General features: G+C 34.8%; 8 protein-coding genes, 1 long non-coding RNA gene and 1 pseudogene across 17 annotated transcripts; 5 read left to right on the top strand and 5 right to left on the bottom strand.

The window, feature by feature from the left end:
• Nucleotides 1-15587: 15587 nt before the first annotated feature.
• LOC132621754 (uncharacterized) lies at nucleotides 15588-19644 on the bottom strand. The gene is made up of 9 exons (XM_060336136.1): nucleotides 19064-19644; nucleotides 18781-18965; nucleotides 17358-17633; nucleotides 17212-17270; nucleotides 17004-17040; nucleotides 16849-16920; nucleotides 16615-16765; nucleotides 16364-16528; nucleotides 15588-16277 (listed from the first exon to the last, which is right to left on the bottom strand). Exons 1-9 carry the CDS (start codon nucleotides 19250-19252, stop codon nucleotides 15918-15920), a joined length of 1494 nt encoding a protein of 497 aa, XP_060192119.1. The 5' UTR covers nucleotides 19253-19644; the 3' UTR covers nucleotides 15588-15917.
• A 35709-nt stretch (nucleotides 19645-55353) lies between these two features.
• On the top strand, nucleotides 55354-59207 carry LOC132623619 (ADP-ribosylation factor-like protein 8a). 3 transcript variants are annotated; one of them, XM_060338398.1, is made up of 6 exons: nucleotides 55354-55555; nucleotides 57468-57549; nucleotides 57671-57703; nucleotides 57812-57933; nucleotides 58356-58517; nucleotides 58808-59207. In XM_060338398.1, the coding sequence occupies exons 1-6, from the start codon at nucleotides 55518-55520 to the stop codon at nucleotides 58923-58925; spliced, it is 555 nt and encodes a 184-aa protein (XP_060194381.1). In that variant the 5' UTR covers nucleotides 55354-55517; the 3' UTR covers nucleotides 58926-59207. The 3 variants fall into 3 exon arrangements, with proteins under 3 accessions (XP_060194381.1, XP_060194382.1, XP_060194380.1); XM_060338399.1 differs by having other exon boundaries at nucleotides 55363-55555; nucleotides 57431-57549; XM_060338397.1 differs by lacking the exon at nucleotides 55354-55555 and adding an exon at nucleotides 55952-57261.
• Nucleotides 59208-62545: 3338 nt separating this feature from the next.
• On the top strand, nucleotides 62546-68303 carry LOC132623618 (pentatricopeptide repeat-containing protein At5g67570, chloroplastic). 2 transcript variants are annotated; one of them, XM_060338396.1, is made up of 9 exons: nucleotides 62546-63191; nucleotides 63475-63666; nucleotides 63818-63899; nucleotides 63987-64175; nucleotides 64446-64559; nucleotides 64993-65086; nucleotides 65159-65316; nucleotides 66520-66957; nucleotides 67386-68303. In XM_060338396.1, exons 1-9 carry the CDS (start codon nucleotides 62641-62643, stop codon nucleotides 68127-68129), a joined length of 2562 nt encoding a protein of 853 aa, XP_060194379.1. In that variant the 5' UTR covers nucleotides 62546-62640; the 3' UTR covers nucleotides 68130-68303. The 2 variants fall into 2 exon arrangements, with proteins under 2 accessions (XP_060194379.1, XP_060194378.1); XM_060338395.1 differs by having other exon boundaries at nucleotides 64993-65316.
• An 8127-nt stretch (nucleotides 68304-76430) lies between these two features.
• LOC132623427 (uncharacterized) lies at nucleotides 76431-77303 on the top strand. The gene has a single exon (XM_060338189.1). It carries the CDS (start codon nucleotides 76597-76599, stop codon nucleotides 77086-77088), a length of 492 nt encoding a protein of 163 aa, XP_060194172.1. The 5' UTR covers nucleotides 76431-76596; the 3' UTR covers nucleotides 77089-77303.
• A 1956-nt stretch (nucleotides 77304-79259) lies between these two features.
• LOC132621339 (telomere repeat-binding factor 1-like) lies at nucleotides 79260-85966 on the bottom strand. 5 transcript variants are annotated; one of them, XM_060335563.1, is made up of 7 exons: nucleotides 85658-85963; nucleotides 84415-84654; nucleotides 84068-84285; nucleotides 83215-83299; nucleotides 81984-82067; nucleotides 80404-80753; nucleotides 79260-79695 (listed from the first exon to the last, which is right to left on the bottom strand). In XM_060335563.1, coding segments are annotated over exons 2-7 (888 nt in total). In that variant the 5' UTR covers nucleotides 84565-84654; nucleotides 85658-85963; the 3' UTR covers nucleotides 79260-79694. The 5 variants fall into 5 exon arrangements, with proteins under 5 accessions (XP_060191546.1, XP_060191547.1, XP_060191548.1 ...); XM_060335564.1 differs by having other exon boundaries at nucleotides 84415-84648; XM_060335565.1 differs by having other exon boundaries at nucleotides 84415-84612.
• Nucleotides 85967-86581: 615 nt separating this feature from the next.
• Nucleotides 86582-93822, bottom strand: LOC132621338 (putative F-box protein At1g49610; annotated as a pseudogene).
• On the top strand, nucleotides 91011-92251 carry LOC132621340 (uncharacterized). Its single transcript, XR_009575499.1, has 3 exons — nucleotides 91011-91219; nucleotides 91724-91765; nucleotides 91903-92251. It is a non-coding gene; the product is annotated as an uncharacterized LOC132621340 (long non-coding RNA).
• Nucleotides 93823-94984: 1162 nt separating the features above from the next.
• On the bottom strand, nucleotides 94985-99854 carry LOC132622792 (putative F-box protein At1g49610). Of its 2 annotated transcripts, none has more exons than XM_060337465.1 (4): nucleotides 99637-99854; nucleotides 98341-99408; nucleotides 96457-96624; nucleotides 94985-95754 (listed from the first exon to the last, which is right to left on the bottom strand). In XM_060337465.1, exons 2-4 carry the CDS (start codon nucleotides 99379-99381, stop codon nucleotides 95401-95403), a joined length of 1563 nt encoding a protein of 520 aa, XP_060193448.1. In that variant the 5' UTR covers nucleotides 99382-99408; nucleotides 99637-99854; the 3' UTR covers nucleotides 94985-95400. The 2 variants fall into 2 exon arrangements, with proteins under 2 accessions (XP_060193448.1, XP_060193449.1); XM_060337466.1 differs by having other exon boundaries at nucleotides 98341-99403.
• Nucleotides 99855-120262: 20408 nt separating this feature from the next.
• On the bottom strand, nucleotides 120263-126296 carry LOC132622650 (putative F-box protein At1g49610). The gene is made up of 3 exons (XM_060337292.1): nucleotides 125229-126296; nucleotides 121372-121539; nucleotides 120263-120701 (listed from the first exon to the last, which is right to left on the bottom strand). The coding sequence occupies exons 1-3, from the start codon at nucleotides 126234-126236 to the stop codon at nucleotides 120369-120371; spliced, it is 1509 nt and encodes a 502-aa protein (XP_060193275.1). The 5' UTR covers nucleotides 126237-126296; the 3' UTR covers nucleotides 120263-120368.
• Nucleotides 126297-139715: 13419 nt separating this feature from the next.
• LOC132623925 (NADH dehydrogenase [ubiquinone] iron-sulfur protein 4, mitochondrial) lies at nucleotides 139716-143677 on the top strand. Its single transcript, XM_060338741.1, has 5 exons — nucleotides 139716-139939; nucleotides 141177-141265; nucleotides 142272-142401; nucleotides 142859-142888; nucleotides 143362-143677. Exons 1-5 carry the CDS (start codon nucleotides 139793-139795, stop codon nucleotides 143416-143418), a joined length of 453 nt encoding a protein of 150 aa, XP_060194724.1. The 5' UTR covers nucleotides 139716-139792; the 3' UTR covers nucleotides 143419-143677.
• The last annotated feature ends 502 nt before the right edge of the window (nucleotides 143678-144179 follow it).

Below are 144179 nucleotides of genomic sequence, written 5' to 3'. Positions count from 1 at the left end.
CCTATCAAAACTAATCTAACTGATCAGCATATTTTAAACCCAGCAAAGATTAAGAAAAGCGCAGATTAAGCATAAACTAAAGGAAAAAGGAAATTACCTTCTTCGAGTGCAGCGGAATGAGGCGAAGGTCTCGATATCTACTCGAAACACTTTGAAATTCGAACTCGTGTGTGCTCGAATTCGAACGAACACTCGAAGAAAAAAACAGAATGGGATCTAATATTTTTTGTGACAATATATAGCAAAATTAAAAGCGGATGATTTAAAAGAGGAACTGGAACAAATACAGACTTATATTTTAGAGGAAATTTGGCGATTCAAGAACTTTCTTGGGGTTTCGTTGCTCCCATCCCCCCCCTTTCTTGACTTGGAAAACGATTATATATAGGGCGAATTTTAGAGTTTCATGTGACGAAAAGAGAGAGGAGCGGGCAGACAGAGCGTGGTGGAGATGACAGTGATATGGGTGTGTCAGACGAGTGGTGGAGATGAGTCGGAGTGTGTGTCAGACGCGTGGGGTGTCAGTGGTATAATGGAAGTAACGTGGGGGTATGGGGGGCGTGATGGTGTCAGTGATGAAGTTGAGTGGAACAGATGGATGGCAGAGGTATGGGCGAAGTCAGAGGAAAAGGAGAGAGTGTGAGATCTGTGTGCGGCGGCTAGGGTTTAAGGAAAAGGGGAAAAAGAGGAGAAGAGGAGTGCGGCGGAAGAGGGGTGGGGCGATGGGAGGAAAGCGAGGGGAAAGGTGGAAGAGCGGCGGTGGGGTGAGGCGATGAGAAAAAGGCGGAAAACGAAGAAGAAAATGAAGGGGAACCCTTTTTAGGGTTTCCCTTATTTTCTTGAAAATGGGTCGGACCCAGTCCATAAATGGACTGGGTCAATTTTTAGACCGGGTATTAAAGAATGAGCTAGCAAATTAAAATACGGACTGGTCTAAAAATTAATGTAAAAATATAGGCTGGTTAAGAACTATTTATGGATCGATTGGACTTTGATTTGGGATCTGATACGTCACAAATACGGACTGAGTGCAAAAAATAGTTTGGCTTCTGAATTTGAATAAGAGACCTATTCAAATAACTTGTGTTAAAATATTGCTCGACATGAAATATGCAAACATTAATGCTCAGATAAAAAATGGCGTTGTAATAGCCGTGCAATAATATTTTGAAAATCCACAGTAAGATAAATGCTATTATTTAATTATGCAAAGATAAATGCGATGTTTATGCGTAAGCTGGTAAAATACTGCAATGATAAAAATTGTGAACTGTAATAATAATAATAATAATAATAATAATAATAATAATAATAATAATAATAATTAGTAACTGTAATATAATAATGAGACCCCGGCTTTGATAGAAGGCTAATAATCATAATATAATATATATATTTTTTAATTTTCCACAAAATGTTAGGAGCATAAATAGGTATTTTGGAAGAGAGGCGGGACAAAATTGGGTGTCAACAATATGCATGCATGTATATATATATATACCGTACCCGGCCCTCTAGTGAGGGACTCGGTGAATAGAATCATCATATGCCCTCCTGGCCGCCGTAACCCATCATCACATCATCACATCATCAGATACACACATACCGTACCCGGCCCTCTAGTGAGGGACTCGGTGAATAGAATCATCATATGCCCTCCTGGCCGCCGTAACCCATCATCACATCATCACATCATCAGATACACACATACCGTACCCGACCCTCTAGTGAGGGACTCGGTGAACAATGCAGTGGAGTGCGCACGATAACATACCCGTTACGGGACTCGGTGAAAGATATACTGAGGCATGCACGAGCAGAGTAGTGAGAAACTATATGCATCATAATATATTACCAAGACTCGATAGAATAATCAAATGACAGATCATGCGAAGAGGAATCAGACGGAAATCATAGTATGTACCTTTCAGATGTTACAACGGATTATGTCAAAGCAGAATTCCTGAGGTCGTTTGCACATATTAAATATACCGTGGAACTCAATGGAATAATCAAAACGATCCTTCTCCAGTAAGCGGAACAATAGTCAAAGTTTTCCTTGAATATCACTCGAAAGTAAGTCAATTAGATCAATATGAAAGGATCTCGGGGATTGTGGGTGCACCTCGGGTCAAGTCGAGGTGGCGTTCCGAAATTTCGAACATTAGACTTTATAGAGTCATCTATGGAAGTTTTAGGACAATTTGATTCCGTTTGTAAGAGTTACAAAGGTTCAAGCTGCTTTTCCAACAAAACATAAAGTGCTTAATTCAATTATATTGAATGATTAAGGGTCAAATTTAACTCGGATTTCTAGGAGTAGAGTCGTCCCCAAGGCTCGAATCATAACCTATTATACCTAAGACATGCCAAGAGAATGAAAGGCAAAGCTTTACATACCTTTTCCTCTTCTTACGCTACTCCAAATTCAAGCTCCAAACTCTCCAAAATCTACAATTGGTCACATTTACCAAACATTAATTAGAGGCCTTTAGAAGTTCAATCTTGAATTAACATTTGCCCACAGAAATTTCGGCAGCATTTCCCCTGTAAATGCGCCATCCCCGAGAATTTAACTCGGCCAAAAATGTCAACAACAACACCCACAGCAATACCAACAACATCAACAATCAATACAAAACACTTTCTAACATAAATAGTCTCCCTTCTTACATAATGCAACAACTTCTACTCCAACTTCACACTTTCAAACCAATATCAACGTTTTCATATTCATTTACTAATTCAAGATCATTCAAATACAATTCGAAAGCGTTTCATATCATCCTACAAAATATACAAAAAATTCCACCAAAATCATAATTCACCCAAAACCTCCAACCTTCGACATAAATATTCACGACACATTTTTATCTTCCAATTTCATTAACAACAATCACAATTTGCACCCTAACAATTCCATTTCCATAATTATATAAATTTACAATAAAATCACAAACTTCCTACAACAACTTAACAACAATTACAACTTCACTAGAATCATCATATTCTCATTTGCATCATAGAATACATGTCAACAACAACTAGATTGGTACATAGAACTTAGTTCATATCTCTCACACACACACATATATATTCGACCACCTTCTAACTCCCACAACTTCAACTAAACTCATCAAACTTTCATTTCCAATGTAGAGTCCACAATAACCACAACTAGAATGCTACATAAAAATTAACTAATCTTGCCTACACAACACATGCACACACACGGCCACACCATACCAACCTCCATATTTTCATGAATTCTATCCATTCCTACATACTACAACATAAACAAACCTTCCATAACATATAAAAGTAGATGAATTCTTACCTTTTTCCTTCAACTTCCCCACTTGGCTAAGATTGTAAGTTTGCAACAAAGAGTGATTCTCTTGCTTCAACAATTATACCACGTTGAAGAGGACCCTTGAATTAGTAGGAATACTAGAAGAAATAATTTTTTTTTGGGATCAAAATTCTTGGTCTTCAAATTTGGCCTCTTGGCCGAATTGGTTGATCCTCTTGCTCTCACTTTTCTTTTTCTTGAAACTTCTTGATTTATCATGAAATATTAAGGCCCTTCTCCTTTTAATACTTAAATTAATTTTTGCACATGGGCTTGGGCCATGGTATATGGCCGGCCACCTCAATGGATTGGGCCTCTTTTTTTTTTTTTGATTTTCCAAGCCCAATTACTTGTGGCTAATTTTTTTGCAATTCATGAAGCCATTTTCCAAATTTCCAATTTTACCCTTAGCCTTCCTCAATATCTCCGCATCAAGATTTTTCATGACAACATATGTATTAAATTAGATCAAATATGGCCTTACCTCTTGCTAGTCACAATTATTTCAAATTTTCCGAATATGCAAAATTACGGGATATAACAGGTTTCCCGTGGTTCATTAATGTATGATTTTGTATGAAACCATATTTGTTTCCATTGTTCTTAAACTTATGTGGTATGGTGTTGTAAACTCGTGGTTCATCCCATGGTTATATAATCATGACAAGTCCCAATTTTTGTAACCACGAATTTGATGGTTTTTCCGTGGTTACCTATTTCATTTTCCCATTATACCCCACCCTCCACCATCCACCCCACCCCTGCTCCACCCTCCACCATCCACCCTACCCCCACCCCTACCCTATCCCCACCCACGCCACTCACCCCCACCTCTACCCCCTCCCTACCACCCACCCCCTTCCTCGTCCCACAACCACCTACCTCACACCACCAACCCTCCACCACCCAACCTCACCCCCACAACCACTCACCCACACCCTACCACCCATTTCACACCACCCACCCTTCCACCACCCACCCCTACCCCACAACCACTCACCCCCCACCTTACTACCCACTACCCCACCCTCATCCCATAATCACCCACCTCACACCACCTACCCCTCCACTACCCCCGCTCACTACTTACTTATTTTTTAAAGTTCCTATTTTATTCTTTACCTGAGTTTTATTACTAATATGTATAAACCAATTTCTAATTAAAAGTTAAAGGTATTTTAATAAACTTACAAGTTATTCTCCAGTACCATACAGTCAAACCAAACAATAAAAATGTTATTAAACCACAACAAACGATACATTCTATCCAAACATTGTATTCATTAATACAGTATAATACAATACAACATCATACTGTACTATACCATACTGTACATTAATGAACCACAGGAAACAACCATCCAAACAGAGGGTAAGTCTTTACGGAAAGAAGAGAATCAGTGATTTACCACTTTTGTTATAAACCTTTATATAGTACAAGAAAGATATGAAAGATTATAGATAATTATTAGTATTAATTACGGGTGGAAGCCTAAAGGATAAAACAAATGAGGTTGAAATGTGAAAGGGTAAATATATTTGGCACAATCACAAATGGTTCATCTTAGACCAATTTCACCTTTTTAGGGGTATTAATGTATTCCACATGACATTTGAGGGCGTACCAGTAAATTTCTCTTTTTTCTATTCCATTAATACCCTTCCTGAAAAATTAGAGGGAAAAGTCAAAATAATTCAAATTTTACTCTCTCTTTCTTCAAGACTATAATTACTTTTTCTTCCCAATAACATTCAAAAAGAAAAAACATGCAATGCACCTATTCCAAGTACATCCATTTACCTATTGTATTGCTTCACGCAAATTAAAACAATAAACTGTTGAAGCCCGCAACAGTGGAGTAGTTTTTTATTTTCCATATTTCTTATGTATGGTATAATTATAGCAATAAAAAGTAAGAGGAATCAAAAAAAAAAAGTACACATATACATGCCTTTTTTTTTTAAAATACGACTCTAAAAATATCTTCATTGGATAAATCAGATAATTATCATATGCAACATATTGTTGACATGTTGAAAAAATTCAAGCTCAATCCAATGGCTAAGAAATTTTTTCTTCCTTCTTATAATAATCGTGGCGGTGATCAGATGCTTCTCACTAACTTTGTACCGGCTAATAAGACTAATGGTTTTCAATATAATAGAAGGGTATAGATTTCGTTTTTTTTTATTCTGATTAAAATTCTTTGCTTTTTTTTTTTTTGGAAATTGATGTTTTTGCCTGTTTTGTTTTATGGGTCAATTCAAAATTGAATTGGTACAAATTAACTAAGATTAGATTAGGATTGAGTAAAAAAAAAATGCTAAGAGTTGATTTAATTTCGTCAATTTAAAAAAAATGTATGTAACAAGTAGTCAACACTGTTGACACCCAATTTTGTCCCGCCTTTCTTCCCAAAATATTTATTTGCGCTTCTAATATTTTTGATAATTTAAGAACGATTATTTATATTTTATTACAGTTTAGCTTTCATTAATGTCGTCGTTTCCATTTTCCAACTACAGTCATTGGTTATTATCGCTATTATTACCGCCATCATTATTATTGTTATTATTATTATTATTGTTATTATTATTATTATTATTATTATTATTATTATATATTTTCCATTATTATGATTTGCATTACGATCACTTTTAACATTTTCTATTTACCGTCTTATGCACACACGCATCGCATTTATTTTACGATATTAAGCAATAGCATTTATTTACTGTTAAACTTTAAAATATTATCGCATGGCTATTACGACATCGCATAATTTTATTTGAGTAGTAATAAATATATTTTATAGTAAGTAATATTTTAGCACACATTAATATATGATTAATTGAAGAAGGTCTTTTATCTAAATTTAGAAGCCCAAATTGGTTCTTCATCAGCCAAGTTTTGAGCCCAAATCCGAGCTCAATCAACCCACAAATTTCTTCGGACCAGCCCATTGCCATCTAAAATAATACCCAGCCCAAAATTACCAACCCAAATCATAACTAGTCCACTACCCGTTTTAAGCAACCCGACCAGCCCACATTTTAAATCCATCAGTCCATTAACTCTTTTAACCCGGCCCACTACCTGAACCGACCCGTTCGTTTCACAAAATATGAAGCAACTAGGGTTACATAATTTTTTCTCTTCAGCCGCCTCCACCCTCTCTTCTCCCTCTCTCTCTCTCTCTCTCCTCGACAAAAATGGCGAAGTTGCAGATCCCTTTCCCTCCTACAGATCATACGCGGTCGATTCGGGAAAGGGATTAAATGCATCACAATTTTGAATGGGTTTTGTCTCCTTCTCCTTTTTTTTTTTTTCTGATCCGATGACATAGCAAAGGATCCTAACGTTTTGATTTGAATGGGTTCGATTTAAAATCCCGCCCAAATTTTGAACCCTAGCAAAACCCTAGATGTTCTCCTATAAATAATCGCTTCTTAAGTCATTTGGGGGTAGTCTTTTAGCTGCCCCAATTCCCCTAGGAAATATTAGTTTTCATCAGTCTCAATATTTCTTGATATCGATTCAAAAATACTAAATCATTTTTTGTTTTCTTCTGCCCCCTGGTATTACCTCGAACCTGAGTGCATGCAAGCTCGGAACCCACTTCGCTGCACCCGAAGAAGGTCGGTAAACCTATCCCTTTAATTAGTTTTATTTGTTTTAATTGGTATTTAGCTTAGTTATTTGCATTTTAGTTGCTTGCTATGCTATCAGCCTGCTTTTCCTTGTTATTATTAGTAGATCATGTTCACATCTGCCTATTAGTCATTAGTTCCTAAATATGTTGTTAAGTTTAATTCATAATTTCTGTTCATTAGGTCGAAAGTGATGCTTAAGTGCCTACAGATTAAGTTAATGACATCATGTTAGTTGTTTAGCTTAAGTTGATTAGTGTTGAATGTTGGTATGTAAATCTGGACATATATGGTAATTTTTTTTAAAACATAGATGATGCGTAGTATCATGGTACTTAATTAGTGTTTAGATATGCTATCTTGGATTAGTCCTTTATGTGTAAATGATAGTGTAATCCTCTGTGTAAGCATGATTAGTCTCATTGCTGTTGATGTACACCTGCACATAGCATGATTATTTTAGTTTAATCTAGATATGATTTGCTAGTTTTGTGTTAAACCTGGCTAGTTAATGTATGCTTTGGCCAGTTGAATATTCAGGTTACCAATTGGGGTTTAGTGTTGTCTATAGGGTTTGACATCTTGAAGTACTTAATATTATGGTTTATAAAGTGTTTAGTGCTCCTATTTGTTTAATTCCTATCGTTAGCATGTTTAAAAAAAAAATAACTAATCCCTGTTTACCTAATTGTTTTTTTTTATCCAACTGATGGTTCATGAAGAGTTTAGATTGAACAAGACTTTTAGATGAGTTTCAAAGCTGGTTGAATGGGATCTTTGTATGCAAAAATGAACCTGCTGGTTTTTGCTAGTTTTCCTTGTTTAATTTAGGAATTAGTCTATTTTATTTGGTGTTTAGAGTAATTAGTAGCTTTTATTGGGTTATAATATGTGCTTGAGTTTGATAGCTTAATCTGTATGAGCTATTACAGTGCTTTGTCTTATTTTACTTTGATTAGCATACTTTGAGCCCAAGGCTTAATTGGTGTTGTTGGGCTGATAATGTTATTTTGATTTGAGTTCTGAATAGCATAGTTCTGTGTTAGTTTATCATGGTGCTTCTCTGCCATCCATGTATATTCATCTTGACTTAGGGCTTGTTGGTGTGGCATCACCTCTTTGAATAACATCTAAGTAGGTTCCACCTGAATTTTGTGTTAGTATTAAGGGTCTGCTGCCTTGCAGCTACGAAGTACAATGCTGGTTTCTTGTTTTATCCCATTTGTGATATAAGAAAAGTGTTCTTATAGTAGTCTTTTGATCTTGATTCAGAATCTTTCATTGGTTATGTATAGGAGGGGTCCAAAACCATGCTTAGATCATTTTAGGTTAGTCTATAATTATCTCTAGGTTGTCTGGATATTGATAGGAGTCAGTATATGCTCTCTGTGTAAAAAAAAATGATTTGAAGTTGTCTCTTTTCCTTTTGAACTTGACTATGCTTATGTGTGAAATCTGAAAAGACTGAAAATAAAGATTATACCATGTATACACCACTGTCTATGATTGCTGGTCCCTCATGTTATGCCATGACTAAGTGTAGGGTGAGTTATAAGTGTGTGTTTGCAGTTGGTGTGAGGTCCAAATGCATATAGTTGTGTCCTCCCATGTATGACCCTGTTTCCTTGCATTTTTGCTTTGCCTGCTCATGCCTATTTGCTTATTTGTGCAATACCTTGTCTGAAATAACTCTTCACATGCATTTAATCATTACATAGTACTTTGCCAAGCCCCTTTCCTGAAGTGCCTTGCATACCTCAAATGTCTACCTGTTTGCATTATGAGAGTCTGTCCATGTCTTACGTGCCCAGTCATTAGGCCTTATCACTTGTTAATAATATATCCAATGCTCCGTGACTCACCACATAATTGTTTGTAGCTGTCCAAGTGTACAATACCCATCTAATAACTTCATATTCCACTGTATCTACTTGATTGACTGCCTTGGTGACATAACATGATTTTGTGCTTCTCATTGACTGTTGTATGGTCGATTGGTTGGAATATTCTCAATATACTTATAAGTGCTTTAATGTTGTTAAGGCAGTGAGGTTGTATACCTATGTATTCTTGAAGTATGTTCATGAAAATACATTAATAGGGAGATTAGTTGGTCATTATGGATTAAGCTTAAACCCTCCCCGGTGTTAGCCATGCCTGGGATTCATGAAATCCCTTGGAACTTGTGCAACATCGGGAAGACGGGGGCAAAAGCTTTCCAATACTAACCTTCTAAGTATCCTTATGAATGTGTATATACGAGGTATACTTAAATATACATAATGTATACATAAATCACTTGTTTGTCTCGAGTGTTGAAATTGCTCTATTAAGTTGGTATGTCAAAGTCCTGCTCTTGTTATTATTTACGGGATGTTTCTATTTTGTTTCGGCCATTGATTTCTTTTTTATTTGAATTACACACTTTGTAAATCCCCACTTTACTAATCCTTTTTCTTTCATTTTATGCATGACCCTCTCGTATGAGTCCGATGGGCTCGTCTTCCTCCCGCATTCGGTGTTGGGATAAAGCCCAACGTGATATTCCTTATCGAGTCAATTCCTCATCAGCCGTGTAGTAAAAGGGATTTTGGGCCAAGGCCCATATGGCAGAAACAGATCGACAGATCGCAGCATAAAATGGGCCAAACCCATTTGATTATATTTGTCCTCTCTACTTTATTTTCTTTTGTGTATTTGATTTGTATTGCATGACTAACATTTTACCTTGTTTTGTTTTCTTAGCTTAGATGAATACTAGCGGAATTAGTGGAGATTGTTTTAGTGATAATGGGTAGTTAGAGTTCGAGTTTGCCTTTGAAATAACGTATTTAAAGGTTTAATAATTTAGTCTATTTCGTCGGTTCAAGGTTTCTTTTAATTACTCTTTTACAAGTTTAAAATGAGTTGAGTGATCCAATTAAGAATTAAGTTCGATTTCAAATTATCCACCTACTTCAAATTATAGCCTAACGTCATCTTATAAGCCTTTGTTTTTCGTTTTTCGTTTTATGGTTAATTATATATATAAAAGGCAATAAATGATCATTTCTAGTAGTGATTGGAGATGAATTTTTTTTTCCAAATTTAATTTAAATCCTTACTTTCCAAACAAGGCCTAATTTTTCATAAAAGAGGATAGTTATATTTTTAAATTACTTTTCACATAATAGTAGGGAGCTAATTTGTTTATTGCCTTCTTGATCTTATTTTGTCACTTAATAAATTTAAGTAGTTAAAATCAATTGATACTCAATCATTGAATTGTTTCAAATGCCTATTAGTATATTGACTAATCCAGCACATTTCTTAGTATAATATGGCTAAAGTCTTTTCTACAAATTACTACCTTATTTAATTTGAATAGCAGTCTTATATTCTTCATTTTTGAAATTTTGATAATATTTACAAACTATTTTCCTAAACATTTAAAATGTTTAATTTGTATTTTTTTTTAGTCTTAATTAAATAACCTAAGTTTGACCGATCAATCGTAGTTAGCGAATCTTAAAGGATGCTTAACCCATTCCCTTTAAGATAACCAAGAACCCTTACCTAGAATCACATTAATTAAACAGACCATTAACGGAGGTTTAGTTTAACTTTACCTTAGTTAATAATTAGGTGTCCTAATTCACTGTTAAAATAATTAGGTGGCGACTCCTTAAGTTAAATAATTTGGGAATCACCAATATGTTGTACTCCGATTTGACCCGTTTAAATGGGGTATAACAAACACTATGGTTGGGACGAAAAAATGAATCAACTAGAACATAATCTAATCTAAAACCTAACGTTCTCTTCTCTCTCTACACGGAGGCCTGGGGCCGTAGCCATTGCTGCCACAGCTAGTTGACTTTAACTGAAACATTAAATTATCGCAATTTAGCTAAGATTAGCTATAATTGAGTAATAATTAGCAAGTTTTAATTTAATTCAATAACTAAAAAAACATGGACGTAACAAGTATTCAACACTATGGTTGACTTCCATTGAAATATAGGATTGGTTCAATTTAGCTAAGTATTATATAAGATTACGTAAAACAAGTTGATAACTATTAATTCAATTTCATCAATTTTTTTTTTTTAAAGTGGATGTAAGAGTTTGTCAAAATTATGGTTGACTTTAATTGAAATATTAAATTATCTCAACTTAGCTAAGTATTAGATATAATTAAGTAGCAATTAGTAAATTTAGATCTAATTTAATCAATAAAACTGTGGATATAACAAGTAATCAACACTATGATTGAATTTGATTAGAACATTGAATTGCTTTAATTCACCTAAGTATTATATAAGATTGAGTAACAATTAGCAGCTTTTGATTTAATTCTACCAATTTTAAAAGAAAAAAAAATGTAATTAGTATTCAGTACTATGGTTGGCTTTAACTGAAACATTGAATTATCTCGATTTGCTATGTATTAAATGGAGAAAAAGTAACAATGAGCAACTTTAGATCTAATTCAATCACTTTTTTTTTTTTTTAAAAAGAGTGGATGTAAAAAGTAGTCAACACTACGGTTGACTTTAATTGAAACAATGAATTATCTTAATTTAGCTGAGTATTAGATAGAATTGAGTAGCAATTAGTAAGTTTATATCTAATTTAATCAATAAAATAATGGATGTAACAAGTAGTCAATATTATAATTAACTAAAATTGAAATATTGAATTGCTTCAATTTAGCTAGGTATTATATAAGATTGAATAACAATTAGCAACTTTTGATTTAATTCAATCATTTTTTTTAAAAGTAGATGTAGCAAGTAGTCAATACTATGACTGACTTTAATTGAAACATAGAATTATCTCAATTAGTGAAGTATGAAATAGAACTGAGTAGCAATTAACAAGTTTAGATCTAAATCAATCAATTTAAACAAAAATAAAGGATGTAATAAGTAGTCAACACTATGGTTCACTTTCATTGAAACATTGAATTCCTTCAATTTAGCTAAGTATTATATAGGATTGAATAACAATTTGCAACTTCTAATTTAATTCAATCAAATTTTTTTTTAAAAGTAGATGTAACAAATAGTCAATACTATAGTTGACTTTAATTAGAACATTGAATTATCTCAATTAGATAAGTATAAAATAGAATTGAATAACAATGACCAAGTTTAGATCTAATTCAATCAATTTAAACAAAAAATGTAGATGTAGCAAGTAGTCAACACTATGATTGATTTTAATTGGAATATTGAATTGCTTCAATTTAGCTAAGCATTATATAGGATTGAGTAACAATTAGCAACTCTTGGTTTAATTCAATCAATTTTTTTTAATAAAAAAGTAGACGCAACAAGTAGTCAATATATGGTTGACTTTAATTGAAAAATTGAATGTCAAGTATTACATAAAATTGAGTAACAATTGACAAGTTTTGAATTTAATCACTCTAAAAAAATAATGAATGTAACAAGTCGTCAACACTATGATTAACTTTAATTAAAACATAAAAATTATCTCAATTTAACTAAATTCGATAGAATTGAGTAACAATTAGTAAGTTTAGATCTAATTCAATCAATAAAATAGTGGATGTAACACGTATTCAACACTATGGTTGACTTTAATTGAAACATTGAATTGCTTCAATTGAGCTAAGTATAGGATTGAGTAACAATTATCAACTTTTGATTTAATTCAATCAACTAAAAAAAATAGATGTAACAAGTAGTAAATACTATCGTTGACTTTAATTGAAATATGAATTATATCAATTAGTTAATTATTAAATAGAATTGAGTGACAATTAGCAAGTTCATATCTAATTCATTCAATTTAAACAAAAATAGTGGATGTTACGAAAGTTAACACTATGATAATGGTTGACTTTGATTGGAATATTTAATTATCTCAATTTAGGAAAGTATTAGATATGATTGAGTAACAATTAACAAGTTTTTATTTAAGTCAATTATTTTTTTTAAAATATGGATGTAACAAGTAGTCAACACTATGGTTGACTTTAATTGCAATATTAAATTATCTCAATTTAGTTAAGCATTAGATAGGATTAAATAACAATTATCAAGTTTTAATTTAATTCAATTTTTTTTTTAAATAGACGATGTAACCAGTGGTGTCTCTTCGTAGACATTCGATAAAACTGAAACGATACAAAGAGATGTAACAAGTAGTCAACACTATGGTTGACTTTGATTGAAGTTGAATTTTCTCAATTTAGCTAAGCATCAACCATTATTAAGTAAAGCTTTCCCAAGTGTTGATTCAATTCAATCATTTTTTTTATCATAACATAAGTGGATATAACAAGTAGTCAAACACTATGATTGACTTTAATTAAAATGTTGAATTATCTTAGTTTTTCTGAGATTTAGATAAAGTTGAGTACCAATTAACAAGTTTTGATTTAATTCCATCATTATTTTTTTTAAAAGGATGTAACAAGCAGTCAACACTATGGTTGACTCTAATTGAAATATTAAATTATCTTAAATTAGCTAAGTATTATATATGATTGAGTAATAGTTATCGGCTTTTAATTTAATTCAATCAACTTTAAAAAAAAATAATGAATGTAACAAGTAGTTGACATTGTGATTGGCTTTAATTAAAACATTGAATTATCTCAATTTGTTGAGCATTAGATAGGATTGGATCGAATAAATATTTTGTAAGTGTTGATTTAATTAAATTAATTTAAGAAAATAAAAAAAAATAGCGAATGTAACAATTAGTCAACACCGAGTTGACTTTAATGGAAACATTGAATTATCTCAATTTAGCTAAGTATTAGATAGAATTGAATACAATTAACAAATTTCGATTTACTTCAATCAATTTTTTTCAAAAAAAATAGCGGGTTTAACAAGTAGTCACACTATTGTTGACTTTGAATTAAAAGATTTATTCTAGCAAGAATTTAGATAAGTATTAGATATAATTGAGGAACAGTTAGCAAGTTTTAATTTAATTCAATCAATTTAAAAAAAAATGACAAAAACTGGATGAAACAAGCAATCAACACTATGATTGACTGTAATTGAAATGTTGAATTACTTCAATTTAGCTAAATATTATATAGGATTGAGTAAATATTTTTAGTAAATTTTGATTCAATTCAATCATTTTTTATGTAAAATAAATGCAATTTCGTCAAAAAATTAGACAATTTTTGTATGTAATTTAGGACTTTTTTTTTATATTGTTTAAATGATATTTATAGGGTACATTAACTTGTAGTTTGTATTGATAGACCGTATATATAGGTTGACCAAATAACTAAATTAGGTTTATGTATAATTTTTTTTTAAAACAAACCACTAAGTAAACTTAGTGGATATTTTATTAGAAACCAAACAAAGAGAAACGTAAAACAAAAGAGTTTTAAAACAACAAACAAAAACAAATGTCAGCTAAGAAGCCTACCAAAAAGCTTTCTAGGTCCATGCTATGTATGTATAAATTATATAAAAATATTAGAGGGAGATAAATTTATGGGTTCTAGGTATTGGAAGAATGAAAAGCTTAAGCATGTTATGTGTAATAATTGTTTTGCCTTGAAGGAAGAAATTTGGAGGGAAATACTACTTATTGGAGTCAAATCTTCGTTAAGGGTAATTAGGACTTTTCAATAGGGTTGTGCCAAGTTGTGCCATTTTGGATTGTGCCAAATAGCAGCGCCCAATGTGAAAAGATCTACAGCATCTCTTAATTTACCCTTCATAAAAGACTTCTATTAAATGCTAATATCAGGTGCATTGAATTAATTAATGGAGAGGACTTTTCACTTTTCAGCATACCCAAACAGTAAGACACTCAGTTGCTACACTGACCTGTTTAGCATCTATTAGAATTGCTCTATTATTAGTGAAGGAATCATTTAAGAGGTCAAATAAACATAACTATGGTAACAAACGTTTTGGGGAAGCATTAGATTCATAGAATTTTGAGGGTGTGAAGAATTTTATTCTAATATAAAGAAAAAATTATTTAACTGCTGAACTTGTAATTTAATCTTTTTGTAATTAACATATTACTCTTAATTAGATGTTTTATTACATTTTGATTTACTGCAAGGGCAAAATCATAATCCAACTTTGAAGATAAGAGTTTTCCACTTTTAGTATTATATGATATGATGAAAGAATTCTTGTCGTTATTTTTTTATGATAGGATTCTTGACTTCTTGTAGTTATCTTTAGATTATCTAATAATATAAAATCTGTTTACATTATTAATGCATATAAGTTACTTATTAATTAAAACTTCTTAGGGAAAGAGCATGAGTACTTATTTACACATGATACTTATACTAAATAAATAATTTAACCTTAAAATTACAAAATACAGTAATAAAGTAAGAATGTGCGTCACTTAATTATAATGAGATCAAGTGATAAAATATGTGTATGCTAGATACGTGTCTTATACTATTCATATAGTTACCGAATGCGAGTAATTTTTTTCCGAGTGATTTTCACCAATATGGCAACACTGAGAAATGAGAATCCTGGTTATTTTCTGCATTATTGAAATTCCACTAACCTTAACAGACCAATCCAACGAAAGTTAAAGTTTAAACCAATTAAGAGGTGGCGTATACGTTTAAAAGTAGTGTCACAAAGCCAATTAAGCAAATTTACATGGCCAACACTTAGCCTCGAGTACCCATCAATCACCATTCATGCCAAAATATGTACAGTTTGGTACACTAAAGTCAATGACAAGAAACAATAAATCGAGTACAAGTTGGGTAGACATTATCTGTTTCTGTGTAGCTTACCCCCATTTGTTTGGCGTCTTGCGACTTCAGGGGAAGGAGTATACTGTATACTTCAACTATAACTGCAAACCAAAAATAAGCAAACCATCTATATCTTCTCTACATTGCCTGCAGAATAACTACAATTGGGCAAGTTTCTATGTATTGTTAGGCTGATTTAGGGATAATGGAACACGTATCGAAGCTTCTTCCTGTTTCTTGATGAGCTTTTACTATCCATGTCAATACCAGAAGTACCATGATAATTGAAAGTGACAACATAGATGACCATAGTATGCGTGCTGAACGTCTAAAGGGCCTGCACTGGTGCTGTAAAATGTTTGCGAATGCTTGTTTTACTTTGGAGCACTGAGTTAGGCTCAGCAAATCAGGGAATATTTCAATCAGGTCTTGAATAGATTGAGTGTAAGCAAATAATATCACGGATGAGGCCTGTGGGATAAATCTTCCTTCACCTGCGCAATTGCCTGTGGAATTTTCTCCATAACATGTAACTCTTGATAGAACCTGTAAAATAAATTTCCAATTTTTCACTGGATGAGCCATAAAGATTCTTATTCACGTTCAGTAAGTTACTGCTTATAATAACTTACATATTTCAGTTCTCCAATTGGAATAGTATCCTTAGGACAGAGATCAGCTGTAAAGATGTAATTAGGTGCACCGGAGAAGGGATCGCAAACTCCTCTCGTTCCTGAGCTATTTTCCCCGATATCGTTTGATCCTAACCCTTGTACCTCTCTCAACTTCGAATTTAACTGGAATAAAAAATAAATTTTTGCCTTAGTAATGGTAAGAGAATGCTCGTATCTTGTTTCTAGTATATACTTATAAATAATAGTACCTGAGTAATGAAATTATGAACAGTGGAGCCAATCTGCACTAAAATTTTGTCAGAAGTTCCAGATTCTGCACAGGGAAGTATAAGTTGCAAGCTATTGTTCTGAGGATTCTGCTGAAAGTCCTCCAAAGCTGAGCATGTGTCTTCTGCAAAGCTGCAAAAAAATTTGCTAAAGATAGGTGCTTAAAATGAAAAATAATCTTAATTAGCGACAGTAAGAGAAGGATTTGTGCTCACGTATGGAAGAAGAAATCAAAGCCAGTCAGCACCCAACTAAGAGTTGTCAAAATCCAGCAGCACAAGATTATTCTAATAATTAAGAGATGTTTAATTAATTAGGCATCCTCGTTGAGAATATTTTTGTCAAACAGAAGTAACAAAGTCTTACTTACATTATAAATCCGAGAGGCCAGTGCCAAACGAGCAAAACTGAGCCAAAGCAGCATTCCATTAGTCTAACCATGTCAATTGATCGATTTACACATACGTTAGAAGGAACTAACTATACAGAAATTAAAAATCCATAGCAAGAATTGGAAATACATCTAGCTTCCATTCTGATAAGACCAAAATATTATGCGTTGTGTGACAGAATCTCACCTAATGCAGTAACCAAAAGTACCAAATTGATAGTGACAACAACAATATTTGCAACATACCTGCAACAAAACAGAACATAGATATAAGGAAGATATAAATTTGATATTGAGCATAAGAGCTTACAATGACACAGGCCAGTGACTTACAGAGTTCTAATTGCTTCATTGCTTGTGTGTCGGGTTTTGTCAACAAACTGTTGAATCGTAATAGAACCTCTTCGAAGCCTATGGGTTGTCACATTCAACATCTGGTCTGCCTGTGAATTATAAGGGCTTAAAAGAGTTTGCATATTTAGCAAAACCTTTATTACCCTTCTAATGGTATGACGAGTATCCCCACCAGCATCAAAAATTGTTTGGCGAAGTCTCTCGACTCTATGTTCAAAACCATTGTTTGCAGCCAAAATAACACTGCTTGCAACTCTTCCAAACAAAACAAAAAGAAGTAGACACATCAGTCACTCTTCTTCTTTTCCTCTTTTTCTTGTAAAACAAAGTATGAACGAGTCCTTTTAGGTAATCATCATCATCGATCGATATAAAATAGGGGACATAAATGTGTTTGATAAAGAGTTTCACTTCTACACACTGACCGTTGTTATAAAGATAATGTACATGTATACGGTAAAAATCGGACATTTGTTAGAACCAGTAAGACCAGAGATCGAAGGAAAAGAGTGAAGATCATCATCTGGTCCGATTTCTCCATAGCCGAATTGATCGTGGCCGTTGGTCCGTTTGACCGGGGCCGTTGGTCCGAATTGATCGTGGCCGTTGGTCCGTTTGATCGTGGCCGTTAGTCCGGGAGATCTTGGCCGTTAGTCCGTTTTGGTCATGGCCGTTAGTCCGTTTGATCGTGGCCGTTAGTCCGGGAGATCCGTTACGCGGTTGCCACGCGTCGATAGCGTCCTGTCATGCTCAACTGCCAATCGTACGGGTGTCAGACCGTACGGCCAACCTAACCCACTCAGAGTTGTCCTTTCTCTTATTTTTTAATGATTAGTATTGTATGAAGCCCATAGAGGCAACAATATAAATAGAGTTCATCCCTCTCCTTTAAGGGGGTTGGCTTCTTCATTTTCCAAGAACACTTGTAATAGACAAACATATATGCAATCTCTCTCAAATATCGGACTCGATCCATAACAATTATTTTCATTTCCATTGTGCTTCTTCAAACAAGTATTGCATGTCATTTAGCAACACTAATACACTTCATCAACTGCTTTGCTACATAACGTTCATATACCTCATTTCCCTACGATATATTGAGATCCAAGCACATATCCTATACCCACTTACAAATTCAATTGATTATCCAAATTCGAGGTAAACAGTACAAACTACTTGTTTTGTTGCTTTGTACTCGACGTGTTTTTTAGTTATTGATGAATATGACATGATGTTGAATGCATTCCCTGAAACACCTTACTTGTCATCTTAAAATAAGCGTGTGTGCGTGTATCTTTGTTCCAGCATAGGAACAAAGCACAGAATAAGTTCAAAAGTAGAGTAACACACACTTGAAAGATGAAATCCAGCAAATTAATTAAGGAGCAGCAGAACTTACATGGCAAGGATGGTAAACAGAACAACCAGCGAGAACATCAAAATATAGGACGAAGGCGGATACTCAACAATTGGAGTTGAATTTCCATGAAAATACTTAAAAAGGATGTAACTTCCAAAACCCAAACCAAATAATAACCATATCCCAGCAATTGCATAGCCATGGATGCCAGTGTAAGCCGCAGACTGTAAATTTTAGAAGCAATATATATCAGCAGCTTCCTTTGCTAGTTGCTAACAATAAAAACAGACTTTTTTGTATCATTATAAACAAAAAAACTTACAGCCCAATAGTGCTTGTCGCCAAGATTGTAAGTTCCATTATATGACTTTAACTGGTGCAGAGGGTCAGGTCTTCTTGAGATATCATCACCATCAATGAGCCCAAATACAAGAGATTTCTGGGCAACCATATTAGTCGAAATTAATAAGAGAACGAAAGGAACAAGAACCCCTCCATATGATTTCGGCATGATACACTATGATCTTGATTTTTGAGACAAAACATAAAAAATAAAAGTGGTATATTGGGGGGGGCCAGAATAGAGAAAACATGAAGATAGTGGAGACAAAAGAAGAGAAAATTCATTCCTTGACTTGGTCATTAAGGTTAGGATAGCTTGTGGCTAGTAAGAAACTTTTGGTTATTCTTCTGTGTACAGAGTAATGGGATTATTCTTATAATAAGTATTGACTCCATCTCTAATTCTTTCTTTGCACAGTAAGTAATACTACTACAAAGGAATGAATTGAACAAGTGAGAAATGAAAGGAGATCAATCAAGTGCCTATAAAGTGTGCGGTATTTAAGGGCGTCGGCTCGCAAATTGCGATAATTGTGACCACCTTTTTGGCTTTTGATCCACTTCTTTCTTTCGACGTAAGCTTTCTTTTTCCTTTCATCACCCGATATTTTATGGATGTATTTTCCATCACAAAAGACATTAACCATCACTTTCTACTTTTTTTTCCCCCACATTTGTCCTCTTTTTATCATTTCTTGAGTTTCACGTTGAACTTTAATGCAACAATAATTTTTATATATTTGATTATTAAAAAATAAGTTACCTTAGATGTGTATTAGTTAAATTATCAGCTCTTCACGCGATAATAAAAGACAAAAATAATATTTAAAATATTTTTTATAAATTAGTTGATAAAGAAGAGATAATATTTTCTATTTATATGCATTAAAAATCAATTCTGATATTGCCGATAAATGAATGACTGATTTCATTACTTAAGACTTTTTTAATTAAGAAGGGCAACTCGTTAAAAAAAAAAAAGTGGAAGAGAGATCCATGTACCAAAGCCTAGAAGCAAAGAATTCCAAAAAGGAGAAAGACAAAATGTATGAAGACAAAATCAGTCATGTATGCCTGTAATAAGAGAAGATTGTTTCTTTTGCTGCTCATTATTTTCCACAAGATAACTACTTCCCTTCACACAAATATTTAATATGGAGTAAAAAATTGTCTTGCCTAACACTTTCAAATAATTTTTCTTTTTTTAACTATAATAACATTTCAACAAATTTTCTTCTTTCACATAATTAGTATGGAACAAAGATGTTTTATCCAGGAAGTTTGAACTTATGATATTACTATTAGATCATAAATCGTGATAACTCCTAATTCATCATCATGTTTATTTGCTCGATTATAGAGAAGTAAATAAAACTAAATTACTACTTCATAGATCTTTACATCAAAACATAATAAGGACATAAAGATGTGATAAAGATGATCAAGAGGAAAGGGTGAAAGAAAAATTCTCTAATTTTAACATTTTTATTTATAAACAGTGACACATCATAAAGGAGAAAGATATGATTGAATTATAATAACACACAAAGAGAATGTATCTATGAGGAGAAAACATAAACACATTACACATTCACAATTATCAATTACTGAAGTATTCTATTTGGCAAATGAAAGAAAATTAGACTATCAAGGCCTAAACTCGTAACAACTCATTTTTCTTCTTCTTATAGTTAAAAAGTATCTACCAAGTTGCGATTTCAAAGTTTTATTTTAAGAAAAAAAATCCACATTGTGCACTTACTTTGATATTATAAGAAGAAACAGTTTTTCCTTGGGTCTCCAACTAATACCTTTTGTTTAAAAGGTTGGATTTATTATATTCCTTAAAGTCCTTAATTGAGACATAACTACATGACCAAAACTTCTTTACTAAAAAATAGAGCAGTCATTAATGAAGACCTAATTATCAATATCATGTTTAAACATAGGTCCAAACCGAGATAGAGTGAATGCTACGAAAAGAAAAGTCTCCATAGGCGACCAAGGCGAATTCCTTTTTTTTTTTGGGTCGAATGTAGCCCAAGACGCTGTCATGACTACATGCTCAGATATGGGCCAATCTTGCATGAGAGTAAAGCATTTTCATCATGTGCAACAAATACAAATAAGGTACGGATTAGAAAAGAGCATCTAAATCTAAATTAAAAGGAAATGTATAAATCTAAATTAAAAGGAAATGTATAAATCTAAAACCCCTCGTCTTCTAATTTAGTGTAGCAAACAAAGAGATCAAACTATGTCAACGATACATGCTTATATCGATGTCTAATTTGCACTAAGCATGTTGTTCACACAGCAATGTAAGAGAAAGAAATAAAATTTTCCCTAACAAAATCTTACATAGATATATACTTCAAATTAGGCATGTTACTAATTACCATATATTATTATTTGGTAGCATATTTGTAGGGAGACCACACGTTTTTTTTTTCTCTCTTCATCGTAAATTTTCATAGCCAGTGACTCCGTACCTCCTTCACCACCACCCAAAATTGAGTCTAATTCTCCCTATTTTCTCGGTCCTCAAGACCGACCCGGGGACTATATCATGCCTACTCGATTCAAGGGCGCATCAAATAACGTTGCCGTCGGTCAGCACTTTACTTCCGATCAATGAAAGACTATTACAGGATTTTTTGGTAATGCTACAATTTTCGAAAATCGCTTGAATGGTAAGTTTGATGTTTTTTCTTGGACTATTGACACTGGTGCTCCTCATCATGTTACTGTTGAAAAATCTTGATTGTTTGATATCCATACTGTTGATTGTCCTATTGGTTTGCCTAATGGTGAAAAGGTGTTTGCTTCTTTGGAAGGTTCTGTTCGACTGTCAGATAAAATCACCTTACATCATGTCCTTTATGTGCCTTATTTACGTTGCAACTTACTCTCCGTCCCCCAACTTACTGATAATTTACATACTATTGTCTCTTTCAATTCTTATATGTGTGCTATTTAGGACCCACTGAAGGAGCTGATTGGAACGGGAGTTAGGAGGGATGGACTATACTATTTTAGCAAAACAGACGTGGTGCAACATGTGTCTACTGTCGTGGCAACGTCCACATTGGAATTGTGGTATCGACGATTGGGGCATCCTTCCGAGAGAGTAGTTGAGTTGCTTCCTCATGTCAGTAGTGATAAGAGTAGTTTAGCAAAGGATTGTAAAATGTGTTTACGTGCTAAGCATCCTAGAGACAGATTTCCTTTAAGTGATAATAATGCATCTAGAATATTTGAGAAAATACATTGTGATTTGTGGGGCCCATATCTCCATGTTTCGTCGTGTGGAGCTCGTTATTTTTTAACAATTGTTGATGATTTTTTCCGAGCTGTTTGGATTTACTTGTTGGTTGATAAAACAGAAGTGTTTCCGATGTTTATGGCTTTTGTTGCTATGGTTGATCGAAAATTTAATCAAACAATTAAAGTTGTATAAAAAGATAATGGTACAGAATTTAATTGTTCGATCGATTATTTTTTCGCCACTGGTATTTTGTTTCAAACCTCTTGTGTGGGTACTCCGCAACAGAATGGGAGGGTAGAGAGGAAACATAAACATGTGTTGAATGTTGCGAGGGCTCTCAGATTTCAGGCCAATTTACCTATTTTTTTCTGGGGTGAATGTGTTCTTACTGCATCTCATCTCATAAATTGTACCACCACACCCAAATTGAAAAATAAAACACCTTTTGAAATTTTATTCAATAAACCTCCTTCTTTTGATGCTATTCGTACTTTTGGGTGTTTGTGCTTTACTCATAATAAAAAAACTCAGGGTGAAAAATTTGCTAGTCGGAGCAGAAAGTGTTAGTTTGTGGGATATCCATTTGGTAAGAAGGGGTGGCGGTTGTTTGATCTTGATACGAAGGAATTTTTTGTCTCTCGTGATGTAAAGTTTGTGGAGGATGTGTTTCCTTTTGATTGTCAGGAAGATGTTAATATTTCGTCTAGTTTTTTTGATGAGGGTGCTGAAATTGATCGTGATTTTATGGTGTACGGGGATGAATTAGGAGGCGAAGTTGATAGTTCGGAGGCTGCCGAGCAGCAGCCGCAAACCACTGCCCAACCAGCGCCTGCTGGAAGCCAGGCCGAGCTGCAACCAACGGCCACTGTCCAGCCCGTTGGGAACCCAGCGCCAGCTGGCAGCGAGGCTGAGCGGCTGCCAACAGCCACTGCACAGCCCGCTGGCAGCGAGGGGGGCAACAACACCATACCCCAGTCACAAATGTGGAAGGTGGCTTGGGGCGTGGTTTTCGGGAGAAATTTCCCTATGTTGTGCTTCGTGATTATGTGACACACTCAATTTTTGCTAATAGTCTGTCCCCTACAACTTCCGTTAACAATCAATCCTAAGGTACTCCACATCCTTTGGCACACTATATTAATTGTGACAATTTTTCTGTAAATTATCGTAAGTTTCTTGCAGCTATTATTTCGGGTAAAGAGCCTAAGACCTTCAAAGAAGCCATAAAACACAAAGGTTGGAGACATTCAATGGAACAAGAGATGCGTGCATTGGAAGACAATGGTACATGAACTTTGGAACATCTTCCTCCGGGTAAGAAAGCATTTGGTAATCAGTTGGTGTACAAGACCAAGTTTTTGTCAAATGGAGATGTGGAATGGCTCAAATCGCGCTTGGTTGTGTTGGGAAATCATCAAAAAGCGGGGATTGACTACAATGAAACTTTTTCTCTAGTCGCCAAGATGACTATTGTTCGAGCCTTCCTAGCCATTGCAGCATCCAAAAATTGGGAACTTTACCAAATGGATGTTCATAATGCCTTTTTACATGGTGACCTTGATGAGGAGGTGAATATGAAGCTCCCTCCCAGGTTTAAATATCTAGATCCTACGTTGGTGTGTCATTTGTGCAAATCGATGTATGGGTTGAAACAAGCCCGTAAATGTTAGTTTGCAAAATTAGTGACTGCTTTGAAAGGGCACGGTTTTCTTCAATCTTATTCTGATTATTCTCTTTTTACATTTACTAGAGGGAATATTCAGATTAATATCTTGGTTTATGTTGATGATCTTATTATTTCTGGGAATGATTCCATCGCACTTGCAACTTTCAAAGCTATTTGAGTGATTGTTTCAAAATGAAAGACCTTGGGTCTCTCAAATATTTTTTGGGTATTGAAGTAGCTCGTGTCACACCCCATTTTAACCGGGTCGATTTAGGGAGTATGACGTATTGGTGATTCCTATTTATTTTATTTGAGGAGTCGCCACCTAATTAATTTAACGGTGAATTAGGACACCTAGAGGTTAACTAAGGGAAAGTTAAAAACTAAACCTCAATTAATAGTCTACTTAACCAGTGTGATTCTAGGTAAAGGCTCTATATTATCCTAAAGGGAAGGGGTTAGGCATCCTTTAAAATCCGTTAACTTACGGTTATCCGATCAAACTTAGGTTAATTAATTGAGGCTAAATATAATGCTTAAAATCTTAAGAAAATAGATTGTAAATGCTATTAAGGTTTTAAGAAAAATAACAATGCTATTTAGACTAACTTGTAAAGATACACAGTAGTAGTCCACTTAAGATAAACTTATAAATGTTATTAAGCTTAAAATAATAATTTTTAATGTAAAATGAGACTGACAAAATATAATGATTTGTATATAAATAGGAGCTTTTAAAAAAACCTAACCAATATGACATTATATCAGTATAATAGTATAAGAAATCTAGACTTGTTTTAAAAAAAAATAGAATGCAAAGGTGATGAATTTCTTTCTCCGTTTTACTGATTTATTTAATTATACTCGGCTAAAAATAGACGTGATTGATTCAAACTTGGAAAGTTATTTATAAAATACTTGAGTTTATACTTGCGTATTAGTGACATTTAAAAAATGTATATGATAATAAGAATAAAATATGATTCCCTTTACTTAAAATATATAATCATGCTATTTTGCAAATCAACTATTCCAAATAAAATAAAACATGAAAGCGAAAAGAATAAAGCTTATGAAATTAATTGTTAATCTTCCTTAAACTAACTACCCATTACTAAAACTAAATCTACTAATTAATTAGGATTTATCTAAATTAAGAAAACAAAACAAACAAAGAGTAGTTGCATAATATAAATTAATATGCACAAAATAAATAGAGGAATAGATAATTTAAATGGGCTCAGCCCATTTTAAAGAGAGAGCTGCTGCAATCGGGCGTGGAGCCAGCCCCCATTCAAAACTGCTACAGTATGTCTTGCTGCTGTTGGGCCTCAAACCAGCAGAAATTTCATAAATTGTTACGGATGGGTTGGACACGGAGGAGATTTCGTTGGGCTGTTAGCCCAACACCGAATGTGGAAGAGGAACGAGTACCTCGGACTCGTATGTGATGGTCATGCATAAAAAAACAAAAAGAAAGGATTAGTATATAATTTCGACAAAACGAGAGATCACATTATGTTGAAAGAGGCAAATTCAGAACACATTTGGCACAGGTTGGTGATTTCTTTAAATAAGTATGGAAAGGTGCTAGTGCATTTCTACATGTTAACCTCGAGTTATGGTAAAAGAAAAACACGAGCCTAAACTGGGCATTTAAACCACTAAGGCAGGAATACTTTAGTGACAAAATCTGATCCAACCACTTAGCAGGCAACATATCAAGTAAAATAGATCTTAAAGAAGAATCTAGGCTAGCTTATTTATTTCAAAGGGACGCAACTAAAAGGATACCTAAGCCTTTCATGTTCAGGTTACTAGAGACTTATTCTAAAGAGGCAGTTTTGAATCAAAGGAAATAAGCAAATCTAATTTTGGAAAGAGGAGAAGAAGCCTGAAAATCATACAAGAAGCTTAGCTGAACCCAAATTCAAGTCATACTAATAAGCTAAACGCGTGACTGGAAAGTACACTGATTATACCACAAAACCAAATATTTCTATAAATCAATCCTAGAGGACAAATAGAAAAGAGACAGCCAACTTGACTCAGGTGTATTCCTACTTATGTTAAGGCAGAAACAAGCGACAACTTCATATCAAAACTTAATTTATACGAAGATTTATAATTTAAGAGACTATTAATAAACTTAAGCAAATGCTGCTTCAGAATTACGCCAAGACTACTAAATCACTCATGCCAGAACAAGGTGAAAGGGCAGAATAAATTGACGCGACCATATACACAACTTATGTCCATAACGAGCTAAAGATAAGTATTCAACAAATTCCAGCCATTCATCGATCTTTGTTATCGATAGTTGAAGTCTAAATATTTATCAATCTTAACTAAACTGTGGGGAAGGGTATAAGAAAGGGAAAACATATTCAGTTGGAAAAAAAAAAGATTCGTATAGCCATCAAAATGAACTCAGAACTGAGCAGGAAAAGGGATCGATTCCATGCCTTATACATATAGCAACCAGATAAAAGCTAAAACAAATATGAAGTCAAATAGACCAATAAGTGCTCGTAAACAGAATCAAAATAGCCAGCGAGTTCGACTATGACTTCACATTCTCAAACCCAACCTTAAGACATGATGTTGAAACTCAGCCAAACTAATCTGATTACCACATTTTCATAGAACATAATTGAGACCAAAAGGGAATCTAAGCTGGGGACTTGGGAACAAGGGAAAACGCACTCATATTAGCATTGTCTCTTCCCTATATAATTAAACCAGGCAGCTAACCGCACCACAAGCTACAGACCAAGACTATTGATTCAAATTAAGGGAATGCTCAGTACAAATTAAACTAGCAGCAAATACACCATATGAGGGACACTTAGACTTGAAAAAATGGGTTCCTAACTGATTTATATTATCTGAATTCAATAAAAGGAAAACTATGCTAAGTTAGACTATCGATTACACCAAACAGCACGCGACCCTAAACAGTAACAACATCGCATGCTTATGACTGAACTATCTCCATACTAAGCGAACAAGTTATAAACATGCTAACCAGCTACCAGCATGCACTAATTATTCAATAGATATACATGAAAACTAAAGGCTGAAACTGAAAAAAAAAAAAAAAAGGTATTGGAGATCACTACACAACAACAAATAGATCTCTTTTTCTACCAAGGCATATTCGTTTTTCGCAATTTACACAGTCTATGCATTAACAGGCAAAATAATGTATCCATTTATATTTCTTGATTATGCCATAAAAGAAATTGACTTCTAATACATAATGAAAAAGATGAACGGGAGTTTGACGCTACTTTCACTTCTCATACAGCTTAAACATAATACATCTTAGGAGAACAATGTGACTTAAAGCTAGCACAAACAATCGTATTCAGTTCATACTCATTATCCCTCTAAACAAAACAAACTTACTCTGAAACTTAGGACCCCAAACTTACATGACTTCATATTTTAGATTAACACGGTAGAGAAGTTTAAAGCCAAAACACGCAAAACAACTGTATAGTCAAATCAACCAACCTATACTCACTGCTAGATTTAAATAGGCAGAAGACAGAACTTAGGAGAATAACTAAATCCAGCACACATAATTAGAGAAGATAATAAAACATGAACACCACAAAACTAAAAAAATATAACACAATGGAATTAAAACAGAATCGCAAAATTAAAGGAGAAGGAGGGGAAATTGCTGACCTTCTTCGGGTGCAGCGAAGTGAGACTTCGGATCCTTCAATCTACTCGAATACTATCGAATTGGAATTTGCGATGCTCGGATTTGCAACAACACAAAGCAAATAAAAGCAGAAAACGAAAACAAATGTTCTAGAATTTTGACTAGCTATTTTGAGACTACGATTTACTAAAGCAACTGGTTTTTACGGAGATTTTGAGGCGGCTAATGAACTAGTATTATTGGTGATTTTACCACTGAAAAAAAATAAACTTGTTCCTTGCTTTCCGGGGTTTTTGGGGGTTTCCAGCCTCTCCTCCTTGGTTCGAATTTTCCTCTGTTTCTTGAAGGGATTTTGGGGATCCAAGACCGAGTTTTAGTAAGGGATTTCAGGTATTGAAAGAGTTTATCTTGTAGGGTTTTTCGAATCCCAAAGCTCCTCCTTTCAACGATCATAGAAATCAATATTTATAGGGGAGATCTAGGGTTTCTTTGTGAAGGAGAGAGAGGAGCGGGGGACAGACGAGCGTGGGGGTGATGGTGAGGGTAGCGTGGTGTAATGGGAAGGTGAGGAAGTGTCGGGTGAGTGGGGCGGAGATGGAAGTAGTGGAGGTGTCAGAGCAAGTGGGGTGGCAGTGGTGAGTGGGTTGGCAGGAGGTAGTGGAGGAGTGCAAGGGGCAGTGGAGAGTGAGGAGGTCAGAAAGAGAACGTGGGTGTGGTGGAGGTGGTGAAGAAGGTGGTGAGGATGATGGAGAGATGGGTGGAGACGGCGATGGGAGATGACGACGAAAGAGGGAGGCGGAGGAAAGGTGGAGGGAGGCGAGAGAGAAAGAGGAAAGGAAGTGAAGAAGGAGGCGGGTGAAAATGTGGGGAAGCCCTAAGGGTTTCCCCCTTTTTTGGACGAAAATGGGTCGAACCCAGTCCATAAATGGACTGGGTCAATTTTTTAGACTGGGTATTAAGAGAATAGGCTAATAAATTAAAACACGGATTATTCTAAAAATTGAGATAAGAGATACGGACTAGTCCAAAAAATATTAGGGGTTAATCGGACTTTGGTTTGGGGTCCGATAAGTCAAAATACGGATCGAGTGCAAGAAATAGTTTGTCTTCTAAATTTAAATAGAAGACCTAATTTAATTAATGATATACCGAGGGTGACAAAATATTGCTTAATACCAAAATGTGTGATTATTAGACTCGGGTAATAAAATCATATGGTGTTATAATAGCCGTGTAATAATATATGTTATTTTTCTTTGAAAATCCGCACTAAATAAATACTACTATTTAATTATGCAAAGATAAATGTTATGCGTGTGCGTAAGCTGGTAAAATACTGAAAATGATAAAAATTGTTAATGATAATAATAATAATAATAATAATAATAATAATTAGTAACTGTAATAGAATAATAAAGTGTCGGTATTGATAAAAGGCTAATAATTCCGTAAAATAATTATATATATTTTTTAATTTTTCTAAAAATATTAGAAGCGTAAAATAGGTATTTTGGAAGAGAGGCGGGACAAAATTGGGTGTCAACAGCTCGTAGTTCATCAGGGTTGTTTTTGTGTCAGCGCAAGTATACTCTTGATATTATCACTGAAGCAGGATTGTTAGGTGCAAAGCCAAGTGGGTTCCCTATTGAGAAAAATCATAAACTTGGCCTTGCAAATGGAGATTGTTGTCGGATCCAGACGTCTACCGTAGATTAGTCGGGCGTTTGATTTATTTGGGGGTTAATCGACCGGACTTGGCATATTCTGTTCATATTTTGTCTCAATTCATGCAAGAACCCCGGATTGAACATTGGGAAGCGGCCTTACGAGTAGTCCCTTATTTGAAAGGCACACCAAGACAGGGTATTTTATTACGTGCTGACAGTGAGTTGACTTTGCAGGGATAGTGTGATTCTGATTGGGCGGCTTGTCCGCTTACTCGTCATTCCTTGACAGGTTGGCTAGTATTTCTAGGTCAATCTCCCATCTTTTGGAAGACAAAGAAGCAGCACACAGTTTCTAGATCTTCTGCAGAGGTTGAATATAGGTCCATGGCTGCGGTCACTTGTGAGTTGAATTGGATGAGAGCTTTGTTGTTGAGTTTATGTACACAACATCCCAAGGCGATCAAATTGTTTTGTGATAGTCAATCCGCTTTGTACATCGTAAAAAATTCGATTTTCCATAAACGAACAAAGCATATTGAGGTAGATTGTCACTTTGTTAGTGATGCAATTAATGAATGTTTGATTTATCCGTCACACGTTTCAACATCTTCACAATTGGTAGACATTTTACCACAGCTCTCGGCAAAACTCAGTTTGACTTCTTGCTTTCCAAGTTGGGCATTTTTTATTCCCATGCTCCAACTTGAGGGGGGGGGGGGGTATTGCAGTATAATATCTTTATATTATTTGGTAGCATATTTGTAGGGAGATAATTACCATATATTATTTAGTTTCCTTGTTTCACTAATTACCATATATTAGTTAGTTTCCTTGTTTCACTAGGATCTTAGTTTACTTGTTTCAATAGGTTTCAAGATTGTATCCTATATATATTCTCTCTGGGTGAATGAATGGAACAAGTCAAGATTGTATAGTTTCTACAGCGACTTAGGTCATGTGCTAGGCTACTGGCCATGTATTTTGATAAAGGATGTTAATCCACGAAATCTTGAAGGGAGATGATTTGCTCAGAGGATAGGGAATATTTTTTTTATGTGTTGTTAAGAGGAAATATTTGATCGAAGGGATTGATTGAGGGTCGATGAAGGAAGTTTGGAGAAGGAATCTAGCATGTTAAAATTTTCTTTCAAAACGAAAGCAAAGAAGAAGGATAAAGAAGGTGGAATTTGTATAGAGTAATAGAAATTAAAGAACGGGATCTAGTAATTAAGACGTTGACTAAGGAACGAATTAAGGGACGTAACTCTTGAGTTTATAACCGGATTAAGGGATGCAACTTTTGAGTTTAAAAATAAGACGGAAGAGAGTAATAGGGAAAAAAAGGCAAAAAATTGAGGAAAAAGATAAATGTGAATCCTGACTTAGGAGAATGTCACGTCATGGGACCTATGTCCTGCAGTTATATATATATAGATGATATTCAGAGTGATTGATATTTCATTGCACCTTTTCTAAAAAGTAGATTTAGTGTCTTTCCTTATCATTTTTCTAAATAAATACAGTCCTTTGTGCAACTCTTTGGGAAAAAGTAAATTGAACATGTGTTTGGATATTTGTTTTTTCATGAAATCTTTGGAAAAATATTTTTGGGAGGTGTTTGGAGATTTTTTTAACGTTTCCAAGAAAATAAAGTATCCCAAAGGTGTTTGAAAGGCAAGATATATTTTTTCTTGAAACAAATTTGTTCCAAACAAATAATTCAAATAGAGAGTTTCATAGTTAAACACCCTTGTCCTAATTATTCTTGCTAAAACTGAACCAGAAGATAAAGTTAGAACTCAATTTCATATAAAAACTGGCAACTAATTGGCAGAATCATGTTCCAACAAGAAGTTAATTTGTCTGCTGTTCTTAAACTTGTTGAGACTTTAATAGTGTAGACTTGTTAGATGTTTTGGCACTTGGTACAAAGTTAGAGTTCGTGCATTTCCAAATTCGAATATGGAAGGCTTACCATCTAAATCAGTGGGGTAACTTTTTACACTTGCTAGGTAGTAATTTTTACTATTAATGAGATAAATGGGTCCTTTCTTTATGCTTTTGTTGAATGTGCATACAGCTACAATACTAGTAATGTGAGGTCCGTGTTTACTCAAGATATAAAAGTAAACATTTTAACTAAAGAAATATAATAATTTATACATAGTTAATGAACTTTTAAGACAAATACATAATTTAACTTGTGCAGCGGATGGAGCTGCTCCTCTCTTAATTAGGGACTAGGGGTTCGAACATGAATATGGAAAAAGTCTTTGGAGGAAGCGCTCCCCCGAATAGGCACGATACAGTGCGAATTATCTGGATTAATTAGTCTCAAATGCGGATATTGAGCACCAACCAGAAAATCAAAGAACATGAAAAATGAGGTAGGAGGTTCGATAGCTTTTCAAAAATAGACCTTAAAAACAAAGAAAATAAAGAAATTGACTTAAATAAATAAGATTATGACCTAAATGTAATTGATTAACAAGTTTTAAATAAATTTGGAAATTATGTGAGGACTACAAAAGTCCACAGGTTCGATAGCTTTTGAAAAATAGATCTTAAAAATAAAAAATAAAAAATTGACTTAAATAAATAAAATTAAGACCTAAAATTAATTAATTAAAATTTTTTTAAAAAATTAGAAAATTATTTTGAAGACTACAAAAATCCCCACATTTGCTCTTATATATAAAATAGTAATTTGCATAACACCAACTACCGCACACCCTTGACATTATTATCTAACACGTACACGTAATAATAGAGAATACCAGTAAATAGATTTGGACTTATATATACTTCCAACTTCCAACATTAATTTTTAGATAAGACATCATTACCCCCTCACTTAGTAGCGTTTTTGCTACGACACATATTATCTAATTTTTATTTCTATCATCCTCTAAATTATTTAAAACCGTAATATTTTACCCCTTAAATGCTGATGTCCACTCTCATATAGGAGAGGGACACACACTTTCCTTACCATATGTGCATATTTTTTTTTTAAAATTCAGCTTACATGTCAATTTTTAAGAATAAAAAGGTAAAAAACTAATTTTTCTTTTAAAAAAATTATTTATAATACCTCTTTTTTAGAATAAAAAACTGAAAACGCGAATTAAAAAAACTGATTTTCCTTTTAAAAAATTTATTTTTAAAACCCGTTTTAAAAAAAAAATTGAGAATGCGAATTAAAAAACTGAATTTTCTTTAAAAATATATAAATTAAAAACCCTTTTTTAAAATAAAAAAATGGAAATTTTGGTTTTTTTTTTTAAAACCCATATGTTTTTTTAAAAAAAATTGAAAACATGATTTTTTCTTTTAAATACGGAAAAATGGATTTGTTAAAAATATGGAAAGCTTGATTTTTTTTTTAAAATATCTTAAAAGATCTTGATTTTTATGATTTTATTTTCTTCGGACACTTTTATTTTTCAAATAAAATTCGGAAAAAGTATTTTTCTTGTCAAAATTTGAAAAACTAGATTTATATTCATATTTTAAGAAAATCCAGATTTTTAAGAAAAAAAATAAGTTTTCCCGTTTTTTATGTTTCTCACTTTCTCAAAGAGAGTGAAACACACTCTCCTTGCCACGTCAGCTTAAGGGGGTAAAATATTACGGTTTAAATAGTTTAGGGGGTGATAGAATTAAAAATTAGATAAGATGTGTCGTAACAAAAATATTATTAGGTGAGGGGATAATGATGCCTTATCCCTTAATTTTTTTGATGTGTAACTATTATATTATTGTGAGACTACAAATATATGGCGTATTCTTTATTCTTCCTTTATTTCTCGATTCCGTGTTAATATGAAACAGTACGTAGGTGTGGTTACTGATCAATAGACTTTTTGTTAACTTATTCAAATTGATTGAGTGTGTGAGTGTGACCGATAGATTTCGAGACAATGCATGCAGCTCACTCACTAAATGCAGCTTTCGAATAGTAGGAGTTCCTAGAATCTTTCACAAAGTGTCATAGCCCCTACGTGACAAACTACGTGTCCAACTAATAATTTGCAATTAATATAAACTTGACACTTGTAAAGTTAATGTTGAGAGAATGTCTAGTGTTTGCCATCAAATCAACTCATTACCTATTATGATTAATTAAATGATATGTGAAAAGCAATTAATTAATTATAGTTAAGTGCTAAAAATTTATATGCAAGTGCATAACATGCATCTAATGATTGTATAAACATTCTGTAGGAGTATGTTGTGTTGGATATATACTATTAATTATGTGTTTGGATATTTTGTGTTGGATATATACTATTAATTATGTGTTTGGATATCGTATTTATTATAGAATAATTATTTATTTAATTTTTAATAACGAGTTAAATATATCATGTACTAGTATGTGTGTCATTATGATTTGGTGTATAGAGTTTAACTTATACACGAAAAATTAAACCATCGGTTCTTATAAATATAAAGTTTATGTTCATAACCTAAGATGAAATTTGAACAAAGCCATTGATAGGCCCGTCAACCGATTTTCGTTAACCGGTTAAAATTGGTAACTGGACCGGTAAAATCGAAACCGGAACCGGTTGAACCGGTTTCGGTTAACCGTAATAAATACCGGTCCGGTTTTAATTTTTTTGGAACCGGAACCGGATCGACTAAACCGATCGAATTAAAAAAAAAAAAATGTAGTCGTTGGGCTGTTTAGTTGGACCGTAGGCCAACGGTCCATTCGCAAAAATGGTCGTTGCCAAACAGTCCCAAACCCACATTTTGCCTCCCCAACCCCCTAAAATTTTTCTTTTAATACTTTAACCCATCCCTTACCCCTATATAAACCCTCTTCTATTTTCATTTTAATCCACGTCAATTCACTCTTCTCTTTCTCTCAATCTCTCAATTATAGTTACTTTGCAATAATTAATCACTTTAAATTTCTCTCAATTAAATATTATAAAGTCTTATTATAGTATCAATTATTAATTTTGCAATTATAATATTGTTGGTGGAGTTGATGATTTTACAACAATCTGTAGTAGCTTTGGTGGATTTGCAATTCTAACCGCCTTCACTTGTTGAAAATTAGTTTGGCAATTTGGTACCTCCGTTCCAACTCTATCTTTATTTTTCACAATTTAATTCCATCAATTTAATTTGTTGCAATTTATTTTCTTATGATTTATTTGAGTATGATTTAAATTAATTCTATTTAATAATAGCGAAGAGATTTAGGCGTGGTGTCGGTAGTAGTGGTATTGTTAGGGGTGGGTTTAATGAGGAAACATTTGCGGAAGAAACACTGATTTTACGTATTGATATTGGTGGAAATAATCCACTTTTAGATCATGAGGCAATGTAACATTATTATACCGACACTTTTAATGAAATTGATGATGATGAAACACAAGCCCCCGAAAATCCTATAGGAGATACAGGTTCTGCACAATCACATACACAAGACAAACCGCTTATAACTCATAAGACAACGACTAAAATTTGGAAACATATGACTAAGGATAAGAATAGCTAAACAACTAAATGTAACATATGTGGACAAGTATTTTGTCACGACCCAACCCCGTAGGCCGCGACTTGTGCCCTAGTTGGGCACTCTTACGTACCCTTATCCCAAATTCACATAATGACAGAATGAACAGCTATAATAATTAAATAACATCGTTAGATAGCGTATAAGAGTGGATATAACGCCCGATGGTCGATAAGGCCGTCACAAAATACGTAAACAATCCCAACGTATGCAAAACACACAGAACATATACAAACCCACATCACATGTCTACAGACCTCTACAAAACGAAAACATAATCATAAGACGGGACAGGGCCCCGTCGTACCCCTGAATGAACATATACATATGTAACAGAAGAGTCGGTATCAAAATATGGCTCCGGACAAAGGAGCACTTCAAAACAGCAGAGCAGTTATCCTAAGCGGGCGGATCTCCGAAGCGAGTATCTGTACCTGCGCGGCATGAAAACGCAGCCCCCGAAGAAAGGGGGTCAGTACGAAATATTTACTGAATATGTAAAGCGGAATATACAATAATCAGAATCATCATCGGAACAGAAGGTACAGAAAGTGTAATGTCCAGAGTATCAAAATGCAGATTTATCAAAACATAAGTAGTGCATGCAGAAACATATGCCAGACCCGGCCCCGTTAAGGGACTCGGTGAACAGAATATTGGCGCCCCCGTCTCCGGCGCCATAACACATCATACTTCAGAATAGGGAAAAACTCCGTAACATAACACATCATACCATATCATATCAGGTGGCCACACCATATCATAGCACCACATATCAGAACATAGATGTACATGGCACATCATACTTCGGACCCATGTACATGTCATACCAGCCCCCTTACATCGAGGCACGGCGAACAATGCATAGGAATACGCTTGATAACATATCCTGGCCCGGGCTCAATGAAAGAAGCATTGAGACATCCACGAGTGGAGTAGTGAGAAACTAAATGCAATAAAAATAGCATATATATTTCCAGAGACTCAATGAGGCATATCGAGTAACAAATCAAATCAATAAAATCGGACGGAGTCATAGTAGAGGGATTTCGGATGTCATGATGAATAACGGAAACATAAATCTTTTCGAGATCGTTTCTAGGATCCAAAGCAATTTATAAGACTTAACGGAATATTTAAAACAATCATTAAATAATAGATAGAGAAGTAGTTAAAACGTTCCCTTTTTAAAGCCACTCGAAGACAAATCATAAACACAAAAGGATAAAATCGAAAATAGTGGGCCCACTTCGGGTCAACCGAGGTGGTGGTCACAAATTATGTTTAATAGACTTTATGAAGTCGCTTATGAAGGTTTTTAAGGTAATCGGAATTTACTTGCACAAGTTCTAGGTGTTTAGACACTTTCCTTACTATTTACAACTTAACTAATTCAATTCTACTGAAAGAAAATGGGGCAATTTCAAACGTGGATTCCGAAGAGTAGAGGTGTCCCCGAGATCCAAATTTAAACCTAGAACATCTAAGACATGCCAAGAGAAAGAATGGGAGAGCTTTACATACCTTTCTTGCCTTTACGCTTTCCAAAACTCCGATCCCGTTTCGTCAAAAATCTGCAAATGGTCACCTTTACCATTTACTATTCATGAGGTTCAAAATTCCAACTTTGGTTTAGTATTTGCCTACCGAAATTTCGGCAGCATCTCCCCTATAAATATGACACCCCGAGAATTTAACTCGGCTCAAATGTCAACAACAACCAAACCAACAACATTAATCGCATACTAACACGAATAGACATCTCTATGTCTAAGCGAAGACTTGCAACTAATTTCACATTTTTAGTCTAACATGGATGTTTTCATACTCATCTACTCATCAACATCATTCCAACATCATTTAGAGGCATTCCACATGGTTTTTCATATTATTCGCAAAATATACAAACTTTCCACCGGAACCATAATTCAACCAAAACTTCCATTCTACGACAAACATACTCATAACATATTATTGTCGTCTAACTTCATCAGCGACAATCATAAGTAGCACCTAAATAATTCATTTTCATATTTACATCACAACTATATTAGAATACAAGCCTACCCAGAACACATATATGTAATTCTAATGCCAAACTTGAAGCGTTAAGTCTCTATTTACATTGTAACGATCGCGACGACGCAACTAACATATTAAACAAAATAAATTCAACATATTTCCTCCTACCATATACCACACGGCCATAGGTCAAATTCCAATCTTATCAAATTTTCATCCACCTTTCACTTCCGATACAAATTCCACAATAACCACAACTATAATACAACACAAAATTCAACATAACCACACTACATGTATTCGACCACATGCACACATGCACTTCCGCCACTCAAACTTCCATATTTCTATATTTCCTACTCATTTACATATACTACAACGCAAACAAACCTTCATAACATAATTAGAAGGGATGAATTCTTACCTTCCTCTTCAAGCTTCTTCACTCCACCAAATTATCCAAACGACGAAACCAATGGGCTATCTTCCGAAATAATTATACCAAGTTGTAGAGGGACCTTGAATTAGTAGGAATATAACAAGAAAACAATTTTTGAAACAAGATTTTTTAGGGTGAATTTTCTATGGCCAAACCCGAAATGGCTCCTTTGTTGTTCTTGGTTTTTCTCCTTTCTTTTGTTTCTTGAAACTTCTATGCATTTTGACTCATTAATTATCACATGGATAATTAATAGAATCATGGGCTTGGGACATTGTTGGCCGGCCACCCCTCTCCAAGTTGGGCCAATTTTTTTTTTTCATTTTTTTTGGGCCAACTCGTTTGGTCCCGAGTTGGGCCTAGCCCACTGACCTTTCGACCTTAAAACGTTCATATCTCCTTGTACCGACGTCACCTGGGAACCCACGACCTATGGATGGAAAGCTAATTCAATTATCTACAACTTATATTTATTGGTATTGTTTCAAATTCCAAACTTATACTACCGTTTTTGCCCCTCAAAGTCAGGTCGCCCGAAAACATTTTCTTAAAAATATTCGTTTGGAGGGCTTCCACTTTGATTTGGCCCAAGGGTACTTCATGAGTTGTGTTTAACTTTACATATGTGATTCATATGACTTTTCAGATATTCCAAAAAAAATCTCGGTGGGTGGGCCCCACCCCAGCAGATACTCCGAAGTTCAAAAATACGGGATATAACATATTTGCTTTTAGACAAGGAACTAGTAAGGATGGTAGAACGGGAGGAACTAGTAAGTATGGTAGAACGGGAGGAACTAGTAAGGATGGTAGAATGGATACACTAAATGGTTATATGAGAAAGAAACATATGGATGTTTGGGGAGAGCAAATCGGTTCAAACGTGGGGGTATTCAAATAACCATAGACCTACAAACCAATAAAATTTTTAAGTATGACAAGAAACAAGAGCGTATAGAAATAATTAAAATGGTAGCTTATGATTGTTTACCATTTTCCTTTTCTTCGGGTTTAGAGTTTGTTACTTACATTTAACGTTGTTATAATCCGTTATTTGAAGGTATTTCTAGAAGTACTTGTAGAGCGGATGTTATAGATTTGTATAAAAAAATATAGATTTTATTTGCGCTATATATTTAATTCTTTAAATTGTAATGTTTCTCTTACCACTGATTTGGGTCTTAGTCTTAACAAGTTAGATTTTTTTTTGCTATTACATGTCATTGGGTTGATGATAATTGAGTTATGAAAAAAAGAATTATAGCTTTTTTATATGATGAAGGGAAAGATCGTCATGATGGAAAATTTTTAGCGAATTCAACGTCTACTATTATGAGGTTTTTTAACATTTATAGAAAAACACTTTATATTACTTTAGGTAATGCCTCTAATAATACAAAGGCGATTGGTCTTTTAAAAAAAGAATTAAACCCTCCGCTAAAAAATATTTTTTTATGTGAGATGTAATTGTTACATCTTAAACTTAATTGTTAAAGATGGTCTTGTATGCTTTGAAGATTCTATTCAAAAAGTTAGAGAGGCGGTTGCGTTTCTTTTTTGTAATGCTAATAGGGGAAGACTGAGAGATTTTAAGAATTGTTGTGTGAAAAATAACCTTAGACCTAGGAAAATTCAAGTAGAAATTGAGACTAGGCGGAAATACACTTACATTATGCTACAACAAGCATATGAGTATAGGATTCGCATATAACAAGTTCTATAACAAATATAATATTAATAATGATGATTGGTTAAATTTTACGAATTGGGAAGATGTTAAGGAATGTGTTGAACTCTAGAAAATTTTTATAATGCAACTCTTGCTTTTTCCAAACAATTCTATCTCACGGTAATCAGAATTTTAGCCTACTTAGCGAAAATAACTAGAGGTTTACAAGAGTATAAAAATAAAGCTAGTTATCAAGCAACTATTTTTTATAGGACAACAAAATTTAAGAAGTATTTTTTTTCCTATCCCAATTTTATTTACATTGGGTTCTCTTTTAAATCCTTGTCTAAAAATATCTTATATTAAAGCATTAGTTAATCAAATTTATATATTTTCAGAAATTGAAGAGGGAGTTGAACCATCTTTAGCTGAAGCCGACCTCGCTAGTGATGCCGAGTTTAGAAATTTTTTTAATCATTATTTTAGTTTGGAAGAACATGCTACACCCGTTGCTCCACGCCTACTACTTCTCAAAGTAGCAAAAGTGCTTGTCGGGATTGTCGCATTTAAAAGTTTTTACATTCACATCCAACTCCTTCCTGTAATGCAAACTTTAATGAATATCACTTTTATTTGATGCAGCCAAATGTCGATATCAAGGAATTAGATGATTTGGACGTCTTAGCATGGTGGAAGAAATACAAAGCAAGTCATCTGATACTCTCAAGTATGGCTTGAGATTTTCTTACTGTTCAAGTATCAACTGTGGCTTCGGAGAGTGCATTTAGCCAAGGAAAATAACAAATTGGAGACCATAAATAATCATTATCCGGATCAGTCCAGTTTCGATTATTTAATCGGTAAATCGGAACCGGTTAAACCAGTATTGATGGCCGGTTCCGAATTTTAAACCGAAAACCGATCGGTTTGTTAATCGGTTACCAGTTTGGTCCAGTTCGAACCGGTTAGTAGGTTTAGCCATCGGTATGATTGTAGTACAAGATTAATATAATGTATCTTCATTATGGAAACGGTATAGTTCCGTCTTTTTGGGCTAGTACATTTTGTATGTATTGAGCGGATCAAGTAGAGATAAGTGTTTTTGTACTGAATATATAAAACAAAATTCTCAAGTTCATTAAATGTACCTATACTCTTAATCTTGATATAATTATTATGATCAATGTGATTTGTTCATTATTTTGATTTACTAATTAAAAGGGATGACTCAATTGCGGGTTTGTGTATTCCTGATAAATTGGATAATGGCAAAATACATTTGTGAAATAATAATTAGTTGATAGAATCCATACTCGACTTTGAAATTGATGATACCTCTTTATGAATTCTTAAATCTCATGTGAAAACCCTGCAAGTGGATTTTGTATCCGTCACATGATATAAGTTAAGCGGAAATATAAAGGATTCAATTAGTCAATGAATTAAATTGTCAGTAATTTAATTTAATTAATTAGTATCTATAATCTTAACATGAGGAGTTAAATAAGATTTAATGAAAGATTTCGAAATTGAACTGAGGAGTGCAGTTACGATTTTTAGTGGAATAATTCGTAATTTATTATGGTAGGATTAATTCAGATATTTCGAATTAATTCCATAATAGGAAGCCTCGTTAATTAAATTATATGGTCTCTGTTGTGCCCGAATAATAAAGAATTAAATGAAATATTATTTCTTGGTAGACTATAAAGACCCAATAGGTTTTGAAAAAGGATGAAAATCCTAAAATCTGTAGTGATAAAATAGGGGTCTTATTCCGTAAGGAAGCCAAGGATTTTACAAGTTTTTACACTTTTTTCGTAGAAAATAGCCCACACGAATTTTACAAATTTTGATATGATTTGGGTTACACAGCAGAAGACTGTGGAATTGAAGGATGACGATCTCGTGGATGGTGTGTTTGTGGTTGAAGATTCGATTCTTGATCGTGGTCACGCTTCAAGAGATAAGTATTAATTTTATGTTTGATTAATATATTGATTATGCTTTATCTATATTACATACAAGTCTATTTGCTTCCGCTGTTTATGCCTGTATTCCATCAATGTTGTTGCTCTTGACCAACTAAACTGTTATCTTCACATTTCGTTTACAAACAATAAAGAAAAGTAAATCTTTTCTTAACAATTTCGTTTTCCATAGTTCATACGTCGGGGATTTCACTGACAAGAGGACAATAAGCGTCTTCAGTACGGCTAGCCTCACTCATGACAGGAAGCAAAACATGTGCAATTTCTATAAATGTTTCCTTATAAACAAAGAAAAACCTTATTTTCTCAAACAGAAAATTGGCGGGTTTTTTTTTTTTTTTTTTTTTTTAAATAAGGGTCATTAGGCTTTTTGTCACCTAGTGACTATTTTATTAATAATCAAAAAGGAACTACACAAAATAAGATAGTGTCTGCCAAAAAGAACGAGAAAAGCAAAATAAGAAAGAGAAAAGCAAAATAAGAAAGCTAGCTGTGTAGCTTCAAAAATCGCTTCTATGCCTCTGCTTTTTGCTTTGTATTTTCAGTATTGAACATCAGTCTTCTTCATTTGAACTGCTTATGAATTGTTGATTTTTATTCCAAAATTACCCATTGTGAGATATTTGCAATTTGCTGATTTTTGTATTTCTGGGTTTCCTAAATGTGCAATGTTGAGATTGTTGTGCTGGTGTATCTTGGCTGGTGTTTCTTGTTTGGCCCTTTCTTTACTCCTTTTCATGTTTGAGGTAGCTGCAAAACAAGGAACTAATGTTAGATAAAATTGTTTCCCATGTTCTCCTCCCATAACAGGATTTGAACATGGAAAAAATGACTTGTCCTGCTTCCTTCAACGTGTCCATTCATCTCTTGCATGGTCTGATCCTTAAGTATGATAATTGTAACTTATCATTGTTAATCCATCTCCTCCCTTGAATTCCCAACTCCTGGAAAGATTCTGAAGCCACTTCTCCATGATCTAGTGCCAAATTAGCCAGGTGATCTGCTAGCATATTACCCTCTCTCATTATATGTATCACCCTAACTATTTTATTATTTTAATAAAAGAGAGTCTGTTTCAATTATAATCTGTTAATACTGCCTTTCCTTCATATATCTCAGAGCTTGTACTATAGCCATAGCTTCTACCTGAGTATTAGTACTAGTTGGTTCTTCCATCTCCTTTACCTTAGCAACTATCAAGTCTCTAGTCTCATTTCTCACACAAAATCCCCATGATCCTCTTCCAGGATTTCCTCTGTAGATGGGGAAATTAGCGGGTTCTCTGTAGATGGGGAAGAGAAGAAGAGATGGAAAAGTTGGTAATTCTGTAGATTTTTCGGTCATTTTAGTTATGCTCTTTCATTTATGTAAGCCGAATAATCTATTAGATCCCTGTATTTGTTCCAGTTTGTCTTTCCGGTTCCTGTACTCCACGTAATTGCATGTAGACACCTGGACCTATTGAAAACATGTAGTATTATAAACCCTTCCGCAAATGTGCGTTCATTACTCGCCTTGATGTAAGCACCAAATCATTTTTATATTCAGCTACTTAGAAAACTTTTCTTTATTTTGTTCTTCATTATTTAAATGAAAATCATTGTATTAAGCCTGGAATTTTTACTCATTATAACTTCTTTTAAGACCTAATTATTAATATTAACTATCCTTTTATTTAATTATATTTAGTAACTAATTAGCTTTTCTAAATTACAAATGATAACTATATAAAAAATACATATCCAAACACATATAACTTTCTTTTTTTCCAATCACTACCTATTTCAGATTTTTTATTTCTCAAAACCCTAAAAAATCACTCTTCCCTTCTCTAAACCACCACACCATGGTCGCGCCTCTCTCTCTTCTTCCTTTCCCTCTATGCACAACCCTCTGTCTCTTCTCCCTCTCCCTCATGCTCACCCCTCTCTCCCTCTCTTTTGACTCTATCCAGTGAGATACAACAATTTTCAATCAATTATGAATTATCATATTTAATTAATTATTCAGATTTATGCTTTCGATCGATGCTAACAAGTTTTTTATCCTCACAAGTGTAAGACTGATCAAGATTGCGATCCTAACAAGTGTGATCTTCCGCTTTTGTTTTGTCGTCATGGCGAACGTGTATGTAGTATGCCAAAACATGCTCTGCTGACCGACAAGGCAGTAACCTTGGTCGCAAAATTACCTTGTAGTATTTTTCCTTGTTGTTAAAGCTATTGGAGTTTGTTCATGTGAATCTAATGCCTAATTATTGGCTTATGAAAATTATTACTATGTTTTAAGGATTATCATATCGATTTCATTCTAACTTTATACTTAGAGTTTATAAATAAATGGTGTGTCAGATTTGGATTTTTGGTGGTGATGGTGTCTCAGATTAGGATTTTGGTGGTGGTAGAGAGATTAGGATTTTTTATGGTGATAGTATCTCAAATCTGGCTGTGTGTATTTGTTAAAAGCTAAATACAAATACATTAAAAAATCTACATCTCACAAATACACTATATTTGAATGTATTTGTCTTTGTATTTTTTGAGTGTATTTTGTTAATAGCCAAACACACTGCTTTTGAATGTATTTGTCATCCATTTGAATTTTTTTCTCTTGTATCTGAATGCATTTGTTGAAATCCATTCAAATATACGAAAATTTAAATATATTTGGCTTCATATGTAGTTGAAATGTACATAATGTTTTTGAAATACATTAAAAAAAACCACTGAAATACATAAAAAAATTAGTAAAATACATAAAAAAAATATACATTTAAAAAAAGACACGAAAATACATTATAACAAAAAATAAAAAAATCACTAAAATACATCAAAGCGAAAAAAGAAATTACTAAAATAGATCAAAAAAATATATTAATATCTAATTTAATAGCACCACCATTAAAGGCTAAAATCAAGAATCCTTTTTTTTTTTTACCATGTTCTCATGTATTTGTTGACAACAAATACACGCGAAAACATATACTATTTTGCAAAAATATTGCTACAAATGGTAATATTTAAAAGGATAACTACAAATGGTAGGAAACTACAATAAGGTAGTCATTTCAATAAGTTTGCCTAATTTAATTTATCTATTAAAATAAGAAAATTGAAAATGGCTAGAAAGAGATACCAGCAGCTAATCATATCAACCAACCTCTCATGTCCACGACAAATCAAAGATGCACGACCCATCTCCTAGCTATTTTCACCAGTGAAATTCACCACCATCTCTTCCCTCAACACCAACAAAATCCACCATCATTGCTCAGCGGTCATCTTCTTCATCTCCAAAACACTGTACTAAAGAAATTAAATTTCCTTTTATGCAATTTTTTAGAAGAGAAATTGCTCTTCTACCCACTAGCATTCTCATTTCTTTATCATCCACTCACCACCATTACAGACCACCCCTTACCGCAAGTGTTTTTAGGCTATTCGGTCTTTTATACACGACAATGTTTGACTGACCACATATATTTAACTAAAAAAGAAACACTTTACACAAATTAAATGTATAGGTGAAAGAGTATATCAAATGTAGTTTTAAATATACAATTTTAAAACAGGTCATTATATTCTTATAAGATACTAATATCATCAGAAAATTTAATCAAACATACCAAAATTGAAGAATGTCCAAATATATATTATATATATATAGAGGGGATCCAAAATTTGAGCACAACGGGACATCATTATCTTTAATACGCCAATTACTAACAATAAAGTTAGGTATGCGGCTCTTAAAAAAATTTACTAATTATACAATAGCCAATCTATATCTATATATATATATATATATATATATATATATGTAAAAGGAGAGCAAGAAGCACAACATAAGCCAAGTGCATAATAAAAAAAAGCCAAGTGGCATTATTAACGCAAAAAGAACTACCTTTTCTAACCAATAAAACTTCTGCATTTTAAATTGATAACTTTTAAAACTTCGGAAAAAAGCTACATAACCGTGCATATAGTAAAAAAGAAAACAACCACTTCCTCCATTACCCATCCCCACGATCAGTTTTATTGCTTGATTTGGGACAGTTTATTGCTTGATTTACGAACAGTTATTTTCATGTTCTCACCAACATAGGAGTTGCTTTAAATAAGAAACGTGTATTTGAGTATTTCAACAATCTCAACAGGTACAAGGAAGCCCTCCATTGTTATTTCTGACTTCTTGAACAAGATCTGAAGTCTAAACCTCTATGTGTGAATTTAAATATTTAGCCTATACACATGTCGTTTCATTATAACGCTTTTGATAATTGTGTCAACTTCGTTGGGCTATTTTTTTTGCATCTCATGACTATGTGATATCTTTTTGTTTTGAATTTTTAGCGCAGAAAAGAACATACAGATGTCTTTGTTATCACAAAAAACAGTTAAAAAAGCAGAAGTATGAAATATCTTGCTTCTGAATGCAGCGGAGTATTTTGTGGCCAAAGGACGTATGATACTATGATTCATGCGGTTGCTGCGACTGGTTTTATTATTTGAGATGAACTCCGATACATTCAAAGAAGCCCCTTTCCTTTGTACTCATTCGACTGGTTTGCGTCCAACTTATGTCTTAAATTTCCTTTTTACTTTAAGTGTTGTATTTCTAACAAATACACAGAGCTAAACGCAGCGGAAAACTAAATAGGAATTTACCTTCAGCCATAGTTATTCAGGTGTAGTTGGAATTGTCTTTCTTCTAGCACCAAAATTGTAACCCTAAAAAGAATGATAAAAGACCTAGAGTCTTCTAGCCTATGCCTATTACAATTTCAGAATGCTGGACTGATGGAGTCACAGGCGTATTTATAGGTAGGCTAGGGACTCTTAGGCAATAACTTTAACCCTAAGGACTTCTCCATAAAATATGATTACCCTAGGGACACCTAATAAATGTTTCCTCCCATCAAGGAAACTTCTGGATATGCATAATCAAAATTATTATCTGCTATATTCATTATTTACTTGAAAGAGAAGGTAAATAATTTGTTATCATAATTGTGGGCCACATTAAATGCCATTAAAAAGACAATATTCTAACATTTTCCCACTTGACCCGCATATTATAATCAGATAATTGTTTGAGTGATAATCATGGCCATAAAGTTTATTCACTCGTCTATTGTTATGCAACAATCACTTCAACTAGAACACATTACTACACGAATCATAGCGGTCATGCTTTTAAACAAACACTTCCTTCCATGTATTAAGATGTATAATATATTCTAACAAAGTGTCCAACATCTTTATGAATAAACTTAATATAAGTCATTCAGAGTCCAACTTTATTGATCCAATGATCACAACATACTAAAACCCATACGGGTTACATGTTCCTTGAAAGCATTAGCTGGTAAACCTTTAGTCATAGGATCAGCAATCATCAAAGTACTACTAACATGTTCAAAACTCACATCTTGCTTCTTCACATAGTCTCTAACCATCAAATACTTTATGTTGATGTGCTTGCTTTGGCTGCCACTTTTATTATTCTTTGAAAAGAATATTACAGCTGAATTATCACAAAATATTCTCAATGGCCTTGCTATAGAATCGACAACTCTAAGGCCCGAAATGAAATTCTTCAACCATAACGCATGTGATGTAGCTTCATAGCATGCAATAAACTCAGCTTCCATTGTGGATGTTACAATAATAGTTTGCTTAACACTCCTCCAAGATACAGCGCCTCCAGCAAGAAGGAAAATGTATCCAGAAGTAGATTTACCAGAGTCTTTGCATTCACCCAAATTAGAGTCTGAATATCCAATGACGTCCAAATTAGTTGGAAATTTTGTGAAAGATTCCTGTGAAAAGTTTCATTAACGCGAAAATGAGTCAGAATATTTGTATGTAAGCTTAACATCCTTGGTTCCTTGCAAATATCTCAAAACCCTTTTACCAGCTTTCCAATGATCAAGACCAGGGTTACTTTGATATCTGCCAAGCATTCCTACGGTAAAGGCAATATCAGGTCTAGTGCAGACTTGTGCATACATAAGACTCCCAACAAGCGAAGCATAGGGAATGCCTTTAATTTGCTCTTGTTCCAATGCATTTTGTGGACATTGATTCAATGAGAATTTGTCACCTTTAATGATAGGTGTTGCAATAGGTGAATAGTTCTTCATTCCAAATCTTTTCAGAACTCTTTCAATGTAGGCATTTTGAGATAGTCCAAGTAATCTTTGAGATCTATCTCTGTGAATCTCTATGCCAATGACATAGGAAGCTTCATCCATATCCTTCATTTTAAAATTCTGAATAAGAAACTGTTTCGTCTCTTGCAACAATCCCAAATCACCACTACCAAGTAAAATATCATCCACATATAGGACTAGGAAAATATATTTGCTCCTACTTATCTTAAGGTATATACACTGATCAATGATGTTCTCCGTAAATCTAAATGAAGAAACAACATTATGAAATTTAATATACCTTTAGAGGGAAGCCTGTTTTAGTCCATAAATGGATTTATTCAACTTGCAAACAAGGTGACTATTATCCTTATCACAAAAACCTTCAGGCTGACGCATGTATACCTCCTCTTCAAGATCTCTATTCAAGAAAGTCGTTTTCACATCCATTTGATGTAGCTCTAAATCAAAATGAGCTACTAATGCCATGATTATTCTTAATGAATCCTTCTTTAAAACTGGAGAGAAGATTTCATGATAATCAATGCCTTCCTTTTGAGTGAAACCTTTGGCTACAAGTCTGGCTTTATATCATTCAATATTACCAGATGAATCTCTTTTGGTTTTATAAACCCATTTGGATCCTATAGTAGAGTCTCCTTCTGGTAATTCAACGAGATTCCAGACTTTATTCTTGGCCATAGATTCCAACTCTTCTTTCATGGCATCATACCAAAGTGTGGAGTTCTCTCCACTGATGGCTTGTGAAAAAGAGCATGGATCGTCTTTAAGTCTGATATCATGATCAGACTCTTGAAGGTATACAACAGTCACTAGAAATTGCTGGCTTGCGAACTCTTGAGGATTTTCTTACTCCCACTGGTTCAGACACTCCTTCAATGGATTCAGATAAAGTGGGTTGATCTTCATGTGGATCCTCATGTGGTGGTAGCTCTTGAACTTGTTGCTCTTCAGGCAGTTCATGAGAATTTGTCTGAACTACATTTAAGTTTCCAATATATAGAGGTACTACAGGTGGTTCTCTCATCTCTTGAAATTCCACCACTTGAGTCGAACCAATCCCACTTACTTCATGTTCCTCAAGAAATTTAGCATTTCTAGCCTCAACAATTTTAGGAGAATGAGAAGGACAATAGAACCTAAATCCTTTAGAGTTAACTGCATAGCCTATAAAGAAACCACTTATTGTTCTTTCATCCAACTTTTTCAAATGAGGGTTATAAACCTTCACCTCAGTTGGACATCCCCAATTGTGTAAATGGCTTAAATTAGGTTTCCATCCTTTCCATAATTTAAAAGGCGTCTTGGGAACAGCCTTGGATGGAACTCTATTTAAAATATACACAGCGGTTTTTAAGGATTCACTCCATAAGGATAAAGGCAAACTTGATCTGCTAATCATGCTTCTTACTATGTCCATTAATGTCCGGTTCCTTCTTTCCGCCATACCATTTTGTTGTGGTGTTCCTGGCATGGTATATTGGGCAATTATACCTTCACTTTCAAGGAACTCAGCAAATGGACCCTTAACTTGTCCCTTATCTGTGTACCTACCATAATTTCTCCACCCCTGTCAGACCTTACAATTTTGATCTGAACTCCTGTCTGTTTCTCTACTTCTGTTTTGTAAACTTTAAAGGCATCAAGTGCTTCTGATTTGTTAAACAGAAAATAGAGATACATGTACCTTGAATAGTCATCAATAAATGAGATAAAATATCTTTTTCCATTCAAGCAAGGGGTAGGAAAAGGTCCACAAATATCTGTATGTATGATCTCAAGCAGTTGAAAACTCTTTTTGGCACCTTTAGTGGATTTGTTAGTCTGCTTACCCTTTATGCAGTCCACACAAGTCCCAAAGTCAGAAAAATCAAGAACTTCTAGAACTCCATCATTAACTAACCTTTTGATTCTGTCAATTGAGATATGTCCCAATCTTTTGTGCCAAAGACTTGATGAGTTCTCATTGATAATACATCTCTTAGTGCCAATTTCTTTATCATGCAAGTTAAAACATTACATTCAATCGTGGGGTCTAGCTCAAATTTAAATAATCTTCTATCCAAATTTCCAAAACCAATAAATTTATTATCTTTCAAAAGTTTAACTGAAGAATAATGAAAATTGAAATCATAACCAGCAACTGATAGTCTTGAAAGAGAAATTAAATTTCTAGAATACGATGGAACATAAAACGTTTTTTTCTAAATCTAATTGAAAACCATCTTTTAAAATAAGCCTATAAGTCCCCACGCCTTCCACAGTTGATGGCATCCCATTTCCAGAATAAACTTTTTGTTCACTTCCCATCGGCTTCTTTAGAGTTAGAAAACCCTGCATGGTTTTAGCAATATGAGTCATGGAACCACAATCGATCCACCATGTATTATCAGAAACTTCAGTAAAATTAGATTCATAACATACAAAGGTAAAATTACCTTTCTTCTCAAGCCATTTCTTGTATTTCAGGCAATCTTTCTTCCAGTGTCCCTTCTTTCTGCAGAAGCGACAAGAATCTTTATCAGCAATGCCTTTCTTCTTCATAGGAACACTTTTGGGCTTCTTCGCATTTCTTTTTTCATGAGTCACCAAATTAAAACTTTCAGGTATCTCATGCTTCAACCTCTCATCTTCTTGAACACACATGGTCAGGAGTTTATTAATTGACCATTTATCTTTATGTGTGTTGTAAGATATCTTGAACGGAACATATTCTGCGGAAAGAGAGTTGAGGATAAAATGCACAAGAAATGGTGCAGACATATCAACCTCAAGGGACTTGAGTTTAGCAGCAATGTCTCTCATCTCCATAATGTGCTCGCGCACTGTACGACTTCTATCAAAGGTCATACTTGAGAGCCTCTTCATAAGGGTGCTGGCCAGCGCCTTGTCAGAGCTTACCAAATTGTTCCTCAATTGCCTTCATATAAGCTTTGACCTTATCGCTATTAGGGATGGGACCCCTAATGCTTTGGCTTATATAAGCCTTTATGAGCATCAAGCTCAAGCGATTATATCATTCCCACCGCTCATAATAAGCCTTAGCATCTGGCGTACTTGATTCCGTGGGTTTAGGTGGTTCTTCCACAAGGATTTCCAAATCCAAATCCAAGCACCCTAAAGTGAGAAGAACTTTCTCCTTCCATCCAGTAAAGTTATCACCAGACAACATCGGAATTCGAGCATTCTCATTAAAGATAACAGTAGGAAAAACTGTGAAAACTGCAAAACAAGGAAGCACACATAAGCTATGAAGTACAAACCATCAAAGTGAATCGCGTAAATGCCGATTCTAAGTAAATTCAAGACCTTCCTGTGGGTAGAGGTTGCAATACATGCACATAATTTACTTAACTTTATTAGACTAGGTAAATTCAGAAGTTGTTTTGACAATAAGAAATTCTTGACAAACTCAAAGGCAGAATCTAACTCAAAAGCCAAATACCACAAGAGCTACTGTAACTTAATATGAAGACAAGTCACTGTTCATTGGAACATAAACCAAAATAGAGTGCTTTGTGACGGGGCGATCAGATAGCAATTTTAGACAATGTTAGTAACAACTAATTTTATTATACCAAAACAAATCTAGTTTGGCAAATGTTATATAAAAAAAATTGAGGCTTTCACTTGGTTATGATATAAACCTTCAAACCCAAATCTTGACAAGTACTCACGAAAAATGGTGAGTGTACAAGCCAAGCATATCAATCTACCAACTAAAGGGGCAATGGCATCTAACAAGCAAAACCCTACCGTCTGGATCATAGTCTAAATCACACGGTTAAGTTAAAAGCGTAACAATTATTTTTATCTAATTATTACGATTTACAAATAAATCTAGACACCAAACAATATAGCTAAAGGCAGGCTTTGATGCCACATGTTGTATTTCTAACAAATACATAGAGCTAAACGCAGCGGAAAACTAAATAGGAACTTACTTTCAGCCATAATTATTCAGGTGTAGCCTTTCTTCTAGCACCAAAATTGTAACCCTAAAAAGAATGATAAAAGACCTAGCCTATGCCTATCACAATTTCAGAATGCTGGACTGATGGAGTCACAAACGTATTTATAGGTAGGCTAGAGACTCTTAGACAATAACTTTAACCCTAGGAACTTCTCCATAAAATATAGTTACCCTAGGGACACCTAATAAATGTTTCCTCCCATCTAGGAAACTTCTGGATATGCATAATTAAAATTATTATCTGCTATATTCATTATTTACTTAGAAGAGAAGGTAAAGAATTTGTTATCATAATTGTGGGCCACATTAAATGTCATTAAAAAAACAATATTCTTACATTAAGTACTTTTATTTAACCTCCTTATTCTCATTGTGAAGACGAGAAGATTATGGTTGTGGCAAGTGATAAGTTGCGATTTCTAAGTTCAGAAAGCACGAAAGATTCGCTGAAGTTTTCTCCTGACTCCAAGCCTAATATTTACATTGTCTCTTCTTCTTCGTCATCTTCAATTACTATTTTTTTATGTCTCGTAAATGGCAATAATATATTGTAATCTCTTTCCACTGTGAATCACAAAGTCGTTCTACATATATTTCTTTATTTTAACAAAAAGTGTAGTTGCCAACATAGTCAAACCTTCTTAACTTTAGTTTGCAATCAGAGAATTTATTCTTGACTTTCCATGCATCTTTTAATTTGAAGGAAAACTTCACGGTTTTAGAGTTTTAGTATTAGCTTAATTCTTAGTGCTTATCATTAGTGACTTTTAATTTGAATTGTAGACATTAGTAATAAATTGAAGACGTGTTCTTTTTTTGAAGCCTTGAATCTTGAAATAGGGGAGCCTTTTTTTTTTTCTTCATAAAGATGCAACATATAATATCATTGTAAATGTCTCTAATTGCTGGTACTTCTATTGAATGTGGCCTTTGTAATTATTGGTTTAATCGGGTTTGACATAATATAGTATTGGTATGATTTCTAGGCGTTGATAACATAGTAAACCCAATTTTCGCCATGTTGAGATAGGTAAGACGCTTGGATTGTGGAAGGAAATGTTGGAAAAGAAATTTGCAAGGAAGCAAAAAGTTTGAAGCCTAGCTGTGGTTATGAGAATCACGGTATGTAGCTTAATTCAAAAGTCTTTCTTTCTCTATAATTTCTCTGGGGAAGTATCTATAATTTAACTGAACTTGCTAAATTTGATGAACTTACTCTGAAGTAGTGTCTATCCAAGGATTGCTTATTGGTGTTTAATAGCGAGGATAAAAAATTGTACTTTGAATGAAATATATCATTTTACTCCTTTGTTGCACATTGATACATGTTCTTCAATTGGCTAGGGAACCTAGAGCAATTTTTACGAAGTTGAGAGTTGTGAAAGGACTTAGACAAGAATGCTACCCCTCGTGGAAGAATAAATTAATTCAAATTATGATCTTTCTGGCTAAATCCTACAAAATATCATGAGGTTATGTAAAATTAAGTTGTTCAATAATGGACCATGCAATGTTCTACAATGAGTAGTGTACCAGGAGTAGATTTGATGAAAAAGAAACATTTATAGTAATACGTTCCTGGATAGTCCTATTATATCCAAGTCAACATTGATCGGTACCATATGCTTCAATGATTACATTGGATGCGAAGAGAGAGGAATGACATAGTTTCCCGTCTCAAACAGCAGATAGTTGTGACAATATTATTGGCCAATGTGATGCATATGGTTGGTGCAAGATAGTGCTTTCTTTTGTTTGGAGTTGCTTAGATAAGATATTGTCTAGGAATCCAACATTTGGACAATGACAAATTGGATAAACTGGGGGTGTGTTAGAACAACAATGAAATACAGCGTTAATTCAAAATTTGACTGAAGTTGAATTAAATATTTTATTTGAGGTCGAAATTGAAAAAATTTGTATTCGACAGTTAAATTATCAACAATCATAGAGACTAGACTAGTTTTTGAAGGAAAAAAATAACAAGAAGTTTAAGAATCACAAACTAGGGAACTTTGAGCTTACTCGATATTATCTGCATGAGAGATGAATCTATTGCAAGAAGAGATTACACATCAATGAGTAAAAATAGTACTATAGTAAAAGGGTGAACCCATTTTTTTTTAATAAGAAATCCCATATGATAGTATATATATGGAAAAAAATATCACTCGAGCCAGACATTTTAAAGGAAATATCAATCTTTAACTCGAGGCGAAATGGAACTAGAATAAAAGTTTTTCTAAAAAAGGTCCTTATCATATTCAAAATAGAGTAGTGGACAAGAATATTACGGCAAGTAACAAGCTACTAAAAAGTCATACTAGCAATGACTCTATGTTTCCTTAGATTTTATAATTATTAGGTATATTGAATTTACAAACAAGAGAAAAGTTGAAATATTGTTCAACCAAATATGATCTAATAAGATCAAACAGGCAAAATTATACTTGACATTGTTAACATTCTTTAATATTATGCCAAACACAGTTTATATTACTTATTTTACGTCACTTTATAATACTAAATGATATAATGTAATAAAGAAAAAAAATATCATAAAAGTTACGATGATATTATGCCAAATGACAAGTAGCCAAGTTATGTAAGCAATGTAACTCTATAATACTAAATGAGGTCAAATGTCATAAAGAAAAATAAGGATCATGAAAGGTATTTAATAATTATATGATTCTTTTCCTCTAATCTAACAAAGATTTGTTATTTGGATGCATTGCATTGAGAAACAAAGATGCTAACTCAAATTTTATTAAAACAATATGATCTAATCATGTACTCAAACATATAGTAACCATTGACATGATATATACTTTTGAACATTCTCTTCGTGCATCGCGCGGGTACTAATACTAGTTATACGTAATAGCGGAATCACACCCCACACATCAATTGCAAAAAAAAAACATAATAGAGGAATCACGCCCCTTATGTTATTATAAGTTATAACTATATTGTATTTCATACAAAAAATATTTAGAAAGAATACTTACCAATTAGTGAAAAGATAACCTTGAGATAAAGAGGTGTTTAGTTCAACGAAATTGAAAATAATTCGATCTTGCTTTGTGAGTTGTGGTATGCAAATACTGGATTCGACTAAGGGTGGCGTTCCTAACTTAGTGATTTGTGAGAAATTTGATAATGGAAGAAGGTTTGAGAATGGGGAGAGCCAAAGGAGTTTCTTTTTGCTTATGTTACGTCGGGAAATAAGTGAGAAGCGGGAAAAGATATTTTGAAATTTGGGACTTTTGGGGGGAGAAATTTAATGTAAAAGTAAAATAGGAGGGGAACTAAACAATAAAAAATATTAGAAATTCTGCACTAATTTGTAAAGTGACCGTGGACTCCCAAGTTTAAAAAAAAAAAAAAAAAAAAACTGTAGGAACAAAGAATCAAACTCAAGTCGCGACCAGGGAAGCATTAGCTTTAGGGCATGCCTATCAACTGCATTACTTTAGCAATTATGTTGGAGGAGTTCTTTTAAAATTTATCATAATTATTTAAGCTATATAAATATATACAGGGTTTTTTTCCCCCAAAATTATGGGGGCATGTGTCCCCAGCCTTTAAGGTGGGTCCGCCCCTATATATATATATATATATAAGTTCACATTATCTTTGGAATGATTAAAAAAAGAGTGTTATACAGAACATATTGAGTGATAATATTTATAAATAACGGTGTGAAGAATTTTTGTATCTTGATGCAGTTTAATTGCTTGTTTGATATCAATCTAGAAAATTATTAGTATTAAACATTTGAAAGACTAAATATTTTCATAAAATAAGGTACGCGATCAAATATGAAAGAAATTTAAATACTTTTTTTAATATCAAATTTATTATATCTATCCAATCAAAAATTGGACACCAGACATGTCGACCTTAGGTTTTATAGGCTAAAACATGGCCGGCCCACCGTCCAATAATCATCCATATAGCACCGCCCCTCGCCAATGGATTTGAATTTTCATTTCTCGTGTATGTCACGCACATCTCCTCGCGCGTAACTTTAAGTGATCAGTTCGATTGGTCCACGTAGACATCTGACAGCGAAATATAGCTGACAACTGAATGGCTATTTAGTAAATTAATGTAGTTTCCAGGGCAAAATATCACGAAAATGTTGTCTTGTACCACAATAATTTATTCCCATATCTCCTATGATTTGGTTTTCGCCATTGTTTGTACGCATATACAATAAACAGTAGCGAGGGAAAGAAAGTAGCTTGTGTTATGTCTGAGAGGGATCTTTCTTCTTTATACTGATATAATAATTTTATACAGATCTCTCTCTCTATTTTTCTCGTTTTTGATTCTTCGCATAAGCTATGGGTATCTGGGAAGCTTTTCTCAATTGGCTTCGAAGGTATATTACCTTTTAAATTATGTTCTTTTCTTTATTTATTGTATAAAAGAAGAAAAAAAATCATAAAGTTAAATAGGATCCTTATAACCTATTAGAATTAAATTGAGATTGAGGCTTAGGTGATGAATTCTCTTTTTCTATTATGCATCTTTTTTTTTTTTTTGTGTGTGTGTCATAATGTGCTAACTGTTGAGGATTTTGCGTGCTCTCGATTTGTTAATTGTGACAGTTATGTGTAGATTCCATATGCCGTTGTTGGCTTATGGATTGAGAAAATTAATAAATAATTGAGTGTTATTGTTAAAGGTATATGAATTTGTCCTGTGGGGTACGATCTGTCTTCTTTTTGTTTGTTGCTTTTTTTTGTTTTTGGGTGTGTAATCTGTTGAACGTTTGATTAATGACTTTGGTGCTGGTGTCTTCGTATTTGTTTTGTTTGAGATTTCTGGAATTTGAAATAAAAAGATATGATTTTTGCATCTTCTTTTGTTTGTTGGGATGATCTTTAATTGTTAGAGAACTCGTCTTTGATTTGCTGAGGCACCAATGTGAGTCTGTGAGTTTTATCATGAAACTTGTATAGTAGTGGTCATCGTATTCCCGCGTATCTTACAGCGGAAAAGAAATTGAAGTGGGAGATAGATGGCAGCAAACATTCAGTCTGTTTATCAGATGTGGGCAGAACAAGGTTTTGGATTGAGGCTATGACATGTTGAACTGTCTATAAAAAGATGTTTTTTTCAACTCTATCCACACAATTCCACTTATCTTGTCCTCTTTGTCCACTTCTGAAAGCGTTACGGCGGGGAGAAGTCTCAGAGGTCATTGGACCTCTTTATTGTATTGTACTTCACTACTACACCTCCCACCAAGGCACGCGTCGAACATTAAAAGATTGTTTCTTTAAATAGTGCAAGGAGATTTTCTAGTTTGAAACGACAAGAATCTGTTTTGTCTTTCAGTACAAGTGAGCGTTTTAGGATAAACCTCTCACTTGGCACCGGCAGTTCTCATTCCCACTTGTCATATTGTACCGCTGAAAATATGTAGAGTAAATCTTTTGCTAGCTATAAGAAGGGATTTCATGTCTTCCCTTCCTAGGATCCCGTGCCAGCTGAAATCGTGTTTCTTTTCCCTTAGATGGTCTCTTATTATTCTCTTTGTCCATGACAAGGGCTTGAGAACTTATTCCTTTTGTCAGTGTATCCTTTTGGTTTATTTACTTTCCAGATTTGGCTGGACCATTTCCCTTCTTTACCTCTTATTTGATTTTTCCACCTAAATCCTCGAAATTCTTGTAGCTTTTTGACTTTTCTAAGTTTCTTGCAAAATAATTTGTGTCTTCAGAGTCATTGCTGTAGACATATTCTTTGCCTGGTCAGTGATTGACCACCTCTTATCAGAAAAATAAAGTTTATATATCTGGCTGGAACGCCTTTTTATATTTCTAAAAGAACCAGATACTGACTAGTGAAAGTGAAACAATTTTTAAAATAAATCTTCAGGGCCGTTTCTGCTTTTGTTTATTTGGCAATTTGTTTCCCTTAAGCTTCCATCGTATGCAGGTTCAACTGGGGTGGTTCCAGAAATGAATGGACCAAAAAACTAATAGCTGGCAGATTTTAAGATGTCACCATCCGTTCTTCAGTCTTGTGTCAACCCACCATGCTGAGCACTTTAGATCTTGTAGTTGCTATTAGCTTAAGGTCTTTCAATTATGGTGATGTGTTTTATTTTTATTTCTGAGTTTGGAACTTGACTGCTGAAACTTATTGTTATCTTCTTTCTGAGGTGGACTTAAAATTATAAAACATGTCAGAATTTCGATATTACAAATGCACTTGTGCTGATCGCTGTGTTTCCCTTGTCTCTTAGTTAAATGATTCCTCATGTCAAAATTTGCTGGTTCCAGCCTCTTCTTTAAGCAGGAAATGGAGCTTTCACTGATAGGATTACAAAATGCAGGAAAAACCTCTCTTGTAAATGTTATTGCTGTAAGTAAATTACTTGTTGACCTTCTAGTGCCAGCTCCGTTATGGTTCCACTTGCTTTGCTTCCATATAACTGATGGAATCTAACACCTTAATGGATGTGTTCCTTTTTTCTCATTCGTAGACTGGTGGATACAGTGAAGACATGATACCAACTGTAAGTTTTCATCCTAAAGGATCTCATACTAGTTTTTAGTTTTTGGTCAATTCTGCCAAATACTTCAAAGTGATCTTTTATAATGATACGGAAATTATTGGCATTCAGGTGGGATTTAACATGCGCAAAGTGACTAAAGGAAATGTCACCATAAAATTGTGGGATCTTGGAGGTCAACCCAGATTCCGCAGTATGTGGGAGAGATACTGTCGTGCAGTTTCTGCTATAGTGTATGCATCTCCTCTCCAGCTTATATTATTTGAATTGCTTTAACAGATAGATGTAGATGAATCCATTTGTACACTTATTTAGAGATAACACATGGCAGATGGTGGCTCTTCTTACCAATTGAGGTGAACTTAATTTTCTCCATGATTTATTAGTGAACAGTTTTACTGAATTCTTATGGTTTGCCTGATCAAGATATCCAATCTGGTGCTTGACAGATCTATATTTTTGTGCATTCGATAGGTGGAATTCCTTGATCTTGACCATTTTTGTGTATTTAAAGGAATGATGCTAAATAATGTACTTATCCTTAGAGTTTTAACAAATTTCAAGGACCTCAAGTGTATTTACACATACATGAATTCTTATACGATAGCCGTGAGCTAATTTGGTTTCTGGATTCTTTAAATGTCCTTCCCTGCAGTTATGTTGTTGATGCTGCTGACCCTGATAACCTCAGCATTTCAAGTAGTGAACTCCATGACCTTCTGAGCAAGCCATCACTCAGTGGTATTCCATTGCTGGTGCTGGGAAACAAGATCGACAAGGCTGGTGCCCTGTCCAAACAGGCTTTGACTGACCAGATGTAAGTGCAGAAAATTACGTGCAAGTTATTGGTGGCCTTTATGGCCTTAGTTTACAGTATGGTTGGTTTGTGGAAGGGAGGGAAAATTCACTACAGGAAGGAAAGAAATTTTCTTCTTTCGCTTGGTTTAAATAGCTTTTGGAAGGAAACCTCTGCATGTTCTCTTCTTCATATCTTAGTTGCAAAGAAGATGGGATCTTAACCTTATCATCCCTCCTGCTACCCCCAATCACATAGGGTTGAATATCCCTCTATGGACTTCTCTTAATGAACATTGTGTTGTTCTGCAGGGAATTGAAATCAATAACTGACAGAGAAGTGTGCTGCTATATGATCTCGTGCAAGAATTCCACCAATATTGACTCAGTCATTGATTGGCTTGTTAAGCACTCGAAATCAAAGAGCTAAGGATATCAAAAACTTTTTTGTAGTGGTGCTGATTTGTATGTTAAATTCGCGAGGCTATTGGTTTTTGCTGCTGGTTTCTCCAGAGTTCTTTTGTATTGTAAATTAAATTATTTTGTCAATTGAATGAGTTGTTACATGTTTTTTTCTTTTTGCGTTCTTCTGTCTCAACTCTCTCTATTGTGTGTGCCATTCCTCTTAGTGTTTATGGCACGAATTTGTGTGAAAGGATGGATCTTTTATTTATTAGTAGAAGAATACTAAGTTATCATAATATTTCTGTTATATGGAAGCCCCAACTAATAATGCCAATTATGTGTATTCTTCGATTATGTGAGCTCCAAACGATAATGTCCATGTCTGGCAAATTCTCTTCAACTTTGGAATGATGGGTTTCTGTTGCATGGGTTATGGACAGTTATTAAAGACTAAAATGACTTTTTGATATTTTCTACTTTTAATATTTTGTGAGTATTTTATTAATAAAAATATGCGATCTATGGTACAATGTTATCTCTATATATGAGATATAAACAGGTAAATTTTATTCAAGAAGGTTAAGAAGTAATTATATGGAAAATTAATATGAGTTCAATATTATGACAAATAATGTGTTTTCAGTTATAAATTTAGTTGGTAAAACTTAATTGTAATGTCCAAGGTCTCTAACTAAGAACTATAAAAAAATTGGATTGACTAGTAAATATGTCAAAAGATGTCAGATAACATCACAACTACAAAGATTGAAATGTTCTTGGGGGTCAGATCTGCCAAAGTAAAGCACTTAAAACTACAAATGATAAAATCTCAACCAAGACCAAAGTTAGATTACTTAAAACCATAATGATGAAATCTCAAAAGGTCTAAATTTAAGTAACTATACTTCAAGTGCCTTTTCCTTTCCTCCTTGACACGCCTCTGCACGTAACTTACCAAAACAAAGATCGCAGTTTGCCAAACCAACAACCGCCTGTAAATTAGTTCGGCGATACAAACCAAAGTAAAGTTAGTTATCAAGTAAGTCATTGTTCATAGAAAGCAAACTGCAATAGGGGTTTAGATGTCCCCCTTTGAGGCATTCTCCTTGTGCAAGATGTTCTTTTTGCCTCTTCTCCGGTGGCACAATCACTTATCCTTCTTCTCCTCCTTTTTCTCGCTTCGCCTTCTCGTATTCTAAGATGAATGATTCCAGCCTATCTTGTGGCGCACTCTCACGTCCTTGTTCACGTCTTTCTTGCTTGGCCTTGTCGAACTGCAAGGCCATCCATTCCAGACTAGGTTTATCCAGTGGCACTTCTTCTTTTGGTTCTGGTCTCTTCTCGTTTCGCAAGAGAAATGGTGCTAGATCAACTTCTTCCCCCTTATGCATTACAACAGTACTACCCACAGGCCGTCCTTCACGTTTTGCTTGCCTCAACTTCGATAGTTGCAGCATCAACGGTCCCGCATCAGATGGCCCCCCATTATATAACGATTTCACAACACTCACACGGAGTCCATGTTTTTTCCTCTCTCTCACAGATGCAACATTTTCTTGCCATTGCAACATAAACGGTCCCGCATCAAACTCTGGCACACAAATTCGTTTTTGCCGCTCCTCCTCCTCTTCCTCTGATCCTCCTCCTTGCCTCTTCCATTCTGCCATTTTCTCAATTGATTTTTCTCCTGATTTTTTTTTCTTACGCAGGGGGCAGGGGAAGGATGAACCTTCACCAAGTTAAAAATTGAGTAGCCTATAAAATTCGATTCCCACCCTATAAAATTAGGTTGAAGCGAATGGGGGTTTTAGTTTTACCCGACCCTGACCCTTTTCATGTTGATAAGGATTGGCCTCCCTTAAAAACAAATGTAATAAATAAAAAGGCAAAGGTGTAAATACATCTCTCAACTTTGTGATTTAGAATAGATATATCGCTTGTTATAAAAGTGGTGCATATATACCCCTGTCATTATAAAATAGTATAAATATATCTCTGTCGTTACAAAATGGTGCAAATATACTCCTGTCGTTATAAAAGGGTGCAAATATACCCCTACCGTTATAAAATTGTGCAAATATACCCCTACCGCTAAGGTTTTTTTTTTTTTTTTTTTAAAAAAAATCACTTTGGTTATTTTTTAATTAAAAATATGCCACGTGACTTTAAGAAAAAAGTCTATCTATTTTTTTTTTAATAGACATATTTTTCTAAAGTCACAGGGTAATTTTTTTTCAGATGGATCGGGTCTGGTTCGTTTAAAAAAATGGATCGACTTATTTTTTTAAAGTCACGGAGATATTTTTTTAAACTAACCAGACTCGACACATCATAAAAGATTACCAGTGGCTTTAGAAAAATATGTCTACTAAAAAAAATAGGTAGACTTTTTTTTAAAGTCACGTGGCATATTTTTAATTTAAAAAAAAACAAAAATATTTTAAAAAAAAACTCCGTTAGCAAAAAAAGGTATATTTACACCATTTTGTAACGACAAGGGTATATATACACCACTTTTATAACCAGGGATATATCTGTTCTAAATCGTAAATTTGAGGGGTATATTTGCACCTTTGTCGTAAATAAAAAAGAAAACAAACAATAGTACTAAAAGTTTCCTATATTTACTATTTTTGTAAATTTTATTAAATAAAGTTAAAAAAATACTATATGAGTTCGATATTATGACGGAAAATGCGTTTAAGAAATATTTCATTTTACAGTACTTGATTGGTAGAAAATACTAAGTACTGCTCCTTCCGTCCCAATTTCTATAACATTTTTTTCTTTTTAGTCAGTACTAAACGGATGACACCTTTCTATTTTTAATAACAATTCAATTTTAAATTTACCTTTTCACCTTTCTATAATTTAGTTAAGACCACAAGTTTTAAAAGTCTTTCTTTATTTCTTAAATTTCGTGTCCAGTTAAACACCTTCATATAAAATGAGATGAAGGAATAGTTGTAACTTACTAAGGACATGACATTAGATAGGAGCTTGTGGAGGACACGAATTAGGGTAGAGAGCTAGAGGTTGTCTCACTTATCCTTTCTTACTAGCATTCGTTGTATTTCTTCTGTATTTTCTTGTTATTTGATTTCTGTCATTACTTATTATCTCTCGTAGTCATTGTCTCTTGTTCTTCGCTGAGCATACTATTTTGTGGTAGTTACTATTCTCTTTTTCTATTTGACTTGCTTTGTTATTGGTTTATTCTAAGCTGAGTCTATCGAAAATAACCTCTCTACCTTCCAGGATAGGAATAAGGTTTGCGTACATCCTACTGTCTCCGGACCACTAGTGTGATTACACTAGATATATTGTTGCATTAAAAAATCACTTCAAAGTAATACTCCACTCCGTCCCAGTTTATGTGACATTATTTGATTAGAAATAGAGTTTAATAAAAAAAAGAAAACTTTTAAAAATTTTGGCCGAAAATAAACCTTAGATAAATGTGTGGTCGTAAATTATCTCGTAAAGTTAAGTTATTTCTAATTATAAAAATATGATATTTTATTTGTCATTCCCTAAAAAGAAAAGTGTGTCATGTAAATTGGGAGAGAGTAAGTATCCAATTTGCTAGCAATATTATTATAATATTTTTTTTTAAAAGAAAATCTTGCTCCTAATAAAATCTAAATCAAATACTAAACTGGTAGTCCCGGTAGTCTTATCAGCAAAGAGCGGGGAAGACCAACCTGTAATTGCTTCTGCAAACTTCACTTCACTTCTCCATGGAAGCCTCCACCGGACCTCCACGTCTTCCCTCAATAAACATCGACAAGTTAAAGCAAAATCTCCTTCAAAAAGGCGTCAACCCAACTCCAAAAATCATCCACACACTCCGCAAAAAAGAACTTCAAAAATTCAACAGACGCCTTACCAAACAAGCCTCTAAAGAACCCCCACCACTCACAGAAACCCAAAAACAAACCCTAGCCGAAGAATCATATTTCCAAGCCGTTAAGTCAGAGTATAAAAGCTTTAAGAAAATGGTGAATGCTAAAAATGATGAAAGAATAGTGGGAAAGCCTTGGGAGAAGATTGAGAAACTCAAATTGCAAGAGATTTGTAGTGAGAGTAAAGTGTATTCTGGTGATAAATTGAATTCTGAGCATTTGTGGGAGCTCAGTCATATAATTGAGTCTGAAAGAGATAAATTTTCATGGCTTTTGGATAATGATGTTGAAATTAAACAAGGATGGTTTGATAATGAAAGGGCTAACTGGGACTACAGACAAGGTCGTAGAGGCGAAGCTGAGATAATTCGGTTTATCATTGATAGGCATGTAAACAAATATAGTTGACTCAATAACAGTACTATTCCTATTCTAATACACCCTATTCATTTAATACAATAAACCAAACAGTCTAATGCCAACATAACTACTCCCAGCATTACTAATACACCCTATTCAGTACTATTCTTATATACTGTATAGTCAACTCTTTTAGTTTGACATTAAGTTGTAATTGTTATTGTTATAGTACTATTGATAAGTGTGTATGTTTACAGTAGGCTGGAGAAGCGATTTTGAAGCTGATGATTTTCTACATTTTTGTTGTAGATTGAGTGGGACGGAACTAAGTGTGAAGGATTATAAGTTTTCTAAGTTGATGAAACACTCTGGATTGCAGTATACTGAGGAGCAAATGCTGAGGTTAGTGGAAGGGCTTGGTGAAAAGGGACAGTGGAGACACGCATTGTCTGTTGTACACTGGGTTTACAACTCTAAGGAACATAGACGCAGCAAAAGCAGGTACATATGTTCTATCAGCAATTAATCAAATGTTACCTCGTTTATGTAATAGTAATGTTTTATTTCAGAGCTATTGTTTTGTCAATAGTAAATCTGTCATGTATATACGTTGCTTCTATGTTGAAAAAGGAGAAAAATTTGCTTTTTCTAGGTTTGTGTACACAAAACTGTTGGCAGTTCTAGGGAAAGCAAGGAGGCCCCGTGAAGCTCTTCAAGTTTTCAATTTGATGAGAGTATTTCCTAACTCATATCTGTCGGATTCTTCTTGAATATACTCATATGATGTGGTTGGAGAGAGTCTAACACTTTGTGACGTTTAGGGGGATGCCTATATTTACCCTGATATAGCAGCCTACCATAGCGTGGCAGTTACACTTGGCCAAGCTGGTTTGCTCAAAGAGTTGATCAACATCATTGACTGCATGAAGCAAAAACCCGAAAAATTAAAGTACATGCGGAGGAAGAATTGGGACCCTGTTCTTCAACCGGATATTGTGGTATATAATGCTGTAAGTAATTGTTGTCCTTTCAATTGTCTTTATTCTTTCTGATAAAAAGTAGTGTTTTTACTTCTGGGTCCCAATCTAAGTTGCATGGACTCTTCACTTTGGATGCTGCACCTATGTCGGATTCTCCAAAAATACACAACTTTTGGAGAATCCGACACGCACCCGTTCACATTTTTGAAGAGTCCTAGCAACATAAGTCCCAATTTCTTTTTTATGTTTGATAATCTGCATAGTTGTGACTTCTTTGATCTTTAACTAAATGGCTGCTAGGTTTTAAATTCTTGTGTACCATCCCGCCAGTGGAGGGGAGTGTTCTGGGTTTTTGAGCAGTTGCGAAAGAATGGTGTTAAGCCAAATGGGCCAAGCTATGGACTCGCAATGGAGGTAAGCTTTTGGCATTTCGTTTAATAAAAGTTGACTTTGTATTACTCGCGAAGTCTATCACTAAGAAAGTGGTTTGAGTTACTAAAGTAATTAGGCTATCCCTGTTATAACTGTAAAGAGTTCATGAAATCAAAAAATTATTTATAATATCTGGGGGCAATTCATACTTCTGATACCAGTACTGAGCAATCAATATTAGTAACTGTTTTGCCTTCTGCTTAGATCTGAACTGGTGACATCATCTTGTGTTTTTGATAATTATATTTTGTGTTCCTTCTAATTCATGGTTCATATAGAGTGGGTTTAGGAAATTGCGAACAGCATTGCAAATTGCTCATTTATTACTGTTGCGTGAACAAATGCTTGTTATTTATTTCCAAATAGTTATAGCAGCATTGTAAGTGTTACAAGCGTGCTGCACTTTTATTGAAAGGTAATGTTGCAATCTCGAAAATATGACCTTGTCCATGAGTTTTTTGGAAAGATGAAGAGAAGTGGGGAAGCCCTAAAAGCTCTTAGTTACAAAGGTAAGATGGTTTTCTTTTCAGTTTTCACTCTCGAGCCTTTTCTTTTAGAGACTTATTGCGGCATTCTTTTAGTTCTTGTAAAATCTTTATGGGAAGAGGGGAGAGTCAATGAAGCCATTCAAGCAGTGAGGGAAATGGAACAAAGAGGAGTTGTTGGAAGCGCCTCAGTGTATTATGAGCTGGCTTGCTGTCTTTGCTACCATGGGATGTGGAAAGAAGCATTCTTGGAGGTGTGGATACCCTTTTTCACTTTAACCTTTTTCACTTTATCTGTTTTCCTTTTGATGGTTTTTATAGACCCTGACTTCCTTGTGTTACTGCGCTGAAGTTATATAGATAATTATTTGGACTCTCTCAGAAGTCAGTTCCTATGTTGTTTACTGTATGAAGAAGTTCCTTTGTCATTTCTATCGCTTAATGTACAGAAGGATTAGTTTTTTGAAATTTAATTAGCGCATTTTTGTATTTTTGGGGACACAAAGTTTGCATGTAGTAAAGCACTTGTTTCAGTCTAAGTTACAACGGAGCCATTTGGCCATGATTATTTCACTTTTTTTTTTTTTTTTGGGAATATTTTCACTTTATTTCAAAATCAGTGTTTGGTTATAAAATTTCCATAACCAATTCCAAATTTGGAGATGTGCTCCAAACCTGTTTATCAACTCCAACAACAACAATAAACCCAGTGAAATCCCACAAAGTGGGGTCTGGGGTGGGTAGAATGTACGCAGACGTTACCCCTCCTACCTTGGGAGGTAGAGGAGGGGCTGTTTCCAACTCCATCTTCATAAATTGCAAATAAGGTGCCCTCTTCTTCCCTTTGCAAAATGTATAACCAAACACAACTCCGTCTTCAACTCCAACTTCATAAATTCCTAATAAAGTGAAAAATATTTGGAATTTTTGGCCAAACACCTAGGAAAATTGTCATTTAAAATAAGGCAATTTATTGAGGACTTCTTTGTTTTATATGGTACTTATTCTGGCAGATGTTGGATTCTAATTGAAATCATCAATAAGTTCATTCTAGCAATTCCATGCATCCTCTCTTAAGCTTTATTTGTGGTAGTTCTTGAATCCCGTTGATTAAGGGATGTAGGTATCTTTTCTCTCGCCTTTATAGCTACGAGCGGTGTCATGAGTTTTTTTTTCCCTTTTAAAAAGGAAAAGTCGGTAATAGTACTTGTAGAGTAAATTCATTGTGTACCCATGCATCGGTTCCTTCCATTTTATTTTTTAATCTTTGATCTTTAGTCCTTGCATGCCTCAAAATTTTGTTCCCTTCAAGTATGCATCTTCTGCTGTGTGTTATTTATGCTATCTCACTTTCATCGAAAAGGTCTCCTCTTTGTGTAAATGTGCCTGCATGGTTCATCTTCTGCTGATCTTTTGATGCACAAACTCAATTCTCAGTCATTCCACTCTTACCACAGATTGAGAAGCTGAAAATGCTACGTCACACAAGACCTTTGGCTGTTACCTTTACTGGCATGATTTTTTCATCCATGGACGGTGGACATATTGATGGTTGTATATGTATATATGAGAACAGTAAAAAGCACTGCGAACCCGACATAGGAATCATAAATGCCATGTTGAAGGTTTATGGAAAGAATGATATGTTCTATAAAGCTAAGGAATTATTTGAGTGGGCTAAGACTAAGGATCCCGGTCCTCAACTTTGCCAGGGTAATTTGAGTTCTTCTCGTAGGCCAGATGCATATACATACACCTCGATGCTTGAGTCCTCGGCTTGCTCTCTCCAGTGGGAATACTTTGAGTATGTGTACAAGGAGATGGCTTTAGCTGGGTATCACCTTGATCAAAGCAGACACGCGAACCTCTTGGTGGAAGCATCAAAAGCTGGGAAGGTAAAATTTGAAAGGCTGTTTTATATATCAGGACCTGCATTTTGTGATATCTTTTTGACACCGAATAGTAGAGTAACACCCTCCTTCCAGATAGAAAGAAATCTAACCAATGATGTCTACCTGGTCAAAATGTGTAGGCCTATAGGTTGATTCACCACATTTCAACTGTTTACGTGCAATTGAGCTATGACAGTAGAAAAAAACTGAGAGGAAAGAAAGACAAAATACTCTTATAATTGTGGATTTAGTTACTTTTTTGATGAAGAATTGTGGATTTAGTTACTTATCATGAGTTGTTTATGTTCCAGATGAGTCTCTGTTATTGGAGTTATGTCAAAAACCAGTTGTTGGAACTAGGTTAAAAATCAGATCTTGTTTGTTTGTATTCTCTTCATTTCCTTTTATAAGCTTCTTCGTTGTTGATGCAGGTGCATTTGCTAGAGCATGCCTTTGATGCAATACTGGAAGTTGGTCAAATACCTGATCGATCATTCTTCTTTGAGATTCTATGTCATGCTACCTGTCAACATGATCATGCAAGAGCTGTTGCTCTAATTAAATCAATGGTTCATGCTGCATTTCAAGTCAGTTTCCAACAGTGGATTGACCTATTCAACAGCAACGATGAAAGAATTAGCCATTCTAGTTTGAGAGGATTATTAGATGTGCTATGCAGCCAGAGTTTGGGATCAGACACGACCATTGTAAATTTGCGCAGGGCATTGGAATCTCTTTGTGGATCTTGCACTTCAAGAGTGCTTTTAATCGATGAACCTGTTGAATCTGCAACAGATGTCAGTGCTAATACAGATGAATTTAACCTTCAGCATGTTCAAGTTGATGAAGATGACTGTAGTAATGAAGCCTATGATGAGAGAGAAAAAGGTGCCGACAAGGAGTTAGTTTCGGATTTGTCAAACTTAAGTCCCAGAGTAGATGAGAGAGCTGGGACAAGCACAATCTTTGAGCTTTCTGATGACGAATTAACTTTTGATGACCAATTTGATGAGTTAGATGATATCAACGATCAGTTAGGACTCGGGATGTCTAGTGATGAAGATGACAACTCTTGTGAAACCAAGGTTCCCTCAGCGAATGAAATATTAAAGACTTGGGAGGATATGAGGAAAAAAGATAATACATTCTTCAACTTTCAGCTAGGCCAGATGTGAGTTTTCTTTCACAGAAATTGCTTCTTCCTTATGATAAGCCTCCTTGCAATGATGCTGTAGATTGACTATGATAAAGGGTTACAGGAATTTCAACCTTGTAAAAATGTAATGTAGCAGTGAGATAGTTGAAGACTTGAAGCGTATGGGGTGTGATATTATATGATTGAATCCGGAGCCTAAAAGGTATAAAAATACACGGTATAAACCAAAAGGGGATAGCCAAAAATTTACATACCAAAACGGATATAACGTGGATCAGTCCACATTATACCCCAATTTTTTTTTCAATTGTAAGAACAATCACTGAAAAATTAAAAAAAAAATAATTTAAAAGGTATAACGTGGACTGATCCACGTTATACTTTCATTAATTTTTTCTCTAGCGTTTTACAAATACTTTATAAGACGTTGCCTCTATTTAAATCATATTCAGCTGTGTTTTTAATAAAAAAAATTTATTGATTTTTTTTAATTTTTAAAGCATATAGTTAATTTCAGTGATCAACTCAAATAAATATTTTAACACATGCAATAATTAAATATGTGTTATATATGCGAACAGAAATAAAAAATAAAATATAAGTTAAATAAACGTCACACATTAATTGAGTAGTAAATGTTAAATTACATACTAACTATTAAACGGCACAAGACATGTTATATATTCTTGGAAGGTTGCATAAGGAAACAACAATCGTACAACTTAAGAAAAAACATAAAAACCAACAAGCAACAACAACTACTGATTTCTGTCGGGGCAGCGATTCTTGTTATGACCTGTTTGCTTGCACGTACTACACTTTCTAGCCATGCGAGCAGGAGCTATATCCATTTCATTCCTCCTTCTAGTTGTAGTCCGCACTCCTGAAGTTCGCTCGTATTCAGTGTTTGCAATTAAACTAAAGGGAGAAGGTGGCCAATATGCCTCATCACCCAACGGTGAAAAATTCCCACTGTACGTTTACTTGTAAAACTTGCAACTGTAGTACTTGCTAACATAGGTCTTTGATTGAATTCCGCGGATGTCACAAAATTTAATTGCACGTGAACATGGCATATGGTAGTTTCTCCACTTCCCACACGAACACTTTTTCCCTTCGGCAGAAACTTTATGGATATTTCCGCCCTTACCTTCGTGTGCAAATGTCAGAATCTCAAAGACCCCTTCAGTTGCATTGTATTGCTGCATGTCAGTATGCTTTAGGGACCTCTCCCAGTATTATCAAATTTCTTTTCAACAGCGCGCGGCCAAAACTTTTTATCCCCAATCAACAAATCAGCAAGGGTGCTTCTCTCAACAAACCGATCAACAAGATTTTTAAACGTATAACGGACCATGGCAGTAACGGGCAATCCACGAGCTTTCTTCAATAAACCGTTGTAAGACTCGGAGACATTCGTTGTCATAGCCCCCCACCTATGACCGTTGTCCTTATGCAATGTCCATTTCTCCTCCGGAAGAGCTTTTAACTACAGATGCGCTGGAGGTGACATTGTTTTAATTTGTTCCATCCTCATTTTATGCTTCTTCTTCTGGTGCTCTGTAGCCACAAAACCATAGCAAGTACAACCTAACCCGCTGTTGCACATCAATTTCTAGGGTCTGATCTGTAATGTCATCTAAGCCTATATTCAATTAATTAATTTACTTCAAACCTACTAACACCATTAAAACAATCCAGACCGGGTGCCCAACCAGTAAGCTCATGGATCAATTGTTGCCACCCAACAATACCTATATTTCTAGCATTAAGATCATTCAAGGGATTACCATCAACAACCAAGCCAAACATGAGCTCAATATCTTGTAATGTGATGGTCGCCTCACCTGTACGCAGATGAAAGGTGTGCGTCTCAGGACGCCATCTCTCTATAAGTGCAGTGATGACTGCCCAATTATATGATACACATCCTACCTCTATTACTCGCCTAAATCCACACAGGCCAAAGTAGTCAAGGATGCGAGGATGAAAAGGATGGCGCCTCACGTGCTTCCAAAATTCGATATCCGCGCGACGAGGAAACAGGCATCCGGTCGGTCCTCTCAAGGCACCATCCCACACAACCTGTGATCGATGCTTCTCCTGGAGTGTTAACACATCGTACACTTCTGGCCCCGGATGTACGCATACCCGTGGAAACTCCATACCTTATATACAAAAAATAAAATAAAAAATGAAGTCCAGATCAAGCTATTTGGAGTAACTTACTATTAAAAAAAAATATATTATTCCAATTTTAGCAGAACAAATATGCACTGGCTAGATAAAGTCAACTTCCATACGCCTTATTTAGAAACCACTGATAGTGGATCACATTAATACCTATAAGGTATAGACAAAATAATTGTCCACCCACTTAGACTTAGGTCCCATATAATAAAACATTATCATGACATTTTAAGTATCTTTTTTTGGGCTATTGAGGCATCAATTAAGTTTCACTTTTCTGGCTATATAAATATCACATTAAAGGTACAATGAAAAACAATTAGTTATTCAGATCTTTTATATAACAATCCACAAAAATAACAGTAACATAACAACAAATTTCTTCAAAAGTGCTACTAAACAAATCAGACCTTTTATGTAATAATGCTTCTAACAGTCATATCTTAATTTCAAATTAAAATAACACAAATAACACAAACATATATCTTATATGTATTAAAATAACACAAATAAAAAATAACAATTAAGATATATAAGACAAACAGATATCTGTTGACACCCAATTTTGTCCCGCCTCTCCTCCGAAATACCTAGTTACGCTTCTAATATTTCGAAAAAAAAATTAAAATATATATTTATATTTTACTATAATTATTAGCCTCTTAGTAATACCCACGTTTCATTATTCTATTACAGTTACTATTATTATTATTATTATTATTATTATTATTATTATTATTATTATTATTATTATTATTATTATTATTATTATTATAATTCACAATTTTTATCATTTAGGTATTTTTTCAGCTTACGCACACGCATCGCATTTATCTTTGCATAATTAAATAATAGTGTTTATTTACTGTGGATTTTCGAAATATTATTGCACGGCTATTACAACGCCATTTTTTATCTGAGCACTAATAATTGCATATTTTATATTAAATAATATTTTAACACAAGTTATTTAAATAGGTCTTTTATTTAAATGTGGTAGCCCAATCAACCCATACTATTTTCGGACCAATTCATAAATCAGTCCACATTTTAATTCAACCAGCCCATTCCTTTAATTCACTAGCCCAAATCAATTAACCCACATTTTATCCCAACCCACTATTTTAACCCAATATTCAGCCCACTACCCGAATTCACCCGACCCGACCCGGATCTTCATTTAACAAAGGAAACCCTTTTAGGGTTTCCCTCCTTCTTCCACTTCGTCCGCCGCCCCTGCTCCTTTCTCTCCCTTCTCTTCTCCTTTTCCCTCCTCTCTCTTCTCCACTGCTACCCCCATCGCCACCCCACTGCTTCTCTCTCCCACGTTACCTTTCTGACACCCCACTCCCCTCTGCCGCCTCCACTATGCCCTGTTCCCCCACGCCCACTGTCATCTCCCACGCCTCTGTTCCCCGCTCCTCTTCTCCCTCGATTCCCTTTATCATTTTCTTTTCAACCCAAAAACCCTATAAAATGGGGTTGAATCGTCTCAGAAGAAGAGGTCTTTTTCGATTCATGAAATTACCCCTAGAACCTGAGAGGATCTTTTGACTCAGAAAATCCCCTCAAAAACTGAAGCTTTCGAATCGGTGAAACCCCCAAAAGAACAGGACCCTTTTGATTCAGAAAACTCCCTCAAGAATCGAAGCTTTTTTTTTTAATCGAAAGTCTCTCCTGAAAATACAAGTTCTTGAGCCACCCAAAATTCCCTCAAATATTAGTTTTTCCAGTGTTTGTGATAATTCAAAATATCGAATCGAAATATTTAAATCATATATTTTTTGTTTATTTCATCTGCTCTGTTGTTGTTGCAAATCCGAGCCTCGCAAGTTCGGATTCGATAATCTTCGAGGTTGACTGGAAACCCCGTGCCCCACTTCGTTGCACCAGAAAAAGGTCGGTAAATCTTCCTTTAGTTGTTTCTCCTCCTGTTTTAGTCTTAATTGTTAATTTTCTGTCATGCCGTAGTTGTTGTATGTTTGGCTGCTGTTTGATTTAATTTCCAATTAATAATAGTTTTAAGCATAATTAATGAGCATTAATTGTTATTTCTAGTTATCTTCTGTTAGCAACGATTTAGGTACGATTGACAGACACTAGTTATTGTCATTAATGGACTTATGAATGTTTGTAGTCCAGCATGACCAAGTATTTTAGCTACTGGTTTTTTTTTAGGGTTAGTTACTTGTTGATATTAATATCGTCCAGTTTGATATGTTGTTCATATAATTCCTAGCCTATTACCTGTCGCAGTTTGCTATATTAGACCTAAATTGGTTGTTGGTCGAGCATGTTAGATTAGCTTCATGTTTATTGTTGTTCTTTGGAAGCAGCCTCACATTCAGATAACGCTTTTGTCTTTGTTGATTTCTTTCATGTTTGGAGTAAATTGAAACTGGTAACTAGATTTGAGCCCCTTCTTATATATTTACAAGTTTGTGTCCCTGTTCTAGAGTTATTTGGGTCAATTAGGATCCTTAAATGTTTAGATGCTGTTATATCTTACTAATTAGTGTACTCAACTCTTTGTCTGGTTTTAACTAGCATGTGAATTGATCTTGACTGCTTGAGATATACCTGTACCTGTTTAAATTAAGTTTAGAGTCATTTGTGACCTATGTATTTGACTTACAAGAATGATTCCCCTGTGGTGTGTTCCTTGAGTCAAGTATTGTTCTCAAAATGTGTTATTGGTGGTAAAATGGAACCCTTATGTCTGCTGGACATGAAATAGTATCCATTGAAGCTAGAAATGACAGTTACTTGACTTAATAGAGGAACCAGACCATCTGTATGCTCACTTAATGAATTCTGTTCCAAATATGAGGTTTGTGTCATTTGGTTTGTCGTGTATCACAAGTCTAAAAATGTGTTTTAAAGGGATCAAAAGGATTTTAGATTTAACTTCAGCATCTGTGAACCTGTACCAATGCTCTATTGAGTCTTGTAACGATGTTTGAAGTCCCTTGTTGACAAAAACTTTCCAATTATATGCTATGTGATCATTTCTTATTAAATGTAAACCTGATTAGGCTCACTTAAGAAGATCCTAGATTTAGATGGGTACATGCCTTAGTATGATGTTTGCTGGGATTTGTAAGAATGTTGAGATTACTATGTCTAGCTAATATGTTAAAAAGGAAAATGCCGAAGGCCTGTTCACATGATCAAATTCTATGCTTGCTGTCTGTTTGGTTTACACTTATTGCTCCAAATGCTCATGTCTGTTAGCTAGGATACTGCATATTGTGTCCCTCCATGTATGGTTTTCCATTGCAAGTACACTGTGTGATCATGTATATACTGTATATGACCAGTATATCTTAGCTAATACGTTTAGGGGGAGATTAGTGAGTCATTATGGATTAAGCTTGAACCCTCCCTGGGATTCATGAAATCCCTTGGAACTTGTGCAACATCGGGAAGACGAGGGCAAAAGTTTTTTCCAATATTAACCTTCTAAGTATCCTTATGAATGTTTATACACTGAATATACTCAAATATACATAGTATATACATAATCCACTTGTCTTCTTTGAATTTACATTATACATGTTTAGTCGTATTTATTGGTTACGTACTAATCATTTTCTCTCGTTTTTTTATGCATGAACGTTGTATCCGGGTTTGAGGGGACTCACCTCCTTCCGCATTTAGCGTTAGGCCGAAATCCCAACGCATATTATCGAGTTTCCTTCATGTCCAGCCCATCCGCAACAATGCATAAAATCTCCGCTGGGCCGAGGCCCAACAGCAGCAAACAGATCCGCAGCAGCGCATAAATCTGCTGGGCTTCAGCCCAGCAGTGGCCCAATAGCAAACAGCAACAACACGAAAATGGGCCTGAGCCCATTTAAATCATTTTACTTTTTTTTTTATGTGCATTTAATTTATAATTACCTGATTAACATTTTACTTGTTTTATTTGTGTAGATTAGGCGAACCTTAGTAAACTAGTGGGTTAGATTAGTGCAATGGGTAGTTAAATATAAAAAAAAACTGATAATCAATTCCATAAGTCTCATTTTCTTTCTTTTATATTAACGTTATTTTATAATATCTATAATACTTATTTTTAGAATAATTAATTTTTCAATAGCTTAAATTCCTATTTTTGAGTTAAAGGAATCATGTTCTACTCTTATTATCTTGAAAATTTTAAACGCCACTAACATGCAAATAGGAATTAAAGAATATTTTGTAAACACCTTTAAGGTTATCTAAATTATACATACTTCTAGCCGAATTAATAAAAACATAATTTCGTTTATACTTCTAAAAAACGCAAAGTCAATTAATACCTCATCGTTTAGTTTGTTTCAAATATTTATTAAGACATTGCACTAACTCGCATTTTCTTCTATTCATATACCAATTATCATATTTCGTAAATCTAATCTTGCATAGCATTATTCTACTTCCATTTAAACTATTAGCAACATTCATAAACTTTATCTCAAATAGTATTCTAAAATCTCTTTTATGCAGATTATTGGTCTAATTTTAAATAGCATTATTATTTGAAGTCATTTATAAGTCTTATCATAAAATAGCATTTAAATTCTTCTTTTATGCAGATTATTATACTTTTTTTACAAGTCTTATTTTAAAAATAGCATTATTATTCTCATTCAAATTTTAACAGCATTCATAAAATCATATTTTTCATCTCCTTATACAAAACGCTTTATTTCTCTACAAGTTAGTTCAAATAGTATTATTATATTTTCTTTAAAACTTTAACAATATGTACAAGCTATTTTCTTAAAATATAAGCACTTCATTTAATTTTGATTAATCAACCTAAGTTTGGTCGGATAACCGTAAGTTAACGGATTCTAAAGGATGCCTAATCCATTCCCTTTAGGATAATATAGAGCCCTTACCTGGAATCACACTGGTTAAGCAGACTATTAATTAAGGTTTAGTTTTAACTTTGCCTTAGCTAAACTCTAGGTGTCCTAATTCACCGTTAAACTAATTAGGTGGCGACTCCTTAAAACAAATAAACAGGAATCACCAATACGTCATACCCCCTAAATCAAACCCGGTTAAAATGGGGTGTGACAATATCTACATCTACTATAAATATACAATATTATATGAGTTAGAAAAAATATCTTAATTTAAATAGCAACAAAAGATAAAGATGAAGAAGTTGCTTCAAAAATTAGACTGTAATGCAGGGTTTAAAAAGAAAATAAATGGAGGAGAAGGAAAAGGAGAAGGAGATGGAGAGGTTCTGTAACTTCAAAAATGGAGGAAGAGGCGGAGGAGAAAGAGCTGAAAATTTAGGGCAACAATGTGAATGTGAGTCGTGGACAGTACCACGTTTCACAAATATATATTGTAAAACGTGAATCAGTCCACGTTATACCTTTTAAATTTTTTTTTAATTTTTTGGTGATTGTTCTGACAATTGAAAAAAAAATTATGTAAATTTTTGGCTATCCCCTTTTGGTTTATACCGTTTATTTTTATATCCTTTAGGCTCCGGACTCTTATATGATTTCCTTAGAACTAATTTACTCATTGTTTTCAGATTTAGGATGATAGGGAAAATAAAAGCGGAAGGAACTGGGAAACTAATGTAAGGACGAAAGTAGTTCTGTTATCATTTTGTACAATGTATCAATCGAAGGAAAAAATGGAGATATTTTCCAATTCGAACACACTTTTACCTCTGTAATTGGCAAACACCAAGTCTGAAACGTAAGCCTAGTAAACACCATCCAGTTATAGTGCTCATTATAAAAAATTAACGTCTTAAGCATATATTTTCTTAAGTCAAATCCTACACTTAATTTACTTATCGAGGATTAGTTGAACTTATCTCTTTAATTAGATCCGGGTATGGTACAGATTTGTTATCTTAAAAATAAATTAGGGATTGTGTCGTAGCTCTATAATTCGGATGTTATTTATCGTTGGATAAATTGCTGATGACAGATATGAAACACGCTACAAGATAATACTAAGAATATTTTTTGTTTAAGACTTACCATTGTTTCACTCTTTAAAAGCAGTACAAGATAATCACTCAAAAATAGGAGGAATATTGTTTTTGGATTAATATATTTTTTAAGAATTAATAAACGTAAAGGTTATTAACATATGCAGGTGGTCAAAACATTTTAGAAATCCAAAGTAGTCTTATGAAGTCTAACTAGCCGACTCGTTACTGTTAACATAAAAACGACGCCGTTATTCCCTCAGTCCTCTTCTTCCTCCCACTTCTCTTACATTTCTAAAACCCTAATAACACAATTCTCTGCAAATTACTAAAAAAAAAAATGGCATCTCTAGTTTCAAAAACAAGACTCATTTCTCGGATCCGTGCCCCATCAATAGTTTCAACTCTATGCACAGTTACAGAAACCCGAACCCAAAAGCTAGAACGTATCGCCGACCAACTTCTAGACCTAAATAAGATCGAAAAATATGATTACGCCATTCTATTCCGTCACAAAATGGGCCTTAATCGATATGGGCCTGCCGTTTCGGGTCTGGGCTCCGGATCTTCCTCTGCTGGGCCCGGTGCAGGGGCTACAGATGCAAAGGTTGAAGAAAAAATTATATTTGATGTAAAGCTTGATAAGTTTGATGCGGCGGCTAAGATTAAGGTGATTAAGGAAATTAGGTCTTTTACTGATTTGGGTTTAAAGGAAGCTAAGGAGTTAGTGGAAAAAGCGCCAGCTGTGGTGAAAAAAGGAGTGACGAAAGATGAAGCTAATGCTATTATTGAAAAACTCAAGGCAATTGGTGCTACAGCGGTATTAGAATGATTTTTTTATTTTATTTTTTCAATTTTGCCGAATGTTTTTATATTTTAAATTGTTATTTTCATGGGGAATGGAAATGGAAAGGGGAATTGTAGTCCATTTTGATGAATTTTGGTTGCATAATGCTAGGGACTTTACTACATTGATTTTGGTACTTGTGTCCCTTTGCTGTTTATAGTTCCTGGTTTACTACTTCAATAAACTTTTATGTTAGCTCATTTGGTATGTGCTATAGAGTTGTTTGAAATTTTAGTAAGTTTCTGGGATTGTGGATTTTGATTATTCTTGGGTTGCAAGATCCATTTTTCTCCCTTGTAGTGGTCTGAGGTTATTTTCCACTGGCTTGTTTTGGGAGTTGTACATTAATTATATACTCCTGGTTTATCTCGGTCAATTGCTTATCCAGTTGATTTGCAACCTGCCATAAAGTTCGTTGAAATTGCAATAACTTGCTGAGCTTGCGGATATTATCGCGAGATCACTTCCTCTCTGCTTTTGTGTTGGTTTAAGGTTTTTCCGCACTAGCTCATTTTAGGGAGTTCTATGGTGATCATTTGTTTCGTATAGCATGCTTACCTCGGGATCACAGTTGCAAGTGCATAGATAAATACCCAAAATTTGAAATGGACGCCATTGGTATATGACCTGCCATATCATCTTATGATTTCTCAATTGCTAGCATATTATTTGAAATCTTAGAAAGCTAAAGATGATTGTCTTTCTGATAGATCAGCAATCCAAAAAAGTACCATGCTTGTTTCTCTAATTTTTGTGCTACTTTGGTAGTTACCCTGCAAGTATACAAGGTTCTCTTAGAGATTTGTTCCTTGCTTCTTTCTTCATCTGGCGGCCATCAGTATGCCTATCCCCAAATTGGATGTTGGGTACTGTTGATTATAACTTGACACGTCATTATTTAATTATTGCTTTCTAAGAAGGGCCCTGCTTGTGTCTTAGATGTCCCAGTTCAGTTGTAGTCATATTCTTTTGCATTCACAATCTGTCAATGTGTGTTTTCATGTAAAGGAGTACTTCGCTAGAATGATGTGATAAATTACAAACTCTTATCCCTTTTATTAGGATAGAAGTTGCTTCTTTGAATGTAAACTCTTTGTGCTACATTCTAATATGTCCAGCATCTTTTGCGCAGTGGTTCTTCCATGACCTTTGTGTTTGTTCAAGTCTGTTTTTGTCTTGTGACTGATATAATTGGTTTCTACTCGAAGTAAGTTCCGACCTATTTCTTGCTTCTCCCGGTAAGTAAAAGTATTTTATTCCATGAGAATATTAAAAACAGTGTTATAGACTTATAGTAATCAAAAGCATAAAAAAAAGAGTAGAAACTGTTACAGAGGTTATGAAATCGGGGAAGAAACTGAAGAACCTAAGAGTTAACGGAAAATTTCAGGCCTAAAATACTTGGTGCACTCCCCCCTTATCCTCTCAAGAATTGAGGTGAAAGGACAAACTTGAAATGTCATTTTTGCCCAGTCATGAGTCGTTTGTATTTGTCCCTTTTAAAAGTTTTAGACTTTTGTTGCACTGTGTGTGGGATTGAATGCAGGAACTTAGTGGAGTACGTATGCGAGGTTTTTAGAGGTTCAGGGTCTTTGGCTCCCTGATATAACAACAGCAAATTAACCGATCAAAAAAAAAAAAATACAGCAGCAAATTTTAGGATATAAATTTTTGAGTTTAAGTTTCATCATTACGCTTGGTTGAGCCATCTCTCATTCTATGGATTGTCCTGGACTGAAAATATTTGTCGTATGACATGCTGAATAAACAATTTTGAGAGGAGAATGTAATTATTTCTCATCAACTCTCATGAAGGGGAAGAAAAGATTTGAGCATTATGTTTATATCTCGCATGCATACTTTAACCCCTTTTTTCTATCGCTCCTTGCCAGTAGGCACATTGACAAATTCCCGCTACCCAGTAGCCAAAGGTCTGATGGTTGGAGTCTGTAGGATGGAAAATAAATAAGGAAAAAATGGATAATTGTTGCATGCAGAAACACTAGAAAAGCTCCCTGGAAGGTCGCCCTTAGAACTAGCAGTTTCAGATCGTGTAAATGTAGCCTGAAATTGATATTCACTTTCAAAAGAAATTAATGCACAACAATTTTGTGAACAAGTCGATTAAAGTGCAAGTGCTGCTAATGGTAGATGTATTTAACATGACAAATGAAAAGGTTTCAATAATTTGTAGCAACATAAACTAGTTTAAACTGAAAAGTATATTCCAGTAAAATCGATGTAGTCTAATCACATGATCAGGACTAGAAATTATTTTATACGCTCAGGATCATCAGAAACATCATTTGGGGGGGGGGGGGGGGGGGGTTCCATGGCAACTCAACGAACTTTCTTTGTGCAGTACTTTACACCCAAAAACAAGCTACAAAAGAGGGTATATGTACTGCAACTCAACAAAAATATCAGCACCATGTTTTGCCTGTAAATTTTGTTGTAACCTCAATAATATATTTAGATCACTGCCAATGGACACAATTCTCCACATTTACAAATCTTCACACATATCTACAACACATTGACATTTAAGCTGGAAGATGAAGACCATAGCTGTGGCAATCCAAATAATACCATCTGCATAAACAAGAAAGACATTGTAAAGAGGCGAATAGATGTGAAAATCTTGTATGCAACCAAACCATTAGGTTGTTATTTCAGCGAGTATAATGATATAGAAACTTTAATATAGTTAGTATAAATGAAAAACAAAAAGGATAGATCGTGAAACAGCAGGCCACCTAAGTCTATACTTCATAGACAAAATGATCAACCCGACATTCGCCGCACACCAAAACAAAAATAGTACTATGTAGGTAAATGAGGAAGAGCCTTGAGGCAACGGTAAACTTGTCTTCGTGTGGGTGGAACCAACCATTGATGCTTTGCGTCAGGGTAAGCTTGCCTACATCACACGCCCTTAGGGTGCGGGCATATCCCTAGACCCTATGTGCACGGGGATACTTTGTGCACCGAGCTGCTGTTTTTACTATCTAGATAATTTCTTCTTTCCAACAGAGCGAGTAATGAATTATTTAAAAGCCAAAAGGTTGATTTCATACTAGAAGTGGAATAGTCTCGAAAACGAAAAAGATATTTGAATATACATGTGTTCTTTCTGCGTAGTACCAAAGCAAGGAGATTTCGGCAAATCAAAATTGGAACTATCATGGTTTGAACCCCAGGGATGGTGACGTTATAAACCAACCACAAAATAATTTGAGATTTAAGCATAGTTGATTGATTGTTTGCTTAATGAAAAGAAAACTTAGAAGATAAGCTTACCAAACACGGAGGGTTCGTGGATTCAATGCCTTCAATGCTGCTTCAGCAAAGCATTGTGCCGCTTCTGCCTCTGCTTCAGCCTCCTCCGCATCTCTAGCTGCCCTTTCTGCCTCAGCAATATCAGCTTCTGCGTCTGCAACGGCTTGTGCAGCAGCTGCAGCAATCTCCTCTGCACTCAAGCTCATCATTTGGGCTAGTTCTGCATCAATTTGTGCTTTTGTAAGGATTCTAACTCCATTGTTATTAAGCTTTGGGGAATCCTTCTGCTTCCCCTCCAGAAACAATGGGAAATCGTTTCCCCCGACACAAGATGATACTCTACTCGGTGCAATCCTGTACTGATGCTTCACCTATCAAAAAAAATACAGGTATTAATATCCAAAATTAACAATCAACAAACGTTACTCATTGTCGGGCTATTTATTTACTGTTTGCCTGATCTTCTATAGAGACACATAAACAAAAGGAAAAATGCACAAAAACTAAGTTGCGGAAAGCTAAATTCATTTACGTATCAAATTTTCACAATTGTAACTTATTTAAAGAATTTTATAGCAGCCATTCTCAACTGTTCAACATAAGGAACTTCATAATTCAGGAGAGGGATCATAACTCAGAGAATGGTACCACAGACCATACAAATTGATGCGGCAAAAGGAATAATAAACTCCCAGTTGCCTTACCTCTCAGTGTTTCCGTCAATGAAACACCCTGACTTGATGTTGCACTGCAGATAAAGCTTAAAGTCCGAGAATAGACATGATATTATAGTCTTGACATAAAACAATATTACTTCCTCTAGTTAAGCTAGTAGTTCCCAATCTTCTCCATGACTCCACAGATTTCACACCAACCATTAACAATTAAATGACACGTGACAGTGCAGGAAACTACTTTAATCTTTTGGGGCATTATTATCTCCCGCCATCTACACTAACTCCATTCTCCGCGGGGTGGGGGGGGGGGGGGGGGGGGGGCGGCGGTTGAAGAAGAAAATATATCGATCACCAAAATGGCCACTTAAATATAACACGAGTAATACATAGGTCCTCCGCCTCTGAGATTACTAAATGACAATTGTCAAATGTTCTTTCACCTTCCCAAAACTAAGGTGATTTCAAAATAATCATATAGCTATTATCTTAGAACTGTCTTCCAGATCACTAATCATCTATTATTGATTTTAATGCTAGAACAAGATGGAATGGCCAATCAGCATCTGTGAATGTAATGTCCATTATCTTTCGAGTTTCAAACATGTGGGCCAACTATGGTTGGGTCAGCTAACAGGGATTCTCGGTTATAAAGTACCCAAAATATAATAAATCTTCACCTGGCTCAGTGTATATAAGTTTGCAGTAAACTCCTGCCATCTGTCATTATGATCAATACGTGGTCTTTAGAAAAGTTCTGTACTAGAAAAATATTTTGAAGATTCATTGCTCTCAATATTGTGTCGATATAGATCTGTCAAATATATCCAATTTGTCATTTTGCATGGAGTAAAATAGACCTACTGCATTTCCTGCCAATGCACCTAACTTGAACACCAAAAGAGGAGATTTCATCATTTGCATTACCTTTATCAGTCTTCCATTTTCAACCAGCGCCTTCAAATTTGCCACTAACAGCTTTTCAAAATCTGGAGGTGCCATGAAGTGTTCCTTTAAGCAAAGAAAAATATGAAGTTACTGACACCTAAAAGTATAAAGAACGCAGTGGTATTCACAAAGTCCATACCCTTGTTGATATGTTAGTCCATACCCTTGTTGATATGTCACCAAAGACCGGAAGAAATCAACTAAGGTTCTTAAACTGTAGCCAAAAGAGCAACTTCCTATTTCTTTTTTCCCCTTCGGGAAATCTATATCCATCTTACTCCAAAATAGAGCATAAAACCCACCTTTACTTAAGGGCGTAACTGGTGTATACGGAATTGGATTAATGTAAAATGGGTTAAGGCCCCCAGAAACCATTTGGCAAGCCCATCACCGAGTTAGGTTGTGCATCCATGTCAGCATCTAGATGCTGATGCAACCATAATTAATGGATCAACTGAACCTAGTATTTTCGACATAGATATATATGTGAAAAACAATTAAATTTTTAACAAATATTCAATTATTAACCCATAATAAAGTACACGTGTTCGGTGCAAAGAACTTTAAATCTTGAATCTGCCTCTGCATGTTAAATAACATTAATAGCACGCCTTTCCACTTTCTATCGTCTCCCCACCCCAATAAGGTACCTTGCCTAATTCTTCATGCAGTCAAGGTTTGGGTGATGAAACAACATAAAGTCTAGCCAAGGGGAGAAGCTATGTTGCAGGGATGATGAATATGTGATCAATATGGATACTTTCAACATCTACTACGTTTTACTTTACGTACAAAGTATCAACACCAATACCATATCTGCTGACACTAGTATATTCACAAATAAGAGACTAGGCAATATTTGGGAGAAGGAAAATCTTTTTGTTTTTCCATTTGTCAAAGTTCTTGAAAAACTTAAATGGTCTTTTCTCCATTTTAGGTGTTTAAGGTGGATCTAGTTCAAAGGAAAAAGACAGAAGATTGTCAGGGAATATGCTCAATTAGGCAGAATTTAGAAGCACACAAGTAGTTTCATTACAGGAAGATTGACAAAATTGTTTAAGGCATACCAATAGAGACAATATTGATACACATGCCTTACAATAATACTTAAACAAGACTTATAAATCCTTCAAATCATTGAACTCGCTCCACTTAGCCTTAGCTCATATTTGCATAATAAACTGTGCTAATAACTGGTAAGAAGCAATACCTCGAGGTATGAAGAAATTGTTGTTCGACTACACCCACGTGGTTCCTTCAATCCTGCTATCACCTCCAAGATAAGATCATCCAATCTGCAGTCAAAAGTCAAGCCCCAGAAAGCTCAATTCTAAGGGCAAATACTTATTTTTATTGTGTGAAAAACCCCATAAAAGATCAAATTGTTAGAGTGGGGTCACTTTTATTTATTTATTTTATGTCTGCATGCCCCTCATGTGCGAGCCTGATTCTTTTCATGGGTCAAACACATGAAAATACTATGTTCAATCTGTAGCAAACACCTTTCAATTATGATCTGATTCTTTTTATTAGCCAAAGCACAAAACATTTTCTAGTGGATGATGGCAAAAGTCGAACTAGGACTCCAATACTATGTCGAATTGTGTGAAACTATGAATTGCCTTATCTAAAAGTTAAAATGCTAAAGTACACTTTCAGTATTGATTTATTTTAGGTGTCACAATATTGAAGCAGTAAATTATTCTGCGAAGGTAGAAACAAAGAGACAAGCATTATGCCGTGTGTAAACTTTCAGTATTGATTTAAATTATGACTTCATACCAATAAAGTACTTTTGGTGAAAGAATATTAAACTTCAGATTCTTCAAAAGCCACCACCTCTCTGATGTTATGCCGATTGGCTTTAGTAAATGTTTACCTTAGTGATTTGACTTTCAAATAATTATGTGAGATACCTTCTTAATAGTGATGCCGCATCAAGAAGTCACTTAAGAGGTTTTTCTTCCAACAGCTCTTCAAGCACAATGATAAACTTCAAGACCAACTTGGAAGAATCCAAGTTTAGATTATAAAAGAGGTAAAGGAATGGATAGCATAATAACCTTGAAATTGGCTCCTTAGACCCAACATCCTCCAGCTTTTCATTGGATGATGCAAGAGGGCTGGCATCAAGAACTTCTATACCATTCTCAACCACAGTGCTAATTTCCAAGGCATTATCGACATGCTTCACTGTTGGCTGAATGCTTTTATACCCAATCCTCCCTGGCTGCCTAGAACCCCACCCACATGCCATAACATGTAGATTTCTCCATTTATCCTGTCCAATGGCCCATTTGAGCAACTATACTTTTGGCATAACTATATGAAAACCACGAAGTTCCAGTTGGAGAAGTATAAGCTTCCACAATTGGTACAGACAACATAAGCTAACGATATTGTCTAATACCTTTAGGTCCACATTTGAACGAGAACGCAGAATATCAGAAAATTCTGGATCTTTGATTATGGTGCTCCACTTGCCAACCCCATACTTAGCAACACCTGCTTTAAGGGCAGCTTCTTCTTCTGATGTCCACTTCTGCTTTGGTGCACCCATAATAGGTTGATACCTTTTTGACACTGAATGCAGAGTTGAGCTTCCCTACTTAGAGAGAAATCTCACCTTTCAATAAACAAATATCTGATTCTGGCAAAAGAAATGCAAATACCCAAGTATAAATGATCAATAAAAACATAAGCAGAACAAACGAGAATCTAAAATTACATCACAGAAACTATTCATTTGTAAACTATGTTACCATACGCGCACGTGTCGTGGATAGTGATTAATAGGCAGCCCGGTGCATAAAACATCCCACGCCAGTAGGGTCTAGGGAAGGGCCGCACCCAGTGGCGGAGCCACAGCCCAGCCGAACACCCTTCGCCGAAAGGTATTAGATACTGAACAACCTTAATATACAACAACAACATACCCAGTGGAATCCCACATAGTGGGGTCTGGGGAGGGTAAAGTGTACGCAGACCTTACCCCTACCTTGGGAGGTAGGGAGGCTGTTTCCAGTAGACCCTCGGCACAGGGACAGGCAGTTCAAAGCAGTATAGAAGACATGGAAAAATACTGTAAAAAGCATGAAAAAAGCTAGCTGAAAAACAAAGAAGCAGTAACTACCCCAACATCATACGATAACCAAAGTACAAGAAACAACAGATATTGAAGGACACAAAAAAAAAACCTATAAGAATACTACTACGACTAAGTAGGACAACGCTCAACTACCTGCTTGCCTTCTACCCTAATCCGTGTCCTCTGTAACATCCTATACATTCGAACACCCTTGAAAAATTATCTAGCTCCGCCACTAGCCGCACCCAGGGGTGTGATGCAGACAGCCTACAGCTGCTTCCGTGGCTCGAACCCGTGACCATACCTGATAATTAGAACCCTAATGGATAGTGATTATTACTACTATTATATGCTGTCGTAGAATATTCAGCAACTACACATTGTTCAAACAAAAGAATGTAACACCAGTATAAAATTTCAATACACCAATAATAAAAAAAAGAAAGCAAAAAAACATTGGAGGTTCTCATTTCAAGCTTAAAGAAACAAAGAAGCTCAAAAACTGGACGCCAAGATAACATTTGCATATGAATATTAAACTATTATTAATACTGTTGAGTAGTACCAGGAAGAAAACGCTATGCTGAATTTTTGACAGTGACATAGATGACTAATTGCCGAACACAAATTTAACGCATTGTAATTCGTCGAGAGTGCTGAGACAACGATGAATAAATTAAATTTGAAACCCTAGAGACACGAGAATCAAATTTGAGATTGAGACCACCACAAACTGCAAGTAGCCTTCTCTTTTTAATCTGTCGAATTTTACTTGCCGCGAAACATGACCCCCACCAATCAAACCACGGAAAAAGAAAATTGTTATTTTCTTCTCGAAACCATAATTTGTTTTTACAGCTATTATTATAGTCCCTCCGTCTCAAAATTCATTAACAATCAATAAATACAATATCAAATTTACTAAACTATCCTTAATTATTATATGTTTTTTTGAGAATTAAGCAATATTAAAAAGGACTACTTCATTAATGTTAGAATATAATTGGAAATACATGTCAAATTTTGACTTGAATTCCTTAGTTGATACTATTTTGGGATAATTTTTTGCTAAGATAAAACTTATTCTAGAACGGATGGAGTATGAATCCAGTGACGAAATATAAACTGTTTATATATGGTTTTCATCTCATATAATATGGCTATATGAAGGATTAGCAATTTTTAATGTGATAAATTAAACAATTAGCTATTAAAATTAGCTATTAAAATAATTGATCAATGGTAGTAAATGTGTAGTAGTGGCAATATGTATCATAATTCATACGGAATGAGTGCCACTAGGCAGGATACAACTCTCTCCCCCAAGTTCAGATGTTCTAAAAGGTCCAACCATAATAAACAAAACCTTATAATTTTAATCTTAATACGGAAGCAAAAATATCAAATAGGACTTACACTATACATCGATATTGCAAAACAGTTTCCAATTTACACTATGAAAATAGTTTAGTCAATCTTAGCAGATTACTTATCTTCTCTTTCAGTTACTCATTTAGTAACTTGATGGTCAACAATTCTTTACACTGACAGCACGAAGATATAAGAGTTCAAAAAATAGTTGAACAAAATACTCTGGAGAACAAACAAGATCAATATAAAGTTTCTACTCCCCAGGAAAGTCAACACCAGAGACTGATCCTAAGGAAACAACTGCATTATTAGAAGCTCCTGGAAAAGCTAACAAATTCTTTATCACTTTTGAGATATATGTTGAAGAGATATTGCATCCCTTATGCACTGGCGCTATAACCAGTTTCTCAAGATTTTTTGCATGCTCAAGCAAAGACTTCAAGAATTCTGTAAGGAGCTCTGTCGTGTCAGCTCTGTCGAGACAACTACAACAGTTTGAAGTAACCTCTGGATGCTTCAAATTCTGTAAGGAGCCCTCGGATATGTTTTCATGCAAGGAGAGGGGATTCTCTTCCGACGAATCAAAGTCTTCATCTCCAGACAAATCAGAGACTTCATCTCCCGACGAATCAGAGTCTTCGTCTCGCTAAGGATACAGAAGAACCACAAATTGGGTTAAGTGGTAAGTGTAACAACTAGAAGATACTTAAAGTAGATGTTTGGATTTTAGAATGAATAGTACTGAAATTGCAGAACAACACACATAAAAGAATCTGAAATGAGATATAAACAACATAGTAGTCAAACAATAGACAAGCAAATGAAAATGCTTTTCAGAAATAACTTTTTAGTTAGAGTGTGTATAATAATGAGATAGACCACTTCAAACATTTTAGAGAAAGTACTAAAATGTTGCAGACTTGAAGTTGAAGCTGTAGGAGATCAATAGACGGGTGAATGTAATATTTTATGCCAAACAAAATAAGAACTAGTTACTCATTGTATAAGGAAGACGAGTCTTCAGTGCAGTAACACTTTGGTCGCATTATTTAGGAAATTAACAAAAAGAATGTTTGATCCCCCACCCCATTCCCAGCATCCAAAGTAGGTATGATAGACAGCAATTTCAGTATCAAAGGGAGCTGTACATAAAACAGCCTGACTTCCAAGGCTATATTACGCCTCAAAATGTGATGAGTTTTGGTGATTATAAATTTTTCTTATTATATAAAACAATTACATAAAGGATGGAACCTACATCATGAAACATCATTACCTGTAACTAAATGGAACAAATGCAAGGGAAAAAAAATAATTAAAGAGTGAATATAAAGGTATCTCAAAGCAAGAAATCAATTGAAAACATACCTCTTGATGAAGTATCGTCAAATTCTCCAGAGAAGGAGTTGACCTTAAGAGACTGCCTATGCCGAGAATGGCATTTTTTGAAATCCAAGAATTTACCGTCAACTGTTTGCACTCCAGCAACGGTAACGAAACATCTTTCTTTTCCAACACCAACACATAAATCATCTAAATGGGAGAGAGAAGCAGAGTAGAAGGTAAGTACATTGAGTATCACAATATCAAATTAATAGGGCTTAAAAACATCCCGAACTCATGGGTTAAAGTTTCACCCTTTACAACCACCCACCCCGACAAGAGAATGTTTGAAACTAAGGTCTTTCTTCGACCTCTTCGAGCCCCTGAACTTTTCAATAGTTCCTATAAAATTTAAGAAAACAAACGTACTTTACAAGGAATTCCACTTATAAAGCTACTATGTGATGATAACATCCAACCAAAGCTGTTTTAAGTTCAGAATAATATCCCACATACACTATGTCTTTGTTCGACTGCCGGTGTCAGTGACAAGAAGATTGGACAAACTTAGGAGGAATTGAGGATATAACCACCTTTTCATTCACACAGCAAATCGGGGACCTTATTTGAGTAGTGTGGGGATCAATTGGACTATGCCTAAGACAACAGAAGAATTGACACCAATGACGAGTGCTTACTCATTATCAACTCTTTATGCACAAAAAGAGTACCTATATATGTAAGTCCCTCTTCTCCTTCTCACTCACTCAATCCTAATAACGAGTGACCTTTTGGCTATTGATTTGTTTGGGTGCATTTGACTCATCTAAAAGCTCCTTAACAATTCCTCCACTAGCCGTTCTATGCTTCACTTATGTTGTGATTATTACCATTGCTTGCCTTTTAGCCAAGGGAAGTGTTTCCTTGGTATCCAAGTCCAAGATTAGGTAGACCTTCTATCTTGTTTCAATTTTACCTTTTTATGTCTGTTTTACTGTTAGAACAATACATATAAAAGAGACAGTTTTATATCTGCATCATTGTGCTCTGAATTTCTCGCTATTGTTTTAGGTCTTCCAGAGATTCAGAGCTGTCTGGATTGACCCTTTTTCTTTCTGTTATCGTATCTTCCTTTTTCCCCCTTAGTTTGCTGACGTTGCTGTGTCTATTTGAATTCTTTTCTTTATTTTTTATTTTAAAACGCAGGTACATTTCTTAGTATGTAGTTTCTAAAGATATTGCACTCATGATACACCATATGCGCGTACCCAGAGACTAGTATAAATTAAAAAGAGTCAAAGTTATGTTCATATTCATCATAAAAAAATTGGAGACTACCTGGGCTGGAAACTGACCTGGATAAGCCAGCATGGGACCATTAGCTCATTAGCACAACGTACACTTGCCAAGAGATGTTCCACGGTTTTGTCAAATACAACATCAACAGAGAAAGTAAGATCGGCATGGACCAAAGACGAGAGGTCCCCAAGCCTAATTTCCACACTATCAAAATGCCCCGAAATCTTTAAATGTTGAATATACGGAGCAACTATTTCGAAGGAACAATCACCTCCAAGTGAACCCCAATCTCCGTCAGGATGGGCATGATCAATCAATTGCAGTATCCTACATTTTGGAGAAGTTATATGTAAACGATGAAAACCACAAAACTCACATAGCTTCAAAGATTCCAGCTGCAGACAATTTGTTACTATTTGTTGAACATGTTCATCCCGGAGAAACAAATGTTTTAGCGTTAAACTCTTCAAGGATTTCCAATTTAGTACACATTCTTCTGGTACTCTGCAAAACTCGCAATTTAATTTTAAAATGGATGAGCTGTTGCAGAGAGCTTGTGGCAAGACATAAGGATCTCGATCGTAATACCATATTTCCAGGTCAAGATCCTCCACTTTTTTCTTCAAAGCGATTTCAAGCCACTTGTCAATTTTGGAACTATAAGACGCAACAAGGCAAAATCGGAAATATAGAGTGAAATTTTTTATTTTAGAGCAGCAAAGGAGAGTTAGTACATTGTCCGTGAAGGAAATGAACTTATTAATCACATTCACTCTATCAGACCAAACAGTGTTCCTGTTGTCAAAAATAAGGTTGTCTATAGAAGTTCAGAGATATTGCCAACGTTTAGAGAGAAGAGTTGTTTTGAAGGCATCTGGTGTGGGCATTTGAGAAAGAATTTGGGCAATAAGAGCGTCAGGTAGCTCGCTGATCCAATCAATGCCAATTTCTTCACATTCTGTCTCAATCTTCATTTTTCTCTGAGGTGGGTTTCCAAGGATCTGGCCTTTAGAATATCCATCATCACCAGAACCGCCAGGGGATTGGTCTTGCTCGGCCATGGTTACCACGCTACTTTTCCTTTCAAAGTTCATTGCAAGAATGAGAGACCTATTTAATAAACCACTCTTGTACCTGCGTTGAGAAAAGAGCACATATTATTAATAAATTTTGATTTTAGCCGAAAGTCTGATACTCCTGGATTCCTGCTCTGAAAAAAGAGCACATATTAATAACCTTTCAAAGTTTTCACTACAAGAATGAGAGACTTATATACTAAACTGCTCCTGTACCAACTCCTAGCATTTATCTATCTTCATTTGATGAACCCACTACTTTCTCTCGCTCTTTAAGGGTGTATTTGGTACGAACGAAAATGTTTTCCTATAAAATGTGTCCTTAGAAAATAAGTGATTTCTTATTTATTTTAGTGTTTGGTAAGTAAGCAAATGTATATGTAATCTAGCAAACACCATAAGGTGGATCATTTTTAAGAACTTGTTTTCCTAAAAAAAATGTTCTCCAGAATATTTTGATCAACCATGGATAAAATTGCGTCCAGAATAGGGGTGGGCATAAACACCGAAAACCGAAAAACCGGACCGAACCGAATTAGTTCGGTTTTTCGGTTTCGGTTTTTTCGGTTTTTCGGTTCGGTTTCGGTTTTTTTATTTTTTCGGTTCGGTGTTCGGTTCGGTATTCGGTTCCGGTTCACCGGTTCTTCGGTATTCGGTTAAACCGAAAATTTCACAAATAATTGTTTTTCCCCTACTTCAGATCACTAATCACTTAGCTGGTATGGTTAGCCCACTCCACTCTATAGGCCCATTTTGTGAAATATCCAAGCCCATCCTACTGACCCAAATTAGTAGTACCACTTTACCAAGTCCAACTATCTAATTCTATCCATTTGGTATTACTGACCAGCTATCTAATTCTATCCATTAATCCTAATTCCTAAGTCCAACTCGTCTGCTGACTCTCCTCTAACTCTAACACTAACTTCAACCCTAATGCCTCCTTCTCTCATCTCCTCTCCTCCTCAGTCCTCACGCCTAACTTAACAGTCCTCACACGATCCACACTGCTCTGTCCAAGTTCCAACGACGGCAGGACTCAAGCACCTTACACCAAGGTAATTTCATTTTATCCTTATAATTTCTTTGTTTGATTGTTCTTTCCTTTTCATAAGTTTGAACCTTAATTTCTTTTTTCACTGAACTCTAGCTAGTTTTGGATAAAGAATCACTGAATTTGTAAGTATTGGGTTGGATTTGTTTTAAATTCTTTTCCTTTTCAGTAAAGTTTAAATCTTTATTATGGGTGTTAAATTTTCTTAAATTATCAGTGGGTATCTTTAGAATTGTAAAGAAAAGAAGAAGATAACATCTGTTCTTGTAGTTTTAGAGCTCTATTTCTTTTTCTTCAAAACTGCAAAGAATTCCCAAAAGAGGTTAATTTGTACGGCCCTCTGTTATTTGCTTTAGTTCTACTTAATAGTTAATAGCCTTATTAGCAAGAAAAGAGTGTTGAAACTAAAGTAATACAGTATGATTTTTTTTTGTCAAATCTTTTTTTTTAGTCAACAATAATTTTATTGACAGAGACTACCTCCTGTTTCTTTCATTAATTGGTGCAGGGACTATTTGCTTTCCTTTATCCCTTTTCAGGGCATCTTTAGGTAAGATGGATGGTATTTTTCACTGAACTTATCTTGTAAATAATTACTTTAATGACTTTTATGGTCTAAAAGTGGTAACTGTTGCTAACTTGCTATAGAGCTTCTATCTTATAGTTTCTCTATTTAATTTTTCATAGATGATGGATGAAAGTCATGAAACTGATAGCGTACCTAATACAGATGATGGCTACTGTTTTTTGTATTAGTGATGGATCAGCAGCCAGCCAATCCATGGAACCTATGCAGTATGCAGCAAGTGCAAGAAGCTAAATGTGTTGTAAGGATAATTCCTATTTGGGCTGCAGCAATTATATACCATATTGCAATAATTCAGCAGCTTGAGTATTTGTTGAACTGCTTATCACTGTGGGCTGCTGCTACTGATTTTTGTATCTACGACTGCTACTGATTTTTGTGCCAACTTGGCTGCTGCTACTGATTTTCGCTGCTGCTACTTACTTGGCTACTGCTATTTTTCCTTGGCTACTGCTATCTGCTACTTATTTTTCCTGTTTCGTGACATCTCAAAACATGAAACAATTGTATATAGTATTGTCTGCTACGACCAATCAATCAAGTATCCCAGTCTCCAACAAGTAGAAAACCGAATTAAAAAACCGAAACCGAACCGAACCGAACTTCAAAAAACCGAACCGAACCGAACTAATTCGGTTCGGTGTTCGGTGTCAACTTTCAAAAAACCGAAACCGAAAAAACCGAACCGAAGTTTGAAAAACCGAACCGAAGAACCGAACGCCCACCCCTAGTCCAGAAGACACACCCTAAGTTTTTTAATGACACCTAACTAAGTAACTAACCCTTTTGATCTTTGTTCTCTCTAGGAGTGCCTAGGACCCAATTGATCCACTATAACTATAAATCTGCCAAACTTAAAAGTAGCAGAGAACTCAAACAATGATATTTGGCTTAATACCCAGATGGACCCTTAAACTTGGCATGTTTTGTAAGATAGGCATATAAACTTATAAGGTGACCAGATAGACACTTAAACTTACTCAAAGTGTATTTTTCAAGTTTTTCAGTTGTTTTGAAAACAAAAACTATATTTTTCAAACACTCACAATTTTCATGGCCAAACAAGCCCTAAATATATCACAAAATATTTTTTTTAAAATGCAAAAATAAGGCAAACGCATATACATGAGACTATAAATGTGCACTTAAACCAATAAATACTCGCTAATCGCAATTTTGCAGCTTTCAATTAACTCGGATTTTTTTTTACACTTGAATAATTAAAAAACAATAACTTTAACCAATAAAAATCCTTAAAAAAAGAAATTTCAAATTAAGAAATTTCTTTTTTTTTAAGGATTTTCTTCTCGGCTTTACAGTTTTCTTAATTTGAAATTTCTTTTACACTTGAAATACTGAACTTAGAAATTTCTTAATTTGAAATTTCTTTTTTTAAGGATTTTTATTGGTTAAAGTTATTGTTTTTTAATTATTCAAGTGTAAAAAAAAAATTCGAGTTAATTGAAAGCTGCAAAATTGCGATTAGCGAGTATTTATTGGTTTAAGTGCACATTTATAGTCTCATGTATATGCGTTTGCCTTATTTTTGCATTTTAAAAAAAATATTTTGTGATATATTTAGGGCTTGTTTGGCCATGAAAATTGTGAGTGTTTGAAAAATATAGTTTTTGTTTTCAAAACAACTGAAAAACTTGAAAAATACACTTTGAGTAAGTTTAAGTGTCTATCTGGTCACCTTATAAGTTTATATGCCTATCTTACAAAACATGTCAAGTTTAAGGGTCCATCTAGGTATTAAGTCATGATATTTTATTGACATAAAATATGGGTAAAGAATGAAACGAGTGGTACGTATCAGGAAGAAAGAATAACTCGCCGCTCAACACAAGTTAACCCATTGCGTTTCGTCAACAATGGTGAATGATGGAATTTGAAACCCTAGAAGAACCCAAAATGAATTTGACATGAGACCGCGCCACACTGATCCAATTACTTGTCGCACCCCTGCTATAAATTAACAGTGGAAAATTGTAGGAAAAAAGGTGGAGAAAATGACCAAAATGGTATTTAATGTATGGGGTTGGATTATTTAGTCCTTCGTATATACCATGTTACTAAAATAGTCTTCAATATGTAAAAATGTGATCATTTTAGTCCTTCGTATATACCATATAATCAAAATAGTCCCTCATATATGAAACAAGTGATCATTTTAATTCTAAAGCTTAAAAATAATGGCGCAAGTGAAAAAAAAATGTTAAGTTTAACCAGCAACACACGTGAGTTGTATTAAAACATAAAAAATGGGAGTGAAACCTTTTGGCTATAATGAAATCTTATATGATGAGGAGAAAAGTTAACTTTTGTTACCTTTAAGCTTTAATGGAAAACTCTTGTACCAATAATTAACATATGCTTTTGCCTTTGAAATCATAACCCAACTGTGTCTCTTGAGGTAAGAATGAAACTGTGTCTCTTGAGGTAAGAATGAAAACTAAGTTATAAGAAAAGCAAGAAAAATGTATACTCCATTGTTGAAAGTGTTCACACACGGTGGTGGCGGGAGGAAAATGGTAGTTTTTGCTTTTGTCACGTGAGTTGCTGATTAAACTTAACAGATTTTTTTACTCGCGCTGTTACTTTTAAGCTTTAGGATTAAGATGAACACTTTTTTCATGCATTAAAGACTATTTCGATTATGTGATATATATGGACTAAAATGATCACCTTGTCTACATTAAGAAATATTTCGATTACGTGGTATATATACGAAGAACTAAAGTAGTCCGACCCCATACATAAATGGTCCCAAAGTATATCTTTTAACACCAAAATACAAAATCACAGAATTCTTCTTATCACATAAAAATCGTAAGACACTGACCATTGTAATAAAAAATCACAATGGTCGAAAACATTTAACTTCCGATGGCCTGAAACCTTTATCGGCTAAAGTGGCAGCCACATAATTGAAAAAACTTTTCTTATCGTAAGTTAAGCACCTTTCAAAAAATAAATTATAAAAGATCAAACTGCATATTTATGTTTTTAACCACTTCATGTTAATACAATCTTGAATTTATGATTTGTACATCATAAATGATATCATTTACACACTAATGCATAGAAAACAGAACTAGTGAAATTATCCTCATAAAAAGAAGTATCTTACAAAATGTATAAGAGCGACAAAATAGGAATAGGGTTGAAGAAGAAGTTGATAAGAAGTATAAAAAGAAATTTGAAAGATCACTTTCTGAATGTAATTACAACATGACACACCCAAAATTGGAGTGTGGAATTGTTATAATTAACTCGAATGATTAGGTTTTGGACCTCTATATAATATTGAGCCAATATTTGAAATGTAATTTAGGAATATCCACTTTTTAAGGTTTTAAGATTTTTTTTTTTTTTTTTTTTTTGAGCTTTGAATGGTACCCCAAACCCCATCTTGTGAGTTGTGCGTCATGTAATTCAGAGGTTTCTGTATTTTAGTCTAAGAGCATAATCATCCACATGATATTTTTGCATTAAAAAGTGACTAATAAATCAGTTGACCTGACAAACAAACAAACCAGTAAAATCAGGATTACACTCAGATCCCAATCATGTGGCTTTATCAACATAGGAGATTTTCAAATATAACTGAACAATATTTTCTCGGGAACAACTGATCCTAAGGAAAGAACTGCACTATTAGAAGCTCTAGGGAAAACTAACAAATTCTTTATCAGTTTTGAGATATTAGCATAACAGATGTTGCATCCCTTGTGTCCTGGCGCTATAACCAGTTTCTCCAGATTCATTGCATGCTCAAGCAAAAACTTCAAGAATTGAGGGAGCTCTGCTCTGTGGTAACGACTACAAAACAGTGAAATGACCTTCACGTTCTTCAAATTCTGTAAGAAAACTTTGAATATATTTTCTTGCAAGGAGAGGTAGTTTAGTCCCGACAAAATAACGGCTTCATCCAGGAAACATTTGCAGTACTGTAGATATAGAAGAGGCACAAATCAGGTTAAGTGGTAAGCTTAATAACTATAGTGCCGAAATTAAGTTACACACAAAAAAATAATCTAAACGACACATAAGTAACATTCTAATCAACAATTGACGCGTAAATGAAAATGTTGTTCAAAAATAAAATTTGGCAGACGAATTTTCCCTTAGGGGAATTAATAACATTTTTACGAGAAACATTTTGCGTGAACGCGTAAAAGAATGAAATAAATTGCTTGTAAACACTTTAGGAGAAGTACTACAATTTTGCCATTGAGTCTGTAGGAGATCAATGGACATCTGATAGTAACATTTGTATGCCAAACAGAATAGGAACTAATTAAATACTCATTGTAAAAGGAAGCATCTTCAGTCCAGCAACAACTTGGTCACACACACACACACACACATATATATAGGAAAAGAACAGAAAGTATGACCCCAACCATGCATCCGCAGTAGGTACGGTAAACAGCAAGTTCAGTATCAAAGGCCTGAAATCCAAGGCTATATTTCGCCTCAAAAGGTGATGAGTTTTGGTGATTAAATTTTTTTCTGCAATTACATAAAGGATGGAGCCTATATCATGAATAATAATTACCTCTAACTAAATGGAACAAACACAAGGCAAACAATTAAAGAATGAAAAAGACAAAAAATATCTCAAAGCAAGAAATCAATTGAAAACATACCGGCATATCAGGATATATCATCAAATTCTCCAGATAAGGAGTCGACCTTAAGAGGCTGTCTATACCGGGGAAGCAAAATTTTGTAATACGAGAACTTATCGTCAAGCATTTGCACTCCAGCAGTGGTAAGGACACACCGTCCTCTTCAAACAGCAAATCTGAAATCACCTAGCAGAAGGAAGAAGCAGAGTAGAAGGTAAGTACAATGAGTATCACAATATCAAAGCTACATAGATAACATATTGACAGAGATATTCGGGCAGGCCGATTTTGAGTTAAGACTTTCAACATTCAAATTAAAGCAAATATCCTACTGTGCCCCCTCTCTTGAATCAAATTCATTTTGTACCATGTTGAACGGTTTATTGCAGAATTAGTAGTTACTTTTCGCCATGTAAATGAAAATGCTCATTTCTTGCCTCCAAAAAAAAAAAAAAAAAAAAAAAATAAATTAATATCCCGAACTTTATGGTATAAACTTCCACCCTTGACAACCCACTCCCCCAAGAAAGAATGTTAAATTGTTCTCTTCCCTCGAACTTTGACGAACCTCTGAATTTCGATAGCTTCATAAGTTGCACTAGCAAACAAACGTACTTAGTAAAGAAAATACAAGGAATTCCACTTATAAAATTACAATGTGATGATTATATCAAACTAGACCTGTTTTAAGTTCAGAATAATCCTTATGAAATTAGCAGGGAGACCTTTACAGTAAATAAAAGTTGGGGCAAAACATAAATGATTTATTAAAGAAAGAATTTAAGTTGACCTCTAAAGAACCCATTAAACGCTAGCTCAACCAAATAGAGCGCCACACTTGCCGATATTTATTTTTCCAAATTCTTATTATCTGCTTTGATTCAAGGATTGACAAGAAAACATGAGATGTAGGTGTTCAGAAAAATGGGCATGTGTTTTCTCTCCGTGTACAAAGCTATCACACCAGCTACATCTCTTTGCTCATCAAGGTTTGTTACTTGTAACTGGTTGCATATCTAACCCAAGATCACAATTTGATCTACATCACTAAATTTGGAGAAGTGGCAATAAAAGTTATTACCCATCACCAATTACTTTAAAAAGTTATCGACGTCCATGAATAGTGAAGAGAAGATTAGTTATTATAACATCATTTTAACTTCGATTGACAAAGCATGAATGAGATTCCAAACTGTCATGCAAAGAGCAGATGTTGACAAGGAAAAAAAGGATTCGCTACAGTGCTTGACTTGCGATAAAGAAAAGATCCCTCTAAAACCATTGGCTGTTTATTTTTTTTTATTTTTTTTTGGGCTAGAACCTATTATTCTCAACATGGTTGTTGGTCTAATCTTCACAAACATGGTACGTCTATTTGTTTTCTGATACGCTTAACATTTCAGTTTCATTCAGATCTTTTAGAAAATAATTCTAAATTCTCCATAACGGTAGTACAAAATCACTAAGGTTACCAATTAGAGCTGAAAAGAATTAGTAATGGTTGTACCCTTTTTTTTTTTTTTTGGTTTCTCGCTTGTCTCTTTTAGGTTACTCTCAATCAGTCTAACCTTCAGAGCGCTGTTGATTTTCTATTCTTGTAAGAACTTGTAGCTGCCAACTTAAACCAATAGAAGGAACCAATATTTAACCTCGTGTACTAGACCAAAACTGGATGAGTTAATTAATAGGAAATGAATCAAAGGCTAATTAGTCAGTTTCGCGACCTTTATTTGACAGAATCATGACCCCCCATCCTACAACCAGGTTCATCAGCTCTGACCTTTCATGAGAAATAGGGGAACTCATGAATAGATCATCAATATTAATATAGTAGATAGAAAACAGGAGCTATATTCACAATCAGCATAAAAAGGCTGGAGACATTTGGGACTGATAACTGACCTTGATAAACCAGGAAGAGACCATTAGCTCATTAGCACAACGTACGCCTAGAAAAAGATCTCTCACTATGGTTTGATCAGGTACTCCATATTCATCGCGGCAGAAAGTAAGATCGGTATGGACCAAGGATGACAAGTCCCTGAGCCTAATTTCCATATGATTGAAATCCCCAGAAATCTCTAAATATTGAACATATGGAGCAACAATTTCGAAGCGACAATCACCTTCAACTGAACCCCAATCTCCGACAGGATGATCGTGGTCGATCAATTGCAATTGCCTACATTTTGGAGAGGATATGTGCAAACGATTTAAACCACAAAAGCCACATAGCTTCAAAGATTCCAACTGAGGACAATTTGACATTATTTGTTCAATGTGTTCATCCCGGAGAAACAAATATCCCAACGTCAAACTCTTCAGGGATGTCCAATTTAGTACACAATCTTCTGATATACTGCAATTCCTGCAATCGAGTTTTAGAATTGATGAGTTGCCGCAGAGAACTCGTGACAAGCTATAGGGTTGGTCATCTTTACTCGGTTCATCAGTATACGATATATTCAGGTAAAGATCCTCCACTTTTTTATTCAGAGCAAATTCAAGCCACTTGTCAATTTTGTGACTATAAGACACGCCATAATCATAGTCGAACGCGAAATCTAGACTGAACTTTTTAATGCTAGAGAGGCTAAGGAGAGGTAGTACATTGTCCGTGAAGAAAATGAATTTGTGCACTGTCGAGCTGTCTGAACAATTGTACTTCACCTCGTTCTCATAAATAACGTTGTCGATAGAAGTCCAAAGGTTTTCCCAACGTTTGGAGAGAATAGTCGTTCTGCAGGCATCCGTTATGGGTATTCGAGAAAGAATTTGGACAATAAGAGAGTCAGGTAGCTCACTGATCCGATCAATCTTCTCTGTTTTCTGAGGTGAGTTTTCAAGAATCTGGCCGTCAGAGTTTCCGTCATCACAAGAACTCTCAGGGGATTGGTCTTGCTCGCCCATGATTGTCAAGCTACTTTTACTTTCAAAGTTCATTGCAAGAATCAGAGTCTTGTACCTGTCCTGAGAAAAGAGCACATATTAATAACCTTTCAAAGTTCACTACAAGAATATAACTAACACAATTTGAATTTTCTTCTCACTAGGAATATCTAGGACTCAATTGATCCACTATAACTACAATTCTGCCAATCAAGAATTTAATTAAAACTTCAAAGAAGTCAAAAATGAGAAGCACAGATACTCATAATTATTCACATAAAACATGAGTAAAGAATGAAAGAATCGTACCAGGAAGAAAGAATAATCGCAATGAATGATCCAATTTGAAACCCTAGAACTCGAATTGAATTTGAGATGAAACCGCGCCAAATGCAGCACTACTAAATTCGCAACTGAAAATTTGTAGGAGAAAATGTGTTAATATGTCATATGCTTATATTCTATTCAAGAAGTTAGCTAAATTCCATAAATGGTCCTTAAAGTATATCTTTCTACACCAAAATCACCCAATTTTTTTTATCACATAAAAATTATAAGACACTGACCATTGTACAAAAAAGGGAAAATGGTAATTTTAGTCCCAGTGTTATTGTCTAATTCTTATTTTGGTCCCTGTGTTAGTAGACTTAGCATATTTAACCTTGAATTAAACAAGGTGAGTGATTTTGGTCCAACTTCTAATGGGACTTGACGGAGCAATGCTGCTACGAAGGGTGCTTTAGGAATTTACTTCTCCAGTTTTAATTACACGAAACAATGTTCTATCTTGTACAGAATTGGTACTACATGCATGTTGATACCACGTGGCAGAAACTTTTTAATAGTACAGAGCACATTCAAGACAATGGCTTCTCTTTTCTCTATTAGATACTTCTCACTTAGAATCTAGAGTTCTTCAAGCTGAAACGTAAGATTGTATAAGAATTGAGAATGTTTCGATAGTTTTTACAACTTGTGGAATTTTTATATCTATAAGAGAAAATACAACTTAAAATATCCAAATTATATGTCCAAACATGATTTCAAATCATGGTTCAAACCATGTCCAAACGGCTCCTTAATATAGTGCAGACATGAAGGTGGCGGAAGTGATGGCAGCAGAGGCAAAGTAGTAGACATGCAGTGTCGTCGGATTCTCCCCTACAAATATTTGAATATGTTCGTGGATTGGTTACATGCAGTGGCGAGCCAAGTGGTGGCCAGGGTGTTCACCCGAATCCCCTTCAGCGAAAAATTATCATGTATATACAAGGTTAAAATTATTTTTTATGTATAAATAGTAGAGGTCGAACCCCCTTGAATTCCTTGTTTCTTACTCTTTTATATTTTTGAACCCCTGGTGAAAAATTCTGGCTCCGCCACTGATTACATATGTAATACTTATAAGATTCTAGTACTTACATGAATAAAAAAATACCTATTCATTTCAAAGTTTTGGATAGAGAAAGTATGTTTTTTATTATTTTTGTCGCGCTTGAATCAAACAACTAACAAAGTAAACTATGAAATAACTAATGCGAGAGAAAATAGACAATTTTCGGCGCCATTTGGAGCCCAGAATGAGCCTTTGGGAGGTTGAATTAGCTTTATCCAGCATCTGATACAGTTTTTATCTTTGTTCAATGATGTGATGTTGGACCGTAGATCGATCCCAAAATAATCAACAATATTTTTTATGTGATGAAATTATTTTACCAATGATAAAATAAATTATCCTTGGTAATGATTGTGTAGTACTGTAGTAACAAAATATCATATATAATGAGCACGCGAAGACAAATTACTTCACAAATCTAGATGTTTTAAAATGTCCAACCATAATATCAAAACTTTATGTTTTTTCTGGAAATCTCAGGAAAATCTGCAGCCGCTACCCTTTGGGTGCGCACTGGGTAACCGGCTCACTGTGCAATAGCTCGCAAACCACACAAGAGATGTAAGTCGCACTAGGCAAGCTCAGTGCGACTAGCTCTGACTGAGAATGTTGCAAATGATGGAAATCGATCCCAGATCTTCCCATGTGAAAAACCACTCACCCAACCAACTCAGTCAACCCTTGCGGGTATCAAAACCTCATGTTGCTCTTAGGATGGAAGGAAGGAATATCAAACAGGATTTACATTATAGTTAAATCAGTTATAGCTGATACTTATTTTCTTAATTATTCAAGTTACCAATATCATAGAAATTACCTATAAGTAATTTGACGATTTAACAGTTTCTTCAAACTAACCGCAGAGCAAAAAATAAAACCTTCAAAAACATAGTATCAAATAAGAATAATAGTTTCAAATATAATTGAACCAAATATTCAGGAGAACAATAAGGGTCAATATTAAAGTTTCAACTCCCCATGAAAGTAAACACCCGATATTAATTTATCCTAAGGAAATAAGTGCAGTATTAGAAGCTCTTGGTGAAGCTAACAAATTCTCTATCATTTTTGAGATATTAATAGTTGAACAATTGTTGCATGGCTTGCATCTCTGTCTCTCTGGTTCTATAACCAGTTTCTCCAGATTTATTGCACGCTCAAGCAAAGACTTCAAGAATTCAAGAATAAACTTAGTTGTGTCAGCGAAATAGCGACAACTACAACAGTTCGCAATAACCTTTGCATTCTTCAGATTCTGCAAGGAACTTTTGAATATGTTTTCTTGCAACGACAGGTAGTTGTCTTCCATCAAATCAATGTTTATAGCCCACAAATATTTGCAGTCCTAAGATACAGAAGAATCACCAATGAGGTTAAGTGGTATAAAAATTAGGAAGATGTTTTTGGCCCATTTCAGAACGCCTCATTGTAGTACTGAAATTGAGAAATATACACACACACACAAAAAAAGAAATCTGAAAACGACAAAAAGAAATCAATTGAAAACATACGTTTTGAGGAAATATCGTCAAATTCTCCAGACATGGAGATGACGTTAAGAGCCTGTATATACCGAGGATGGAATATTTTGAAATCCAAGAATTTATGGTCAGCTGATTGTGTTGAGTAGGTCCCTCCGATATGTTGGGCCCACCAGAGTTGAATAGTAAATACGCGTGGTACTGTTCACGCATATAAAACGCGATTTACTATGCACGCGGTGTTACTGTTCACGCGCTTTTCTGAAACTTATAAATAGAGTTCTAAGTTTCATTTGGAAATATCGCCAAAAATAACTCAAGAACTCAACTAGAGAAGAGTTAGAGAGAGCAACCAAGAAAAAAAAACAGAGAGTATTCCATCACCTTATTAGCATAATATTGTGGTGAGATTTGTATTGAGAGTATACCCAAGTTTTGTGATACTTGGAGATTGTATTGTGTACCGCTATTTTGATAGTGAAGCTGTTTCGGAGTTGTCCCGTGGTTTTTTCCCGTCAAGGGTTTTCCACGTTAAAAGTCTCTGTGTCATTTACTTTCCGCTGTATTTTCGTATTTCCGTATAAGTTACTATTTATATATACGGTACTATTCCCGTATACGACACTGTTCACTTATATGGTACTGTTCATCCGACGTCGAAAATACTGTCAGTAAACAGTATTGAAGCTGGAAAGATCCTGTGATATCCAAATAGTGATATCTAAAGAATCTCAACAAGTGGTATCAGAGCAAGGCTGGCTTGGAGTGACGTCAAAGTAATAATGACAGGTGCAAAATACGAGATTGAAAAGTTTGCTGGTAATAACAATTTTACCCTCTGGCTGAGACGAATGAAGGATCTTCTCATTCAACAGAAGGTTCACAAGGCGTTGTCTGGCAGATCCAAAAAGCCAGAAACCATGACAGAAGACTAATGGGAAGATATGGATGAGACAACTGCCAGTGCAATACGGCTCAACCTTTCAGACGAAGTTCTCAACAACATTAGTGTGAAGAACTGCACTACTGCACAGAAGATCTGGAAAAGGCTGGAGGAGCTGTACATGGCAAAGAACTTGTCAAACAAGTTGTATTTGAAAAAGGAGTTGTACAGTCTGCGCATGCAGGAAAATGCAGATCTGCTACAACACCTAAGTAAGTTCAATGGCCTTATCTCTCAGTTATTACAATTTCAAGTAACTTTTGATGATGAGGATAAAGCGATACTCCTATTGGCATCTCTAACTTCGTCATATGAAAATCTGGTGACTACCCTGTTATATGGGAAGGACACTATGAATTTTGAGCAGGTGTCAGGATCCCTACTGTCTTACAATTAGACCAGTATAATTGTTAGCAACGAGTCACAAGCACTCGTGACGGAGACCAGAGGCAGAAGCAAAGGGAGATCCCAAAGGTCTCAAAGTGATCGGTCCAGGGGAAGATCAAAAGCAAGAGGTAATGATTACTCTTGTTACCATTGTGGCAAAGCAGGCCACATGAAGAAACATTGTCGTGTATGGAAGCGAGAACAAGCTGGAGGAAACCAGAAGAAAGAAGATGAGAAGAACACTGCTGCTGCAATCACAAGAGGTGATGAAGATGTTACAGTCATTGTTGACGAGTGCCTACATGTTGGTGACCAGATGAGTGAGTGGGTGGTGGATACTGCAGCCTCATACCATGCTACACCAAACAAGGAGTTGTTCACCACATACAAAGCAAGAGACTTTGGTCATGTGAAGATGGGAAATACCACCAGTTCTAATATTGTGGGTATTGGAGATATATGCATCAAGACAAATGTAGGCCACCAGCTGACGCTGAAGAATGTGAGGCATGTCCCAGATCTACGCCTCAATTTGATGTCTGGAATCGCCCTAGATAGGGAAGGCTTCGAAAATCACTTCGGTGATGGCAAATGGTGTCACGACCCAGCCCCGTAGGCCGTGACTGGTGCCCTAATTGGGCACCCTGACATACCTATCCATATCGAATCACATACAATTAGCATATACGGTCACAATTACTATATGCCGTCTCAAACTATATCAAACTGTATCGAACACATTTCAACGCAACCATATACGGACATATATATATATATCAAAAAGCCGGCAAGGCTATCAAATATATCAAAAGCCCGACAAGGCTAACAGATGTATCAAAAGCCGACAAGGCTAACGGATGGCGCAACGGCCCAAAACATATACAAAGTGCACGCCGACAAGGCTGCCATAACGAATAGGGTCATACAAACACATCTGTACAGAAGTAGGCACACACACCCACAAATACGTCTACAGACCTCTAAACAGACCAACAGAAACATATGGCGGGACAAGGCCCCGCCGTACCCTTGAGCAAATATATACGTACATAGCGAACAAAATATATATACCAATAGTGTATGCTCCGAAATGAGAAGAGCACTCCAAACGGCAGAAGAGGGTGTCCTAAACTGGTGGATCACCAAACTGTGCGTTTGTACCTGCGGGCATGAAACGCAGCCCCCGAAGAAAGGGGGTCAGTACGAAATATGTACTGAGTATGCAAAGCAGAAGATACAGAAACAAATCTGAAACATAAACGAAATAGTAGTACAGAGACTAAGTACAAATCCAACATATCAAAATGTTCACTTTAAAAATGTGTAAGTCATGCATAAGGTACAGAAGAATATGGTCGCCCGCCCGTCGATGGCGCCATAACACAACATACACCAGAAAGGTTTCAAACCTCCGAATCCCCGTCGCACATCATAACACAGCATAACACCAAATATAAGTGGAACCCGACCCTCTTTGGCGAGTAGCTCGGTGAACCATAAACACAGCATAACTCCGGAGTATATCAAAGTGCGCACGACAACTGAATCGGCCCGGGACTCGGCGAAAGGGATAACAGAATGCACGAGTAGAGTCGTAAGTAGTCATATGCATAAAATCATTATCATAAACTCAAACATAAGTAAAATGATCATACTTGAAAATCGAATCATAGTCATAACAAATTCTTTCAAAGGTTCTTCGAATTACATGAAAGAAAGTCGCGGGACCCACGAACGGGTATTTACCCGAGTCGGGCCCGCCTATGGAAAACATACATATCATATGTCATATAGACTCCTACAAAAATATTGAGGTAATCCGAGCATTTATGTGCAAGATATGACATTCAAGAATTACGAAATTCCTTAAAGCGAAACCTTTCTATACAAAGTTCGGAATGCGACTATTTCAAAGACGTAACGGTTCATACTTTTATCAAATCAAACATAAGAGTGCCAAGGAATATATATAGATCATATCATGCTCGGATTTCGAATCATAGGATTTTCCTAAAGGCTCGTAATCTAGCCTATCCAAAACTAAGGCATGCCAATAGAAAGAAAGATTGGGCTTTACATACCTCGAACGCACTCCAAGCTAGCCGATCTAAAGTTATTCCCAATCTACGCCTCGGTCTCCCCAAGGTCTACAAATATGCCAACGAATATCCCATATTAACCATAGGCACTTAAGCAATTATTTATTCCAAACTAACTCTAAATTCTACAGAAAATTCGGCAGCATTTCCCCTGTAAATAGGCCAACCCGAGAATTTAACTCGCTCAAAATCAACAACAACAACAACCACAATAACCAACCTAGCAACATCGATAATCAATTCGAAAGGCAAAATAACTTTAATAGCTCTCTTTTACACCATTCAACAACTTTCCAAATATTCAATTCAACGGCTTACCTTCAAGCCAACATCAACGCTTATACATTCAAATACTAACCCAAACCCATACTAACAACATTCAAGAACATTCTAAACAATTCACATAATATTTCCAACAATCCACAATTTTTCCATCTATGGCCGAAAACAGCCCCCTAGCCGAGAGCAGCCCCCTTTTCACTTTCCTCATTTTCAAGTCATGTTTTGTATCACAATCCACAATATAACGATATCACTCTCATAAAATATACAAATTACATCAACGCACAATAAGCCTTAAATCAGCCCACAAAATCTCAACGTAAATCTTAAGTCATTAAATGCTCATTTCCAAACTAGAATTCATAACGACGACAATTAAAATGCTAAGCGATATTAATGCGATCTTCGACATATTATATGACCCACATTCGTCCACACTACACATATACATATGTTCATGGTTCTCATATATAAAGATTGCATTAAGTGCACAAGGTTCTCCAAATCAGTCCGCAACGCTTACTATATCAATTTGGGACAATAGACTCTCGCTTCCAACATAAAAGTCATCCCAATAACCATTACGACGCTAAGCGACATTAGTGTGTCCTTTGGCATATAGCATGACTCATGTTCATCTATCACTACTTATATATATATATATATATATATATATATATATATAATTCTTAGCCATCCTACACACTACAACAATTTAACATACTACAAGAATTAATTCATCAATCCAATTCAACACCCATATACACGGCTAGAACACCAAACACACGGCCCAACTTCATCACACCATATTTCATGATTTTCATCCATATTAACATACTACAACATGAAATAAGCGTTCACAACACATAGAACAAAAGCAAAACTTACCTTTCTTCTTCAATACCACAAATGGCTAGGGTTTGCAATTGGACACAATGAATGGTTAGATGATCCAAACAATACTTCCACGCTACTTAGGGACCTTAAATTAGTTGATTTGTACCAAAGAAATATTTTTAGAGAGGCTCAAAATGATCTTGCTTTTTTCCCTCTCCTTAGCCGTGAGCAATGGTTTGGTGAAGCTCTCCAATGTCTTGTTATTTTTTTTTTCTAAGTGTTGAAGTGGGAAATGAGAAAAGATGACTTGGTTTTCATCTTTTAAGTGTCCACAAATATCTCTTATTTGTCTTTGGCCCACACAATGTGTTGAACCATTTAAAATTGGCCACACAATGTGTGGGACCATTTCCATATACACGGCCACAATGGCATTTTTGCACAACATTTTCAATTCCAATTTTATGAATTGTGGTCCCAATTTTTCCTAAGTGTTCAATGCCCACAATTTCATATATAACTCATGTCTCAAAATAAAATCAAAGGTCAAAAGTCCCGACTTCAAATCCCGGAATAGTCTTGGCCTTAAATTATCATAGTTAATCCGGGTTGTCCCAAAGTATAAAAATACGGGACGTAACAAATGGAAACTCACCAAAGGAACGATGGTTGTTGCAAGGGGTCAAGTTTGTTGTACACTATACAAGACCCATGGACATATTTACAAAAATGGGTTAAATATTGTAGCTGATTCTTCACCAAGTTTGTGGCACAAGAGACTAGGCCACATAAGTGAAAAGGGGCTACAGATTTTGGCAAAGAAGAATAGACCTTTTGCCAAAGGTATGTTACTTGATCAATGTGATTTCTGTTTATTTGGAAAGCAACATAGAGTTTCATTTAGCAGTAAATCCACAAGAAAATCAGAATTGTTAGAAAGAGTGTATTCTGATGTATGTGGTCCTATAGAAGTTGAAAGCCTTGGAGGACATAAATATTTTGTAACTTTTATTGATGATGCCTCGAGAAAAACATGGGTGTATCTGTTGAATTCAAAAGATCAAGTGTTCCAGATTTTTCAACAGTTTCACGCCATGGTGGAAAGAGAAACTGGAAAGTCTCTAAAATGCCTTCATACAGATAATGGAGGTGAATATATTTATCATGAGTTCAGAGATTACTGCTCCAGACATGGGATTCGACATGAGAAGACGGTCCCAGGGACTCCTCAACACAATGGAGTTGCAGAAAGGATGAATCGCACCATTATGGAGAAAGTCAGATGTATGAGAAGAACTGCAAAGCTTTCTAAGTCTTTCTGGGGAGCAGCTGTGCTTACTGCCTGTTACATTATCAATAGAAGTCCTTTGGCCCCACTCAATTTTGAAGTCCTGGAGAAGGTATGGATAGGTACAGACATTTCTTATAATCATCTGAAAGTATTCGGGTGCAAAGCATTTGTGCATGTGCCAAAAGAGCAGCGGTCAAAGCTTGATGATAAAGCCATACCATGCATCTTCATTGGTTACGGAGATGAAGAGTTTGGCTACAGATTTTGAGATCCAGAGGCAAGGAAAGTTATCAGAAGCAGGGATGTGGTCTTTCATGAAGATCAGACAATGAAAGATCCAGAAAAGGAAAAGCAGCAATCAGACAAAGTTACTACTGAAGTAACTGTTGATCCTCTCCCACAACCCACAAATGAAGATGATGCTCAAGATGAAGATGTACCATCACAAGAGCATGACGATCAGGGGGAGATGATTCCAGAACAAGAGACTGGAGAACTTCAGCTTAGGAGGTCAACACGACAGCACCAACCAAGTAGCAGATTATGTCCTATTGACTGATGAGGGGGAGCCAGAAAGCTTCCAGGAGGTGCAGGCTCATGAAAATAGAAGTAGCTGGATGAAAGCTATGCAGGAGGAAATGGATTCCCTAAAAAAGAATCATACTTATGAGCTCGTGAAGTTACCAAAAGGAAGGAAGGTCCTTAGAAATAAATGGGTGTTCAGGCTGAAGAAAGACGGCAAAGGAAACCTGGTAAAACACAAAACCCGTCTAGTGGTGAAGGGCTTCAGCCAGAAGAAAGGTGTTGACTTCGATGAAATTTTTTCTCCTGTGGTAAAATTATCATCAATCAGAACAGTACTGGGGTTAGCAGCAAGTCAAGACCTTGAGATAGAGCAACTAGATGTGAAAACAGCATTTCTCCATGGTGATTTGGAGGAAGAGATTTATATGCAGCAGCCAGAAGGGTTTGAAGTCAAAGGGAAAGAAGACATGGTTTGCAGATTAAAGAAGCTTGTACGGGTTGAAGCAGGCTCCACGGCAGTGGTACAGGAAGTTCGACTCATTCATGGTGGGTTATGGGTAACAGAGAACTACAGCAGACTACTGTGTCTACTTCAAACAATTTCCTGGTGAGAAGTTTATAATCTTGTTGCTATATGTAGATGATATGCTGATTATTGGCCAAGACAGAGAACTGATCAGCAAATTGAAGGGAGAGCTATCAGAATCCTTTGATATGAAGGATCTGGGACCAGCTAAATATATTTTAGGCATGGAGATCACACGTGACAGGAAGAGTGGAAGATTATACTTGTCACAAGAAGGTTACATTGAACTAATTCTTGATAGGTTCAACATGAGAGAGGCAAAGGCAGTCAGTACGCCTCTCGGGTCTCATTTCAAACTCAGTAAGAAGTCATGCCCTTCTACAGAAGAAGATAAGCAGAAGATGTTGGCTATTCCGTATTCGTCAGCTGTGGGAAGTCTCATGTATGTTATGGTTTGTACGAGACCGGATATCGCTCATGCAGTAGGAGTTGTGAGCAGGTTTCTCTCTAATCCTGGTAGAGATCATTGAGAAGCAGTGAAGTGGATATTTAGATATCTGAGGGGAACTTCCAAGCTATGTTTGAGCTTTGGAAATGGAAAATCAGTCCTTGAAGGATATACAGATGCAGATATGGCCGGAGATCTTAATAGCAGGAAATCTACATCTGGTTATTTGTTTACTTTTGCAGTGGGAATTGTATCTTGGCAGTCCAAGTTGCAAAAATGTGTAGCTCTATCCACAACCGAAGCTGAGTACATTGCCGCGACTGAAGGTGGCAAAGAGACGTTGTGGATGAAGACTTTTTTCACGGAGCTGGGTATTAAGCAGGACGAGTATGTTGTATATTGCGATAGTCAGAGTGCAATAGACTTGAGCAAAAATGCCACATATCATTCAAGAACCAAGCATATTGATGTCAGATATCACTGGATTCGTGATGCTACGGAGACAAAAATATTCCAGTTGAAGAAGATCCACACAGATGGAAATGCAGCTGATATGATGACAAAGGCGGTCTCAAGGAAAAAGCTTGAATTTTGTTCCAAGCTAGCTGGTATGAGCTCTCGGTGATTCACAAGAACATTCTTCCCCATGTCGTCGGGAGAGGGAGAATTGTTGAGTAGGTCCCTCCGACATGTTGGGCCCACCAGAGTTGAATAGTAAATACGCATGGTACTGTTCACGCGTATAAAACGTGGTTTACTGTGCACGCGGTTTACTGTTCACGCGGTGTTACTGTGCACGCGGTGTTACTGTTCACGCGCTTTTCTGAAGCTTATGAATAGAGTTCTAAGCTTCATTTGAAAATATCGCCAAAAATAACTCAAGAACTCAAGTAGAGAAGAGTTAGAGAGAGCAACCAAGAAAAAAAAAACAGAGAGTATTCCATCACCTTATTAGCAGAATATTGTGGTGAGATTTGTATTGAGAGTATACCCAAGTTTTGTGATACTTGGAGATTGTATTGTGTACCGCTATTTTGATAGTGAAGCTGTTTCGGAGTTGTCCCGTGGTTTTTTCCCGTCAAGGGTTTTCCACGTTAAAAATCTCTGTGTCATTTACTTTCCGCTGTATTTTCGTATTTCCGTATAAGTACTATTTATATATACGGTACTATTCCCGTATACGACACTGTTCACTTATACTGTCAGTAAACAGTATTGAAGCTGGAAAGATCCTGTGATATCCAAATAGTGATTTTTAAAAAATCTCAACAGATTGCACTCCAGCAAAGGTAATGAAACGTCTTCCTTTTTCAACCTGGAAATCACCTAAACAGCATAGACAAGCAGAGTAGAAAGTAAATGAATTTAGCATCACAAAATCAAAATTATCGGACTTCAAAATATCCCAAAGTTATGGGTCAAACTTCTACCCTAAACAAGATAGAGAAGCAGAGCAGAAGCTATTGATCTAAGTTTCATTAAAATATTTAAAGAAATCAGTCTGTCTAAATTCTTCGTGACGTGCTTAAAATTTCAGTTTCATTCAAATGTTGTGCAAAATAATTCTAGATTTTCTCCCTTTCTTTTTGTCACTTACTCGTGTTCGTAACCTTTATTTTACTGAATTACTATATATCAACACATTCGAGAACTTACCTATAGTAGAGAATTATGACTTCGATTTTTCAAAAAATGTCTCAATTATATCATATTAGCACCTTCCACATACGTTAATTTTGAAAGAAAGCAAAACAAATTCTTTTCCTTAATTAATTATCACAGAAAGAGCATATCAATCAAGGTAAGCAATTAATATAAAGTTTACATAATCTAATATGTAAGACCCTAAATTTAAACAACTCTAACAAAAAAGAAATTAAAAAAAAAACAAAGATAATAAAAACATAAAAAGTACCCAATATTTACATTATAAGTGTTTAATATTCTCTAATCAATAAAATTTAGAATTTTATATCTTTTATTAGCTTATATTTTAATTAAAATATTATTATTTATATTATATATTGATTGTATATGAAAATAAATATTTTGGTATGATATTCGGTGTCTGATATTTTAATGAAGCCACTAGCGAGCTTCGATCTTTGAACCTTATTTGGATCGTGATGGAGTTTTTTTTTGGCCACGTGAGCCACTAGCTTTGTGCCAGACATCAGCTCATAAACTTCTGAAGCTGGGTCTTAATTTGTAGTGGGTCGTGTTTTACTACAGGCGGGTAAAAGGATTTAAATGGGTGAGTAGATTTAAGTATTTAAAAAGAAAAAAGAAAAAAAGCATAGGTTATTTTATGTGGGAACATGGGGATTTATCGGGTGACGGGGTAAAGGTAGCTGAAAGTAAGACGTCAACGGTGTGAGTTGAAAAAATACAATATGGATTAAAATATAGCTTTTATTTTGGATAATACAAGGGCAAATATGACCCTTTTCCGATCTTTTTACATGTCATGACCCAACCCCGTAGGCCGTGACTAGTGCCCGAACTGGGCACCCGAACACACTCATCCAATCCGAATCACCTACAGATAGCGCATACGGGCACAAATATCACACGTTGCCTCAAATTATATCAAACTGTCTCAGACACATTTCAAACGCAACCAAATATGTACATATATATATCAAAAGCCGACAAGGCTATCAAATGGCACAACGGCCCAAAACATATACAGATGCACGCCGACAAGGCTGCCATGGCGAGTGGGATCATACAAACACACCGGTACAGAAGTAGGCACAACCCACATATACGTTTACAGACCTCTAAACAGACCAACCGAATCATATGGCGGGACAGGGCCCCGCCGTATCCCTGAACAAATATATACATATGCAACGAACGAATATATGTACCAAAATGTAGGCTCCGGGATAAGAGGAGCACTCCAAACAGCAGAAAAGGGTGTCCTAAACTGGTGGATCACCAAACTGTGCGTCTGTACCTGCGGGCATGAAACGCAGCCCCCGAAGAAAGGGGGGTCAGTACGAAATATGTACTGAGTATGCAAAGCAGAAGATACAGGAACAAACCTGAGACATAAACGAAATAGAAGTACAGGAAATAAGTGCAAGCCTAAAATATCAAAATGTGTACTGTCTAAATATAAGTCATGCATAGGGCACAGGAAATATGGTCGCCCGCCCGTCAATGGCGCCATAACACAGCATAACACCAGAAGGTTTCAAATCTCCGTCTCCCCGTCACACATCATAACACAGCATAACGCCATACACAGCATAACGCCAAATATAAGTGGAACCCGACCCTCTAGCGAATGGCTCGGTGAACCATAAATACAGCATAACACCGGAGTATATCAAAGTGCGCACGACAACAGGACCGGCCCGGGACTCGGCGAAAGATATAACAGAACGCACGAGCAGAGTAGTGCGGAAACCAGATACATATACATAATTAAATTCCAAGACTCGACAAATGAATACTCATATATATATATATTGAGATCGGAAAGCTCAAGGTAAGTAATGAGTCTGTCGGAATTATTATATAAAAATATGAGCCTTTCGAAATTCACAAACTTCCAAAAAAAAAAAAAAAACCTCATAAGTCATTTTCTGAAAATTTAGCATCATTCACTTTAAAGAGCTTTCAACAACTTATGGAGCAAACCAAACGAAGCCTTGAATTCATAAGCGAAGAATCCCCTCTTTGCATCATACAAAATAGATTAAATAAAACAAACGAAGGAAGACTCGGGCTAGTGGGCCCGCCTCGGGTCAAGTCGAGGTGGCGGAGGTAAATCATGAACATTCAACTTTATGAAGTCATCTAAGGAAGTTTCAAAGAGATTCGGTGATGTTTATGCGACTTTTGAATATTCGATCACTTTTCCAACTAAACATAAGTATTGTAATTCAGTTCTATTGAATGAATAGTACCCAAATTCTAACTCGGTTTTCTAAGAATAGGATTACCCCCGAGACTCAAATCTCAACTTAGTATAACTAAGACATGCCAAAAGGAGATGAGGGTAGCTTTACATACCTTTTCCGCCTCCTATACGTCTCCAAAATAAAGTCCCAAATTCGCCAAAATCTACAATTTGGTCACATTTACCAATTGTGAGTTATAGCTTCTAAGAATTCAACTTAAATTCATATTTGTCTACCGAAATTTCGGCAGCACCTCCCCTGTAAATTCAACATCCCGAGAATTTGCTCGGCCAAAAATATCAACAACAACAACACCACGATACCAACAACATCAACAATCATCACAAAATACATTATAACATAACTATTCTTCCTTTCTTCATAATTCAACAACTTCCATTCCAACTCCACAATTTTAATAAAACTACCAAATCACATTGTCTTCTTCATAATTCAATATCAATAACAATAACTCACCTTCTAACATCTTACTTTCGCAATTATATAAAAATCATATAGAAATCACATAATTTCCCATAACAACATACAATCAATTTCCATGCTAACTCAAATCGTTAAATCTTTATTTACGTCATACATACCATAACGACGCAACTAACCAACTAAATGAACTTCACTCCAACTTCCCTCCACCACACCATGGCTCACGGCCATGTTACACACACACACACACACACGGCTTCACACACCCACATCACAACTCTAAAATTCTCATCTAATTCCAATCATTTCAACATATATGCTTATTTCACAACACAAAAGAATAGAATCCTTACCTACCCACACCCACATATATTCGGCCACCTACATACACACACACACACCAAGCAAACTTCCATTTTCCCATAAATTCTACCCATTTCCATACACTACAACATAAATAAGTCTTCATAACATAACTTTAAGGAATCAATTCTTACCTCTTCCTTCAAACTTCAACCTTGCCGCAACGTTGCTCTCCCGCTAAACCAATTATATCACGTCGGAGAGCGTCTTAAACTTACTAAGAATCCAAGAAGGAGAATGTCATACCCCATTTTAACCGGGTTAAATGAGAAGTACGACATATTGGAGATTCCTGTTTTTTGTTCATGTTAAGGAGTCGCCACCTAATTATTTATGGTGAATTAGGACACCTAAGGTTAATTAAAGTGATTATCCTAAGTTGATTTTATTTTAAAGTCTACGAAACCAAAAGATTCTAGGTACGGGTTCAACTAACCTAGAGGGAAGGTATTAGGCATCCTCTAAATTCCATTAATAATGGTTAATCCGACCGGACTTATGATTAGTTAGACTTAAGTGTAATATGTTGTTTAAAGTAAACCTTGTAGAAAAGTAGTGATTGAATAAAAAGAGTTTAGTTATAAGTAAACCCAAAGAAACGAAATGAGTAATGTTCACATGTATTCGGAATACGAATTACGCCAACTAGCAAATTAAAGGTATCTGTAAAGTTATTGCAAGATTAATATTAATGTTTTAACAAATATGTATTTCAAGTGTTCTAAGACAAAAAGAGTAAATCTTGATTCTTTTAGCTCGATGTGGTCGTGTTATTTTGAAAAAATCAGTCATTCAAATAAATGTTATGGATACCATAAATAGTTTGGAACATAAATGGAAGTGAATATAGTTTGTGGAATTAACTACCCATTACTAAACTAAACCCCTTAATGTCACTAAGGTTCATCTGAATTAGCAAATAAAAATATTAGCCACACAATACACATTAAATGCGCACAAAATAAAATAGAGGAGTAGATATAATGTAAATGGGCCCAGCCCATTTGGACTGTTGTGATCTGTTTGTAGCTGGGCTTCGGCCCAGTAACAATTTATATGTGTTGCTGCTGTTGTCACGCTTATTGGGCTTCGGCCCAAATTTTTATTTCCCTGTTTGGCTGTGGACTGGGCTGACACAGGAGGAGAGTTTTGTTGGGCTTTTAGCCCAGCGCCGAATACGGGAGAAGACGAGTCCCCTCGGACTCGTATGCGGTGTTCATGCATAAAACGGAAGAAAAAGATTAGTATGTGATCAATGAATAATGTTAAACATACGAAATATAAACTCAAAACAAATTAACAGATTGTATATTCTATGTATATTTTAAGTATATCTTAGGTGTACACATTCATAAAGATGTATAGAAGGCTAATATTGAAAAGTTTTCGCCCTCGTCTTCCCGATGTCGTACAAATTCCAGGGGATTTCATGAACCCCAGGCATGGCTAACACCGGGGAAGGTTTAAACTTATACCAATGAGACCCTATTGTACCATCTATTGTATACATCTTTCCACATTTGCACACTACTATAAAGCACTACTACTATATAGTGAATAAAAGCACTTAACATACAGAATCATAAGAGAATGGACAAGGTAAGACTCATGCTGGGTTCAGACAAATAGCCATAGAAGCAACTAGTATAGCACACATTTAGAAGACAAGCTTTACAACTATATTAATCCAGAGTCCCATACTCCAATAAGTACCCAACAAAGTTCCTAAAGATCACAACAAATAGGCAAACATCACCATGCTGTAATAACGTCTATCATAAGTAAACAAGTAAGATGGGTTTCAAAGAACTCAGGATCAGTTTCAACAAGACAGGGAGAGAACCAGATAGTACATGTTTGTACAGAGCCATGCTAGGCAAAATAGACAACAAGAAGAGGCACAAACTTATGCAGATTTTCATTACTCAAAAGTAGACAGTTTGGAGGTGCTAAGACCAGATTCCATGTGGTTTGGGAGACATGTATGATAGTTATTTAAACTTTGCATAGAGTGTAGGCAAGTTCAAGAAGCAAATAAGCTCAGGATTAACAGCAAGTAAGCAAGTAGTACCATCTATAGAAAATAGGATATGAATATCATGCTTGGACTTAGATACTTAGCAGGCCACAGTGGAGCTAAAAAACCAAGTGACAAACAAGAAGCAAACTCAGAAATTGCGGCTATGATAAGTTCAAGACAAGGGCACCCTATCAAGACTTAAGTCTTGGCGGCAAACAAACTCCCAGGTAGGTTCACACTAAACAGTCAAGCTTCAGTCAACACAAACTAAAACAAACAGCTTTGTTATGCAAAATTCAGACTGCCAGGCTCACATATTATACATAATAGACGTAAGAATGATAGGTAGTGACCCTAATAACCACACATTGTCACGGATTCATCGCAACCAGAAGATAAAATTAAGCAATGGTAGCATAGACCAGTCAAGTAAGGTAAATTAACATGTGGTAAGCGTAGATAGAGGGGTAAGTCAACTAAACAAGTAGGCTGGTTCAAACATGGAAGGTTTACATGTTTTAAAACACTGATTAAACATGTTGAGAGTAAAGTACCGTTCAAATAAGTCCCTTTTCACACAGAACTTGAAATGAGTCCTGTGACAGTTAGCATGTGTCCAGGAAGTTAACCTAAGGAGATAAACAGGTAGCCATTTAAGGTCATGAAAAACGAAAGAGGCATATACAGCATAGTCGGGTGAGGCACAAAAAGGCAAATTCTCGCCATACGGCACTCCAAAGAAACTAGCAGGATTCCTAAATCATTTACCAAATCCACAGTAGCTAAATTCAGGATTTCTCAAACCTTTCCTGCATACCATATTTACTTTGAAACTCAAGATATTGAACCATCAATAGAATGCAAATCCTTTAACTTAGAACAGACATCAGGGGTACATTAAAGGTCTGGTTCACTAGGTTTATTTCAAGGTTATTTTTTATGCAAGGCCATACATAACCATAATCATGCAATATCAAAGCAGGTGTAAAGGGTAACAGCATATGCACATAAATTTCTGGCCTTCCTCATCACTTACATGCCAAACTAAACAACATCTACCAAATGAGCTAAGCTAATCATACGAACACAAAAACAGAAATTAAATACCAAACAAGACGAAATGGATGTCTGAAACTAACTCTCTTTTCACATAGGCTCAAATAGGAAATTCTTTTTACTGAACTGAAATCAGACAACATTCAGATTTATTCATTCCCATAAAGTTTACACATCAGTTCCAGCTTAACAGACACGAACAGAAGAAAACAAACATACATATAATGAAATAAACATATAGAATCACATCTAGATCATACGGCACATGATTAAAGATTTCGTCAACAGGTGACTTCAAACAACATTATAAGATACGACAGAGTACTAACACGATACCTAAGATATACGCACCATGGTGTGTATACCAGACGTATATCGAATGTATACCCACTGTAGATCCTATGTATATTCGGCTTTAAATAGGTTCTAAGTCCTGGAAATTCAGTCTAAGTATCCAAATTAGAGTATACACCTTTCAAATTCATTTTTAGCAATCAACATCCTATCTTAACGGTATCCAAACATCAAAGAAATAACATAACGACAAAGAAACTACATAACTAGAAAATAGCAGAATCAGCCACAAACTAAAGACTAGAAGTAATAAATGTATCGAGTTTACCTGTTTTATGCGCAATGGACTGGGTGTCGAGGTCGTCGAATCTACTCTCTCGTTATGAATAGACCCGAACACGACGAACGATTCGAACCTTAGATCGAGACGGACCAGAAATTTTATGTTGAATAAATGTTCAAGAACAGATGATGATTGATCAAAAGTGTATGAACTGTGAGGGTAAGCTCTGGGAAACGTTGAATAATCGTTCCCTGAAAAAACGCTAAATCAAAAACTTAAAAATGTTGAGTCATTCCCCTTAAAAACGTCTTTCTTTCTTTCTTTTTTTCGAGTTTCTTGCTCTTTCCCTTTTATAGGATTGTGATTAGGGTTTTAAATGGAAGAGGAAGAGGAGCGGGGTGTAGCGAGTGGAGGGAGCGTGGGAGAGATAGGCGTGGGGGACAAGGGGAAGTGGAGATGGCAGAGACGTGGGGGGACAGGGAGGAGTGGAGAGAACGTGAGGGGAGCGGGCGAGAGAGTGAAGGAGGAGAGGAGGAAGAAAGAGAAAGGGAAGGGAGGCGGATTAGGTTTAGGATTAGGGTTCGTTTGTTTTGGCTGATCATATGAAGTGGTTGGGCCGGGTAATTATTTGGGCTGGACCGGGTAGGGGATTATTTGGGCTGGTTGGATTAGTTAAAATAGTGGTAATGGGTTGGTCCGTTTGGGCCATTAATTGGCTAAAAAATGTTGATCATTTCTCCCCTATTTAATTATTCTTGGGCCTCTAATTTAGTAACTAGTATAATATATATTATGTGAAGACAAATAGTAATTAGTGTGTATAAAGTAAAAAATTAATTTAACGAGTACAAATCCTAAAATGAAACGATGACGAACCATTTAAAATTTGTGATAAAGTAATGCTCGTAATGTTGAAAATAAAAGTAGCGATATTAATAGTAGTAGCAATAAAATAAAATAGTGAGAATAAAGTATTTAGCTCGTCAATAAATTTAGAAGCCCGAGTAAATAAATTAAAATAAAGGAGGGACAAAATTGGGTGTCAACAGAGAAGACTTTAGGATCAAAGCTAAAGGCTAGACAAAAAAAAAATTGATTGGGAAATGGGATTCGGCCGAATGGCCCTATCCTCACTCTCTCTCTCTTGTTGATTTTTTTCTTGAAGGTTCTAAATGGGGAATGACTCATAGTCCCATATATTTATTTGTCACATGACTATCATGTGACATGGGCTTGGGCCAAGCCTTGTTGGCCGGCCACCTCCTTAAGTCTTGGGCCTCATTTTTCTTAATTTTTTTGGTGAGCCCAATTCATTAGAAATCTTGTTTTGTAATTCGCGAAACTAATTCCCGAAATTCCAATTTTTGCCCTTGGCCTTCTTCCATATTTCCGCTTCAAAAATTTTCATGAATATCACACATATGTTAAATAGAATAAAACATAGCCTTATTTCTTACAAGGCAAGATTAGTCCAAATTTTCAAATACGCAAAAACACGGGATATAACATTACAACTATTATTAATATCAGTTCAGCAACGAAATATTAAACTGTTTATATATGGTTTTCATGTCACATTAAAGGCTATATGAAGGATCAACAAATTTGATGTAATAAATTAAATATTTAGCTGATAAAATAATTTTATCAATGCTAGTAATTGTGTAGAACGTTCAAACTTCTCTATAACGACCTCATTGGGTCCGATTTTTTTTCTTTGCTATTTTAACGAATGGTTGTTATACACGTATAACAGTATTGACATTTAACTAATATTTTATTGTTATGGGCAAAAAAGATGCATAAAATCTAATTTTTCATTTTTAATTGTCAAATTCTAAACTTAATTACACTTTGTATAACAAAGGAAAATATGATGAAAATATATATTTATATAATTTTCTTTTTCATAAATAGGGTATTAAATTATTAAATTATTTGGTAAAAATCTTTTGACTGATTATTGGTAATCTAGAGATTCTATTTCTTTAAAGATGATTAGTCATTATATTATCAAAAAATAAAGATAGTTGTTATAGAGGTGTTATTTTACAAAGAGCATACTGTTATAAAAATGAATGTTATTGTTATAAGTAAAAAACTGTTATAGAGAGGTAAATATAACATAAAAATATTCTAAAAAAATTTAGTTGTTATCAAAAGGTGATAGTTATACGAGGAGCCGTTACATAAAGGTGTTACTGTAGTAACAATATTACATCACAAGGAATGAGTGCACGAACTGTGGGCCCCAAAAAAAAAAATCTTCCCAATTCCGGATGTTCTAAAATGTTACCATAATAATCAAAACCATATGATTTCTCTTAGGACGAACGGAAAGAATAGCAAATAGTACTTGTATTATATCATTGATAATGTATCACTAGTTTAATCAATTCTAGCAGATTACACTCAAATCCCAATCAGGTGGCTTTCTAAGCACATGAGAGTTTCAAATATAATTGAAAGATGATCCAAAGGAAAGAACTAAACTACCAGAAGCTCTTGGAGAAGCTAACAAATTATCTGTCAGTTTTGACATATTAGTAGAACAGCTGCTGCATCCCTTGTGCTCCGGCACTATAACCAGTGTCTCCAGATTTATTGCATGCTCAAGCAAAAACTTCAAGAAGTGAGGGAGCTTTGTTGTGGTATTACTACAAAATGGTGAAACAACCTTTACATTCTTCAAATTTTGTAAGGAACTTTTGAACATGTTTTGTTGCAAGGAGAGGTAACTGTCTTCTGACAAATCAATGTTTCCATCCATGGAACATTCGCAGTACTGAAGATGGAGAAGAAGCACAAATCAGGTAAGTGGTAAGCTTAACAGCTGTAGTGTCGAAATTGAGTTACACAGAAAAAAAATATCTAAAATGACATATAAGTAACATTGTAATCAACAATTGACACGTAAGTGAAAATGCTTTTCCGAAAGAAAATCTGGCAGACGAATTTTTCTTTAGGGGAATTAATACCACTTTTGGGAGAAACATTTTGCACAAACGCGTAATATAATGAGATAAATCGCTTATAAAAACTTTGGGAGAAGTACTACAATTTTGCCATTGGGTCTGTAGGAGATCAATAGACATCTGATAGTAAAATTTCTATGCCAAACAGAATAAGAAATAATGAAATACTCATCATAGAACGAAACATCTTTAGTGTAACAACAATTTGGTCACTTATCTTTAGAACAAGAACAAAAAGAAAGTTCAAACACCCCCCCCCCCCCCCCCCTTCCCCAACAGTAAGTACAATAGACAGCCAGTTCAGTATCAAAGGCCTAATATTACGCCTCAAAAGGTAACTTTCTGCAATTACATAAAGGATGGAACCTTTACCATGAAACATAACTACCTCTAACTAAATGCAACAAACATGAGGAAAGAAAAATGATAGTGAAAAAGGCAAAAAAATATCTCGAAGCAAGAAATCAATTGAAAACATACCGTCATAGCAGGAAATATCATCAAATTCTCCAGATAAGGAGTCGACCTTAAGAGGCGGTCTATACCAGGGAAGGAATATTTTGTAATTCTAGAACTTATCGCCAACCATTTGCACTCCAGAGATGGTAAGGATACGTCTTCCTTTTTCAACATCAATTCGGAAATCACCTAAACAGAAGAGAGAAGCAGAATAGAACTGAGTATCACGATATCAAAGGTACAGGGCTTATAAATAAATATCCCGAACTTATGGTTTAAACTTCCACCCTTGACACCCCACTTCCCCAAGAAAGCATATTAAAATTGTTCTCTTTCTCCGAAATTTGATGAGCCTCTGAACTTTTCAATAGCTTCGCAAGCTATTAGAAAAACAAACGTACGTTGTAAAGAAAATACAAGCAAGTTTACTTATAAAATTACAGTGTGATGATTATATCCAACTAAAGATGTTTAAAGTTCAGAATAATCTTAAAGAAGTTAGTAAGGAAAGAGCGATATCCAAAAGGGGCAAAAGGAATGGCTACAGTGTTTGGCTTGCGATAAAGCGAAGGCTCCCTCTAAAACCATTGGCTGCTTCTTTTAGGGTTGGAACTTATTCTTCTCAACATGTTTGTTGCCTTGTTGATCTCGTATTCACAAACATGGTAGGTCTATTTGTTTTCTAATATGCTTAAAATTTCAGTTTCATTCAGATCTTTTGCAAAATAATTCTAGATTCTCCATAAATTTGGTATAAAATTACTAAGGTTATTAATTAGTGCTAAAAAGAATTAGTAATGGTTGTACCGAGTGGAGAATCTAGGGGCGCGGGAGGGTGTTAACCCGAACCGCCTCGGCAAAAAATTACAAATTCTTTTATTGCTTATGTACATATATAGATTTTGAATCCCCTGAACACGAGATTAGAGATTGGCTCGGTGGTTTAGGGGGTTCAAAATTCACCTTGAGGTTTAAAGTTTAAATCCCAAAAATTACATTTTTATTTTTCGAACTCCCTTAGTGAAAATCCTGGATCCGCCACTAGTTGTACCATTTTTTTGGTTTCTCGCTTGTCTCTTTTACGTTTACTCTAAATCAGTGTAACCTTCAGAGAGCTATTGTGTTACACCTTGGAAAATTTCGCGCTACCAAGGTTTTAGCTAGCTTAGTATGGGCCGGAGAAAGAGCAAAGTTATGCGAGGATTAAGGAGAAAGGTTATAGTATAAGAGTGGAATAATGACATTAATAAGACATTTGGGAGACCATATGGGTTGAATTGGTTCATATGTCATTTGCCAAAAAGCCCTCGTTGCTGTAAGCCAGGTGGGGCCCACACGTCGAAGTTTTATAAAGGACATATGAAGAGATATATGAGTAGTACATGGAAAGTTGAGCAAGTCCTAATAAGGGCCCATAAGCCAAATATGGGCATAAGCCATCCAAAAGGACGATTTAAGGAAACATTTTCGGATGATCTGACTTGTGGGGGCCAAAACGCCATTATAAGTTTAGAATTTGAAAAAACACTAAGAATGAAAGTTGTAGATAATTGAAAGAGATTTCCAACCATAGGTCGTGGGCCCTCAAATCATAACGGGATCAAAAGTTATGGCCATTCTACGACAGACTATCTGAGCAGAAAAGTTTTACGGACCATTTGACGGCCCGTAGAAATTTTGACGGACCGTATAATTAATTTACGGTTCGTCAAATTGACACAGACCAGCGTAAAACAGTCACAGAAACCCATATTTGACTGGGCAGTTTTACGGATCATTTTGACGGTCCATAGGAATTTTTACGGCCCGTAAATGATGATTGTTGATTGCAATATTGTGAATGTTGCAATATTGTGGTCAATGTATATAAATGATGATTGTTGATTGCAATATTGTGAATGTTGTTGTGAGTGTTTGGGAGTTGATATAGAATATGGGAAAAGTTGTAGAAATAAAGGAAATGCTGCCCAATTTTCCTAGAAATAGTAACACGTTCTTATAGCCGATTAACTAACATTAATGCGAATTCTCTTGAAAGTAGAGACGTGGGTATTGAAGGAGAACAAGCAAGCGATAGAATAGTTAAACGTAAAAGGTATGTGAGGCTAGTCCTTTCTTTCTATGGCATGAATCCTATAGCATGATTTTCTTTCCTCTTCATGTGTTCCTATATTTCTAAAAGCCTATGCCCATAATTAGATACTCAAGGCTATCGACAAGTGTTCCATAATGAGATCGAGGAATCACGACCTTACGTCACCCCGATAAAGTATAGTTGTTCTTGAGCTGTTATGCATGTACTATTATAAGCACATCATGACGAGCATATTATGATGATGATATTACACCGCGCCTATTTGGCCGGGCAGTTACCGCTAAGGCGGGCAGCTATACACACCATGGCCAAATGGCATGGGCAGACACCACTAGTGGGCGGCATAAGTTGGTACCCCGGACGCGGGAGGCCTGGACGCAGGCTAATGTATATATATTACGATACCGTACCTATATGGGCGGGCAGCTAATACATTATGCATACATGATATGATGACGAGTACGAGTAAGACAGCATGACTTAATTATGTTATACTTGACAGTCAGATATAGATGTTCCATATTGATATTTCCTTTATGTCATTGTTCTATTTCATTGTTTATGCCTCTCATACTCAGTACAATGTTCGTACTGACGTCCGTTTTCTTTGGACACTGTGTTCATGCCCACAGGTAGACAGGGAGGTGAGCTTGATCCAGATTCGTAGGAGCTGTCAGCTGATTGAAAGCACTCCTTTGTTCCGGAGATGCTTATGATTATTCTTTTGTGTATATAGCTATGTACATATATTTTTGGGCATGACGGGTTCTTGTCCCTTCCTTATGTTTAGCACTCCAGTAGAGGCTCGTAGATACGCAGTGTGGGTTATATGGTCTCACGAGGTTGCTACTATCTTTATACATATATATTATTTTGATGGCCAAAAAAGGCTTATGTATATAATGGTATTTATGTTTTCAAATGAAAGATGATTTTTCTTATGCCTTGAGTATATAATTGATAAAAGAGCATTAAATGAGTATGACGAGAAATAGAATGAGCCGTGCTCGGTGGTTAGCCATGGGTACTCGTTGCGGCCCCTAGCTGGGTCGTGACATATTGAGTTTCTATTCTTGTAAGAACTTGTTGCTTCCAACTTAAACCAATAGAAGGAACCAATATTTAACCTCACGTACTAGACCAAAACTATATGAGTTAACACTTTGTTTGGATGGTTGTTATGTATTGTTTCATAATGTATCATATTGTATTGTTCTGGTGAATATAACGTTTGGATAGATTGTATCGTTTCCCATCGTAACATAATGTCACAATTCGATAAACCTACAAGAAAAGTATGTGAGGAGGTAGAGCCACTATAAAAAGATTAGGTAAAGGATAAAATAAAATTATTAGCTAATAAATAAAGATAAAAATGGGAAAAAGAAATAAGGTAACAACGCAATAACACCAAATTGGCCGTTACACAAACTGGGACTTTTCGATGCTACATAACATTGAATTTAAAGATACAATAAAATTTAAGTAACAATAAAAACAAACATTGCATCTAAACTAACAACACAATATAATACAACAGGTAACAACCATCCAAACAAACTGTAATAGGAAATGAATCATAGGCTAATTAATCAGGTTCGTGACCATTAGTTGACAGTATCATAACCCTCATCCTACAACCAGGTTGAATGGCTCTGACCTTTCATGCAAAATAGGGGAACCCGATAGATCATCAATTAATATTAACATAGCAGATAGAAAACAGGAGCTATATTCACAATCATTACAAAAAGACTGGAGACAATTGGGACTGACTACTAACCTTGATACACCAGGATGAGACCGATAGCTCATTAGCACAACGTACGCTTACCAAAAGTTCTTTCACTATGGTTTCGCCAATTACATCATCTTCATCGCGGCAGAAAGTTAGATCAGCATGGACCAATGATGACAAGTCCCCGAACCTAATTTTCATATGATAGATATCCCCAGAAATCCTTAAATTTTGAACATACGGAGCAACAATTTCGAAGAAACAAGCACCTTCGCGTGAACCCCATTCTCCTTCAGGATGTTCGTGATCGATCAATTGCAGTTGCCTGCATTTTGGAGAAGTTACGTGCAAACGACTAAAACCACAAAATCCACATAGCGCCAAAGATTCCAATTGAGAACAATTTGACATTATCTGTTCAACATGTTCATCCTGGAGAAACAATTTTCCCAGAATTAAACTCTTCAGGGATGTCCAATTTAGTACACAATCTTCTGATATTCTGCAATTCCAGCACTCGATGTATAGAATCGATGAGCTGCTGCAGAAAACTTGTGGCAACATATAGGGTTTGTCATGTTTAGTCGCTTCAGCAGTATACCATATATTCAGGTAGAGATCCTCTACTTTTTTATTCGCGGCAAATTCAAGCCACTTGTCAATGGTGGAACTATAAGTCAAGCCATCATCATAGTCGAACGGGAAAGTTAGATTGAAATTTTTAATGGTAGAGCAGCTAAGGAGAGGCAATACATTGTCCGTGAAGGAAATGAAGTTGTTAAGTGTCGACCAATTGTTATCGTCATAAATAACGTTGTTTATAAAGGTCCAGAGGTTTTCCCAACGTTTAGAGAGAATGGTTGTTCTGCAGGCATCAGTTATGGGTAAGAGAGAAATAATTTGGACAATAAGAGCGTCAGGAAGCTTACTGATCCAATCAATGCTGACAGTTTCTGCATATTCTGTCTCAATTTTCACTTTTTTCTGAGGTGGGTTTTCAAGAATCAGGCCTATAGAGCCTGCATCATCAGCAGATTGGATTTGGTCGGCCATGGTTGTATTGTCACACTAGTTTTCGTTTGTTGAGAAAGAACACATAGGAATTAGGGCTAAGAAGTGGGGAGACTATCGCGGCGTCAATACCGAGGGCTCAAGTTTTTTATAGTAGTTTGCTATTCCGTCAAAATCAGTCCCATAGTTAATTTTTACTTTTAGTCCACTACTTTCTGTTATGTCATTTTAGTGTCTAAGAATTACTACCAATTCTTAGAGAATAAGAGATGGAGGCTTTCCCCAAGCTTTTTGGGATTATCTATGGGCAAGGAAAATTAAAAGTAAGCATAACATTTTTTAAGAAAGTGTGTGCTTAATATCTTACCAGTAAACCATATAATGAGGAAAAGAATGGATCATGTGAGTAGTGTTTGTAAGAGATGTGGTTTAGAAAAAGAGACCGTAGAACACATGCTTTCTCAGTGTCATGATTCTCAAATAATTTGGAAAATGAACCCTATAATTTGGAATGATCTCGATAATATTTCTGGCTTCTCTTTATGGTGAAATGATAAAATTAATGTGGCAAAAACGTGTTCTAGTTCTGCTGGTGTTCTAAATTTGACAGTAATGATAATGTGGCATATATGGAAGTCTAGAAATGCATGGCGTTTTAATAATGAATTAACTGATCCCTCAGACATTGTGGCAAAAGCTTTATTTGAGTATAATGAGTTTCTTGAAATAATTCTTGCCGAGTCCTCAACTGGTAATGTACGGGAGAATTATGAATATCAAGGCACAGTTCCCCAAGAGGGAATATGTTTATTTGTTGATGCAGGGTTACAGGTTGAATCGAAGAAGGCGAGCGTTGGTTTGGTTGCTATAGTTAGCAAGGGTGTTTTGCTTCATGCCAATGGATCCCCGATTCAATGCGTTGGGAAGTCTATGATTGCTGAAGCTTTTGCAATTAATAAAGCTGTGGAAACAGCAATACTAAATGGATGGAGAAAACTTTATCTCTTCTCTAATGCGAAAGGTGTAGTAGATATCTTGCAGAAAACTATGAAGACTACTTGGGACGTGAATGTTCCACTTTGAAGCATGACTCTTTCTATTTCTATGCTGGCATTTGAGTTGTCTCCCTTCCTCTTTCAATCGAAACACTCAACGCAAATAGCTCCTGTTCTTTGTGAAGATATTTGGAGCATGTCTTCATGTCTAGATCATGTTGAGTTTGTATATATTCCTAGAAGGTTTAATGTTGTTGCTCGTAACTTAGCTAAGTTTTCAATTTCCTTGTTGCGTGAATTTTCTTGGGATCAGAAAGAATGTTCCCAAGTTGGATTGTCCGTAATGTTGTACGCTCCTTTCGACATATCATATCCTTAATACATTAATAGATGAAGATTTGGGGGGGGGGGGGGGGGGGGGGGTCAGAGATGGAGGCAATAAATGGAGTGGGCGCAAATATATGGTAGTGTTAAGCTTTTGATTATTCCTAAGTTTTCAGTTAAGAGCAAATCGTGATAGTTCCTAGTTTTACTGTCATGCTTGCGGTATTGTTTTTTTTTTTTTAAACCTTGAAAAAACATACAATATTTCCAAAATTAATAGCCTATTTGCCAAATGAGGTGTTTAGCCAAGTTTTTAGAAGAAAACAAAGTGTTTTTAGGGAGTAGCAAGAGTTGTATTAATTGGTTTGATTCGATAAATTTTTCTGTAAGAGTTGGATATTTGTAAATGAAAAGAACTAATTGCCTATACAAGTAGTAGGGATTTTTTTGGAAATTTATTTTTTTTCCATGAAAAACAACATACCCAAGCATTATGGATTAGGAGCCATTTGGAGCCCAGAATGAGCATTTGGAATAGGTTGAATTAGCTTTATCAAACATCTGATGGCTGATGCAGTTTTTATCTTGTTCAATGATGTGATGTTGGGCTGTAATCCCAAAATAACAGATGATTTCATCCCAAGTCGAAGGAGATGTGATTTTATAAGAGCTGTGATTTTTTTTATTTTTTTTTGTTTGGGTACATCACACAACTGACATTAGTTATGTGTAGGGGTGGGCATGATTTTTTTTATTTTTTTTTGTTTGGGTACATCACACAACTGACATTAGTTATGTGTAGGGGTGGGCATGGTACTGTATGATACGGTATTAAAAACTTCGGTACGGTAATTTCGATTTTCAATTTTTAAAAATACTATACCATTACCGTACCAAAATTAATTCGATATGGTTCGGTATTTTGAAGTTCGGTTTTGGTATTTTACGGTACGGTAAATCGATAACCATAGTTTGTTCGTATTCGACTTATACATACTCATATAATAGAGAATTATGACTACGGCTATTCAAGAAACATCTCAATAATATTGTATTAACACCTTACACATGTAAAAATATTCAAAAGAAAGCATAAGCAATCCCATTCGTAAATCAATTAGCCAAAAGGGCATTTCAATCAAGTTTAATTAGTCAAAATTCCAACATCTAAACAATTAATTTTGTACTAATACTAGATTATATAGTAGTTGTGAGTATTTTAATACTAATATATATGAATTGTATATGTAACTATATACTTCGGTATGGTATTCGGTATTTCGGTATAATTTTTATAAATATCGTATACCGTACCGAATACCAAACTTTTTAAAAATGCATACCAAATACTATACCAAATACCATATTACCAAAACCACGGTATAAAAAATATCGATTTTGGTATAGTAATCGGTATATACCATATCATGCCCACCCCTAGTTGTGTGCATAAGGTTTTTTTGTCTCGCAAGAAAGTGGACCTAAAGATTGTGAGTCCAAAAGTGTAAGATTTGGGGTAATTTGCAGGATTGGCCTCCGCTGGGGGTGGTCTTTAATTTTTGTCCCTCAAATTGGTGATCTTTAACTTTTGCCCTTAAGATCCAAATTCTGTCTTGCGATTTTTTTTTTACTAAGTTGGGGTTCGAACCCACAATCTCGGGGTACTTGATAAAGGGCAAAACTTAAAGACCACCCATTTGAAGGGCAAAAATTAAAGACCATCCCAAATGAAGGACAATCTGCGCAAAAAAAAAAAAGTAGGTATCGGTACTTCTACGAATAAGAAGACTAATATTACGAGATACAATGATAGACCTCCAATTTTCGGGTGCACACCACACCCTCACTGCTCTCTCACTTTAAGTAATTTGATGGTTTAACAATTTCTTTACACTAACGGCAAAGAAAAAATAAAACCTTTGAAACATATTTGAACCAAATACTCAATATTAAAGTTTCTACTCCCCGTGAAAGTCAACAATGGAGACTTATCCTAAGTAAATAAGTGCAGTATTAGAAGCTCCTGGAAAAGCTAACAAATTCTCTATCATTTTAGAGATATTAGTAGTTGAACAGATGTTGCATGTCCAGCTCTCTGGCTGTATAACTAGTTTCTCCAGATTTATTGCACGCTCATGCAAAGACTTCAAGAATAATCTTCATTGTGTTAGCTCCATCGCAATAACTACAACAGTTCGAAATAACCTTTGCGTTCTTCAGATTCTGCAAAGAACCTGTGAACATATTTTCTTGCAAGGAGAGGTAGTTGTCTTCCAACAAATCAATGTTTACATACCAGTAATCTTCGAAAGTGCAGTCCTATGATACAGAAGAATCACAAATCAAGTGGCCGTTATATATGCCTAACAGCTGAAGATCATTTAACTATATGTTTTGGCTGATTTCAGAATGCAACGTTATAGTATTGAAATTGAGAAATACTCACACAAAATCTGAAAATGACAGCAAGAAATCCATTGAAAACATATTTTTTGAGGAAGTATCGTCAATTTCTCCAAACATGGAGATGACATTAAGAGCCTGTATATACCGAGGAGGGAATATTTTGAGATCCAAGAATTTATGGTCCATTGTTTGCACTCCAGCAAGGGTAATGAAACGTCTTCCTTTTTCAACATCAAACTGGAAATCACCTTAACAGCAGAGAGAAGTAGAGTAGAAGGTAAATACATTGAGCGTCGCAATATCAATATTATAGGCCTTGAAAACATCCCAAAGTTATGGGTCAGACTTCTACCCTAAACTAGAGAGAGAAACATAGTAGAAGCTATTGGTCTAATTTTCATAAAAATATTAACGAAATCACATTCAGTCTAAGGCGAAGCTTATTTCTTTTTTTTTTCAAAATTACTTATTTTTTTAATAAGTGTTTATGTTAAAATATTAAGGTGTTTAGCCAAGTCTTTGAGAGAAAATAAGTGTTTTTAGGGAGTAGCAGAAACCGTTTTTCAGAAGTTAAAAAAAAAATAGTTTTTGCCCAAAAACACTTTTTTTAAAAGCACTTTTGAGAAAAATACACTTAAAAACACTTTTAAAAAGTTTGGTCAAACACTAATTGCTATTCAAAAGTGTTTTTTAAATAAATTGGTCAAACACTACTTTTGAAAATAAACTGATTTTAAAAATTTGGTCAAACAGGCTAGACGGGCTTAAAATTTCAGTTTCATTCAAATCTTTTCCAAAATAATTCTAGATTTTTTCCCTTGTTGGTCTCTCATTTGCTCATGTTCGTACTTTGTTTTACATAATTACTATATATCTAACACATTCGAACATGAATTGAGACGAGTAGTGTGATGAGCTTTCGGGCTTAAAATTTCAGTTTCATTCAAATCTTTTCCAAATTTCAGTTTCATTCAAATCTTTTCCAAAAATCTTTTCTCTCAATCTTCTCTGTTTCCTGATACGAGCTTTCAAGAATCTGACCTTTAGAGTCTTCATCGTCCCCTCAACTGCCAGGGAATTGGTGGTTGCCCATGGTTGTTCACTACTTTTCCTTTCAAAGTTACATTGCTCCTATACCTGCTTTGAGAAAATAACGTATAGAACTATAGATTATTAAAAAGTCTGGTAGTCTTAGATTCTTGTGCTTGGTGCGTTGGAAATCAGGTCATTTTCAAGCACGGTCTCGCTTAACTATACGTATATATTAAATGGTAGGGGCATTTTTCTATGTGATTCATGGGTTGACAAACCAACGACTCTCTTTCGAGCTCTTAATTAAGTTCTCCAATAAATGACTCCTAACCATTTTAGATTATTTATGGCACCCTCTTAAACTTAGCACATACTATTAGTTGCACACCTAAATTATCTGCGGTCTTAATTATCCTTTGAACTTGGCTATTTGATACTCCCTTCGGATAAAAAAGAGTATACATTGCAATATTTGCACAACACTTAAGAAAATATTAACTCTTAGACCAAAAATAGGTAATTTGATTAAAACATCTCTAATTAAATAAGTATTGAGATTTGGTCACTTAACACTTAATAAGTGTAAATCTGGAAAAATAAGGTTAATTCTTTACACTCTTTTAAACCAAAAAATAAAGACTAAGAAGATGACACTCTTTTTGATCGAGAGGGAGTAATCTTTACCTCCCTAGACGCTTATCTTTAACCTCTGAGCTCAAATTGTGGTCGTCTCTTTCCAAATCTCCTCTTGTTAGTTGTCATTTTCTTTTTTCTTTTTTTATAAGTGTAGTGTTCAGACTAGCTTGCTCGCAGCTCAGCTAATTCGACAAGATACCTATTACATCTCACAAGCAGATGTATCGGTAACTCTATTCGCCAAAGCCAGGAAGATCGAAAAAAATCACCTAGTATTTTTATCTTCGTGAAATTTAAACCAGAGACCTCTTGCCTCGCAATCCACTTCATTGATCACTAAGCTTGTTAGTTGTCGTTTCCTAAGCCCCATAAAGAGCCTATGCTTTTTCTCTCTCTCTTTCAACAATTACTGGCTTCTCTCTTCAATCACACTCTATGGAGTCCTCTTTTGTTCTTTTCCTTTTTTGATATTTATGCTTCATATTTTCTTCACTAAGATAAGTTTAAAGCAATAACAATAATAATTGTGCATCACAGCATCAACACACTTTGTGATTTAAAAAATATTTTCTAATTTAAAAAATATTTTACGTACGGAAAATCTTTTTTTAAATCAATATTCAGTATTTGATTGGATAAAAAAGTATACTATTCCATCTGTCTCAATTTATGTGGCACTTTTCACTTTCCCAGAATCAAACTGCATGAACTTTGAATAACATTTTAATATGTATTTTTTTCACCAAATTGATATGAGAAAAGTTGCAACATATATTACTTTTCACGTAGTTTTCAAATATATAAATTTTAATCTTAAAAATATTGAGTTTATCTAGTCCAAATTAGCTTTAAAGTTTAGTTAAATTGATTCTCGAAAAGCGAAAAGTGTCACATAAATTGAGACGGAGGGAGTATAATGTAAATCACAAAAGGCATAGTGTAAGTGATAACAGTGGCGGAGCCACTCATGGCCAAGGGTGGTCATCTGCACACCCTTGGCTGGAAAATGGTACTATTATATGGAGTAGATATTATAATTAACTGGATATTAATTAAATTTTGAACACCCTTAAAATAATTGAGATAAATAGCTTAGAGGTAAAGGGTGTTCAATTTTATCTAAAAGTCGCGATTTAAAGTTTGCGTCAAACGCTGATCATCTTCTTTCTTTAAAAGAAAACATAAAAACAATGTTTGAAGCTACTTGGTTGATTTGTATTTGAACTTATTTTCTTTCATGTTACGACTAAACTTATTTATATTTGAGTTATGATTTGCATTTGGTTTATTCCTATGTTGGTTTGGAGTTACGTTAGACTCATTTATTAAAGCTCTTTTAGTCTTTCTTCTTTCCTTCTTATTTTCTAGAAAAGAAGAAGCCGTATTGTTAAAAAGAAGACAACAAGATCTAATAGCAAGTTAGCAACCACTTATTTAGTTCTCTTTTATTTTTTAATTGCTTCTGTGAACATTTTAATTATCAAACTTTGCTCTCTTTCTTTCCTTCTTTTTTTTTTTCCAAAGAAAATCAACTAGTCGCTATCTCTCGCTTTGTAACATTCTCGAAATGCCCCTTGTTGTTCTCCGCTAGTGGGATTACGTACATTGGGTATGTTGTTGCTGTCATTTGATACTGTAATCACCGTAAGAGTTTTCTAGCAATGAAATTTATCAAGAATAACTTGCAAAATCAAATGGACCATAAATTTTTAGGCGGGTGTGCAGTGATGATGTTAAAAAAAAAAATTGTTGCACTCATTCATCAAAAAAAATTATATACTCGTCAACATTTGAACAACCTTACCAAAAATTTTAGCTCCGCCACTGAGTGATAACTAAAACATTTTGATAATAATCTTTGAGTAATGGACTAATGGTTGACAATAATATCTAATAAGTGTTAAATAGAAACAGGGATATATACAGTACGAGTTGTATTCACTGGTTTGATGTGAATATTTTTCGTAAAAGTTGGATATTTTAAATGAAAACAATCTTTGCCTATAAGTCTGAAGGGAATCTTTTGGAAAAACATTTTTACCATATAACAAGACATGCATACCAAAGCATTATGGATTAGGGGCGATTTGGAGGAGTTCATTACAAAGAAGGTGATTCAATTATTTAAAATTATCTAGTAAAGTCGTGTCATTCAAGCGGCGAAATATCTATTTTATCCTCTGTATTATCAACCTTTGTTATTTTTTTAATAAAAAATAAATTAAAAGTCAATTAAAAATATTATCTTTAGATGATACGAAGTATTCTTTACAAAGCTATTTTCGCAGATATAATTTATAAGTGTTTTGTATATTTAAAAAGTAAGTATTTTAAAGTACTCAGTGATTAAGCTTATTTTTCTCCAAAAGCATTTATTTTTTAAAAAAAAATGCTTATTTTTAAAAAAGTGAGGTGTTTGGCAAGCTTTTGGGAGAAATAAGTACTTTTGAGGAGCAGCAGAAGCAATTTTTCAGAAGCTAAAAAAAAGTAATTTTTCCTCATAAGCACTTTTGAGAAAAATACAATTAAAAACACTTTTTAAAAGTTTGGTCAAACGCTAATTGCTGCTCAAAAGTACTTTTTAAATTAATTATCCAAACACAAAATGCTTCTCACAAAATATTTTTTTAAAAAGTAATTTTCAAAATAAATTGATTTTAAAAACTTAGCCAAACAGACTATTAAGTATTTCCTCGATACCGTACTTATGTTTGTGGTCATTTAAAGCGTATTTACTTGTGCATATAATAGTAAACTAGATGGCCTATGCTCGTGCTGCGCACGGGCCCAACACTTCGGATTATACTGTATCTATGTATATGTAGTTGTGTTTATATTTATATATATATATACATATACTATGTTCAAAATACGATTAATATAACATTGTAGTTTGTGTTCCGTATCTAGAACTTTATTTTATTCGTGTTTGCTACAAAAATTTATTAATACTTTTTAAAGGAGAAGACTTGTTTAAAAGGAAACTATTTTCCTCTCTTTGAGATAAAACAATAGCAATATTTAAGCATCAGTTAATACTTTCAATTTTAATTCGATTAATTTAAAGGTGTAAAATACTTATTATTTTTTATCAAATTTTGATTTAGATAATTTTAATTCAAATTATTAATTTTACATGTTTAAAACGAAACAAAGTAGAAATTGATTTTCTATTTAAACGAAGAAATACTATTTTTTAATTTTTGGTAAATATTCTCGGTTTAGCTCATTTTACTTGTCATTTTTGGATGGTTTTTTAAGAAAACGTCGATTAGAATTACAATTTGACTAATTTACCTTATTCATTATTTGATCTCCATTTGATATATTTTTTTTTTTTACGACATTAATCTCTTTTCACATTTATTAGAGTAAGAATAAAAATAAAAAAGTAATTAAATTCTATCTTATTTTAAAATATAAATATTTTAAGTATATTTATTTTAGTAAACATAACAAATAAATGACATGGCGTAATAACAAATACAACAGTTTAATATCTACATTAGATCTCAGGCTAATATAAAAAAAGAAAGAAAATTGTATGGTTTGACTACTTAACCTTTTGAAGAAAAACAATTTCATTTGCTCCCACTAATGGATTGATACGCACGCGGCAATGAATCCATCATTATTGACTTAATGAGATACTTTAGAAATTACATGAATATTGTTTGATTATATTATTTTTTCTTTTATGACATTAATCTCTTTTCACATTTATTAGAGTAAGGAAAAAATGAAAAAGTAATTAGATTCTATGTTATTTTAATATATAAATATTTTAAGTATGCTGTTGTAGAATAATTTCAGTTGTTCTCACTAATGGGTTGATACGCATGTGGCAATAAATCCATCATTATTGATTTAATTGTTTGATTTTCTAAGCACTTTTTTTTTAACACTGTTTGTTTTTTTAATATGGGATTCATTTTTTTTTAATATTGTTTGATTTTGTTAATATAGGGTCCGCTTTTTTTTCCCGTGAGTTTGGATGTGGTGGGTTCCACTCTTTTTTTTTTTTTTTTTTTTAATATTGGTTGGTGTTTAATATGGCGCCATGAAGAACTTCTATTTTTTAATTTTTAGTAAATATTTTTTGTTTAACTCATTTTACTTGTCATGTTGTTTTTTACACGGTTTTTTAAGGAAACGTCAATTAGAATTATAATTTCACTAATTTAGCTTATTAATTATTTGATCTTCATTTAATATTATTTTTTCTTTTATGACATTAATCTTTTTTCACATTTATTAGAGTAGGGAAAAAATGAAAAAGTAATTAAATTCTATCTTATTTTAATATATAAGTATTTTAAGTATGTTGTTGTACAATAATTTCATTTGCTCTCACTAATGGGTTGATACGCATGTGGCAATGAGTCCATCATTATTGATTTAATTGTTTGATTTTCTAAGCATTTGTTTTTTAACTTTGCTTGTTTTATTAATATGGGATTCACATTTTTTTTTAATATTGCTTGATTCTGTTAATATAGGGTCCACTTTTTTTTCCCATGAGTTTGGATGTGGCGAGTTCCACTTTTTTTTCTTCCTTTTTTTTTATTGCTTGGTGTTATTTAGTATGGGGCCCACCCTTTTTTTTAAGGGACAACGGACGATGAAGCATGGGTCTAAACTCATGTTTTATATAGTTTCTTCTTTTTTTATTTTTATTTTTTATATTGCTTGGTGTCGTTTAGTATAGGGCCCACCCTTTTGGACATTATTAGTTTGCACTATTTTTATGCATATATATATATATATATATATATATATATATATATATATATATATATAAATATTGTAATTTGTGCTCCGTATCTAAAACTTTATTATATTAGTGTTTGCTAAGAATACAAAGTCTGCACTTTTTCTTTTTGACATTTTTTTTTTATATATATTGCTTGATTTTGTCAATATGGGATACTATGTTCAATAATTTCATTTGCTCCCACTAATGAGTTAATACGCATGTGGCAATGAATCCATCATTATTGATTTAATTGTTTGATTTTCTAAGCACTTTTTTTTTAACATTGTTTGTTTTTTTAATATGGGATTCATTTTTTTTTAATATTGCTTGATTTTATTAATATGGGGTCCACTTTTTTTCCCGTGAGTTTGGATGTAGTGGGTTCCACTTTTTTCTTCCCCTTTTTTTTTTTTTTAATACTGGTTGGTGTTTAATATGGGGCCATGAAGAACTTCTATTTTTTAATTTTTAGTAAATATTTTTTGTTTAACTCATTTTACTTGTCATGTTGTTTTTTACACGGTTTTTTAAGGAAACGTCAATTAGAATTATAATTTCACTAATTTAGCTTATTAATTATTTGATCTCCATTTAATATTATTTTTTCTTTTATGACATTAATCTCTTTTCACATTTATTAGAGTAAGGAAAATATGAAAAAGTAATTAAATTCTATCTTATTTTAATATATAAGTATTTTAAGTATGTTGTTGTACAATAATTTCATTTGCTCTCACTAATGGGTTGATACGCATGTGGCAATGAGTCTATCCTTATTGATTTAATTGTTTGATTTTCTAAGCATTTATTTTTTAACATTGTTTGTTTTATTAATATGGGATTCACTTTTTTTTTAATATTGCTTGATTCTGTTAATATGGGGTCCACTTTTTTTCACGTGAGTTTGGATGTGGTGAGTTCCATTTTATTTTCTTCCTTTTTTTTATTGTTCGGTGTTATTTAGTATAGGGCCCACCCTTTTTTTTTAAGGGACAACGAACGATGAAGCATGGGTTTGCTTTATATAGTTTTTTTTTTTTTTTTTAATATTGCTTGGTGTTGTTTAGTATGGGGCCCACCCTTTTGGACATTATTAGTTTGCACTATTTTTATGCATATAATATATACTATGTTCAAAACACGATTGATATAACATTGTAATTTGTGCTCCGTATCTTAAACTTTATTATATTAGTGTTTGCTAAGAATACAAAGTCTGCACTTTTTTTTTTTTGACATTGTTTATTTTTTTAATATGTGATTCACTTTTATATATATATATATTGCTTGATTTTGTCAATATGAGATACTATGTTCAAAACACGATTAATATAGCATTATAGTTTGTGCTCCGTATTCAAAACTTTATTATATTAGTGTTTGCTACGAATACGCATGGTGTTTAATATGGGGCCCAATTTTTTTTTCACATTTATTAGAGTAAGGAAAAAATGAAAAAGTAATTAAATTCTATCTTATTTTAATATATAAGTATTTTAAGTATGTTGCTGTACAATAATTTCATTTGCTCCCACTAATGGGTTGATACGCATTTGACAATGAGTCCATCATTATTGATTTAATTGTTTGATTTTCTAAGTATTTGTTTATTAACATTGTTTGTTTTATTAATATGGGATTCACTTTTTTTTTTAATATTGCTTGATTCTGTTAATATGGGGTCCACTTTTTTTTTCCCGTGCATTTGGATGTGGTGAGTTTCACTTTTTTTTCTTCCTTTTTTTTATTGCTCGGTGTTATTTAGTATAGGGCCCACCCTTTTTTTTTAAGGGACAACGGACGATGAAGCATGGGTCTAAACCCATGCTTTATATAGTTTCTTCTTTTTTTATTTTTTATATTGCTTGATGTTGTTTAGTATGGGGCCCACCCTTTAGGACATTATTAGTTTACACTATTTTTATGCATATAATATATACTATGTTCAAAACACGATTGATATAACATTGTAATTTGCGCTCCGTATCTAAAACTTTATTATATTAGTGTTTGCTAAGAATACAAAGTCTGCACTTTTTTTTTTTGACATTGTTTATTTTTTTAATATGGGATTCACTTTTTTTTTTATATATATATATTGCTTGATTTTGTCAATATGGGTAAGTATGTTCAAAACACGATTAATATAACATTGTAGTTTGTGCTCCGTATTTAAAACTTTATTATATTAGTGTTTGCTACGAATACGCATGGTGTTTAATATGGGGCCCACATTTATTTTTAACATTGTTTGTTTTTTTAATATGGGATTCAGTTTTTTTTTTAATATTGCTTAATGTTGTTAATATGGGGTCCACTTTTTTTTTCCTGTGAGTTTGGATGTGGTGGGTTCCAATTTTTTTTTTTAATACTGGTTGGTGTTTAATATAGGGCCCACATTTTTTTTAATATTAGTTGTTGTTTAATATATATGGGGCCCACAATTTTTTTTTTTAATATGAGATTCACTTTTTTTTTTTTTTATATATATATTGCTTGATTTTGTCAATATGGGAAACTATGTTCAAAACACGATTAATATAACATTGTAGTTTGTGCTCCGTATTTAAAACTTTATTATATTAGTGTTTGCTACGAATACGCATGATGTTTAATATGGGGTCCACAATTTTTTTTAACATTGTTTGTTTTTTTAATATGGGATTCACTTTTTTTTTAATTTTGTTAATATGGGGTCCACTTTTTTTTTTCCCGTGAGTTTGGATGCGGTGGGTTTTTTTTTTTTTTTTTTAATACTGGTTGGTGTTTAATATGGGGCCCACAATTTTTTTTTAATATTAGTTGTTGTTTAATATATATGGGGCTCACAATTTTTTTTTTAATTTTTTTTTTATTATGGACCCGTTTCATGGGGGGGCCCACAACGGACGACGAAAAGCACCCCAACCGGTGCTTCTAATATAGTAGTAATGTTTTTTGTGATAACTAATACTCTATACTCCCTCCGTCTCATAATAAGTGTCACCTTAACAAAAAAAATACGCATATTAAGAAATCAATAATGCAATCTGAAATTTACTAAATTACCCTTATATAATAAAAATAATTTTTTCCCTCTTGATTAGAGTATGCTCTGGTAGTAAGTAATCCTTTTGACATTGGGAATACAATAATACCTAACTATCGTGTATGTGTCACTTATTATGGAATAATTTTTTTTTTGTTGGCTAAAATGCCACCTATTACGGAACACAGGGAATAATTAGTTTTAAAAACCTACTAATTGAAATAGTAAATAAGTATTTATTTTTGGATTTATTACCTATTACGGAACACAGGGAATAATTAGTTTTAAAAACCTACTAATTGAAATAGTAAATAAGTATTTATTTTTGGATTTATTATTACGTGTTGTTTTCTTCCCAAATACAAAGGGCAAGCAAGTTCATCAGTTGAGCTCCGGATTGTATCATCATCATCTCAGGGAAATGGCTAGCTCTCTGCGAACCGCCGGCTGGCGATGTTCTGTGACCCCCATATGGCTAAGACAGTTTGCATCGGAGGCGTTGGTGGAAATAAAGGCCGGCGAGATCGGTATGGTCTCTGGTATTCCCGATGAACATCTTCGCCGAAGGGTATACTATACTAACTTCTTCTATTCTCTAACCTCATTTAGGTTACCAATTTATTAGGACTTCTATAGCAGATCCGTCGATTCCCCCATTTTAGGGTTAGCAAAGGAATTGATATGGAGCATTCAAATTCATTTGGGATTGCTCTTACTTGTATCTTTGAGAATTGAATTTATCTTCATTTCCAGTCCTAAGACTAGAAACCAAATATTTTTTCACTTGGAATTTTTGAAGTAGGAGTTATGTTTGGTTATAGGTTTTGCAAAAAAAAAAATGTTTTGTTCACTTTGAATGTATTGAAAGTGAAAACTGGGTTTTCCAAATAAAGTGAAAACAATTTTCCGGAAAAAAGTGAATAATTCTCATGGCCAAACGGGTCCTTAGCTTTTCTTCTTCCTCACGGCTATTCAAATGATGCAGAAGAGAGCATAACTGCTCAGATGCTTGTGAGAAGTAGAGATTTCTGATTTTTCATATTAAGGAGCAAAACGGGCTTAGCAAGTATTTAGTTGAAGTCGAACCTTCTAGAGCTTGAATTGAGTCATTGACTAAGCCTTAATATCAGAACCCAGGTTGGGTTAATATAAACTTTAGCTCCAAGGGGTTCTTTCATCCGTTTCTGGACAAACTTAGTTAAATAGTTTCTTACAGATTGCATTTGATTGCCGTGAACTTGCTTATGGGATGGTTGGAGTTTTAAACTTCAATTTGTTGCAGCCTACAAAGAACTCTTTAAAATTGGTTGGCCTAAAGTCTAAATTTAGCTTTTGGTGTTGGATTTGGAACTATTAATGTGAAAAATGGATTGTTTAGAAATAGCAGTTCATGGGATGGTGCCCTCTTGACGCTATTTCACACTTGCAATCTCTATTTTTCCCGTCTATTTTTCGAATCTATCCTATGCTTTGCATTTCATGTGTATGGCTTGCCCTTTCTTTCAATTTTCCTAATTTCTGGATTCATTTATGTAGTTATACAAATGTATTGGCTTGTTTATTTTTTCTTTTTCTGACTCACTATTAACTCAGCCTTTGAGTAAATATCAGGAACAATTTTTTTTTAAAAATTTATATAGGACTCTCGTATGCTCTAATTTCTTCTTTAAAGGTGCCAAATGAACCTAATCTTTCTTTTGGTAGATATATTTTCTGCATCTTCATATGCAAAATATCTTTCAGTTAGTGGTTTGGATCTTATGCACTGTGCTTCTTTTTGGTAGTTAATCATGTTTGCTCATCAGGTTGTGATTTTCTCACCTGCCCGGACTGCTAGTCAACAGGGGTCTGGAAAAGTTGGAAAATGGAAGATCAATTTCATGTCAACCCAGAAGTATGTTTCTGTTTAGCTTCCTTTTCTTTTCAGTATTAAGAAGTTGGCAAGGTTCACCAATATCATTTTTAGCCAGCACAAAATTCAGCAGGACTTTGTACAGTAATTACAATATACAAACTCATCTACCTTCTTCCTCCGTCCCTAAGTAAAAATAAGAAGAAACAGATGATCCTGAACGAAAACTTTGATTGATACAGTCTATAATTTTCATTATGCCTGGGTGTCTATTCGCAAAATAGAAGGTTAACTATGAAGTTTGGACCACAACAGGTAATTCGGTATTGATTACAATGCTTCGTCGTGAAGGTTAAAAAGTTTGTGGTTTTATTTTCCTTTAGTGGTTCATATAGTTTTACAGATGTGGACTTTATTGTCTTCCTTTTGATTTTTCACTTAATACAATGTTGGTGCATCTGATTTTTCATTTACTAAGTTCGAAATTCATTTCCTTTTACCTGTTTATAGGATTCTGCCATTCAGATTCCTATCATCTTCATAATCATTTATATATGCTGTCTTGATTTATTCTGCTAGTTGCACTACAATTCTATGTTAATACTAATTTCTTTATTTTTCCTGTTTTATACCTAAGAAATCCAAATTTTGATCTTGAGGCTGTTTTGAATTGAATATGAGTATGTTGAAATGTCTCAGTATCTCTGGAAGCAACTGGTTGTGGGATAAATGTTATTTCCTATTATTAGTTATTATGAACTGTTAATCTACTTTGTGGCCTCTTTATCAGTTCAGATGTAGTATGCATTTTACTTGAGAATCGGAGTAAACATTGCTAGTTGAATCGTCTATCATACTATATTGGAATAAAATAGTATACTTTTAAAGGCAAATTCTTCCATGCTCTTCCCTCCAATTAAAGTATGAGGGTGTTGCTCTGGTCACCTGCTTCGAGTTTTACATCTAGCTTCTGCTCTTCTGCATAGCTTATATGGCCCAGTTTGAAGTAGAAGGGTGATAAGAATGTTTCTTTCTTCTATATATGTAGATGGGAGAATCCATTGATGGGGTGGACATCCACAGGGGATCCATATGCCAATGTTGGTGATTCAGCGCTTACTTTTGAGAGTGAAGAAGCTGCAAAAGCATTTGCTGAAAAGCATGGCTGGGAATATAGGGTACAGCATAGACTTCCTTACATTTCTATTGCGTTTTTCGGTAGCTTAATGACCTCTGTTAGTTCCATCCTCTCACAAGTATTCTGGAATTAACAGAAGAAACCTACTAGAACCATGGTCCTAGGATGAGGGCTGAGTAGAGATTGCCCCCTTCCCTCTTGCCCGATCATAAACAAGGTCTTTCAATACTCCATGTTTGGGAAGATTTGAGTTTCTAAATTCTAACAGATAGCAACAACTAAAGTTTCATATCACAAGCAAGAGAACTAAAAACCCAGATGTAAATTCAAGATTTTGCAGTTTCCTTTAGCTTTATCACAGAGCATTGCATCAGCTATTAGCATCAAGCTTTAGTCCAAACAGTTTTGGTTTATCTTGAGAAATAAACAGAACAACTTTTTGTGTTTGGTTTCAACAAGTTGCTTATGCGGTGGTCCTTTTTCTTTTTTATCTGCAGGTAAAGAAGCGCCACACACCAGTGTTAAAGGTTAGCCTAAACAACAACTCTGATTTAGAAATCTAGGCTGGTTTATTTCTGCACGGGATTGTGAAAATTCTTTTTTCTCATAAGGTATCTATGAGGGATACAATCACCTTATGATTGTTTTGGGGGCACCTTTGCTGGTTTAAAAGTCTAGAATGCTTTTTGATTTTCTAAAAAGGACCTTCTCGTCACATATAATTCTCAAGTTCTCTCATATATGCTGATATGCAAAGGCAATGAACTTTCTAGTTTGATGTAATGCTGTCCCAAAGGAATTGAATAAAATGTTTAAATTGCAAGCACTTTAAAGTCTCTTTTATTTTATTAATGATTGACTGGCTCAAAGGATAGCGTATATTCATTTAACACACCTTAACAAGAACCTAACACGGGCCTTTAGTTAATTGTTCTCTCTTCCAATTCTGTTCTGGCTACCCATATTTAACTTTCTTAATAAACTGCCTCTGTTTTTGCAGATCAAGTCGTATGCGGACAATTTCAAGTGGAAGGGACCTCCCAAGACAGCAGAATAATTTATTTTCTACTGCAATTCAAGTGCTTGAGGTGCTTGTGGATGATCTGCCGCAATGCCTTGCATTCTTTGTTTTTTCTTCCTCTTTACCTTTCCTAAAGTTCAGTGGATTTCCTTGAAGGATTTAATAAATCAGACATATGAAAAATCCACAAGTACATGGAACGTCTTAAAACCTTTATGAAGCAATTTCGGGGCGCTATACCCGATCCTACTTTGTAGTGGTTATTGGAGGTCAGTAGGACATTGTGGTGTCAAAAGACTTGAGCATTGTTATTTTCTTCTTTTGTTCCCCAAAAGAAATTAGCGTATGCAGTGGTATGTCCAAGTAGAAACAAAGTGTATGATGCAGTTAAGAGAAGTAACTTTCCCTGAGTAGGGGAAGATTACTGGATGTGGCAATAGGAGGTTTTTTCTCCCATAGTCTAAGCAATAACCAAATACGCCGGGTTGAATTTCTTCAAGCTTTTTCGAGTACGGGGAAACCACACCTTTCTGGTGTACTAGTCACGAAAGAGATATTTTGGAATCTAATCTAGTTTTAATTGTCCTCGTTTGAACGTAAATTTCATTCTACCCGAAGTGGTAATATTCTCGTCGAATAAAATAGGCTTATCACAAGAGAATAAAAACACGAGTGCTTGAGTGACAAAGATCAAAGAAAATTAAAATACTCGGTGCTTGAGTGACGATAAGCTAGTGATCTGGTGAGGAGATCAAGAAATTATCTGTCCTCCAGAAGTAACGATGTCATATATAGAA

This window comes from Lycium barbarum, chromosome 12, assembly GCF_019175385.1.
Source record: "Lycium barbarum isolate Lr01 chromosome 12, ASM1917538v2, whole genome shotgun sequence".
In the NCBI taxonomy this organism is placed as follows: domain Eukaryota; kingdom Viridiplantae; phylum Streptophyta; class Magnoliopsida; order Solanales; family Solanaceae; genus Lycium; species Lycium barbarum.
This window is presented reverse-complemented; position numbering and strand designations above follow the sequence as displayed.

Coding starts and splice junctions, on each gene's coding strand:
- LOC132621754 (XM_060336136.1), bottom strand. CDS start 19,252: ATGCCGAAATCATATGGAGGGGTTCTTGTTCCTTTCGTTCTCTTATTA. Junction 16,921..17,003: donor TGGCCTCTCGGATTTATAAT/GTAAGTAAGACT, acceptor CTTAATTATTAG/AATAATCTTGTGCTGCTGGA. Junction 16,278..16,363: donor CAATTGGAGAACTGAAATAT/GTAAGTTATTAT, acceptor TTTATTTTACAG/GTTCTATCAAGAGTTACATG.
- LOC132623619 (XM_060338397.1), top strand. CDS start 57,221: ATGCTGAGCACTTTAGATCTTGTAGTTGCTATTAGCTTAAG. Junction 57,262..57,467: donor GTAGTTGCTATTAGCTTAAG/GTCTTTCAATTA, acceptor TGCTGGTTCCAG/CCTCTTCTTTAAGCAGGAAA. Junction 57,934..58,355: donor CGTGCAGTTTCTGCTATAGT/GTATGCATCTCC, acceptor CCTTCCCTGCAG/TTATGTTGTTGATGCTGCTG.
- LOC132621339 (XM_060335561.1), bottom strand. CDS start 85,696: ATGTCACTGTCAAAAATTCAGCATAGCGTTTTCTTCCTG. Junction 84,286..84,414: donor GTTCAAATGTGGACCTAAAG/GTATTAGACAAT, acceptor GCCATTGGACAG/GATAAATGGAGAAATCTACA. Junction 83,300..84,067: donor TCTAAGGAGCCAATTTCAAG/GTTATTATGCTA, acceptor TTTTGACTGCAG/ATTGGATGATCTTATCTTGG.
- LOC132623618 (XM_060338395.1), top strand. CDS start 62,641: ATGGAAGCCTCCACCGGACCTCCACGTCTTCCCTCAATAAACATCGAC. Junction 64,176..64,445: donor ATATTGTGGTATATAATGCT/GTAAGTAATTGT, acceptor AATGGCTGCTAG/GTTTTAAATTCTTGTGTACC. Junction 65,317..66,519: donor GGAAAGAAGCATTCTTGGAG/GTGTGGATACCC, acceptor CTCTTACCACAG/ATTGAGAAGCTGAAAATGCT.
- LOC132623925 (XM_060338741.1), top strand. CDS start 139,793: ATGGCTAGCTCTCTGCGAACCGCCGGCTGGCGATGTTCTGTGACCCCC. Junction 139,940..141,176: donor ATGAACATCTTCGCCGAAGG/GTATACTATACT, acceptor TTTGCTCATCAG/GTTGTGATTTTCTCACCTGC. Junction 142,402..142,858: donor AGCATGGCTGGGAATATAGG/GTACAGCATAGA, acceptor TTTTATCTGCAG/GTAAAGAAGCGCCACACACC.
- LOC132623427 (XM_060338189.1), top strand. CDS start 76,597: ATGGCATCTCTAGTTTCAAAAACAAGACTCATTTCTCGGATCCGTGCC.
- LOC132622650 (XM_060337292.1), bottom strand. CDS start 126,236: ATGGCCGACCAAATCCAATCTGCTGATGATGCAGGCTCTATAGGCCTG. Junction 121,540..125,228: donor TCTCATCCTGGTGTATCAAG/GTTAGTAGTCAG, acceptor TCTTCTGTTTAG/GTGATTTCCGAATTGATGTT. Junction 120,702..121,371: donor TGATATTTCCTGCTATGACG/GTATGTTTTCAA, acceptor CTCCATCTTCAG/TACTGCGAATGTTCCATGGA.
- LOC132622792 (XM_060337465.1), bottom strand. CDS start 99,381: ATGAACTTTGAAAGTAAAAGTAGCTTGACAATCATGGGCGAGCAAGAC. Junction 96,625..98,340: donor TCTCTTCCTGGTTTATCAAG/GTCAGTTATCAG, acceptor TCCTTCTGCTAG/GTGATTTCAGATTTGCTGTT. Junction 95,755..96,456: donor TGATATATCCTGATATGCCG/GTATGTTTTCAA, acceptor CTATATCTACAG/TACTGCAAATGTTTCCTGGA.